This window comes from Trifolium pratense, linkage group LG3, assembly GCF_020283565.1.
Source record: "Trifolium pratense cultivar HEN17-A07 linkage group LG3, ARS_RC_1.1, whole genome shotgun sequence".
NCBI classification, from domain to species: Eukaryota; Viridiplantae; Streptophyta; class Magnoliopsida; order Fabales; family Fabaceae; genus Trifolium; species Trifolium pratense.
The window spans coordinates 16209816-16345792 of record NC_060061.1 but is presented as its reverse complement, the minus strand read 5'-3'; the positions used below and the strand labels follow the sequence as shown (position 1 = coordinate 16345792).

Here is a 135977-nt window from a genome sequence, read left to right as displayed (position 1 = left end):
TATAAAGTATTGGTGTCGTAAATACTAAGTGAGAGTTGTGAAAGTAGTAATAATTAGAGTGTATTATCGTAAAAAATTCTATTGAAAATTGAGTAAGCGAGAGGGTTAGTTTGATAATTTTAGGGGGTGACCGAGTATATTCAGGGGGTGCGAAAAGTTTCATTCTAAAAAGTATTATCAACAGATTAAATTTCTGATGAATATAAGTGTCATCCACAAGTTTGTCCTCTCTTCTCATGCGAGTGTTATTTTATTAAAAATTGATTTGAACGTTTTGCACCCCTGAATATACTCGGCCACCCCCTGAAATTACCAAACTAACCCTCTCGTTTTCTAGGATGCGAGCACTTTTCCCACTCTAAGTAGCGAGTGTCAAATTTTTAGCTCAAATTCACCCCCTAGAATGAAAAAAATCATGAAAAAAGGAGTTCACATTCTAGAAAGCGAACTCAGCTGCAGTTTGCTATCTATAAAGTGAACTCAGCTGCAGTTCGCATTCTAGAAAGCGAACTCTTTCCCCCCATTTTTTCTATATACACACCCGCTTTTTAAGTAGCGAGAGGGGTAAAATTAGGTTTTTAGGGGGTGATCATGACTTCCAGGAGGCGCAAGAGGTAACTTTCTTAAAAATTCATCATGTTTTGTTAGCTTAGTCGCATGGGCCTAGCCCATTTATCACTCAAATGGGCTCAATTAGATCCATATACTAACTTATTTGATGTTTTCTCTCCCCACCCCCCCGTGATTCTTTTATACCCCCTGAATTTCCAATTTTACCCTTGCAAAAAACTTCGGTTTATAGAAACCGAAGTTTTTTTTGCCTTGAAAACCGAAATTTACTTTAAATTTGTACTAGAAAAAATTCGGTTTCTGCGAACCGAAGTTTTTTGCAAGGGCAAAATCGGAATATTGGGGGTATAAAAGAATCACGGGGGGTGGGGAGAGAAAACATCAACTTATTTTATTTTACCTACTCAAAAATACTCATTAAACTGCTATGATTCTAAGTAATATTTAAAATAATTCTCATAAAAATAATAATTGAATAATAAAATAAATACATGTAGTAGCAATACTTTAAATTTGTATAAAGAAGCATACCATAGCAAGCACTCATATAATAAATATCAAACAATATTACTAATACAATAAAACGATAATTCATAGATAAATACAAATAATTTAAATAGTACGATGACTTAGAAGTAATTAAAATACATTATACACACACCAATAAAGTTGTCAACAACTAAATTATATAAAAAAAAATAATTATAAGTTGGTTCAAAAAAATAGTTAGTTGGTTCAATAGTAATTGACGCTAGACTTGATAGGAAGAATAACGATTCAATACCTCACACCTACGATTGGGAGAGACTAAAATCACTTGATGAAAAAATTGACATTTGAACCAGAGATTAACACTACAACATTTGTTGCTTCTGGCAACACTGTTTGTTGCAACCCATGTAAACTGTACTCTAAAAATGGTATAGGCAACAATTTATGACTATTACCATATAAGTTTTCGCAACATGAGAGGATTGTTCCCTAAAATCTTACTGGAAACGGTTTTCAAGCGTCGCTTTGACATTGTTTTGGCAATAGGTGATAACTGTTCCCTTAACCATCTCTAGGAACAGTTTTGAACAGTTACACTACTTTTAATAAAAGGCTACATTTATCAATTGTTACAATTAAAATTCAACACATGAATTGTTTTGCGGTGGCTTCCCTCTTTCACTTTTTTGACTCAAGTTTTTAGTTTTTATTTTTTGATGACGTTAATATAATAATATTATTAATAATTGTACCAAAAAAAAAAATATTACCTGCTAAAAAAAAGTATAATAATAATGTATCTTCTATTACTAATCTATTACTATATAATATATTAAAATCCATTACCACCAAATTTCTTAATTTATCCTTATTAGTTTTAACCACGTTGCAAGTTTTATATCTTTTATTGTAATTTTACTAAAATAAATATTAAAAAATATAGAAACATTCACTAAAATAAATATAAAAAAAAAATATAGAAAGATGATAGCCTTAAAAATAGGAACAAAATAGATTATAGATATTAACAAAACATAACAATCTATACATAAAAATAGGAAGAAAAAAAAATTAATAATAATATCATAAAGTTAATTAGTATCAAACTTATTAAATTATTCTAAATATTCCTATAATATATTATTTTTGATTAAAAATATACACGGGACCATTATTTGTCACTAAAACATTAAAAATTGAATAAATAAGTTTACAAGAAATAATTAATACAATAATTCCACTTATATTTTAACAATATTATATAACAAATTTTAAATATTTAATTTAAAATAAATTTTCTACATTAATATAATGATAAACTCAAATATCTAATAAAAATCAGTAGACCCGTGCGAATGCACGAGTCTTTAAACTAGTTTATTATAACAATCAAAGCAAAATTGCAATTTTTATTTTTATTGTATATTTAATATATTTGTTCTTCGTTATAAAAATAACCTTGATTAAGATGTGAATATAAAACAAAAAATTAAACTCGGATTCTCTTGATTAGTTTATCCTAAGGGAGCTCGTTAACACCACTTGAACTTAATGTATTGGTTAAATCATCGGAGAGAACCAAAACATACCATTTTATTTTTAATAATAATATTAATTAAAATAAAATTGATTTATGAATTATTTTTTATTTTTATGTTGTATCTCTCGGTTCAAAAACAAAAACGAGAAAACCTTTTTTTGCCAATTGGAAAACCCTAACCCCTTTTCAGATTGACATTGAGAGAAGCTTCGAGATGAAACCACGAGAGGCGGCACGGTGAGAACCCTTCATCGGGACTGAAATCGTTGTCGAGACAGAGAACGACAGCGAGTTCTGATTTCGCGAACGCTTCCGATTCCCCTGCCATCGTGAACCCTTCTGAGCACCGTCGAGATTGTAGTGCCGTCAAGAACTTCCCACTGCAGCTTCCAATTTGCGACATCCTTACCGTTCGACTCATGTTGCCTTCGAAGATTTGAGACCACACATGCAACAACTCAGTTTCGCACTTGACCCTTCTATATTCAAAGGTTAGTTCAGTTTCCCTTTACCCACTCTGATTTTTTTGATGTTTTGTTTCTGGTTATAGAAATAATTGACATATCAAAATTTATGTAGTATGTGTCTTATTCTTGTTGAAGGTTTATTATTATGTTAGTAAGAACAAGGTTTTATAATTTGTTTTGTAGGTAAAAAGAAAATGGTATCATGATTTGTGTGTAGGCGATGGCCTTTATATTGGTAGAGAGTTGATGTTGCTCATGTTGAAACAACATAGACACCCTTTCATATGCGTGTTAAAATGGATAGTGATAAATGATACTCCCTCCGGTCCTTTTTATAAGGAACAATTTGGAAAAAAAAATTGGTCCTTTTTATAAGAAACAATCATTAAATTTATTCTTACAATTCCATTTTTACCCTTATTAAATTGTATCCATTCCAAAGTTATGCATTAATTAGAGTGATATACTCCCTCCGTCCCAAATTATAAGGGAAAAAAGTCCATTTTTTTTGTCCCAAATTATAAGAGAAAAAATCATTTTCAAGAATGTTTTTTCCTTATTTTCATAAAATTAAATGCAAATTGCATTTAATTTCTTCTCTCTCTCATTTTCTCAATAAACAACCAATAAAAATGGTTTTTACATCTTCCTATGCAACTTATTCCAAGAAAAATTCACAAAAACATACTTCAAATTCTCATGTTTTACTTTTTCTTAATAAGTGTGATTTTTTTATTTTCCCTTATAATTTGGGACGGAGGGAGTATTCCCTAAGGATAAATTAATACACCAAGGTTAGTTTTGGAATAGATTGTAAAATTTTATAATTTTTATTAAGAAAGATAAGGTTTCTTGGTATGTGTGTTTTTTTCAAATTGTTCCTTATAATAAGGACCGGAGGGAGTATGCAAATTGGATTTTTTGAAAACTTAGCACACTTTATTGGACCTCATCCTCTGATAGATAGTTGATGTTCATATATGCCTCTAGTTTGGTGTGGTATAAAATAATTCTATGATGAACTTCTGTACTGAATGGTTATATTTTTATTTTTTATTGAAAATAAACATGCCAAAGATGAGTTAACTAACTCTTTATCTAGGTAGAGTAGTTAATTTCTGGAGTCTTTACTTTAAGGACATTCTTATGCATTAATTTTAATAATTTAGTTCTGATATAGGTATTCAGTTTTTAATATTTTAATTTATGAATTAGTTCTTGTTGGGGCTGTGATATCTTTTACATAGTATTGATCCTTTTGCTTTTAACTTATTTAGCTTTTAATTCCTGTAATTTAAGAGACGATGATTGTGGAAAGAGAGCATTCTTCAAGTAGTGGTTCTTCTGGAAATTGGCTTTCCCAAAACAAGGAACATGAGAAGACTAGTGTTGTAGCAAGACATGTGTGACTCGTGTGAGTACAAATTTCATTTGCAATACTCATATCAATAGTGTGAGGTATGCCTTAACAATTCTATTTCATTTTGTCTTGGACTTTAAAATGCATATTTGAAAAGCTTTGAATAAAGAATTTTATGGCTTACATTGTAAGATATATGTAAGACATATGTGCATACTCTTATTATCATATATTTAGATTTCGATGATAACGAATAATACTATCCCGTTTATGTTGTTTTTTTTCGGTCAGAGGTTGATTTAATTGCTAACATTTGATTTTGAAATGATTTTCAGAGAGCAACATAAATTTTGGTAGAACTAGAAGAATAGGTAAGAGTTGCTTCTCTACTTGATGAGGAGATGGAGCTACATAAATATCAGTAGAACTAGAAGAATATACAAAAGCTAATTCTACTTGATGATGAGGGAAGACCACCAACCCCTTTGTGACACTTCCATTTTTTCATAAAAATTTAGTCGAAAGTTTCTTCTGGTGTGGTGCAGATTTTGCTGTCATGATGCCGTGGTAACAGTTCTAATGTTGTGAAGTTGATATTCTCGAATATTGACTCATGGAAGTTTGTGGGAGCCTTAGTCTCTTTCTATGCCTTATTTATGGTTTTATAAATGGTTCTTAGGGCTAGGCAGCCATAATATCCTTCTAATGGTGTGTCCTAGTTAGGATATGGTTGCTTAATGTTTTGTCAGAATGTAACACATTTAGGATGTTAGTCTTTGATCATGTATTGCTTGGGTGAGACACTTATATCTTGTAAAGACTTTGTAAGATATTGTTTGAAATTTAATTGTGATTATGATTCTATTTGTAAAATAATGGATTAAACATTACTGAAGAAATGTTTAATTAGTATTAGAACTTTGCCATTTAATTTTACAGACAAAAAATATCTAAAATAAAAATGTTGTCTATATTATATTGATACTGTTAAAAACCGTTGCATTTAAGTTTTGGCTACACTCAAAAATTGTTCCCTTAGTTTAATGTTTAGGAAACGGGTCCAGACTGTAAACATCAATGGCAACATGTAGAAATCGTTGCCTTAGATTCGTTGTAAAACTGTTCCCTCTTCCCCGCAACTTAGGCGACAGTTTTAAATAATGTGCCCAAAAAGCAAGAAAACTGTTACCTAAGACTATAGGTAACGCTCGCTTACAAAACAGGTGAAAACTGTCGCCTAAAGAGATAGGCAACATTTTTCATAGTTTAGGCTACAATTTTTAACTGTTGTTGAAAAGCTAAGCGGTCCCGCAAAAACTATATCCCAATAAAATAATGAGTTTGATTTCTAGGTAAAAAAAAACAAAAAATCGAGTGTAGTACCGACCAAAAATTTGCTTGAAAAACCTAAGAATTAAAACCATTACATGTGGTTCATTCGCAAACCCATCCACTATACTATTTCAATCTTTGCATCAAATTTAATTCTTTCTGTTTTTTATGTTATATATAATGATAATTCTTATTTGTGGTTTTGTATGTTATTGTAGTATAATTTAAATAGAAGATAATTTATTTTATTTTGCATATTTTTATGGGTCTATTTTTAATATTCAAGAAGGGCCTCCAACTCCAAATAGTCGAAGTTGGTCTTGCTTGATTCCTTTTTTCTGTTTCGGAGTAGACTTCAACTACGGACTTGTTTAATTATTATTTTTGTTCAGGCCGGGGCGGCCCTATAGCATGTGCCGAATATGTGACGACATCAGGCCTCCAACTTTTCATATATAATTGATGCGAGACCAATAACATAACTTAGAGTTTGTTTGATCTTCAAAATGTAAATAATGGACAGAACAGTTCATGACCGTACAAGTAGGGATGACAATGGGAAGGGTACTATAATACCCATCCCCATACCCGTAGTTTGAAAAAAATACTTGTACTCATCCTCATACCCGCGTGGGTAACAACCTTTGTACCTGTCCCCATACCCTATGGGTACCTAGGTACCCGTACCCGTTACCCGCAATTTTACTAAAAATAAATCGATCAATTATAAAATATCATATTGTTTTAATATATTTAATTATTTTTTAAAGATTTTAATGTTGACTCATCAAAATTATAAACAAAAATGAATTTAATTGATATGCACCGACGGTGTAAAATAATTTTACACTGTCAACCAATACCAACCATATTTTCCGCCACATCACCCCACTCCACCCCACTTTCTTGATATGACATGGCAAAATAATGGTTGTTTATTGGATGATTGTGCAAAATTATTTTACACCGTCGGTGCATATCAATTAAACTCAACAAAAATTTTACTAACATCATGTTGAAGTTCATTTCTTTTGTTGACATATTCATGTGGCGTTTGTATTATGTTATAAATAAACTTTTTTTATTAAAAATGTGTAATAATTTAATAGTGTTGTATTTTTTAAAATTGATATACATATATAATTATATAATAATATATAAAAAATAAATAAATATATATTATGCGGGTATGGGGCGGGGTGGGTACTAAGGTGCACGTACCCGCACCCATACCCGTTCATTTTTGCGGGTAATTACCCATGCCCGTACCCAAAATGCGGGTTTTTACCCTACCCGTTATGGGTATTTTTTGCGGGTGCCCATTGGGTATGGGTCAAATTATCATCCCTACGTACAAGACAGAACAACACAGGACAAACGTCTAGGGTATTGAACAAATTTTGTCTTGTACGATGTTTTGTGGACAAAAAGATTATTTTAGTATTTTAAACAACTTGTTTAGAGGACAAAAAGTTGTCCCTTTATTCAGTAGGGAACAAGAATCTCTGTTTTTGTCGATCCTTTAACCTCAGATTTGTCAAGTCCCACGAGCAGTTTTAAAATAAAACACAGTTTCAACTAAAGTTGTCATGTCTAATCTCTTATTTTATAGCTGATCAAATACCAAACACACCCTTAGAATAACAAATATATATATGTATATATATATATATATATATATATATATATATATATATATATATATATATATATATATATATATATATATATATATATTGAAATTCTGGTACACAGTAGACAAGTATTGTCCACGATGTGCCGACACTTGTCGCAACACTTGTCTTAGCAGTAAGAACAATAAAACAGAGCATTAAAAACATATACTGAAAAGCATAAACGACACACATAATTGTTAACCCAGTTCAGCCTAACAGCCTAATCTGGGGGATACCAATCCAGGAGGAAATTCACTATCAGTAGTATTAATTCGGAGCTAAACTCCCCCGTTTACAACTCCTCACTTAATCCCTACCCAATGACACTTCTACCTAGGAACTCCTAGATATGAGACCCCGTCTCACTCCCCTCAACCTTACAACCAGTAAGGATTTCAATAACAACAGAATGGAGACACTCTCCTTGACAAAGATGAAGTCGACACACTTCAATAACATCACCACCTAGCCAACGACTAAGTTCACAATTTGGAGTTGCTTAAAAGCTTCCTCCAATTACAATACTCAACTCATTACCTACAGGTTTCTGAGTGAGGACATAGTGACCATCTCACAACCCGAGTGGTTCACTTTACACCAACTCTCCTAGAGAGTGGCTTAAAGACACGAAACCCTTAAAAGACTACATCTTTGATATTCTATTTTAGCTTCAAGTTTCGGTTAATAAAATAGGGTTAGCAGCACCCTTTATATAGCACAGCCTCGTGGGCTTTTCACAATGATTCAGCTCCAAGAAATCTTCTAGATGCAAAATATATATTTTTACCAAATCTTTCTTTGCATCAAATATTCCTCCCATAAATATATTTTAAAATTAAATCTTCTAATCTTCTTGAAGCACAAAGATTTATTTGAAATAAATCTTTTATATTTTCTGCAGCAATCTTCATAAGATATATTTTTGAAAATAATAGTTCTATTTTTGAAACACAAAAATATATTTTCCAAAAATATAATTCCTTTGGAAAATAGAACTAGGGTTCAGCTGCCTTCTGAAACACATTGATCACGTGCGCCTTGTTGTATAAGAAACCACGAAATAATTCTTCAAACAGATCTTCAGAAGATTGAGTAGAAAATAATAACATCTAGCTGGCGCGCGCAGAACAGAGTCAGGTGTTGTTCCAAAGTGTAACAACATTTGTCACAACACTTGGGGTCAGCACATTTGTCTCAACACTTGGGGTCAGCACATTTGTCTCAACACTTGGCTAAAATATGTTTTCGCAAAATGTAGCCAATATACAAAAACCCAACAATCTCCCCCTTTGGCAAATTTTGGCTAAAACAATATTAGACCAGTATATGGAGAGATACAGTATTACCTTTCCTTCGATTCAACATGATCACACAATTAGGAAAGAAAGTAACACATAGTAAGACTACTTCCAAGAGAGGTAAGTAGCATCAGAGGCATGCAATAGCAGGAATAAACACATATAGCCTCACAGAGCAGATAGAGAGAAATAAACTCTCATAGTGGATTCAAAGATAAGAGAAATAAACTCCTATAATCAGAGTACATCCATTCAACAAAAGATCACCAGGGAAAAATAAATTCCCACAAACATAGAACTAGGAAAAATAAATTCCCAGCCACCAGAGAATAAAGCCAAGATGTCTCAGCATCTGGCATCACACTTGTCACTTATTCATACTACCACTCCCCCTGAATTTTTGCATGATAGAGCACAAGCATACAATGTAGTCAACCATAGGAACTACAACATCCTTGTAATAGCAGAAGCATTCAATCAGAGTGATTAACGCTTAATGGTTGTTGTAGACACACATGTGTGTATTCATAAATAAGCATGTACAAGTTACCCATATTTCTATGAATGTAACTAACTAAGTCACCCATATTGCTATGAATGTGACCTAAATCACCCATATTTCTATGACTGTGATCCTAAGCATAAAAGTCATCCATATTTCTATGATTATGACTAAGCACGATGAATCATCCATATTTCTATGACTATGATTATGATCATGCCCTATGCTACAAATTTAAATGCTTTTTGGAATTCTTGCAACACATCACACAGAGCTGAAGGTAACATTTACTCCACTTAGACATAGGCCTAGAAGATTAACACATCGCAGAAAGAACCGCAACATCTGTCCACACATCTCGCAGATACCAGATGTCAGCACATCTGTCCACACAGATAGATCTTACATATCACAGATCACTACTCCCCCTTTTTAGCCACAAATTCTGACAAATAAAGTCAGTGTGCATTAAACAAAAGAATAGAGGCAAAGAGGTACCATAGCAGTATCAGAAGTGCAAGTTACATAACAGAGAGAACTAAACTCTCACAAAAGAACCACATAGGGAGGAATAAACTCCCACATACTGAGAAAAATAAATTCTCACACATCAGATCAGGATGTCTAGACATCAGACATGACATCACACATCAGGAACATAACACTCCCACAACCATCAAGCACACTATCAGAGCATAAGCTAGCAGAACACATTATCAAGCTAGCTACACACTACTACTACTCCTGAATAGCATTTCTCCCCCTCAACACATGCATATATATATATATATATATAACTCACACTCCCCCTCAATACGAGCATAGAAGCATAAGAACATCAATACCAGCATAGAAGCATAAGAACAGCAACTTCACCAAATGTAAGAACATCGGTCCACACACACTACTCCTCCTTTTTAGTCATAATTTTGACAAACATCATACATATCAGAACACAGAGTAGCAAAAACAGAAATATCCAGAGTGCACATATTACAGACCATATGCACATACAGGTGCTAGAAATCCAGGGCCTTGCCCACAAAATATACGGAGAACAGAAGTAGTGGAAAGAGAACATGCGAACTTTCATCCACAATACCATAACCAAACTCCAACAGTATAGTATGAAGATCATAAGTCATAAGGTATAAACTTATACTATCTTCATCACATCAACCACAAGTGCACAGAGCTACTACAACCAAATATAACCCCATGGGATACATAGTTCATCAGATATATATCAGAAGTGGAGGAACCATATCATATCTACCACATCAAACTCCATAGTTAACACTCATAAAATAGACATTTTCCCCTTGTTTCCACAACATGACAAGAGCATGAGAAAACATTGTTCTTGGAACCAACATGTACCAACCGGCAGAGAAAACAATGTTAGGAACATGTGGTCCGACAAAAGAAATCTATAGTCAGAAGTCAAAGACACTCCCTTTTTGGCTTTTGAGTGCTTCTGATCTTTCATTCTCAAAGAGTTGTCTCATAATACTCTTAGAGATTACACCCATAAAGGTTATTGGTAGCTTCACCATAAACGCTGTAGCTTGCTTCATAGTTAAAAACATACTCACAAAAAATCCAGCTTCTCATAGCATTATCTCTTTTAACACACAAATTTCTATTTCTAGACATTTTCTTCAAAATGAATGAAACATTCTCTAAGAGGACAGAAGAGATGTCAAACTTTCTTCCTGTCAAGTGACATGATGCCCAGAACATCATCCTCAATATTTGGCTCATGGTCAACCACATTCTGGCATTTGGGTGACAGATGTTGTACACAATGTTGGAACACTTGAGATAACACGATGTTGAGACAGATGTTACAACATCTCATACCAGAACAGACAAGTTATTCAACACAGATGAGTATCATTCAATTTCAATCTCAAGAGACATATACCAAAAGCATCTTCAACAATAGATATTTTGTCATCACATAAGAACATCAAACTAGAGGTTTCAGAAACAGGTCTGAAACAGTCACTTACCATAGTAGTAATCACCTTTGATCATCACATATCTGAGCATTATCGCATTTGATCATAACACATCTGAACACATATAATACTTCTCAGCAGAATGCACATCCAAACAATCGTACCATGCTAGTTCTCTTTTAGTCACACTTTGAGCAACAACTTTGGTCAAGTGGAAGATCATCAAGATTAGTTTCTTCTACCACATTCAAAACCTTAATACTCCAAACCACCATTAGTTGATCTTCAACCTCATTAGATTGAGGACTCTCAGAACCATATCAGCATAAGTTTGGGGGATTGCAGAACAGGTTTCAACAACACTAACTGGTTGGTCCAGGATGTTTCAACATCCGATATGACATTAGACTTATGTTAGGTTCCTTTGGGGGACTCAACCATAACTTTAGTGAGGGATGACAAAGTGTCAGAACCAACAACCTTGGAAGATGACACATGCACGATTTCAACAATAGTGTCATCAACAACAGCCACATTCATACCAGATTGAAAGTTTCAGAGGTACATCTGACAGATGTTCCAACACTACCCACAACATTTGAACTGACAGAACCTTTAACATGAGTAACAACATTTGATTCGATATTAATAAAATTTACCCAAGTAAATCTGGAGGAATCATCAACAACTACAAAGACATACTTCTTTCGACCAAGGTTTTCAACTTGCATAGGTTCATCAAATCAGCAATCATCTCTTTTCTTGTCATGAAGCCAGAATTTTCTTGCCAGATGTTGCAACATTATGTGGGACATTTGTCCCTTCAACTAGTCTATAGTGCAATGTGAGAGGAGATTCCCTCTTACAGACAACATCAGAGCTGATCAAAATACTTGGATGCTGATCAAGAATAATACTACAAAGCACCGTGGGAAATGTTGTTGGCATCTTCACAGCCAAAGACTTAGCATGCTCAGCTTCAGGTTCTCCACTCCTGCCTTCATGAATTCTTTACTCAAAGGATCATCACAGTCCTCAGTTTCTTGAGAGCTCTACTAGACTCATTTAAGTCAGTTATCATTTGCTGCCTAGTGAGAGCACCAGCTTTTGCTGGACAGATGTACCAACACCTGCTGCAACATTTGTCCCTGCAAGCAGCCTTTGCTCAATATTCAGCTTTCCTTTTCTTTTACAAGGGACATCAGTGTCCACAAGAATATTTGGATGTTGGTCAAGAACAATACCACACAGTAAAGTAGGAAATGCTATGGGTAGTTGTAGAGCAAAAGATTTAGCATGTTCCAAAGTGGCATAAAAGACATAAGCACCATAATCAAACCTGGCCTTAGTTCCAACAACATAAATGAACCTAGCCAATTCTTTGGCTACATTACTGGAATGAGTGGTAGGAGCCCAATTAACAACAACAATCTTATTCAGAACTGCATATAAAGGAGATAGTTGAGATGCAGAAAGTTTCATTTGACAAGGCCATTGCTTCAGCCTATTCCCAGTGATTGTTCTACAAATATTATCTGTGACTTCCAGCTCAGCTACTTCCTCATTACTTCTTCCCAAAAATTTGTTGATTATAGAGGGTGAGAAGTGAACACACCTTCCTCTCACAAAAACCTGCCTATACTCAGGGTTTTTAGGATCATCACAATTGTCACCAACATTCACTACAAATCCCCTTACCAGCTTATCAAAACAGTCACCTAGATCAGACACTGTTCTCATCAGGCCTTCATTCCTTTCACACTTCTTCTGAATGTGTCACCAAATGTAGCTACACTTGTCTCCCTTTCAAAGTCTGATTTACTAGAAGGGGGTTCTTTCTTTTCAGACTCTTTTTCTTCTCCCAGTAACAGATACATTATTACTCTTTGTCCTTGATGGACCATAAAAAGGTTTCTTCCCAACAAATCTTGTCACCTTTCATGATTTAGATTTCTGGACAAGTGTATTGACAGTTGTCACATTTTTACCAGCCCTACTTCTGATTCTTCCTACAACATTAGCACTAGGTGTCTTATCTAGTGACTTGTTACCAGCCACTATATCATTCACAATGACAACATCAGGATCATCACCCACACTTTTGTCAACAGAAGGTTCTTTATCAGCAAACAAAGACCTAATACTCTCATCAGATTTAGAATAACCCATAACATTATTACCAGAGTTATTATCAGTCCTTACTACTACTGGAATTCTTTCTTGCTCAGTAGTATCCACCTGGTCAGGATTATCTTGATCATTCTTGCCTACACCAGTATCGGGTGCCACAAATGTATAAACATCTGGCACAACATTAGTCTCAAGAACAGTTTCCTTGATATACTCATCAATACAGTAACTTCTTTCACTTCAACAAAAACACACACCAGAGGCATGCAGCAGCGTAATTGGGTTCACCGAGCCCACATAGCACATTGACAGACAGATATAAATTCTCACAAAAGAACATATTAGATCGGGATGACTAGATTCATAGCATAACACATCCACAAACATCACGACAAAGACTAGCACTCTACTAATCAGAGCATGAGCTGCAAGATCACCAACAGGCTAACTATCCTCAAGATTTTTAGACACAATCTTCATACTCTCATCAGATTGAGAGTTCACAACACAGTGATCAGCAGAATTATTACCAGTCATAATTACTTTTGTAGTATTCTCTTTCTTAGTAGTATTCATCTGGTAAGAAATATCTGAAACATTATGATCTATTATAGTTTCAGGTGCTGCAGATGTATCAAAATATGTGGCAGTTGCAGGTGCCACAAATGTACCTACACTTGGTACAACATTTGTCTCAAGGATAGTTTCCTTGAGAGTTTCACCGACACAATCGCTTGTGGCCTTAGTGGAAGCACCAAAGTCACAATTATCAACAGCAGGGGGACACAAGAGGATCAACCATCAGTAGTTGATTAACCTTCAATACCAGATCATCCACACATGTTTGAACAACACTCTAACCCTTTTACTTAACAAGGATACATCTTGATCACTGTCCTTGCAGAACCACACTCTGTATCATGACCTTTTGAATAGGCAAGATGTCATGCTTAATAGGTGTGAAGTCACTCACAAACTCCAAAACTTCTTAGTTTGCTTAAAAACTTGACTAAGATTTTGATTATCAGCCCTTTTCTCGAGTGACTTGCAGTAGATAACCAAAGACAATTATCAGACCTCAGTATCTGACAATATTTTGCTGCCCTTACATCCACTACTAGTGGAATCAATAGTCATGAATTGCTAGAGCATACTATTAAAGAAAGATCAGAACCTCCACATTCTGATTCACATAGGCAGATAAGCTTCTTCTGACCATACAACTTGAGCACTCCTATGCATAATTCCAAGCACCTTACATGCCCAACTGTCATCCAACACGATTCTGCATAATCTGCAGGTCAGATGTTCCAACATCTGGGAGCACATCAGTCCCCTTCTCAGGTACCATAATAATAGATCCTTTATCAAGCTTACACAGGAAAAGCAAAACACACATCTGCACTACCACTTACTTGGATCAGAAATAAACTCACCCAAGAAGTCAACCATAAGTTTCTAGTGTCAAAATAAATCCAACAAGATTCTGCATACTGCTGGTCAGATGTAGCAACATCTGGGACGACATCAGTCCCCTTCTCAAGGAACACACCAAGAGATCCTTTATCAAAGCCACTGGAAGTTGGCTTTTAGGGTTAGAAGCAAAAATAAATTGCTCACAACTTCGTTCAGATCTCTCTTCAACAAACTCATATATGAGTGCCTTTATGAGTGGACTTGAGATCACCCTCAAGTATCGTTGGCATCTCCAACAAGTTAGTTGAACCTCACCAGAAGAGAACAGAGTGTAGCACACTCAAAACCACCAGGAGTTTTCCCATCATATATGTATGCAGCGGAATTCAAACCAGAAAACTCCTCAACAAACTTCAGGCACACCATAATGACCTTTGCACAAACTCCACACTTCAGGTGCAACAGGTTAACATAGGTTTGAAAATAAATCAAACCATACAGAAGCTCAAACATCAAAGCTATACATCGTGCCATGAATAGTCCATCCTCCACTTCTAGGGACCATTCAAACAAATATGAACTTCTTCAAGTCCAAACAACTTTTCAGTATTCCTTACTTGTTCATAACCAGAAAGTATCTTCCCTAGGATCTCACCCAGATACAGAACAGGATGCCTGCTCTGATACCAATTGAAATTCTGGTACACAGTAGACAAGTATTGTCCACGATGTGCCGACACTTGTCGCAACACTTGTCTTAGCAGTAAGAACAATAAAACAGAGCATTAAAAACATATACTGAAAAGCATAAACGACACACATAATTGTTAACCCAGTTCAGCCTAACAGCCTAATCTGGGGGATACCAATCCAGGAGGAAATTCACTATCAGTAGTATTAATTCGGAGCTAAACTCCCCCGTTTACAACTCCTCACTTAATCCCTACCCAATGACACTTCTACCTAGGAACTCCTAGATATGAGACCCCGTCTCACTCCCCTCAACCTTACAACCAGTAAGGATTTCAATAACAACAGAATGGAGACACTCTCCTTGACAAAGATGAAGTCGACACACTTCAATAACATCACCACCTAGCCAACGACTAAGTTCACAATTTGGAGTTGCTTAAAAGCTTCCTCCAATTACAATACTCAACTCATTACCTACAGGTTTCTGAGTGAGGACATAGTGACCATCTCACAACCCGAGTGGTTCACTTTACACCAACTCTCCTAGAGAGTGGCTTAAAGACACGAAACCCTTAAAAGACTACATCTTTGATATTCTATTTTAGCTTCAAGTTTCGGTTAATAAAATAGGGTTAGCAGCACCCTTTATATAGCACAGCCTCGTGGGCTTTTCACAATGATTCAGCTCCAAGAAATCTTCTAGATGCAAAATATATATTTTTACCAAATCTTTCTTTGCATCAAATATTCCTCCCATAAATATATTTGTTGTAAATATATTTTAAAATTAAATCTTCTAATCTTCTTGAAGCACAAAGATTTATTTGAAATAAATCTTTTATATTTTCTGCAGCAATCTTCATAAGATATATTTTTGAAAATAATAGTTCTATTTTTGAAACACAAAAATATATTTTCCAAAAATATAATTCCTTTGGAAAATAGAACTAGGGTTCAGCTGCCTTCTGAAACACATTGATCACGTGCGCCTTGTTGTATAAGAAACCACGAAATAATTCTTCAAACAGATCTTCAGAAGATTGAGTAGAAAATAATAACATCTAGCTGGCGCGCGCAGAACAGAGTCAGGTGTTGTTCCAAAGTGTAACAACATTTGTCACAACACTTGGGGTCAGCACATTTGTCTCAACACTTGGGGTCAGCACATTTGTCTCAACACTTGGCTAAAATATGTTTTCGCAAAATGTAGCCAATATACAAAAACCCAACATATATATATATATATATATATATATATATATATATATATATATATATTTAACCTATAGTTAGCCAACCATATCTATCTATCTATCTATCTATCTATCTATGATTAAATACATTTCTTGTAATTTTTTATTACTGGTAAGAAAAACAAGATATTTCTTGTCTACCAAGAAGAAATGCATTGATGTTTATTGAAGGTTTACGTGGCTTTGTGTGGTTGATTACAGCTAATATGGATCCAGAAGATTACTGTCACACTCACCTGAAAATGATGCTTGAATCCCTCATAGCATCAAATCAAAACTAAAATAACAATTTGAAGTTAAATTAGTATGTTGTATTCTCTATTAGTATCTAACAAAGGTATGTGAAACAAAACAACGTAAGAAAAATTTTACTAGATTATGATAAGCAAAGGGACACGTAGCAACAGAGACAACAGAGGACGGTACCAAATCCATTTGACTTCATATGTTTCCTACCTTTTATTTCTATTTATACAAGAAACAAGCAACCAAATTTCATTGAGTTTGTTTGAGTATTCTATCATATATACATACAATAATTTTCTCCCTCTCTTACTATTTTAGTATTTTCCTACATAAAAATTTGTATATCATATTAGTACTTTAAGTAGCTCAATAATTAGAACTATAGCAAACACTATAGCATGGGAAGAGCACCTTGTTGTGAAAAGAATGGTCTTAAGAGAGGACCATGGACACCAGAGGAAGATCAAAAACTCACTGATTACATTCATAAACATGGTTATGGTAACTGGAGATTACTCCCAAAGAATGCTGGTATACTTGCATTCATGTCCTGAATGATGAATCTTTATTAACTTAGTTTTTTTGTAGCAAAAAAATTAACAATATTGAACTAAAGTGTTTGGTTGTTTTTGTTTTGAGATGCAGGATTACAAAGGTGTGGAAAGAGTTGTCGTCTGCGTTGGACAAACTATCTTCGACCAGATATAAAGCGAGGACGATTCTCTTTTGAAGAAGAAGAAACCATAATTCAGCTACATAGCATTCTCGGCAACAAGTAATAATTAAGCCTCTCAGTTCATAGTTTAATTCATATGCACTGACAGCGTAAATTATACATGCACATAACATAAACTATATAGAATGATATATGATTGGATTTGGAATGTGCAGGTGGTCTGCAATTGCTTCTAGGCTACCAGGAAGAACGGACAATGAAATCAAGAATTACTGGAACACTCACATTAGGAAAAGATTATTAAGAATGGGAATTGATCCTGTGACACATAATCCAAGACTTGATCTTTTGGACTTTTCTTCTATTCTAAACTCATCTCTATCTCAAATGAACATTCAAAAGCTAATTGGTACACAACAATTAGTGAACCCTCATGAGATTCTAAAGTTTGCTTCATCACTCTTTTCCTCTCAAAATGGACAAGAGAATCTCCAAAATCAACAATATCAAGAAGCTTGCAACATGTGGTTGAATAATCCAACTTGTGATAATTCAATGCCTTTCACTCAAACACACTTGGTTGAATCAAATGAGAATCTATACTCATCATTTTTACCTGAATTTGGCTTCCAACAACAACATGAACATGTTCAATTAAGTGATTTAAATTTGCATTGGAATGGAATTGCTTCAAGTACTATAACAGAGAATTTTGTTCATCAGTTACCAAGCTATGATTACTTAAGTTCTGATTTTCATGGAAATGGTCTAATTATGGATCCTTACGTATTAGAAACCTCAAACTTTCATTCCAATAATAACAACCAGAATTTCAACTTCGCTTCGGTTCTATCTACGCCTTCATCGAGTACCACACCGTTGCATTCGAATTCGACGAATATCAATGGAAGCAGTATCACTGAAGATGAGACAGAGAGCTATGTTAGCAGCAATATGTTTCAATTTCAAATCTCAGATATCTTAGGTGTGAATGAGTTCATGCAGTAATGTGAATCAGACAAAAATATGATTATTTAATTAATTACTTGCATTGATTTATGTGGCTAGTTAGATATAGATTGCAAGTTTGATAATTATGTATTGATGTTGATATATGTAACATTTTTCTAAAACTTTATCAACATTGATACTTTGACTTTGTCTATTATTGAATTATGAAGTATGGAAAGTCTTCATCATTTTCAAATTATTGATTTACCATAAAGTTTCTATTATTGCTATGTTACTTACTATAGCATATATGTTTTGTCGTCCTTAGATTGGGATTGGGAAATGAGTTAATTAACTAGATTAATTACTTAAACAAAGTAATGAACCAATTAGATACTTCACTGACCACTGCAAGACACGAGTTTCTTAATTAATCAATCAACAAAGTGAAAATCCAAATTAGTAACATATATCATAAACACACACGTGGCTTTCTGTTTCTAATCCATAGACAGATATATTAATTATATTGAAATTGTTATTAAATACTGTACTATATTCTTACATTGTCAATTGAATGTTCATAAGGTGTAAACTTGTGTAACTTTAAAGGAACTAATTTAAGAAAACTCCGTCACTCATACTTACATTATTGAGTACCGATATTTTTTAGATAAAATTCAATATTTTGTCATATTTTTATATTAACTATATTAAAATAATTTAAATATTAAATTGATTTTATCTAGAGATACCGATATCCAATATTAATGTAAGTTGGAATACCTAATAAATTTACCTACAAATCTTTTATATTATAAGCTTGTATACACAAGCAAACTCTAAACCCTAATTTGTTTTTCATATTTTCCCTCCATTTTATTTTGCAATTTTTATTAAAAAATAATACAATTTTGTCTTGACTAGGATTCAAACTCACAACCCTTCAGTGGAAGGCAATATTTCCAACCACTATGACAAGTATACCAATTGTGATTAAAATTATGTGAAATAATTGATAAGCACCATCAATTTTAAAAGTATATCATATCAAAGTTATTGTTGACCATATTATTCATCACGAAATATTTTTATGTCTTTCCTGATCAATGATTTTTTTTTTTATCATGTGAGATTTGGAAAGTTATTATCACGTGTAATTTGAAAAGTTATTATCAAACTCAATTCTGCTAAATCAATTTTTTTTTGCAATACAACTAAACACAACCATGGTCATGTCACTAATCACATTCATTATTTTGATTTTAACATTGCAGATTTAATATTAACCGATGATCAATTGATACAATATGCACTAGCAGACTAATTGTGATTTAAATTATGTCCACAAAGTGTTAAGCTCCATCAACTTTCATAGGAAAGATTTCATACGATAATTAAGCACCATCAATTTTCATTGCACAATTTAAACAATTAAAAACCGATAATCTCTTATCTCTTATATTATAAGCTTGCTAACATAAGTTAACCCTAAACCAAATTTTTTCCCCTCTCATTTTCTCTTTCTTTTTATTGCAGCTTTATATTCAAAAAATACAGATTTGTCTACGATAGGAATCGAACTTGCATCCCTTACTTACAATAAAACATTTCAACCGCTAAAACATGTGCTTCAATTATGAAATAATTTAGGAATCCTAATATGTTAACCATGTTTTCAATAAATTTGAACGGCAGAATTAATCACAATTTTTATTTATTTATGGATGTCTACTTAAGTTTATGTTCTTGATTGTGTCTTTAATTTTTTTTTTAACCTTTAATTATCATCAATTTTTTAACCTTTAGTTATCAGCAATTTTTTTTAATAAGTAAACAAAACGATGGGGTTCCAAAATTATTTAAAAAATATATAAAATAAGCACATAAACAAATATATAGAATATTTAGTCAATGAAATTCCCTATAATACTGTTATTGAAAATGCTCTTAGAGTTTTTGTATTTTATTTTTTATTGTTACATATTACAGCTAATTAGACCCATGCACCGCATGGGTCAAAGTTCTAGTTTAATGAAAGGTTGTAATATGGTTTCATTAATCAATATTGTAATAATTTTTTTAGTTTTTTTTTAGTTTACAATGGAGTCGCCGAGTCGAGGATCAAATCCAAAACCCCTCACCACTAGACCAAATTTAATTAATTGCTTTAATTTTTTTCTCTTCTATTGCCATATTTTTTCACAAAAAAATTATTCTCTTACATATAATTCAAATGGTAAAAATATATCTCACTTCTTTTTTTTTTTTGTCTAGATATTTCTCACTTCTTTAACAAGTAATATATATGTGTTCTGTCAAAGAACAAAAAAGCAGGTATATCTTTGCGGCTACGTATGTACTCTCATCACAAAATAAAAATGAACATTGTCAACTAAATGTGCATGAGATTTTATTTTATATAAATAAACCGCTATTTTTTCTATTTACTTTTGTATTTTAATGCTAATGTTTTTGTTGGGTTGATTTGGGACATCTCGAATTGGAAACAATATTAATCAAATAAAAACAATTAGTAAACAACATGCATGGAAACTCTGGACAAAGATAATTTTTCAGTATAGGGGACATATATAGAAGCTTTATTCTTTATTTAAACAAAATAATAGTTAAAAGTCACTTATTAGTTATTAATGTTAATATATTTTTTAATTTCATTAAAACTTACCAATCATTAGTTGTTTCATTGATGATTGACGCTAAACTTTGTAACAAGGATCACGGTTCGATCCTCACTACTGCGATCGGGAGGAAACTAGTATCGCTTAATGTCAAAACTGACTCCGAAAAGACTTGAACTATGATTTTTACACGTTAACTTTTTTAACTCTTATCTAGCTCAAACAAAGTGAGCTATTAAACCACATAAATAGAAGCTTTGTTGTTTGGGAGATTCTGACAGTCCGGCGACGGGTCGGAGATAGAACATCGGAGGCCGGAGTACGTCAGGCGGACAGCTGTCCAAGACACATGCAAATATGCAATTGGTACGTAACTGCCTTTTCACGTAACGATGATAACAAAAAATAAAGTATTAGTATTAAAGTCAACCATTTTGCATGGGAGGGTTTGACCAAATATACGTGGCCATGCACCAGCGCTGACACCGCAATCTGTGGTCCCCTTCATAGTAATCAAGATGCTTTTTATATTAATTTTCATGGCATGTTTCTTGTGTGGTTTTTTGATTTTGTTCATGATTCTCTGTTTCTTTTTGGGGGTTAGAATTAATTTGGGTTGTGATATCATAGCACTAATTGTGTCAGTTCTGTAGTTTTTTTTTAAGACACTTTTCCTTTTTTTGAATAATTTTTTAAGACACTTTTCAGTTCTGTAGTCGGTATAGGTTTTTTTCGATTTTAATTTCTATATAAAAAATGGAATGTTTGAGTCCTATAAAAATTGTAATCACGACGACAGAGTGCTCTTCCGATCCGACCAATGAAATACTTAAGAATGATAATATTGTACATTAGTAAAAGTAGGAGTGTGGTTAGGCCGATTTTAGCCAAATCCGTTACTCAATCCGATTAAAGTTAAGTGGATTGGACGTAAAATTCATATTTTTATGGTGAGTGGGCCGGGTCTGACTAGGTTAACGGTTATTACATATAATATTTTTAAACAATTCTAAAAAATATACTATAGTTATATGAAAAATATATATGGGAGTATCTTGTATAAAAGAGTTCTGACTACAATTCGTTGCGAAACTCCAAACAAATTGAACATAATCCCGTAGAATTTGATGAAATAGTTTCAACATATATAATTGCAGTGAAAACCCCACATTTTTTCCATAGCTATTACTATAACAATATCAAGTGAAATAGTGGTACAAGTGATAGTTGCTCAATCTCTTAATTATTTGGTTTAGATAATTTGACTCTTGGTGGTATATATATATATATATATATATATATATATATATATATATATATATATAATGAGAAGTTAATCCGTGAAATTTGTCTCATTTATGAATTAGTCACTATAGTTAGATGCGGAAGATACATTTGTTTACCAAAAATTTTATGATATTTGCATTCCTTAACTTGTATAAAATGACCAAATATGTCAACTATTATGGTATAAAAGGAGTACTAAAAATCGTATTTATTGTTGAAAATTGAAGGATGATATTCGTGAACTACTGAACTTGTCGTAAAAACAAATTGACATGAATCTATATGCATGCGATAAGTTAGGAATAGGTTTGTTTCAAGTTATAGAATTATATCTTTAGGAATAATTTTCTAAAAAAAAAAAAAAATCATTCTCACAAATGTGTTTGGTGATTGATATTTCTAAGAACTTTTTGTAAAGATCATATAGTTTTTTTTTTTTGAAGACTTAAAGATTATATAGTTAAAAATATATAATATTTCTTATCCACAACCAACTTTGCTATATATAAATTGATCAAACTAAAAGAATTAGAACCTAAAACCTTAAATAAATAAATAAAAACACTCCAAAGACTCTACCTTTATCAATGTATCACAAATTAAAATTAGAATGTCAAAATACAAAGGAAATTAGCATATTATATAATAGTATTCCATATTATTAGTACATTATGTGATGACACTAGCTTACTTTCTTTACCAACCGTCCAAAGAAAAAGCAGCGCCTAAGGTTTTGAAAGTAACAACTTAAAAGTTGGTTTATGTCTTGTCTTTGCTTCAATTCCTTCACTTCTGTGCCCATGTTTTCGTTGTCTGACTTTTGCCTTCTTTGACATAATCATATGCGCCCAAAGTAGAGAGAAAAAATGGCAGAGTTGGGCAACTTAATTTGCATATAGCAATTCAAAATATTAGGTTTGTGGTTTACATACATATTATACTTGTGCTTCCTCGATTTGGATCTCGGCTGCCGAAATGTCTGCAACTCTCTCTGCTGCTTCCATCTCAGCCAATATATTAATTGAAGCAGTAGAGATAGCTGTAAATATTTCGGTAGCGAAGGATCCAAATCAGTGCTACATTGGTGTTTTTGTTAATCTTTTGATTTTTTATTTATTAAACACCACTTTAATTTGGCTGTGATTGTGATGGTAAAACTCAAATTTTGTCAAAGTTTGACTTAAATAGAGTGCACCTAATTAATAAGCACAAGTTGTTGGGGTTGGGGTGATTGCAAGTTTCTAATTTTTATGTTTTATTATTATTTTTGTTTCAATATGTTTTATTATTTTTCATACTTAATATAATCTTTTTGGTTGTGTAAAAAAAAAAACTTTTTGGCTTAATTCTGTTTTTGTCATTTTAATTATTTTTATGGTTTAATATTTCTTTTATACTGAATGAATTCATAGTAAGATCAAGTAAATAGAATGGTTTAAGTCATGGGAAAAGCCGAAAACCAAAACTATAATCTATTTTTTGAAAATTTAAAACAGAAAACAAATAGCGGTCTAAACATATGTGGATCCTCTTTTTGCAATGTTTTTACACAATTTAACACAATAATGGATCTCAATCATTAATTTAAAATCGGACGGTTTAACTTATAACCACAATTTTATGAATTAAAACAATCTAACACAATAAACTGTTTATTTTAATCAGACCACTCAAAGTCATAATTGCGTCAGCAGGAAATCCTATTTCCTAACCTTTGTTTGGTTTAAGAGAAATAGAGGAGAGAGAGATAGAAAAGAGAGAAATAGAAGAGAAGTTGGAGATTTCTCTTGATTGGTAAAGAGAGAAATTGAGAAGAGAGAAGCAAAAATGATGGGTCTCAACTCTCATGACTTTTATCTTTCACTCCACTTTTGAGGAGAAATGCATGAGAGAGAATAATTTGTATTAAAAAGTCATTAATGTCCATTGTAATAGTACCATATTACTACATTTACATTAAAATAAAAAATAAAATGCAAGGATATTTTTGTCTTTTTAAATATTAAACACATTTCTCTCTCTTATTTCTCTATAATCTATTATTTCTTTTATATCAATCAATAGCTCAAATCTACTCTATTTCTCATCTTTTTCTCTCTTCTTATAATCTCTCTCACGTATTTCTTTCTTCTCACATCCAAACACACCCTTAAGTAAAAAAAAAAAAAAATTTAATTAAAAAATAAAACTAATTGTACATATTACGCAAGTCAAACTAAATAATATCCAAGTGCATGCATGCATATTTTTTTAAGTTTATGATTGATAAGAGATATTATTGCTATTGTACCCAAAAAATACATATTGAATAGTCCGTACAAATTCAACAAACTACAAGTTAAGATATGACAAATGAAAATGAATAAATGATATAAAATAATAATTCAAAGTTGTAGTCTAATTGTCAACCTCCCAAAAAGAAGAAGAATGACTATAACAGAAAAATACACTTCAACTTTCGGCCAAGATGTGAAATTGAAATTGGTTTTTGAAACAACTGTTGTTGTAATCCAGTGATTAGTTCATAAGAATTCGATCATTCCAATAGTGAGTGATGATTTAATGATGTGATTGATCCATTCATAAACTTGTTTTAATTGGTTAAATATTGGGGGCAGTTAAATTCTCTTAATCACTAGTCAAAGTACACCTACAAAAAAAAAAATCACATAAAATGGAGTAACTCTCTTAATCACTAGTTAGATTTTTTTTTTTTTTTTGTTAATTTTTTGTATTCGAGGAGTAGAGCTTGATCAATTTAGAATTCAACTATCGTCGGGTATAGAAAATATAGTAAAAATGTACCCAAAAAAATATATAGTAAAAAATAGTTCCTTTTAAAAATTAAGTATTAGTTCTCTTTGAACAATTCGTTTTTGAAAAGAACTTATTAATCATTTGAGTCAATCATTTGGATTTTAAATCACATGTTTAATGATTTAAATGTAAAAAGAATTAACTAAGATCAAATGTGTAGTGACATTTGTTATTATTGTTGTCGTTCCAGGTGAGGTAGTGAAATTGGGAGAACCAAATGAGAACAATCAAAGAAGTCCTTAAAATCTATGATAAGGATGAAATCATGTAGATATATGTGAGATTCAATGTAAGTGACTTGGCTCTAGATGTTATAATAGTGAGATGTGTAATTAGAAATATAAATGGATTAAGAAGATTAAGGATTTAATAGTGTTATTTCTATTTATTTTTTTCAGAAATAGATGAAGACGAAGAATGATTTAGATGAAGAAGATGAAAGTTACACTTTTTTAGCATAAAACTAGTGGAAATGAATAAAATGACTAACAAAACTATAGTTAAAGGATCAAGGCGGAACAAAAACTAGATAGGGGATCAAAATAAAACTAACAAATAAATTAACGGACCAAAAGAATAATTTAACCATTTTTATATATTGAAAAGAAACGGTAAAAAAAAAATATTGAAAAGAGTACAATTTTATTTTGAATTATAAAAGAGTACAAAAATATAGTAATATATAAAAACTTATTTATTTGTATAAACTATTTTTTATAAACTTAAAAATAATTTTTTTGGTCAAGTAGCTTGGTGGCTACAAATTACACCCTTAAGGTGGATAAGTAGGATGATCGAGATTCGAACCCCGACCCCCTGCATATATAATGTAATGTCTCTCCCATCTGAGCTAAGCTTAAAGGACAAACTTAAAAATAATTAGTAGACCGTAAATTTGAATTTATAAGCTACTCAATCCATACCAAAATACTCCCTCCGACCTTATTTATAAGCAAAAGTCAATAAAAAAATTTGGCCTTAAATATAAGTAAAAGTCACCAAAACCAACTTTATTTAATACTATTTTACCAAAATTACCCTCATTAATTGTTCTACTTTTTAAGATGATCGTATAATCCCAATGCAAAATTAATATATTATAAGGGCATTTTAGTAATTGTAATAGAAACCTTACATAAAATCAAGACAAAAAAACAACTTCTTAATAAGTGTGCAAATTGGAATGTTTGCTTATAAAAGAGGCCGGAGTAGTATAAGGGAAAATTGATCAAACAAACTTGATGTATCTAGTCCAAATTTTTAACTAAATACATTGACTTTCTTTGACCAATTTTCGCTTATTTTCTTGAATGTAAAAATTATTTTTCATATGTCAAGAGTCTTTTGGTTATAAAAAATCTTTTAAAATCTCACAAACTCAATACAATCTCATAAATTTTTTTAAAATCTTGAAGATTTTTTTTCTTCTTAAAATAGTCTTTCAAAATCTCAATCTAATACACCCTCTTAATTTTTTTCACCACTAGTATCTGACTCATTGGACTGTCTAATCTGATTCGGGATCAGTATGCTATTAAGTGGTCAATCACCGCCGAACCAACTAAAGATTTGTTTGGGATCTAAATCAAAAATCCCTTTTTTTTTTAAGGAAAATATTTTGAAGAAATAAATAATAATCCAAGGTGTTGAAAACTTGAAATAGTATAGTTATAGTCGTTTAGGGTTCGCGTTTGTTTGTGATTGCCGCCTGTTATAATCGCGCCAAAGCCAAACTATCACAAACCTTCTTCTTCACATTCTCATTGCCATTCACTCAGATCCTTCAATCTCTTCTTCTTCTTCTTCCCCTTTTCAGGTTCTTCTATTTTTCAATTTTTGTCTTATTTTCGTTCTCCCCATATTCCCTAATTATCGTCTGTTTATTTTGCTAAAGGAGGATTTTTTATTACAATTTTTGAATAATTAACTTGTGGGATCGTTGAGGAATTTGTAGTTTTGTTAATGTTACTATATGAATGATCAAATTCCCATTGTATGTTTTGTTAACTTTTTTCATTGATTTTGAGGCATTGTAGCGAATGTAGGATTGTTTATTACTTACTCTGTCCTTTTTATAAGAAACAAATAACTGATTAATCAAGACCAATGAAAAGTATTTAAAAGTTTAAGTTTTACTAGTGTTGAGAACCCGTGCAACACACAAGGAAAAAGTCCTCAAAAGAATATAAATTAGTTAGGAATTATAACTTGTTGTTTTAGTTATCGAGCAACGAAGATGGTTAACAATACTCATAAGGACATAGGGCCCGTTTGGATTGACTTATTTTTGAGCTTATGCAAATAAATAAGCTTTTATGTATTATTATAATTTATAAGTTTTTCAAGGTAACTTATGAGAAAACAACTTATAAAGATACAATTTTTGTTCGTGAAAACTTATGAATTAACATAAAAGTTTATTTATTTACATAAGCTATTTTCATAAGCTCAAAAATAAGTCGAATCCAAACGGCCCCATAATACATTAGCTGCTTCAAATTTCCATGCTTACTGGCCAAACTGATTTGAGCCTTATGTGCATTCATTTACTATTCCGGTTGTCTCTATGTAAAGTATTTATTGACAAATATTAAGTTAAAAAACGTTGGTTAGTGATATTTTATTTCGCTTATTTGTAAGTCTTTTTGTTTCGGTAGTAATTTTTTACGAATTTAAATAAGTCTCGTCCCTTTTTACCTACCTTTCCTCTACTTTATCGGCAGGTGGTGAGGAGTTTGATACTTGCCGCTCCCATTTTCAAAAATAAAAGATGAATTCCAGCTCAAGATATATAGTGCTTAGTGAATTTTCCCCACATTAAGGGAAAATGATTTCTTGCTTGAGGTTGAGCTCAATTCTGTTTGTTACGACCCTCAAAATCTTATTAGGTTGTCAGTGATCTGTCAGATTTGCGTCAACTCATAAGCGTGTCTACGACCTTTTTTCTCCTTCTCCAAATCTTCTCTTGCGCCCTTCTTACCGCCATCATCATCATCATCATCATCATCATCATCGACTTTCATCTGGTTCAGCCTTCGTGCACGAATGGACAAGTAATGCTTTAATTTATAGTATACTATTATCTTGTGTATAATACTATTTATCAAATATTCTCTCTTCCAAATTAAGGTAAGTAAGTCATTGACAATTGATTAGAGATGGAACTGATAATTTGGATACTGGAAGCTAGGGAAAATAATTAATTTACTAGAGATTTCACGACCGTTTTTGAGTTGTTTCTGAAGATAGATAAAATTTGATTTTGCATCGGTGATGGCTTGTGTCACTGCTTTACAGAATAAGGGTCCATATTAGAAGTATTGTGTACAAATATATGGATAACCTCTACTGATAAGAAGTCTGGTTATGAATAATTGACTGTAAATTTTGTGTGTATGAATACTTTAGTTCCCAACTCTATTCATTACCCACAAAATATATTCATTATGTTTTATATTTAAATTTTTCCTTTTCACAATTTTATGATCAAGTCAAGTAGTCTATTTAATGTTTAATTGTTATTAATTGGATGATCTTTGAATATAATTTTAATTGATAATCTTTTCAGCGAGTTATCTTTTTTCTGTTAATTCTTAATTGTTAACGTTAGTATTACAATTGTAGTCATGTTTTACTCGTTTGTCAAACAAATGCATTACAGTAGACTTTATCCAAGTTAACTAAAGTGCGGGTAACGAGTTCAGATACAAATATAAAAGTGTCCAATAGGTAATTGTATGGATAGTAAAGTTGCTATGTGCGAGTATGGAGACAAATACTATAGCAACTTACCGATTGTCGTTCCTACTTAAACTTAATTAACCACTCCACGACTTGGTTGAGGAGGGCATTCATTTTATAAACTGAGTTCTGAGCCACTGTATGCCTTTGAAGGAATTGAGACATTCATCATACTGATACAAAATTTTATGCATGTGTATATGTTGTAAGTAGAATTAAAAAGAAGCTGTTGTCACTTTCTTGTTGACAGCGTTGTAATTAACATAATTTTTGGTTGTCAGATTTCTGATGCTTGGGAACATTGGTAGGGCTGCCCAATCTATTCTTAGAATCCATAAAAGCAGATATCCAGGTGTGAGTAGAAATGGAGTTTTGGTCTCAGTTGCACCCAATATCAGCCGATGCAGGATGTATACGCAATGTATGTTTCCTAATAAAGGATTTAGATCATTCATGTGGCAAGGAACTAGAGAAAACTTTCACAAAGGCCGTTCTTTTTGGAACATCTCTGCAATCTCAGCAAAAAATATAGCGGCACGTAATTCTCAAATTGGTTGGAAGTTGCTGTACAAAATATATTCTTCCAATGTTTATAGTGGATCTACCTCCATAAATATGATTGCTCAAGCAGTGAGCCTGGCTTTGGCTCGTTCTTATTTTCTGGTTCCTAGTATTTTTGCATTTGCATGTGGAGAGCTAGCATTGGCGCAGCAAAATCGGTCAGATGCAGGGAGTTACCCTTCACAAAATGCTTTGTGTATGCATGCACAAGATGGATACAGTAGCATGTTTGCATTTGCATTCATTGTGGTAGAAGGGCTGTTCTTGTTAGCAAGAGCTATATATCTAGCAATATTATTCTCTCCAAGCATACTGATGTTTGCACTTCCAGATTATTTTGGACCAGAGTTCAGGAAAACGTGGCTCCGGGTTGTTCGCCGCACACTAGAAAGAGCAGGTCCAGCATTCATAAAATTGGGTCAGTGGGCTGCTACGCGGCCTGATTTAATTCCTCAAGATCTATGTACTGAGCTTGCAAAACTTCATTCTAAAGCACCCGAGCATAGTTTTAGCTACACAAAGAAAACTATAGAGAGGGCATTTGGTCGTAAAATTTCTGAAATGTTTGAGAGTTTTGAAGAATTGCCTGTTGCATCCGGAAGTATTGCTCAAGTGCATCGTGCTTCTTTAAAATCTTGTTACCCTGGTCAGCAAATAAAGCCCATGGTAGTTGCAGTGAAGGTCAGACATCCTGGTGTGGGAGGAGAATCTATCAGAAGGGATTTTGCTATAATCAATTTTGTGGCAAAATCTTCAAAGTTCATCCCTGCAATTAATTGGTTAAGGTTGGATGAAATTGTTCAGCAGTTTGCAGTTTTCATGATGTCTCAAGTTGACCTTACAAGAGAAGCTGCTCATTTGAACCGCTTTATTTACAACTTCCGTCAATGGAGGGATGTGTCTTTCCCTAAGCCTGTTTATCCACTTGTGCATCCCGCAGTTTTGGTGGAAACATATGAAAATGGAGAAAGTATCTCGCATTATGTTGATGAGCTTCAAGGACATGAAGGGATTAAAAGTGCTCTTGCTCATATTGGTAGTAACGCACTTTTGAAGATGCTTCTGGTAATACATCATCCATTGACAGTTTTCCTTTCTGGTTATATATATACTCCCTCCGTCCCAAAATATAAGCAAAAATTGGTCAATGAAAGTTAATGTATTTGGTTTAAAATTTAGTCCAGATACATTCATTTTTGTTGACCTCCTTTTGCTTATATTTTGGGACGGAGTAGTATATATATATATATATTGTGGTTGGTGATAGAACTGCTTTTTAAGGCTTTTTTGAACATTCTTTTGCATTATGTGTCATTAAGGGAAAATCATGTTACTAATGTTCCCTGAAATGAAATTATTAACTTACATGGAGAGTGCGAGAGAGAGCTATTGTTAGTAGCGGCAGAGCTAAGGCCCTAAACTTAGGAGGGGGAAGTATTAATTTTTTCCAACTTAACCAAGTTTGTTTGATCAATAGTTTCACTACTGAAATTTTAAGTGAAGTACTGATTTGTAATTTCTTATATTTGTCCGGTTCAAGATATAAAATTCGATCACGGTTGATATTGTTGACGACAATTATATTTTACATTTGCCTATACATTTTTCTATACTATGAACTGTTCATGGCCTGTAGTTTTAGCCCAAAAGGGCTCTTGCATGACGGGATCCGCTAGATATAAAAGCATTCGCAAACTTAAGTCAGTAGGATCGGTTCTTGACAGTACTCATTTCTCTTTTATTTCATATATTTTCTTTCATCCAAAAAGTTTGTTGGGCCCTTTTGATGGCTTTAAACTTGAATGTCATACAGTTTTGTAGCTTCGAAGACTGACACGTCGTCTTTCAGGTGGACAACTTCATTCATGCTGACATGCATCCTGGAAATATCCTTGTTCGAGTGCCTCAGAGCAAGGATCGCAAACGGTTCTTCAAATCAAAGCCTCATGTAATTTTCCTCGACGTAGGCATGACTGCTGAACTCTCTGGTAGCGATCGGGTAAATTTATTGGAATTTTTCAAAGCTGTTGCCCGCAGAGATGGTCGGACTGCTGCTGAGTGCACACTCAGGTTGTCAAAGGAACAGAGTTGCCCTAATCCGAAGGCTTATATTGAGGTATTTTTATTTTCTGCAATTTTTTTCTGGTGGGAAATATAATGTATATTGACTAGTGTTCAGTTCAGTGGATGAGTATTATATGAAGGTACAAAATTTATTGTGTCACCTGTATATATATTTAGAGAAATGCTTCTTATCGTGAAAGCAGGTTTCACGAAAGTGTAGCGAATTACTGTCACCTATTAGTGGCACCGATTACCATGATTTAATTAACTTTGTTTCTCTCTCTTCTTTAAAAATAAAAAATACTCTGGTTCTGTCTTCCATAAGAAAAATCTGCTTCTCTCTTATCTCTCATCCTTGTCTTCCACCCCAGTCAAAACACCCCTTCTTTTCCCTATGCAATTTTCTCTTTGTTCCTCATCTAAAATCTTCATTCTCAGATTTTGGACTGGTTGTTTCCCTCTCTCTTTCATAATTTCTCTCCTAAACTCTTGTAATCGATTGAGGTCTTTTTCTATCACATCTCAAGGATTGCATCTTTTCTCAACTGGATTTTGTTTTTTCCTTGTTTGAAAGAACTGTTAAAATGTGGTTTTGGTAAGTGAAGATTTTGATAACAAATTGGGTTTGGAAAGTCTTTGGTTTGAGGGTGTATCCGTGGAGATGATTGGTGAATTGATTAGCTGTGGAAGAGATACGAGAAGCTTAAGATATTCTAAGTTGTTCAACAAATTAAGCTCAAAACTTGCAGGAGTGTGGTTGATATGATGTTCTGTTGAAATTGAAACTTACAGGGCATTGTAACTTTTGGAATCACTTTTGGTTCATGATGGTGGGAGCAGAAAGGGTTTGCTGCATTTCTTGTGTAAATGGAGTTCTAATAATTTGCATAAAATTTGATTTTGTTTATCTATTGACAGTTTGACACCTTAAAAACAATCAGAACTTTGAATTTTAGAGGACTTGCAGTTATCTAATAAACTGTGACGGTATATTTTAACAAAACATGTGAGAGTAGTAGTTACTAGTTACTATGTATTGTATAGGAGTACACTAAAAAGTATAAAATACGTATTCGTGAAAATTCGCTTAAAATACCTTCGCGTTATATAGCATAGCTGATATATTTATAGCTTGTCTTTTTTTTTTTTCTTTTATAAATGTTTATATCTTGTATTCTTGACCGTTTATTGCTATGTTTGGAATCGCGTGGGACACTCACCTATTGCACTGCCACTCAAAAGCTTGTATTTGTAATTTCATAAAAGTTGTGTTGAAAACATAGTGGCATGCGTGAAATTGTACTGCACACCATATCCAAACGATACTATTTGTGATTATAGGGTCTATTAATTCCTCACCTCTCACATGCTTTAGCCTGATAACCCACCACCAACACACAAACACAATAGACTTTGTGGTATCTTTCTATGTTTACGTGCATATTGATACAATTAATATTGCTACTGTGCGATCTTGGTGGTAGACTGCTTCATTTACTAAAGATATGCGTATTTTGTTTGTTCTTATTTAAGTTCATTCACTTTGAACTCCTTGATTATAATTTGTGAGTCACTTTATACAATGTGTTTCCTCTTGGTTTTCTAACAGGAAGTGGAAAAGGCATTTACCTTTTGGGGCACTCGAGAAGGTGACGCAGTTCACCCTGCCGAGTGCATGGAGCAATTACTTGAGAAAGTTAGGCGGCATAGAGTTAAGATTGATGGCAATGTTTGTACTGTCATAGTGACCACCTTGGTTCTGGAGGTAATTCTTTGTTAGAACGTTTATGTATATTTTGTGATTCACGTGCATGGAGAACATTGGTGAAAGCATACATTAGATTTTAAAACGTTTTCTTTTCACATACGCTAGACAATCTACATTGCTAATTATTCACTGCTGATGTGACATGTTGCATTGGTGAATATAAAATTTGTAGGGTTGGCAACGCAAGCTTGATCCCGGGTATGATGTGATGGAGACTCTGCAGACATTGCTGCTTAGAGCTGATTGGGCAAAGTCTTTTGCTTACACAATTGAAAGCCTCATGGCTCCTTGAGGGAGGTTTCTTTCTTTCTTGAGGTTACTCAAACAATTTTGATATGTACCGAATAACTGAGGGCATTTGTCCCTTCTTTTTGGTTGTCTCATATTGAGAAACTTATACCCTGTAATTATATTTGTCAGTTATTACTGTGTGCTTGAGCATCACAGTTTCTTTTTTTTTTTTTTTTTTTGTGTTAACCCTCCGGTTTTCAGGGGAAGGAGACCCTGGTAATCCGGAGTTCGGCCTTGAGGTAAGTAAAACCTGACAAAAAATTGTTTCTCCCAAGAATTGAATTGAACATTACAAGAAAAGGTTGATAAAGAGATTGATATTTGTGTCCATTATACTATTGTAACACATGAAGCTTAATAATAATTTATGTTTACTTATGTTGGATGTCACTATTTCGGATTGTATGCTCAACTAATACATATACCCTGTTTAAGTAATAGTGAATTTATTTTTCCAATATGATGACAATTGCTGGTTGAATTAGAATTCAGGTTGAGATGACAAGGTATAGAGCAGATTGCGTTATTATATTTAAATAGATAGATAAATGTTTGCCACCAAACTGCAATACTACAACCAAAGTAGAATAGAATCACGAGTGACCATGTCCCATAAACTAGGGTATGAGTGACCATGTCTCATAAACTAGGGAGATGTTTGATTTTTGATACAAAGGAGGTCTCTTCGCATGTAATTGTGGAGATTAATCTCAATTCGAATAGAATAGAATCATACGAGTGACAAAACTCTTTAAACAAAATTTAACACTTCTATATTCTATGAGTATAGGTTCAAAGTTGAAAATGCTAGATAAGTTGAATTAATTGGAGCTGTCATGGCAACGTTAGGCACATAATTTGTGACTCTTCTCCGGTGGCTAAAGCATTTAAAGGGTGTAAATATCTTTGACTATTTCTTTTTACCGAAAGCCTCTCGTGTCCCTTTAAATTTCTAAAAATATCCTACTCAAGTCGTAAAACTTGGACATCTATTTTCTATGCTCCCATTAGCAGGATGATCCACAATTTCAGGTGCAATGTTCAACTTCACTTAAGCAGGAGAATCACGAGGAGCATCAATATTTGAAACAACGCAAACAACTTAAGAAAACAATTTTCTCAATAAAAATAACTTTCAGATTCTAGAATTCAAAATAGGTTTTAGATTTTATAATTTAAACGTGTAAAATCTTGAAATTTCATATATGTATGGGGGACTTCAAATTTCAAGATAATGTTATCTTGAAATTTCAAATTCTTTGATACAAAATTCAGTGAAAATAGCTGATAAAAAAGACCAAAAAGTGTTAGAATTTGGAAACATAACATTCTAACTGTAAAGCATGGTTTGAAAATATGTCAAATGCTACTTAACAATTCTGGAACTTCCAAAACTGGAGAAAGGACCAGTTCATTGACCCTCTTGAGAATTTAGGGTGGTTGCGCTTCTCCCTCTATATTGCTCACACATACAAAAATACACCACCAGAAGATATCTTCCGGTGAACTAGGGGGATTCAGAGCAATGCAGAGGAGAAAAATGCAATTACCAGAATTTAGATTCTCACCCTTTTTTATTTACCCATATGTAAAACAGGTTTCAAATGCATGATGGAAAGAACACTATCCACGGTTTTCAAATGATAAAATGTACAAACAGATATCATAAATACTCTATTCCCTTGAATTTAGAAATAGTGCAAAAATAATCAAATTTCATTTTTCTAGCACTCTTAATGTTATCAAACATTTCTTCAAGTAAACAACTGAAGAAAGATATATACAGACCAAATAAATGTATTTCATATTCAGGGAAGGCATAAACGTCGTAGAGGACAAATAATGATAGAAACCGAAATTCATCAATTTAACAAGGACCGTTCCAGATCTTAATGAGTTTGAGCATTATTACTTTATACAAAATCAAAGATACGGTAAGGAGGTCGAGGCATGCAAACTTCAGTCTATTTTAGCTGGTACAATTATGTTTGGCATGTAAGCTGGCGTATTTCTTTAATTGCTGTACTCATACTGTGTAGCGCCATTTTCTTCACCTATTTTAGAAAACGCAAAAACGAGCAAGCATTGTCAATTCTATGCATACAACTACATGATTAATGCGAATTGGTAAACAATATTGTTACAAAAATTACCTCCAGCTTGTCTACTTTTGCTTTATGGTCTTCAGGTAACTGTCTGAGCTCATCGATCAACTGGATACACTCAGTAACATTTTCAGGGGACACAAATTCCAATACCGCATGGACACCACACTGCAGATCAAGAAACAAATACTTGTCATTCGTGCATTCAGAGTTTAGAGCATATTAAGGGGCTATATAGACAAATATTGAGATAATGATATATCCTTCAGCAATCATATGGAAAACAAGGCCATCAATATTATTAGTCCCAGTGTTGTCAATCATGGATCGCGGAAAATAGCAGTCTGATAAAATTCTGCCACGCAACATTGCTATAGCCTATAGGCACATCCCCACTATTTTACATTATGTTGTACCAAATAGCGTATCGCATAACAATAGTGATTTGTTGAAATTCCACTATGCAATACCGCTATAGCCACTATTTAACAACATTGTGCAATAATCTCTTTGCTTTCTTTCTAACTTCCACATAAAATGTAAGTAAGATAGATAAATATATTCATATATTCATGAGAAATCATTTGCTAATGGTGCAACTTAACAAATTAAAACTAGTAGGAACTTTCAAAACGTAGAAACAAAATCGGAAGGACATCCAATTCAATAACTTATAAATTCAATAAGGTTTCTGTTTTTAAAACTAGAGAGAGGGTCTTCATCTTAAAGCACAAGACCTTAGAATTCCTTATCTGGTATGGACATCCAGCAGGAATGATAACAGCTTCTCCAACATGTTGCTGGAAAGTCCATGGTTCAATCTCTGGTAATAGTGAGAGGCAAGTTAATCAGGTTATATAGGATTGTAAGTTGTATAAGATGATCAAACAAATAGAAGAACAGTTACTTACTAAACTCCTCCTTCAGTCTCTTTTTGTGAGTATTGTCAAGAAAAATGCTCTGATCTAGAATCGGATGAACCATCTGCAGACAAGAAAATATCAATAATCAACAACTCCAAAATTCTTCCAAGGAATTTTCTAACAATGAACTTGCCTTGTGAGAGTCATGGGTATAAGTAAGTTCATCACAGTGTCGTTTAATATATTCTATGAGTTTTGGTACATCTTGTCTACGAAAGACATCCCACTGAGCGCCTGAATGCTCAGGAAACTTTTTCTTATAACTGTTGGAGCTTTCAGAGGGACTTCTAGGATTATTGTGTTCTGACAAATTGGTGGTATGAACAGTTCCATCAAGAGAGGGTTCAGAATCAGAAAAGATGCCGCGCTCTCCATCCTGGGAAATATTGTTGTCTATACTCTGGGTAGAAGCTTTTTTGGCTCCAGTTGAGGAGATGCAAGACGTTCTATCGACTCTCCTAAAAAACTCCATTCCTTCTTTCCCCATACTCGGCAAACCTTTTTGTTCCATTTCTTCGGCATGTGATAATGTCATTCCTTTCACTTCCTGTTCAGGTAACTGCTCAGTATCAACAGACTCCACTTGACACAGAGCTTTGTGCTTTTTCAGCAATTTTCTTATTTTTGTAAGCTGTTCTGTAGAGAGAGGGACATCCGCAGAATGTGTCATAATATTAACCTGGAATTACAAACAACACATAAAATAGCATGGATTATCTACAGAAAACTCATTTTACAACTAACAAAGTGCAATAGAGCACTGTTATTTGAAATGCTTATTACAAAGCTAGAACATATCAAAAGAAGAATTTTAATCCATTATAGTTGTAATCATTTTATTGTGATTAGTTTAAATTCAGAAAATAAAGTCTTAATGCAGGGAAGCATTATTCTAGTTGTATTTAACATAACAAGGACACATACCACATCATATGAGTCGCAGCAGAGTTTTGTCACAGAATCAGCTTCTATGTCAGCACAACCATACGAAATATAGACATATGGCCCAATGTCATGTTTCACACTCCCGTGTTGCAACTTTGCAGCTAAATTCAGAGGACCAGACGTGGGATTCATGTATTCTTGAACTGGTAGAGCATCAATTACTTCAGAAAAATGGGCTGGAAACTCCTCTTTGAATACTTGGGAAGACAGCCATCCCTTCAGTTTCAGCATCTCATGCCAAGTGTTTCTCTGAGGACGACATTTGAGAGATCCAGTAAAATACTGCCTAATGTTTATTTCCACCTGCCAATAAAATACACACTTAACAATAACATTTTGGTTCAATTGCAACACTATTATGGTCATAATCAAAAGGAACAGCTAAATGCACTAAATCTTAGTCTACATTTAGAATAAAAAACATTTTGAATAGAATATCTATTACTCTACGACAGTTTTAACTTTTTTTTGGTCAAATAGAAGTATCAAATTAAGAAATCACTTTAAAAGAAGTTCGCCATATACTAACCTCACACCAATCCAAACAGGATTCAAGTAACTCTTTATTATTCTCGTACTTTGTAATGCTCTGCTCGAGATAAGTACAGAACATGAACAGTGGATTCCAACTGAGGTTTGATGTACTCTGGAGCACATCTTGAACCACTATAGGATGGCCCTTTCCCCAGTGTTTCTGAAAGTGCTCAAAGTTACTACCATTGATGTCCAAAACTGTGGGACAGAACAAGCAATTATCTGATGGATCTTCTCTCTCAGCTGCTTTCTGCAACTGGTTATATCGGTTACTATTAAGGTCGGTGTCAAAACACAGCGAGCAGCTTGAACTTTTATCCGAAGTGTCAGGAATGTCATAGCTGCAAACAATTTCTTCTGCCTTTACTTCCATCTCTTTGAGCAAAGTCATGGGAGAAATGCATCTTAAATCTAGCAGGCCTGTACCACAACCACCAAGTTCCGTAGGAGGGCATGACACTTTTTCAATATCATTACAACTTGTCTCCTCAGGCAATGTTAACTTAGGAGGGCATGCCACTTTTTCAATATCATTACAACTTGTCTCCTCGGGCAATGTTAACGTAGGAGGGCATGACACTTTTTCAATATCATTACAACTTGTCTCCTCAGGCAATGTTAACGTAGGAGGGCATGACACTTTTTCAATATCATTACAACTTGTCTCCTCAGGCAATGTTAGCGTAGGAGGGCATGACACTTTTTCAATATCATTACAACTTGTCTCCTCAGGCAATGTTAACGTAGGAGGGCATGACACTTTTTCAATATCATTACAACTTGTCTCCTCAGGCAATGTTAACGTAGGAGGGCATGACACTTTTTCAATATCATTACAATTTGTCTCCTCAGGCAATGTTAAAGTAGGAGTTAAATTGCCACAAGAAATGTCCTTCTGATCCAAAATATGGCCCTCGCTGTCAACACAAGCTTTCCTTTGATCAGGTAGCTTCAACATTGATGAGTTAATTTCTCCGGAAGTTCTTCCTTGAGATGATTTCTCACAACAACTTAAGCATAGGCTATACGAACAATTAGAACAACGTCTATGGAGATCCAGGATGGGTGTATTGCAGTGATTGCTGAGACCAGTGCACATTAGTTAACAAGCAGATTGAAAAGAAAAAAAAATTATAGCATCTGAAGACGAGAACTTACCAATAAATAATTTCATTGTAACCAAATTCAACCTGATTGATTTGAATATCAGAAATATTTTTCCCTGTTACACAACATGGCATCTAAGATACATTTGTAACAAACAAAGCTGCTTTGGAAAACATCAATGTTAGAGGAATGAAAATAACTACCTTTGATTTTTGCTTCTGTTTCTAGCTCAGTTTCTAGGTTTTCACTTATTCGCTTTAGTACTGGAAGGAGCATGCAGATCAAATAATGAAAATGGAGTATTCTATCAACTCTACTTTTACCAGATAAATAGGACTGAAACAACAGGGCAAAAACGGAGGTGTCAGAATATGCTATTAACAAAACATTGGTCAAGTAGAAAAGCACAAATGTTTGATGCCAGACCTTACTTTCACTGTCGTTACATTGGTCTGCCAAGCAGACCTTACAAGTGCAAGTTCCTTGACAAACTGGGCACGCCTTCTTAACTTCTTTTCTAGTGTCAAGATACCTATTTGTGTCAAAATGTTTTGGCAAATGTCTCATGTTTTAATTCTAAATTCAAGAGAAACAGACTACATAAATCACATTTATGAATTATCTTAGCACAAACCATCATTGGTCCAACTTGTATTACTAATTTCTGCAAATTGCGAGAGAAAAAAAATGACAATTTCTGTTTTCATTTTTAAATTTCATGTTTTTCTTCTTAACTTCTGCTGACAACGATGATCATTCCACCCATCTCTCTTAAGTCTTAACAACATAAAAAAGTACCCAACCTCTAACTATGTTTTTAGCATATTAAATCATGCTTTTCAAAATTCAAGTTTCTGCATCGCCCCAAAAGAATAACAGAACACACAAATCCCTAAACAATCAAATCAACAGGTTTTCGAATAAAGTCAAATAGCCAACAACACATGACGAGAATTCCAACCAAGTTAAGAAATTCAGCACAGCATAAAACTTCCAAACAAGCATAAACAGAAGTACTACATAGAGACAGGACACATCAAATGAATGTAATAAGAACTACAAACCGCTCTCTAATGCAATCATAGCAGAAAAACTCCTTGTTACAGCTAGAACACTGGACGAGATTGACCGATTCACTTCTCTGGCACAAGTGACACTTCCTCTTAGTATTCACCTTCTTCAAGCTTGGTCCATAAGGCACAACCTAAACAGAACAGTTAGTTCAAAATTGACAAATAAAAAACACAGAAAATCGATAAATAGAGAAAACCGAAGCAACCCACTTGCAACTTTCCAAGAGCAACCCTATCAACATTCTTGGACCTGAAGTTTCGCGGTGTTACAGCTACAACCCTATTATGATCAACACCAACTTTCACATCACAATGAGAACTCACATTGTTATAATCATGAGGTGTTGAAGCTGGTGATATTTCCATAACACCATTTGGTAACTCTCTCCTTAATTCTCCTTCATTGAATTCAACTTCTTCTACTTTCATCTCTTTTTTCTTCTTCTTCTTTTTCTTATTCTTCTTATTCTCATTATTGTTCTTTTTTCTCTTCTCAACTTCTCTTTCCAAAACCATTCTTATAAGATCCAATTGCGAATCACATTGCTTAATTGTCTTCTTCCTAACCGGAACAGAACCAGAACCCGAAGCTGAATCGGTTACCGTAACCGATTCCGAACTCTCTGCGAGCTTCACCTTCTTCTTCTTGTTCTTCCTCAGCTCCATATTCAGCTCCCTCGGTGCTGTAGCTTCCGCATTATCGACTACAACAGTTTCTGTAGCTTCATCGTTGTTCTTACGCTTTCTCTGAAGCTTCAGAGATTCAGGAACTTTCTCTCGATATTGACGATGCTTACCTTGAAGATAGTGAATCTCGCAGAGTTTGAGACTATCCATCACTCTCCTCTTGCACCGCCATTGTTTCCCGTCAGTTCGTCCGCACCGCAATTCGTCCGGTAGAATCTCTTCATTCGCCGATGAGGATTTTCTCGCCATCAAATCTGGTTTTTTTTTCTCAGTGAATTGGGATTTTCTCGGGAAAGTTAAATGAGGAAAGTGAAATGAAACCTAAATGAGTTATGAGAAAACGTAATTTTCTGTGTGAGAAAAGGGTTTTACTGTTTATGATTAAGTTATTAATTTGGGGAAAAATGGTGTGGCACTTTGGTAATTATTAGTACGTGTTGAGTCCTATTTGGAACAAGTAGGATCATTGAAGTTGAATTATGACTGTTCAACGTTGGAACAAGTAGAATCATGAGTTGTCTGTCAAAAAAAGCAGTCTATTGATTTTATTTTTGGGACAGGTAAATGTTTCTTTCAGGTTGACGGACTCTTTAATTACTCTTTTCTTAAAAAAAAAATTTATTTTTTACATTCATTAAATAAACGATGTATTTAAACTATGAATTTAAAAAGTGAATTGTTGTTTATAATTAAAGTCGGAGAAAATAAGTGGTAAAATATTCGATCTTTAATTCTGACATGCATAGAAAATTCATGTTAAAAGAGATAATCCAAGAATTGGCTAAGATTAGTTAGGCAAACAATGGTGGGAAGATATGTAATATTGTTTTGTTTTTTTGAAAAAAATATTTAACATTGTTATTGTAAAAATAAAGTTGTGAATTAGTGTTTGGCATTGAAGTCACCAATGTGACATGTTTTGGTTTTATGTAGAAAGCTGTATGTGTACTATGGTTTTGTTCTGTATGCTCCTAAAATATCTTGATAGGCTAATTATGTGCAATCTCATAAGCATTGAGATCTAACTATGCATGATAATTTGGAGCATGCTATTGCTATATATAATGTTTTGTATTATTTGATTATATAATGAAGGAAACAAAAGCTAGAAGCAATTAATATGTCATTCAACTTTTACCTTTGAGTTTAGCAGATTAGCTGTTATATGTCATTCATTTGAGTTAAGCTCAAATGAAACTATAAGTTAAGCTAACTATTTTCATAAGATTATAGTTTAGCAGATTAGTTGGTATATGTCATTCAACTGAGTTAAGCTAGAAGTTAATTAATATGTCATTCAACTTGTACATTATCTAAACTAAATGATTTGGGAAAGCATACTTATAGTTATAAGGGTCTTGTTGTGCATGGAAAACATCAAAATATAGACTTTTGTTGTATTGACTACACAATTTTCAAGTAAAACTTTCTAAATTTGAATCCTTAACAAATGCCTCTGGGGCACTATTTAGCATTTGCCTAATTATAATTATTTTTTTGTACAACAGAAAAGAAATGAGTAAGTCATGTTTATGATATATAGGATATCTTAATGATGCGATAGAAAGAAAGAAAATAGTTTCATTTGAGCTTAACTCAGTTGTTAGAGACATCATATTATATATAAGATTCGGAATTCGAACTTCAGACACTTCACTTATTCATCTTAAGACTAGAACCAAGGAAACTCAAAGAAAATATAGTGTCAAGACACATAGAAAGAAAGCTCAAACACCAATACTTTTCCATCGTTATTCGTTTGGTATCTTGCAATAGTGGAAGAAGCTTTTGGGTGTGACCCCATGCATGAAAACTTTCCGCCCATCTTGGGAAGAAAAGGGGAGAATGACATTGACATCAAAATGAGACCCAATTGCTCCTTAAAATCAGACTTTATCAACTGATTTTTATTTTATTAAAGAAAATTATATATTTTATGTTTTAATAAAGAGACAAATCTTTTATGCATCAAACGAACCTATATATCGTCTATCATGTCATCCATCTCTCATAATGAATCCAATCCAATAAACATATAATAACTCTGAAAGATTAAGAACACCACAGTCCACAAAGAATATCAAATGTAGTCATACCCTACCTTTAATTGTTATTAAGTGCCGTCTCTACCTAACTTATTTGTTTTAGATTCAAAAATAATGATATTCTATTATTAAAAATAAGTATCAATATTAATAATTACTTCAATTTGCCGCCCACAATATAATAACCAACAAAAGATGATGCTATCATTTAGAACAACCATTTATAGCCGCACTTTTTTTATTTGAAAGGATAGCCATACATTCTTAGCAACTATGACAAACTTAATTATAAATCCTAGTTTCTCATTCGTTGACATTTTTTATTTTATTTTATACTAAACGAAAGTATTTTATATTTTAAGATGCTTTCATGTCCTTTTCCCGTCATCAGAAACCTTTCAAAGCTATCAAATTCAATTCGATGGTGAAAAGTTTGGATAGTATATTAAAGATTCAGTTTAATCTTTAGCTCCATTGTAAATCAAAAAAATCTTTCATTAATACTAACAAAATATTCATCATATTATCTATCAATTTTTCAACTATTGATTCTTTAGGTTACTAATGGTTTAAAACTTTTTAAAATACTGTTTCCATAAGCAAGTAGATTAAATATAATCTAATAAAAATTAAGTGATTAAAATCAAACGGTTAATGAACTGTCCATATGAACGAAATATTTGAAAGAATTTGAGGTTGATTTTTTAGATGAACAATTTTTTTTTTTGAAGAAGAGATGAACAATTTTTTATTATGCTTTGTTTATCTTTTGATCGAATTATGGATTATCAGGAATCTTTTCTGTAACTCTAATTGAAAGGTTAATGCCAAAAAACCCGATGATCGATCCAAGGGTAAAACTACCAAGACAACCGCCTTAGGCCTCAAAAAATATAAAATAAATTATTTTATAAAAGGTCTCGACTAAAATTAATATTCTCTCAACAATTATTTGATCAATTGAATTTATTTTCAATTAATGTTTAATTAAACTAATTAGTCTATTATTTTCAATTAATATAGTTTTATAAATTAATATAATATAATAAATTTAATTGTTAATTAGTTTATTATTTTTTGCAAGTTAGTATTAAAGTGGGCCATTGTGATGTGGAGAAGCAATGTTGAAAAATAGCTGATCAATAGTTAGTTGGTTCAGTGGTGATTGACGCTGAATTTGGTAGGGAGGACCACAGTTCGATCCCCGCAACTGCAATCGGAAAATGAATGGAACCACTTGATGCCAGAACTAACCCCCAAACCAGATTAAACAGGTGTTGAAAACCCAAAAAAAAAATTGAAAAATAGCTAAAGTAAAAGGAAATTGCAAGTCCCACATGAAATTAGTCTTTATGCTCTTTCTTTTTTCTATTCCAAACAAGAAAATATCTCCCCCCACACCCCCACCACACACACACACCATTTCTTCTAAAACAAATGGCCCCTAAAAATCGATTTAGTAAGGTTGCATTATAAGTTCAATCTCAAATTTGTTGGATCACTTGATATCAAGTTACCATTCATCACTATCAATCAGGCCACTTAGGTCATGCTCCTGATGTTTAGTCATAAGCGTGAAATATATGTGTTCAAAATCTCACATTGGATGAAATAATGCTTAAACTTAAGTTTGTAAATTGAGACAATTATTCAAATTTCGAAGAGTTGCCATATATTCTCTTCCTCGTCAATATATATAACATATTACTAGTTCTACTAACATTTTTATCCTTCCAAAAACGTTGCAATAACTTCAAATTATGCGCAATATTGAAATTTAATTTTTCAACAAGAAGATTAAGCTTTAGAATTATTATACTAAACAAAAATAGGTGCATAAACTCCAAAGAATCATTGAGCAAATCTCCTATATAGCTAAAAATTTAGTCTAAAACACTAATATAATCAATGTCCAACATCTTTTCAATTGAGATTCCTTAGCCTTTTCAATGATCTATATTAACATGTCTTTATTAGTCATATTTATCGTGAAGTAAATTTTTGAGTTGATGCTCTTACTCGTTTAAGTCACTCGGGTGACTTTTGTTAGATTATTTTAGATGTCCCTCCTTTTTTGTTTCTTCTTTTGCATTCCCTTGCTTTTTTTTTAACAAAACTTGTAACACCCTTTGTTTCTTAGCTTTTTTGCACTTTCCTTTGCTTATTTTAAGTAGTTTAATAGCTAAAATTTTATTTAAGATGAATAAGCAAGTGAGCTAGAATTCAAACTTCGAACTCCATATATTACAAACAATATGTCCATACACCTATCAATCAAGTTATGCTTATATAAAAATTGTATTTTTTTTGTCAATTAGTCTACGGCTATGTTGCCCGGGTGTGGGTACGGTACCAGTATCCGATACGGGGTACGTCATTTTTAGAAAAACTAAGGTACGAGTACGTCCCTATATTTTTTTTTAATATAATTATATATATTAAATAATAAAATTATATTGTTAAAACAAGTAATTAAACATAAAAAATATCACACCACACTTTAAAAGTAATTTAAATTGTTCGAAACATCAAAATATAAAATTAAATAGCAATTAGCTCAAAAAGGGTCAATTGTTTCCCTCTCCATCATCACTAAAAAGAGCGACCTCTAGTTAGGTTCACCGCGAGAAAGACTAACAATTTCAAGAATATCAACTATATATTAAATAAATTTCATTCATCTATACGAATATCCTACATTTTTGTTGCACTTTCATTATAAGTATTACTATTTCTCTTTCTCGAGAGAAGACGAAGATTGATATGAATAAAAACTAGATCTTCATCTCTCTTTGAATTGAGCCTATTCCTTTTCAATGAATGAGTGAATAATTTTGGCGGCTACTTTGTTATTATTTTTTAGCCGTAGTTGCTACTTTTATATTATAAACAAATAAAAAACCTAAATCTTCCTATAAAAAAAACTAATAAAAGAAAAAGGAGAAAAAAATCATGTTTTTTTTTTGGATTGGTGTACCACGTGCATATCACATGTGTACCACGCGAGTACCCAATGCAAAAAACAAAAAAAAAGGTACGGCGTCGGTGCGTACCGGGGGAGTATCATACGCGTACCGGTACCCGGTACCGGTACTCTGTCTAAAATGGAGTACCCATGCAACATAGGTCTACGGGCTAGACTCAAACATTTAAATATATCTGTCACTCCAATAATATGTCTCTATCAGCTACCATTTGAGCTATACTTATAGAAAAATTCAACTTTCCTTTTATCTTTTATATTATAAGCTTGTATACACAAGCAAACTCTAAACCCTAATTTGTTTTTCCTGTTTTCCCTCCATTTTATCTTGCAATTTTTATTAAAAAATAATACAATTTTATCTTGATTAGGATTCGAACCTGCAACACTTCAATGCAAGACAATATTTCCAACCACTATGGCAAATATACCAATTGTGATCAAAATTATGTGCAATAATTGATAAGCACCATCAATTTTAAAAGTATATCATACCAAAATTATTGTTGACTATATTATTTATCACGAAATATTTTTATGTCTTTCCTAATCAGTGATTTTTTTCTACCGGATCATAAATTTAGAGAATAATTATCATGTGAGATTTGGAAAGTTATTATCACGTGTGATTTGGAAAGTTATATATATATATACTCTCATACTATAACACCTTTAACAATATTGAAATCTATTAAAAATAAAAAACATCTTTCACATTTCAATGTCTCATGTAACCTTGCTTATATCACTTTTTAAATTATTTATTATGCAGTTTATTAAATTGTAGTTTTTTAAAATTGGAAAAAGAATTTTATCAAAAAAAAAAATGGAAAAAAAATTGATATTTTTTATAAATACCCTTTATTTTTACGTTAATGTATCCAAACATAAATCAATTTTGTTTAACTCACTTTTAACCAAAATCGAATCTATCAAACTCAATTCAGCTAAATCAATTTTTTTTTGTAATACAACCAAACACAACCATATAGTTATGTCACTAATCACATTCATTATTTTGATTTTAACATTGTAGATTTAATATTAACCGATGATCAATTTATACAATATGCACTAGCAGATATTGAGATGATGTTACGTAGTTGTGGGAATAGTTTAAAAGATTATCCTCCAATGCCTAGAGCAGACAAATCATTAGTTCCTGATATACAAAATAGTTTAATACACGACGAATTGAATTATAACAGACAATCATTAGCTGAGGAACATGTTAGATTAATGTCAACTATGACTTCAGAGCAACGTAAAGTATATGACACAATCATGGCAAGAGTTAACGAAAACAAACTTGGTGTGTTTTTTCTTTATGGTTATGGCGGTACAGGGAAGACATTTATCTGGAGGGCCATGTCAGCCGCATTACGCTCAAAATGTGAGATAGTTTTAACAGCTGCATCAAGTGAGATCGCTGCATTGCTTATACCTGGCGGTAGAACAACACATTCAAGGTTTTGTATTCCTCTAAATGTTGACGAATTTTCAACATGTACCATAGTTCCTAAAAGCCCTTTGGCGCTATTAATACAAAAAGCAAAGCTCATTATATGGGATGAAGCACCAATGATGCACAAACACTGTTTCGAAGCTGCTGATCGAACTTTAAAAAATATTCTCAAGTCTGTTGATGAAAAAAATAAACACATTCCTTTCGGTGGAAAAATTGTTGTTTTTTGCGAAGATTTTAGACAAATTCTACCAGTAATACCCAAAGGTACAAGGCCAGAAGTTGTTCATGCTACTATTAATTCTTCGGTTCTTTGGAATTTTTGTGAAGTTTTAACATTGAGTAAAAACATGAGGCTTCTTGGTGGTGCTTCGAGTGCAGACATTGAACAAAGAAGATTGTTTTCTGAATGGGTTTTGGGTGTTGGCGATGGAGAAATTGGAGATTACAACGACGATGATTTAGAACTTGACATTCCATCAGATTTATTGATTCCAAATTTATGTGATCCTCTTGCTTCTATCGTTGAAAGCACTTATCCCCAACTTTTACAAAACATGAACGATATAACGTATTTCCAAAATAGAGCTATACTAGCTCCTAAAAATTCAATAGTCGACACAATAAATAATTATATGTTGGATTTAATTCCCGATGAAGAAAAAACATATTTGAGTTATGATACTCCACTCACACAAAATGTAGACGGCCAAATAGTGGATGATGTTCATACTCCCGAATTTTTGAACACGATTTCTACGTCGGGACTTCCAAATCACAAGTTCTGACTTAATGTTGGAGTTCCAGTTATGCTATTAAGGAATTTGAATAGAAAATTAGGATTATGCAATGGAACAATACTTTTTTTTTTGAACAAGCCAAAATGAGATATATATATATATATATATATATATATATACTGAATCAAATAGTCTACACAGCACAAGACGTGCCACGAAAGACTAAGAAGTGTTACAATAGAGTCAAAAACACAAGAACCAAAAGAAACTAAACAAAGCCCAAACAAGTCAAAGGACTAGACCACCAACTATGGCAGTTCAAAACTAGAGTACTACTCGTCGCTTTCAACCACCTATAAGAAAAAGTCTTGATCTTGTCCAACATATGATGCACCGAGCATGCTGAGCCTCTGAACAATCTATGGTTTCTTTCGGTCCACACAACCCACACACAAGCAAGCCATATGATCTGCATGAAAGAACGTCGTGCTCGAAGACCACCCGCTGAAGCTGTAAACTGAACAAAATGATCTGCAAGAGTCTGAGCAGTCACCAAAGAAGAGCCAATCCATGAGCTGATAAGAGACCAAAGGGCACCAAAAGCAATGGAACAAGACTTATTATTACGAGATTGAGAAAACGTACTTTTGAAGGAAAAATTATTTCATGAAGTAATATTGGTGATCAGGTTTTCATACCTAGATTTTCTCTGACACCATCTGACGTGAGGGTTCCTTTTAAATTTCAACGGAGACAATTTCCTATAATGATTTCTTTTGTGATGACTATTAATAAGAGTCAGACACAATTTTTAAAGCATGTTGGGATATATCTTCCGTCGTCAATGTTTTCACATGGTCAGTTGTATGTTGCAATTTCAAGAGTTACTTCTAGAAAAGGATTAAAAATATTGATCATCGATGACGACGGTGAAGATACGACTAAGACTTCGAATATGGTCTATAAGGAAGTCTTCCGTAATATAACATAATTTTCTTTGTATGAATATTTATCCAAAATTATTGTTGAACTATCGTTTAATGTTACTCAATTTTTTTCATATACCTTACATTATTGGAATTATCATATCTTATTTAATCATTATATATCTTACGGCTAATCAGACCCGTGCACCGCATGGATCGATGTTCTGGTCATAAAAAATACTACTATTATTTATATGCTATGATTGGTATGACATCATCTTATCCCATTTTAGTTTTATTTTTATTTTCTAAAAGAAGAAAGAGAGAAAAGAAAAGAAAACAAAAAAAGAGTCTTGCAATTGCAAGTAGCAACATAGAGAATGAAACCAAGTGGGTGGGGTGTGTGGGGACATGGACGGTCCCTGATAAATACTATACTCACTCCGTTGATAGATAGATAGATAGTGAAAGCATACAATCCATTGCCATTGCCATTGCCATTGCCATTGCCAGCGGACAATTTAACGTGTCTCCCACCGAATCTAAATCAATCAAATTATATATTCTAAATTCTCATTTTATTATTATCATCACAATCACAATTTCAAAATTAACACCCAATAATGGCGTCGTCACTACCACACTTAGACGACGATTCCGTCTCCCCTTCCCCCCGCTCCGATCACTTCCACGACGCATCTCCACGTGTCCGCTTCATGTGCAGTTTCGGCGGTAAAATCCTCCCTCGTCCCTCCGACAATCAGCTCCGTTACGTCGGCGGCGACACCCGAATCGTCGCCGTTAACCGTTCCATTTCATTCTCCGCTCTTGTCCATAAACTCTCTAAACTCTCCGGTAATTACTTTCTTTATTTCTTCGCTCATAAATTTAACTTTATTGTTTGTGGTTCTGATTTTCTGAATTTTGATCATGTGCAGGCATGACCAACATAACAGCAAAGTACCAACTTCCAAATGAAGACTTAGACGCGTTGATTACAGTAACAACAGACGAAGATGTAGATAACATGATAGACGAATACGACCGCGTTTCACAGAATGAAAACCCACGTGCGGCTCGGCTAAGACTTTTTCTTTTCCCAGAAGGTGAAGATTCTCGAACCAATAGTATTAGCTCACTCTTAAACGGCTCAACTAAAAGAGAAAATTGGTTTATGGATGCTTTAAACGGTGGCGTTTCGGGACTTGAACGAGGTCGTTCAGAAGCTTCTTCTATGGTTTCTGAAGTACCCGATTATTTATTCGGGTTGGATAATAACTCTGAAGAAACTCAACAACAGAATAATCGAGAATTATTACGACCTAAAGAACGAAACGTTCTTCAACAATTAGATAATGTTTCGAATTCGGATCCGGGTTCTCCTGCTCCGGTTGTTTCTTCTCCGTTTTGTTCTACTTCATCTGCGTCTATACCGAATCTTCCACCGGTTAAAACTAAACCCGAAAACCCGGTTTATGAACCGGATTTTAAAACAAGTCAAATTGAAACTGAAACGGTTTTGCAACCACAAATGAAATTGGGTAATTATCAAATTAACCCTGCAGTTCACTACCCTCCTCACTCTCAAGTTCAACCACAAGAAGTTGCTTATTCGGGTCATCATGGACAACCGGTTCCGGTTTATTATATTCAAGGTTCGGTTCAACCCGGGAATGTGCCGGTTCAGCAGGTTCATATGCAAGGACATTATCCTCCCTATGTTCAACAACCGTATCATGCGGTTATGCAAGCTCAGGTTCCAATTGGGTATCATCATATGGTTCCGGGTTCGGGTCAAGTGTATGGGGCGGGTATGAGGCATATGGCTCCGGTGCAGCCCTACAGTCCTACCGCGGTGGTTCACGACGGTTTAAAACAGCAAGTGTATCAAGGTGTGCAGAACCCAGGTCCCGTTCCGGTTTACCAGGCGATGCCCCCGGTGACAGGTGGGGATGAACAGCAGAGAGGTGGAGCGGGTCGGGGCACCAACTCGCCGCATAATTGACCGGGTTTTGATTGATTGGTGTGTTTAATATTTAATTTACTTTGATTGGGGGAAATGGTTGCTTGTGTATGTACTTTTAATTTTGTTTCCTATATTTTGTGAAGCACTTAAAATTTTGTTTGATTGCACAAAAGTCCAACAATGAAATATATTTGTATTTGATAGTACATTTTTATTTGATAAATAAAATTGTTGGAGGGTGTAATTTACTTGCTCAATTTGTATATGTTGAAAAAGACAATATGTTAAGTGATACAAAAATGTTATTCAAACAAACAACCATTTTATAATTATAACAAATAACAAATATACAACAACTCTATACATTTTTTTGTTTTTTTTAATATTTTTTGTATGCCTCGGGTTCCATGCTGTGAGTAATATAAAGAAACAGTTCTATACGATATCGTATAGAACTATTTATACCACATACACTTGGTATAAATTAATTTTGCCACTATAGTTATGTACTGATCATGAAGAGTACAATAGGCATATTTTCTTGACTGTTTTAGCAGTAAGAACATTTGGAGCATTGTGTAACTTTAATACTACTACTATTCTAGCAGGCCTGCAAAATTATGCAGGTACCGCGGACCTGATTTTTGCACTGTTTCAACAGCTGAATGGTGAGGATGCTGCTCTCACAGCCTCCGTTATTTGGTGCATTTGGAAGGAACGTAATAATTGCATATGGAACAATGTAACCGACGTGCAAAAACTGCTATGTTAAATAATTGGTGTGCTGTCAACATGGTTAGACGTGATTTGCGGGAATAGCAGCTGAATACAGATTTCAGTTGAAAGAAACCTGTTAGCGGACGTGTTAAATGCAATGTTGATCCATCGCTATCATCTCATCTTAATTGAGTAGGTATCTAAGTTTGTATTCGTGACGAGTTTGGTGTTTATGTGTGGGCTAAATATGATCGATATTCACCTATTTGTGACGTCCAGGTTGGTGAAACACTTGGTTCACTATCAACACTCAAGTCAAGTGGATTCATGATAAATATTCCCCTATTTATGATCAACATTCATCTATGTATGATCAGTATTTACATATTTTCTAGGAGCATATCTAATAATAGTTATAATGGTACTCTGAATCTTGTTTAGAATTCCTTGTTACCTTTGAAAATTTCATTGTTTGCTTGGAGATTATTTCCAGATAGGTTGACTACCAAAGTCAACTTGGTCCATAGGAATGTGATTGGTGCTGATCAGTCTCATTTTGTGTTCGGCTGCAGAGAAATTGAAAGCTCCCATCATCTCTTTTTTTGGCTGTCCGACGGCATCCAACTGACTTGGTGTTTCTACCACGTGTCCGAGAGTTGCGCTCATTTTTGCTCAATTCAAAGGACTTTTGAATCTCGGAGAAGTGTTCAGGCCGTCAACATTTGTTCTGTTATGGTTCGCTTGTGGTTGGCCGATTTGAAAATCTCGCAACAAGGCAACATTCAAAGGTGAAGTTCGGAAGATGTCAAAGTTTTAGTGTGGAGTTGGCTAAAGGCTATAAGGTTAAAGGATTCAAATATGGATTTACGGAGTGGAGTGCTTATCCTTTAAATAGGTGGTATAGTTATCTCATCTGTTGTTATGGGCGATTGGTTGGATAAATTTGTTACCAACTTTGTGTTGGTTTGGAGTGTTGTTGGCTTGGGATTGTATTGTTGTTGCATACCTTGTGCTGGTTTTTCAATAATATTCCTTCCTTTTACCTTTTGAAAAAAAATTGGATTCATGAATTGACTTTAGGTCAAGTAGACTTTGACCTAGATTCTAAACTAGTGGAGGATAAATTCCATTTCAAAAAGCATGATTAGACTGAATTTGATGATTTTATTGCTCATAAAAGACTTTTATTTTTTATTTTTTTTTATATATCTTTTTTACAATACTTTTGGTGGTGGATTTAAACAAGTAAATGAGGGTGCTTATCAATTACTCCCTCCGTCGCGTCTCATTTTATAAGATTTCATTTGACTAAGTGCACTATTCATATGTCTAATTTTGACTGTATTTATTTAGAAATTTATAAATGTAAATATTATCATATAAAATATTTTTTAATTTGTTTCGACGAGTATTTTCCAAATATCAAATTTCTATAATTTTTACTAATACACAATTAAAGATGGGGTTTTCTAACTTAGACCCTAGTTAGGTCTAAGTTAGCAAGGTGCACCTTTTCAATTGGACCAAAATACCCATTCTTTTAATTTTTGAAAGAATAGAGCAACAGGGGCATTTCTGTAATTTTACCAACCATATACACGCGCCCCACCTTCTGAAACCATTAATAGACGAGGATCCAGTGTCGCGCGCGTACCGAAGGACCATGGTTACAGACCGTTGATTTCCATCAGACAGCCAAGATCTGATCTCATCAAGACTGTCTGATCAATCAGACAGCCCAGATCATCCTGATCCATCCGATTCCAGCGCCTGCGACACACTGGATTACAACCTGGAGAGAGAAACATTTGCTTTTTAAAAGTAGGACACGTGTCACAAAATGGTTGGCTGAACGTGATTTTTGTTCATTTAATACTTTGAACTCAATTATTTCGTTGTAAATTAATTTTTTATTTTTATACCAAAATTCATAATTTTTTTTTGTCTACAAATAGAGACTTGGTTCGTTTGATTTGGACACCTAAAAAAAAACGCAATTTTTCACTACCTTAATCTCATTTTTTGTCTACTAAATACGTTACTTGTGTGTTGTAATTTAACACGCACCACTCAACCAACTCACTGAAACCATTATACCAGGAAAATAGTAGATAATATTCTGGAACTTTTGGTATATTTTATGAAATTTTTGGAGACCTGAAACTATTTTTAGTTAATTAAATGAGATAAAACGGTAATTAAAAACTAATGTTTGCTTCTGAAACCATTTTACTGGTAGAATGGTTGCACATAGTTGTATTCTGAAACCATTTTACTGGTAGAATGGTTTCAATGAGTAATTTATTAATTGTGTTTGCTTCTGAAACCATTTATCTGGTACAATGGTTTCAGAGAGTTGTAATCTGAAACCATTTTGCTGGTAGAATGGTTTCAGTAAGTTGATTATTAGTTATTTGCTTCTGAAACCATTTAGCTTGTAGAATGGTTGCACATAGTTGTATTCTGAAACCATTTTACTGGTAGAATGGTTTCAGTGAGTAATTTATTAATTGTGTTTGCTTCTGAAACCATTTATCTGGTACAATGGTTTCAGAGAGTTGTAATCTGAAACCATTTTGCTGGTAGAATGGTTTCAGTAAGTTGATTATTAGTTATTTGCTTCTGAAACCATTTAGCTTGTAGAATGGTTTCAGAGATTTGTACTCTGAAATAGAGTTGTCAAAACGGGCGGCCCGGCCAATTTCGGGCCGGGCCGGTCGGGCTTCGGGCTTCGTCGGGCCGGGCTAAAAAGCCCGGATAAAAAATGGGCTACCAAAATTAGTGCCCGAGCCCGGCCCGGTACGGGTAGTCGGGCTTTCGGGCGGCCCGGTTTATTTTTTTTATTTTTATTTTTACTTTTAGTGCTCAAACTCAACTATATAAATAGCATTAATAATTCTCGCGCGTCCTATTTTTTACTCATCCGTTATAAATATTATATAATTCGCGCGCGCCGTATTTTTACTTATCCCCTATCTACGAGTTTCTCACGCGCCCTATTTTTACTCATCCACTACCTACGAGTTTCTCGCGCCCTATTTTTACGCATCCGCTACTTACGAGTTTCTCGCGGGTCATATTTTTACTCATCCGCTACCTAGGACTTTCTCGCGCGCCCTATTTTTACTCATCCGCTACTACGAGTTTCTCGCGCGCCCTATTTTTATTCATCCCCTACGTATGAGTTTCTCGCGCGTCCTATTTTTACTCATCCGCTACCTACAAGTTTCTCGGGTGCCCTATTTTTACTCCTGCTACTTAAGTAGCGGATGGTATTTTAAAATTTATATTACAAACTAATTTCAAATCATCCGAAACAAATTATTTATATTTATATTTTATTTTATTTTTAATTTTAATTTTTTCGGGCTTACGGGCCGCCCGCGGCACATTCGGGCTAGCCCATATTTTAATCGGGCTTTGTCGGGCCGGGCTAAAAAGCCCGGAAATAATTCGGGCTAGGATTTTCAAGGTCCGAGCCCGGGAAAAAATCGGGCTTGGCGGGCCGGCCCATTCGGGCTAGCCCATTTTGACAGCTCTACTCTGAAACCATTTTCCTGGTAGAATGGTTTCAGTGAGTTGATGTAAGGTAGTGAAAAATGAGATTAAGGTAGTGAAAAATTGGGTTTTTTTTTCTGTGTCCAAATCAAACGAACCAAGTCTCTATTTGTAGAGAAAAAAAATTATGAATTTTGGTATAAAAAATAAAAAATAAAAAATTAATTTACGACGAAATAATCGAGTTTAAAGTATTAAATGGAAAAAAATTAACGCAGCCAATCATATGCTGACACGTGGCCTTTCTTTTTTAAAAGCTTTCTCTCTCCGCGTGTGGCCTTCACCCACGCGCGCCTGTCGGCGCGTGTGATGCACGCGCTTGGATTTTGTCCAATAACACGCTGCCACGTGTCCTGGGGGGTGGGAAAAGAAGGTGGGGGCGCGTGTACTGTTGGGTAAATTACAGAAATGCCCCTGTTGCTCTATTCTTTCAAAAATTAAAAAAATGGGTATTTTTGTCCAACTGAAAAAGTGCACCTTGCTAACTTAGACCCAACTGGGTCTAAGTTAGCAGCCCCCATTAAAGATATTCGTAATCAAAATTAAGTATTGGTGTGCGTGCAGTGGTCAATTAATCATTATATTTTAGGACGAGGGGAGTAGCTAAGATGGATATGTATTGAATACATATTAATTGATGAAACGTTATAAGTTTGTTTTTTTCACCAATTTTTTTATAGTTTAATGCAAGCTTCCTTTTCTCTGGCATATAGTTAATTGTATAATTTTGTTCTATTTTATTGTCAAACAGTCATATGCATTTTAAATGTAGGAAAATGTGAAATTTTGATTCTACTAGATTATTTGACCAAAAAAAATGGTAATACACATTTTACGGTCCTTTTCTTACACATTATGTAACAGAAATACACATATTTTGTTATATTACAAAAATACACATTTCATCTTCTGTGTGTATCTCTAGCCAAATTCAAAATTAAGTTAATATAATCACATGAAACTGCCATTTTATAAGCATAAATCAACTTGATTACTATAAATATAGATAGATGATTTATGTTTTTATTTCAAACACCTTTTTATAGATAGATGATTTATGCTTGTATTTCAAACTCTTTTTTCTGGCGTGTTAATCTAACAAACCTTCTCTATCTCTAACTTTTATTCTTATTTAAATTAAATTTATTATCCGACTTCTCTAGTGTCAAGTGATCAATATATAATAAACAATTTAAATGCATGCTATTACATTACACGTTGATGCATAACATAGTAAATGTGTTAGACTAGTAACAACTATTTTTTCATATTCTATTAAATACTAAATTTGTAGTTACTTGTCACGAAGCTTTCATAGCTCAGTTGGTTAGAGCACCCGTTTAGTAAGCGGGAGGTCTTGAGTTCAACTCTCAATGAAAGCAAAATTTGTTTTATTTTTCCATCAATTTTTTTTTTTATTTATTTATTTTTTTATGTTTTATGTTTCTTCGGTTAATACGGGTTAATTTTTAGGTTACATGTCTTGTTGTTTTTCATGCTATGGTTATTACATATCATAATTCATATATGATAGCAAATTTTTTATGGTTTTATTATGTATCAATTATTGAAAAGTTGCAAAACATGAAGATGACATTTTTGTATCACCATTAACATGACACTAATTAAACTACATTACATATGTTGGTAAAACTGGACCCCCATTTATTGACAATGACAGAAAATTATGTACATGAGCAAATAATTAAAATCTATCTAATTTTATTCTTTACAAGTAAGAAATTTGATGGTAATTAACTCAGTGAAATTATTTGATGGTGATCAATTTATAGACCACACTTGATGGAGACAATAGGAGGAGGATGTAACTCAAATTTTGATATACTTTTTTCACCAAAACTACTTATGCATTTTGTGTCACCTCTACCATGCCATGTACCATCTTGAACATTGTTCATTTCTAATGTTCTAGATTCCTGCATCATATTTTACAAACATTAAAAAAAAAAAAAATCAATATACTATGTGTTTAGTATAATAACTAAATTGAGAATAAATTGAATTATGAAAATGACCTGGCATAATGTACAACATGGACAAGCAAAATGGTAAACACAATCATCCAATGAACTCTCACTACCCTGCATTAGTTGGTGAAAGCATATCAAATAAAAATACAAGAAAATAAATAAAATATATTAATAAAAAAAAATTAAAGAAAAAATACCTACCTTGATGTTGAATTTATTTCTTATAAGTGTTCTGAAGAATCCTAAATATGCTCCAACAAAAATAATTAAGGAAACAGCTAGGTAGAGAAAACAGTGACGTCTTGTGACAGCAAAGGCAATGAAATTAACAAATGCACCAATTGCAAGAATTAAATAAATTGCTGCCTACAAAATAAAACAAGAAATTAAACTTCAAATTTCATAACCATATAACATAAAAATAACAAATATTTTAATCATTTATCTAAAGTATATACCTGAATGTAGCAAGAACCAAAACCAGCTCTTTTCATGTTCTTCCCAAATCGGTAGCAAGGACAACTACAACACCCAAATATAAATTAATCCTTGTTAAAAATCTTCAATTTTTCAAACTTTTTTTTTTTTTAATAAAAATTTAATACAAAACAATTTAATAAAAATAGACAAAAAAAAAGGCTAAAAATTAACCATGACGAACATTTCAAAAAGACAAAAATTAGCATATAAATATGCGAAACTCCAGATTACCAGAGCCAGAGCCTTTTTATTTAAAAATGAAAAGGCTAAGTTACTACTTACAAGGTGGATTCGAGAGCAATTCGACGATGATCAAAACAATCGAAAAGTTCACCTTCCCACATTCTCAAAACCCCACCAAAAACCCCACTTTCTTCTTCTTCATCATCTTCCATGGTTCCTAGTTGTCCCCATTTTCCTTGAGAAGCTTTCAAAGCCACAGAAGAACACAATACATCAAAGTCCAAAACTGCCACACCCTCTAGCAATTTCTCCTTCTCTTCTTCTTTCTCTTCTACATTCCTTTCTTGTTTCTCCAAATCTCCCATTATATCAACTTCAATATTTTCTCCTCCTTGTTACAAAATAAAAATGTGATTTTTCAATGCACCTTTAGGAGTTTTGCTTTATAGGATTATTCAGTATGGGAAAAATATTGAAAAATATATACAACTAGAATCACAAGATAAGATAACAATGATTAATTCTTCTTGTTGTTGCTGGTATGTGTAGACAAATTCATGAATCTTTTGAGGTGGCATATAATCTTGTTATGGGACCTAAATTATGTCCTCCATTATAATGAGTCTAGCTGTTGCCACGTGTACCTATGTTTTTTTTAATATTATTATTATTATTATTATTATTATTATTTTTTAATATTATTATTGTTCTTATATTCTTATTCTTATATTCATCCACAATAATTGTCCAGTCAAAAGAAATTTGATTATATTACTTTATTTGTAGTGGGTATACTATTACTAATATTTATATAGTTAATTTGGCTTATGTTTTTATTTTAGTGAGTCAAATAAAGTGTTGTTATTTTAGTGGTCAAACAGTCAAGAGAATTGCTAACAATAAAATAAAAATACCTAAAGAAGCCAAATCCATAGTTATCCACACAAAAATATGCCCACTTCATGCCATTGCCTATATTCCCTCTGCCTACTCCTAAATTTACTTATTGCTATTGGAAATGAACTGATGCATTGCACAATTGGATGAGAGTTTTGCTGAAATTGGATATATTGTTATTACTCCCTCCGGTTACTAAAGGAAGAAATTCAAATTTTAAATTCATAGGATGTTTGGTGTATATATCTAGTTTATATGGGCTAGATAAATCTAACTTTTATAAATCTTAAAAGCTTATATGATTTATCTAGCCCATATAACCTAAATATTGATATTAAGATTTAGATGTTATACCAAGTCATCGTGGTATGTTTGTTAATACATAGTTTTCATAGGCAAAGAAATAGTAATTTTGTGATGGCTCAAAGAAATTGGAGATTAGTGAAGATGTCTATTATTGAAGGTGAAACCGTTGCGATATACTTGAAGCAATTCGAATGGCAAGCAACAAATGATATGAGAGTATGTGGTATTTGAAAGTGATTCACAAATTTTAGTTGACACTATTTATTCTACGCCTAGTAGGGAATCCACACTTAGTACCATTATTTCTATCATAGTTACTAGTGACGATGCTATAAAAATAATGGTCGACCACACTCACTATGCTTCAATAAAAAAACCAACCGCTTCATCATCAATAATAGACATCACAAATTCATTGTTACTATTTCTAAGTTCTAACACAACAACCGGATGATGTTATACCAATTAATTTCTACTATGCTGCAAGCAAATATATCTCATACACATTAAAACATCTGCATGCCTACCTGAGTTGGACAGCATGCATGTCAATGTTCTAAATCCTTATTTCTATATAGAATTTGTCAAATAAAAACTTTAAAGTAATCAATAAAGTGACAATATTAATAATGGTATACAAAATCTATAGCACTTTCTATTTTATTTATATGCTGACGTGGTAAGTGAGTTATTGTCCACGCAATAAGATATACTGACGTGACATGTGAGTCACTTGTCATGTGTATTGACTTAGTCATGAGGGCCAAAATTGCAAGTTTGTAAAAGTTAGAGTTTCAAAAGTGTTATTTTAAAAGTTAAAGTGCCAAAGTCGCAAGTTTATGAAAGTTATGAGACCAAAAAATACAATTTAACCTTAATTTTATTTAGAGAAGTTAGGTTGATTGAACTAAAAATTAAATATATATTTTCTTGCCTAAGAAAACCAGTTGAAGCGATTGATTGCCATTGAAATCCAAATTCATGTTTCACAATATATTAAGTGATTGTGTCATACAATTACAAATACATCATTATATTGTCTTTGTTGATATATACTTAATAATAACCCTTTTTAATCATAGCTACCAAAGGAAGGAAGATGAATCAATTTAATCCAAGACTCTTTATTTCCTTATTCCTTCATAAGCCAAACATCTATAGAAGAGTCAGACCACCTTGCTTGAGAAATCACAAATACGGACAAGCAATCGCTCATCACATACAATGTCATCACATGATGAAATAAGAGGAGAGTAATCGTGTTGAGTGGATAATTTAGAGTCGAAATTAGAGTGGAGATTAAGAGAGTTGAATGGAGAGGACATTACAGTTAACTTTTCAGCCTCCCTCCACGTGGTTGTAACGAGGTTTTGGCGTTTGGGAGACATGCGAAGGTGTTTCTTGGCGAATTTGAGATCCTTTGAGATTAGAGAATCCCATGACTTGCATACACAGCGGAAATGTTGGAGAGACTTGACCGGGAGTCTACATAAGATCGTTTCTTGTGTAATTTCCAAAGGAATATAGGTCGACGGCGATGAAGAGTGAAGTGAATTGCCACCAAGTCTCCTGACGGAATGTTGAATGGGGTACGAACTACGAACGAGTGTGAAGTGAATTACCACTAATACACATATATGTATTTTTTTTTCGTTCGTAAATTCCTTTCTTTCTTTTCTACGTTATATTTTTTGAGAAATTTCTTTTTGTGTAAAAAAAATAAAATAATAATAATAATAATAATAATACAATTGATTACAAATTTTTCCTTATTGGAAGTTTTGTCTTCATCCACTGTGTATGAAAAAATTCATTTCGTATTGGTGGTATGCATAAAGGGTACTTGTTGAATTGATTTTTCCAATTAGCTTTGGTAGAGCTTACATGTATAATTAGAATTCTCTAGCACCTTGGTTTTCCTATACCTGCCCTACTGCAATTTATCGCATGATCAATTTAGAGGTTAGTTAATATTTTATATTTACCTCATATTATATTATATAGTGATGCTATATCATGAAAACTTATTATATAAACTGATATATATGAACATGATATAGAAATGAATCTATTATTGATGGAAAACTGTCTTTACATATATCTGTGAGGAGTTTAACGACCCTCTTATGACATTGTGCTATATTAATATTAAAATTAGAATTAACAAGTTAACCATAATTGGTTTCTTGATTTGGTAATGCAAACTTGAAGATTTGCATTAAATTTTGTTCTTATTTTTTCAGAATATTGAAATTTATTTATATGGGTTGTGTGATACTAGTTTTTATATTAGTATTAATTTATTTTAAGAGTGATCAATGAAATAATTTGATTAATATTTATATATTGTAGATATGAAGCATAGCATATTGTAAATAAGAATATATGGGAACGGTGTACCTGAAATGGCAGCGGATGAATCCTTCGTTGACTGAAACTGAGAGAGGGTTGAGACGATGTTTCTACCTCTCACTGATGAGTCATTATGCTGTTATGTTTTTATTAATATCATCTAGCTTAATGGGATGACTAGAATATATACTCATTAGTGGAGACAGGGACCTCTCAATAGGCTGACTAGAAAGAACGGTCCAACTCATCACGGTCCGTTCAAAATTAAGCCTTATAATAATGACAAGATAATATATTTGATTTTATTTAATTGTATTTTAATAAATTAATTAAAGTGAATCCAAAATATTCAACAATCAAAGTATCACTTGTTCCTACAATTAAAGAATCGTCATAGTACCATAATTCATGAATGGTCTTAGTACCATATTGTAATGGTCTCAGTGTCATTATTGATTGATATTGTAGTATCAATACAGGTGACATTGTAGTACCACCAAATCATAGTGTGGTATCGTAGTACCGTTGATTCATAGATTGATGTCGTATCATCAATTTGAGTGGTATTGTAGTACCAATGAATTGTAGATTGATGTCGTAGCATTAATTCGAGTGGTATTGTAGTATCATTCAAGAAGGTGTATTCTTTGACCGATTTCTACCGTGCAGTAGCAAATCGGTATACAATTGTAACTGGGCTATTTTATCCTGGTTAATAGTCTGCTTGCAAAATTTTGGGCATTGCCACGAAACGTCGTAAAGAGAACGAACTAGTCCGCGACTCAACCCAGTAATCTCTTTGGTGGCTAAAAATTATTTTTAACGGTTTTTAAAAATCCGAAAACAACATTTGATGGATTGGATAATTTTTACGTTTAATTATGGATTAAAGGTATGTATAATTATATGTGGTGATAAAATGTATTGAAAACAGAACTGTACCGTTCACTGGATGCGAACCGGGTTCGCTACGTAATATGCAAACCTGATTTGCTACTTAACATGTGAACCAAGCCACTCAAACATGTAATGTGTCGACCAAAACGCACCGACAATTTGTGTAGTTGAAAACACACCAAAACCTATATCAATAGGGGTGTTTGGTTCAATTTTCATTCACAACACAAAAAAATGATATTTACCCGGTGGAAAGGAACACTTACCTATTTTTTTAAAAACTGGAACACTTACCTATTGCAGTTTACTACAACAAGGAAAAACCAAATGATCAACGTCAATGTTACATTGTGCGATCTAAAACATTGTTATCTTGAATTTTTGATCATATGCATTTAATGCAAAATTGGTGCGTCTTCTTAAATATGTGTCCAAATAAAATGGAAGGAAATAATAAATGGAATGTATCCATGAAGGTAAAAAATGAACACATTAATTAAGTTAGTAAAAGATATGAAAAAGTGATTAAATTACCTAATTAAGCCTATTTAAGGTCTTTATTTCATAAAATGTTTTATAACAAAAAGGCAAAATTGTCTTAGAATCATATGGGTTTTCGAATCCTAACATTCGAATGAATGATATTATGGACTTAGATTATTTTCATTTCTAGCAGAAAATGCCAGAGGACTCGATGGTTGAATTCGAGCGACAGTTAGAGCCAAAGAGACAGTTATTCTTTTCAAAGCTGATCAAGAGATCATGAGTTCATGCCTTTGGAGAGCTGGCGAAGCACATTTCATAGGCAGTTGTTTATTCTCATGTCTATAAATAGTAGTTCATTTAGTTGGAATAGGGGTCACAATTCAGATACAGAAAATTCACAAAACCCAAAATATTCATGCCTTCGAGAGAAAAGGGTGCAGTGAAGAAAATGTATAGATTCGTGAACCATTTCTTTTCTTTGTAAAACTTTTACATTTTTATGCAATTTTTATTATTCCCCTGCCATTTATCTTTTGAAATTTTTAAATGGTTCTCTCGTTCGAGTGAATCTCTTGTTTGATTTATATCTTCTTTTATAAGTTACTCGTTTAAATCTTTTCAAACTGGTTTAATAAATGTTTATTTTAATGATGAACATTCAAATCAATGCATAAAATATGTCCTAGGATTTACGACGATGTGAGAACAATGTTCTCTATTTTCTCCCAATACAATATGAAGGGACCAATCGAGTTAGACGCAACCCAGGTGAAGTATGTTCAAAATATATGTTCAGGCTTGATCCGTCCGAGAACCTTTGATGAAATCGTGGCGTGCATGGTTGATTTAGCTCTTCCATAGTCTTGTTTGTATTTAATTTAAGTTTTTAATTTATTTTTATATTATTGAAATTCATTTCAATATATTATGTTCTTGTTGTTATTGAAAAGATCATATTTTCTATTAATTTCTAGTTAAACCGCAAGTAAAAATAACAACTCAAGGTAGGCATGTAAAGTACAGAGCCGCATAACCACATTAAAATTTGATTTAGTCCTACAAATATATTTGACCAACCCTGATATTTTTCTTCCCTAGTATTTCAAGATCTTACACAATTTACGTGTTAATTTTTTTTTTATCACAGTCAAACTTGTATCAAGAAAGCCTGCTTAGTGCTTACATTGATAATGATTGAAAAATAATTCTGATGTACACTGCTGGAAAGGAAAATATCCCCACCACTAATCTCACATTCTCACTAGTGATGATGACAAAAATATTGGAAACGTATCCTAGACAATAAAAACAACTTACTTATAGTTATACTATTCAACTTGTTAATTAAAAGTTAATACAACTTGTTAGATTATGGAGGCTAATATAAGAGTTAATTAAGAAGACTTAACACTTTTTAGCAAGATTCTTTTCATTTTAAATTTCAACTAGTTTAACAACTATGCTTTCTCAATTTAATCTCATTTTCTTTTCACCTAATTATCTTATCTCTATGCTGATGAATATTCACCTACACTTGTCAAATCTATATTCTCCATGTTTTCTTAGCATTGCATTTTCACCTACTTGGTCGCAGCGCATAGCAAGTTTGAAACTTTGAAGTTTCTTCACCTTTTGATATTTGAACATTAATATTAGCAAGAATAAACAATATAGTATTATATGTAATCTTAAAGACATGGGCAAGATTATAGGATTCAAAGTTTCATTCTTTATGTCGCTGTTGTTGTTTTTCCTCTGTTTCCTCTGTTTTTATCCTCTGTTTTTGCATGCAGCAAACTCTATAACACAGAATGAATCTATCAAAGATGGTTCCACTTTGGTGTCAGATGGTCTCAAATTCGAAATGGGTTTCTTCAGTTTGAATGATTCTTCTTCAAGATACGTTGGAATTTGGTATCACAACGTTACTTCAGCATATGTTTGGGTTGCAAACAGAGAAAAACCTATCAAAAACAGAGAAGGGTCTATCACAATAAAAAATGATGGAAACTTGGTTGTTATTGATGGAGAAAACAATGAGATTTGGTCAAGTAATGTATCAAAAACTCCGATAAATAACTCACAAGTTGTTCTTCATGATAATGGAAATCTTATTCTTTCAGATAGAGTAGTTGGAAAAGATATTTGGCAAAGTTTTGAAGACCCAACTGATACATATCTTCCTGGTATGAAAGTTCCGGCGAGCGGTGGAAATGGAATGGGAAAGGATGCTACTTTTTGTTCATGGAAATCAGAGAATGATCCTTCATTTGGAAACTATTCAATGAGTGTTGATTCAGAAGCTTCACCACAGATAGTGATTATGGAAGGAGAAAAAAGAAGATGGAGAAGTGGTTATTGGGATGGTAGAGTTTTCTCAGGTGTACCAAATATGACAGGAAGTTATCTTTTCGGTTTTCGGCTTAACACAGATGATAAAGGTGAAAGGTATTTTGTTTATGAAGCATTGAATACTACTGATAAGATAAGGTTTTTGATTAGTTATGATGGATTTGAGAAACAATTTAGGTGGAATGAAAATGAGAAAAAATGGAATGTGTTACAAAGTGAGCCTTTTAAGAAGTGTGAGTTTTATAATTCATGTGGTAGTTTTGCAGTATGTGATGATTCTGATTCAAGTTTATGTAAGTGCATAAAAGGGTTTGAACCAAGAGATATGAATGGTTGGAAAAATGGGAATTGGTCAAAAGGGTGTAAGAGGATGACACCATTGAAGAGTGAGAGAAGTAGTAATAGTTCTGGTGGAGAAGATGGTTTTTTGGTGCAAAGGGATTTGAAGTTACCTGATTTTGCACATTTGGTGAATGCTGTTGATTGTGAAGGAAATTGTTTGAAGAATAGTTCTTGTACTGCTTATGCAAATACTATTGGAATTGGATGCATGGTTTGGTTTGGGGAGTTAGTTGATTTTCAAAGGTTAGAAAATTATGGAAATACACTCAACATTCGTCTTGCTGATTCCGATTTAGGTAAAGAAAATACTCATCATTTGTCCTTATTTTCATTGATTAGTTTCTAAATTTTGATGTACAAAACAATAGTATAGCAATTTAATCCATTCTAATTTTCAAATTAGAAGAAAATAGTATAGCAATTTAATTATTTTCGATAGTTGTGACATACGAGGTCTTATCTATGAAGCACATACACTGAACACGACGGTGAGTGTGAGACGTCGACATTGGTGATAGTTTGAGAAAATAGAATAACCGAATGTATTTACATATGTCGTGTTGATGTCTACCTACACACGCCATCAGACACCAAACACACCTTGAGTGTGACAAACAAACCTTCAGTGTGAAGTGTCAGTGCCACATAACCTTATTAGTTTCACTGCTTAGAAGAGTCACGTGCACCAAAAACAACTAAATTTCTTGTCGTAAGTTCTCACAAGCATCTATGACTTTCTTTCGTCAAATAGCCTAATGGCTAAAATTTCACATTTTAAAGGGAATAATTGAGAGTACCAGGTTTCGAACCCCGGTCTTTGCATATCACGTGCAATGTCCCTGCCAACTGAGCTACGCTCAAGGGGACCTATGATGTTAGGCTGTAATTACAAGTTTTTATGTCTTTAAATACAGGTGATGGGGGAAAAAAGACCAAAATTGGAATAATACTTGGTGTTGTGGGGGGGCTTATCTGCCTTGGAATCTTTGTATGGCTACTATGGAGGTTTAAGAGAAAACTCAAAGGTAACATTTATTTCCTCAAGTGTTTTTTTATGTCTTTGAGGAATCACTAGGTATTATATACTGTTTCTCAATGTTGTTGACCTGTATGTATTTTCTTTATTCCTTTCTATTTTTCCCACAGTTTCCTCAACTTCTACTTCCAACATTAATGGTGAACCATCAAAGAGTCCAAACTTATTACTATCAGCAGAATTATCAGGACCGGTTGGTCTTAGTCCGCAAGGGAGTCCACTCAATAATGCAGAATTCTTCAATTTTAGTATCATTGTAATAGCAACAAACAATTTTTCAGAAGAAAATAAGCTCGGACAAGGTGGATTTGGTCCTGTTTACAAGGTAATTGTGCAGCTGTTAATATGATTGTTATAATGTATTATAGAACAAAAACATATATAAACTAATAAACCTATGTAATAAAAGATTAATTTAAGAGGTACTTTTATTACAATTATCAGGGAAAGCTTCCCGGGGGAGTAGAAATCGCGGTCAAGAGGCTTTCTAGACAGTCGAACCAAGGATCAGATGAGTTCAAGAATGAAATGATGCTTATAGCCAAATTACAGCATAGAAATCTTGTTAGACTATTGGGATGTTCAGTTGAAGGCGAAGAAAAGTTACTGGTGTATGAGTACATGCCAAACAAAAGTTTGGACCGCTTTCTATTTGGTATGCTTCTTTACATAACTTTGCAGATCATTTTTCAGCATTTTTAATTTCGATGAATGTGAAACATAAATTACCAGTGCATTTACATAATAATTGGTTTTTGTGGTTATCATAATTGCAGATCCAGTCAAGCAAACAATACTAGATTGTACAAAACGTTTTGAAATCATCGAGGGAATTGCAAGAGGACTACTTTATCTGCACCGTGATTCACGGCTTAGAATAATCCATCGTGATCTAAAAGCAAGCAACATTTTGTTGGATGAAAATATGAATCCAAAAATTTCAGACTTTGGCTTGGCAAGGATATTCGGGGGAAACCAAAATGAAGAGAATACAGCGAGAGTTGTTGGTACATAGTAAGTATGCTTTGGTTTTTAGTATTTTTTACTCTAGCTAGACTAATCTCAATATAACACTATGTGTATGTGCTGCAGTGGATATATGTCTCCAGAATATGCAATGGAAGGTCTATTTTCGGTCAAATCTGATGTCTATAGTTTTGGCGTACTACTACTAGAGATTTTGAGTGGTCGCAAAAACACCAGCTTTCGTGATTCTTATGATCCAAGTCTCATAGGATATGTGAGTAACTCTTATTTTACATCACCATATAATCAAAACAACTAGAATTGATCATTATTTTAGAATAGATGGAGTAATTTTTTTTGTGATGAAATGAGCATAGGCATGGCGTCTATGGAACGAAGAGAGAATAATGGAGCTTCTTGATCCTTCGATCCGTGATTCAAGTCCAAAGAGTAAAGCTTTGAGATGCATACACATAGGGATGTTATGTGTGCAAGATTCAGCATCTAATAGACCAAACATGTCATCAGTGGTGTTGATGCTGGAAAGTGAGGCAACAACTCTTCCTTTACCTGTCAAACCTTTGCTTACTTCCATGAGAAGATACGATTATACGGATGAATTTAATACCGAACCCTTTGATTCCACAGTTGATCTCACAGTGACAGGGAGATAATAGTAAACTATCCCCTTTTTTTTTTGACAAAAAGTAAACTATCCCCTTTAAATATGGTTTCACTGTATATGTATTATAGATTATAGATGTCTGAGAAATTTAACAGTGCCTTGTTTCCTACAGAAAAATAGAAAAACTAGTAAAATAGCATAGCTTAATGAATGTACATGTCTCATTTGATTTTGTTTTTAGATAGTTATTATAATGTATTTTTTTGGACAGAATTTACTATAATGTGTTGTCAATTGTCATGTGTGTATATGTGTATATAAAGGTTTATAAAGAAATTCTTAATGGGCAAAGCACTACTTCAATAGGGGCTGCTAAATGCTAATGATTTATAAAACAAATGTTGTAAGTGGGTGAACAATTGTTATAAATTTGTCAGAGAATAATTGTTTCTAAATAAATAATTCTAGTTTGATCATACAATCCTATACTTTATAAGTTATCCCCGATAAGATAAGTGTCAGTGGTTTGATCTCGGCAAAGATAGCGTAGATAACAAGCCTTTATTGTTGTTTGTGTAAACCGAGTATTACTTTCGTACAACTGTAAAGACTAATCCTAAGCAGAAAGTCTGTAACTATAACAAAGCTTTACAGTTTACACCATAACAATATGCTACATGAGACTCTAAGAAGCAGCTTCAAAGTAGTTGGATTCCTCCTCCTATGGACAGTGGCGGAGCCAAAATTATTATAGAGTCTGGACAAAATTTCACATGTGACATAATATATAAATAGTCAAACAAAAAATCACAGGTTTGCCCTAAACTAACCCCTACAAATACCAACAATTTTGGCTTGAGCCCAAGGAACTACCCAGGCAGGCTTGCTGGGCCTTAGAACCGCCCATGCCTATGGGGTGGGTTCGCATGACAACATGAAAGGTTTTCAGGCTGTGGAGCTCCATAATGTGGTGAAGAGTATGGAGGGCGGCAATTCGAGTCACGTGGCAGGGCATTGTTTGATTCAAAAGATTCATAGTTACTTGAGAAGAATCAGAAGGTCAAAATTTGTCATTCGTATCGTAAAGCTAATCATTGTGCCGATACTCTAGCAAATATGGAGTTGTGATATTGTGATTGCTCGAGTTATGCCCGAGTCAAATTAGTCCTTTGATGTTAATCGAAGATGTTATTGAAGTTTCTACTCCGCATTTAGTTCATTTGTAGGGACTAATCCATCAAACCCGACAGAACTACAATCGGCCGCATTGGCGGCCGCATTTAGTTCATTTTAACGTTTTACTCAAAACCGTGGCTATTATTACTATCCGCATCTTCCTCTAGTTCTTGAACTACGATCCTCATTCCCTGTAATCACTGCATTTCAATGATAACAACCTCGAAAACATGGAAGAAACAAGAAAACTACTGAAAACTATTCATCAAAACAGCAACAACCCCAAATTAGCATGGAATCTCTTCAAACAAATCTTCTCTTCACCTTCCTCTTCAACCCATCATCACCATCTTGTTCCCACAATCACACGCATCCTTCTCAACGCAAACATGCACCACGAAATCGAAAACCTCCGCAATCTCATCACATCAAACCACCCCAACAATGCTCATCATTCCCTCCTTTCAATTCTCCATATATTAGCCCAATCAAGAAACCATATTGATTTCGCTTTTTCCCATTTCAAATCACTCAGAGCTCATTTTCCATCAACCCCTCTTTCTCTTCAACTCTACCATCTCCTTCTCCGTTCAAGTCTTCAGCATAACCGTCCACATTTCGTTACTTCTTTATACACTGACATGATTCAAGCAGGTGTTAATCCGGAAACATATACGTTTAATCTTTTGATTCAGTCTTTATGTGAATCAAATGCTCTTGAACATGCACTCCAACTGTTTGATAAAATGTCTGAAAAGGGTTGTCATCCGAATGAGTTTACTGTTGGGATTCTTGTTCGCGGGTTTTGTCGAGCTGGGAAAACTAAGCAGGCTTTGGAGTTTGTTGATAATAAGTTGTGTTTTAATGTTAATAGGGTTGTGTTTAACACTCTTGTGTCTAGCTTTTGTAAACAGGATATGAATGATGAAGCTGAGAAATTAGTGGAGAAGATGAGAGAGAAGGGTTTGTTTCCTGATGTTGTTACTTTTAATGCTAGGATATCTGCACTTTGTAAAGCTGGGAAGGTTTTCGAGGCGTCGAGGATTTTTAGGGATATGCAGATGGATGGAGAATTGGGACTTCCTAGGCCCAATGTTGTTACTTTTAATTTGATGCTTAAGGGGTTTTGTCAGCAAGGGATGATGAAGGAAGCTAGGTCTTTGGTTGAAACCATGAAGAAAGCTGGTAATTTTGTTAATTTGGAGAGTTATAATACATGGTTGTTGGGTTTGCTTAGAAATGGAAAGTTGTTGGAGGCTCGATCGGTTCTTGATGAAATGGTGGAGAATGGTATTGAACCGAATATTTACTCGTATAATATTGTGATGGATGGGCTTTGCAAGAACCATATGCTGTTGGATGCCAGAAGGTTGATGGATTTGATGGTGAATAATGGTGTTTACCCAGATACTGTTACTTACACTACTCTTCTACATGGCTATTGTAGCAACGGGAAGGTTTTTGAAGCTAAAGCTGTTCTTAATGAAATGATTAAGAAAGGTTGTCATCCAAATACTTATACTTGCAACACGTTGCTGAATAGCCTGTGGAAAGAGGGGAGAAAATGCGAGGCCGAGGAAATGCTGCAAAAGATGAATGAAAAAAGTTATCAGTTAGATATTGTGACTTGCAATATTGTGGTCAATGGTCTGTGTAGAAACGGAGAATTGGAGAAAGCAAGTGACGTTGTAAGTGAGATGTGGACTGATGGAACAGATTCCCTTGGTAAAGAAAACTCAGTTGCTGGCCTAGTTAATTCAATCCACAATGTATCAACCAGCATGCCTGATGTGATCACTTATACAACCTTAATTAATGGGCTTTGCAAGGCCGGAAGGCTAGAGGAAGCCAAAAAGAAATTTATTGAGATGATGTCGAAAAATTTGCACCCTGATTCTGTGACCTACGATACCTTTGTATTGAGTTTCTGTAAACAAGGGAAGATATCATCGGCTTTACGTGTATTGAAAGATATGGAGAGAAATGGTTGCAGCAAGACCCTTCAAACTTACAATTCATTGATCTTGGGGTTAGGAAGTAAAGGGCAGATATTTGAAATGTACGGATTGATGGACGAGATGAGAGAAAGAGGAATAGGTCCAGATGTTTGCACTTACAATAATATGATTAGTTGTCTTTGCGAAGGAGGGAAAACAAAGGATGCCACTTCTCTTTTACATGAAATGTTGGATAAGGGCGTATCTCCCAATGTATCTTCCTTCAAAATATTGATTAAAGCCTTCTGCAAATCTGGAGATTTTAAAGTAGCATGTGATCTTTTCGACGTAGCATTGGGTGTATGTGACCACAAAGAAGCCTTGTACAGTTTGATGTTCAATGAATTACTTGCCGGGGGGAAACTCTCTGATGCAAAGGAGCTATTTGAAGTTTCGTTAGATAGATCTCTCTTATCAAAGAATTTCATGTATAAAGATTTGATTGACAAACTTTGCAAGGATGATAGGTTAGATGATGCCCACAGCCTTCTTCAGAAATTGATTGATAAGGGATATGGTTTTGACCCTTCATCATTCATACCCGTGATTGATGGCTTAAGTAAAAGGGGAAACAAACAACAAGCTGATGAACTTGCAAGGATAATGGAATTGGCTTTAGAAGATAAGACTGATCGAAATGGAAACACCATCTTTCGTCGAAAATTACACAAGGATGGTGGAAGTGATTGGCAAGATATAATTAACAGGTATGGCCATATGGTAGTGAAGATAATATTTTCATTCCACTTTTGGGTTCTGTTCTTTTTTAAAACAGGTGTTTATACTAAGATAGTTTGGGATGTCTTGGATTAATTAATTATTTACGTAGTTCATTTTCCTTGTCTGTGGTTACTATTTCCAAAATCTGCATCATTAATTTCTAAATGCGACTATTAGTTTTCCTTAAACATGTCCTGTGTAATTCCTTCTTGAACTTCTGAGCAATATCAACACAAATTACTGAATTTTCTTAGAAGTTTGTGTTTGGATGAGTTGAAGAGTACTTTCTGATAAACTGTGTGCATTCATTGGTATACCTTATCTGTCTGACAGTTTATGACTCAACCGGGTTGACAATCTCGCATAAACATATACCTTTAATATTGTTTGAATTCTCTTCCTCTTTGAAAGAGTTGCTTTATTCTGTGCCATCGAAAATTATCTCTTATTATTATTCATTGACATTTCAAATATATTAGTTCAATCAAACTAAATATAAACATGGATCCGGATATTATCTTTGAAATTTTGATTGTCATTTGTTCTGTGTCTACGGCTTTTTAATTAGTACAATCACCATTCCATTATGCTGAATATTCTTCAATATTTCCTAATGATCTGTTACTTATTACTTGACAGGGATGTTGGTAGTGGAATCGCTTTGAAAACTCTGAAGCGTGTAGAAAAAGGTTGGGGTCAAGAAAGTATATCGAGTTTACTGCCTCAAAAGAATGATTTTCTTGATTACTAAGATTTTCTTGATATGTATATCTTGGTTTGAGGTTGGAGATATTGAAGACCTCTTTGTAAGTAAAGCAAGTTTTCATTTTTTATCTATCATTCCTTTCAATTTTAAGATAAGCAACACAAATATTAAACTTTTCTCCATCTTGTATGGCATAATTGTGTGTACAGAAAATTTGTTTGGTAATTGTTTAGGAATATTAACACGGTCCGAAAGGATTTAATCTAAGAAAAGTATTACACTCAAATGATTGGAAATGATAATTGAACTAAAATATTCGAAGGAACCATGTTAATATTCCAACTGCATGTCTTTATTATTTTTTATGGATGAGATAATGCAAACAATACGTTTATTTATATTTCATTTTCTACTAATATAGCATCACATTGGTGCCATTGAATAGACAATAGCATTATTACCTAAATCTAAATGACCTTACTACCACTGAAAAATATGATAATATGTAGGTACTAGGTAGTAGTACAATCGATACACTCCTGGTTCCTACCAAATCTAATTCACAAGATCCTAATTCATAACTAAACATTGGTTGAAATAAGTTGGAACCACTGGCTTTGGGGATTCTCCAAACATGAAGAATCATAATCATCTATGCAGATGCATTTTCTGGTCACTATCTTGGAGGAATCTGAATCAATTTCCAAGCACAAATGGGATCTGTTCCCATCAGAGGTGGCCAAGTGAAGACCGGTCTTTGAAACAGATCTCCATGAACTTTGCTGCGACAAGCAATGTTTTGAGAGAGTTGCAGGAAGCCCTTCGCCCTCTGCTTTTAGACACAGAGCAGAATCCATCAACCTTATTGGAGAACCATTTCCCTCAGAACTCCATTGGCTATGACTCTTACAATCACCCAATACAAGTTCATTGTTGCTCTTGTTCACATGAGCGCACTTACCGGTCAATGGATGGAACATTATATGAGACTTCGAGAGGTTTGAACTTGGATCTGCATATGTAAATCATATAAACACTTTTTAGGCATAAATTATGATTGCATTTGAAAAATCTTATTTACACTTAAGCTTAGCTTATCATAGAATATAAACACCTGTGAGAGTATTTGTGACAGTTTATGAAAATAGTTTTTTACATGTTCATATATAGTGCATATATTATAATGTCTTCTTTTTTGTACACATTTTCATGTGAATGTTATAATGTGAAGTATGTATTTATATCATAACATATGTACCTTGAACCTTCTTTTGGAGAAGCTGAAATTTTTCGGGGAATTTTGGGTCTGTGAAATTTTTCCAATCATAGTTCATGACAGCATATGTCTCACCAGCTCCAACAGTGCCTTCTCTGTAATAGTAGCTTCCACCAAAAGACCACAAGCTCCAATCCAAGTCAACAGAGGCAGCATAAGACACAAAGCATGGCAAGAATTTGTTGTCCACATGATTGACACCAGTCATGTCATATCCAAATTCACTTATGAACAAAGGTACCGGTTTGTCACCATTAATGAGAAAACCTGCTTGGTCTTTTAAGGTTTCAATGACAGTGGAACATACCCAATTCAGTGGTTGCAAATCCCACCTATCTTGGGTTCCTGAGAAAGAATAAATGTGTGCCTCGTACACCAATTTGTTAGTGAAGTTTAGATCAAGAGTCTTTTTCTTCAAGAATGAAAGGTCATTGTCAAAGTTTAACCCTGAGATGACGACTAATAAGTCTGGGTTATGTTTGTGAATCGTTTTCGCTCCTTGGCTCACGTACTTGTACCAATCGTGCAAATTTTGACGTCCACCTCTTAGCTCGTTCCTCAAGTCCATGGCTATCACCTACATGTATAACAAGAATAAGGTATGTTTACATTTACAACACTTATAATTATACACCAGACCTTGTGGTGAAGGATAAGGTATTTTCATGCAAAAGAAAATATATATTTTATACAGTGTTATAATTTTTATTTGATTTTTAAATAGGTCTTTATAGAGCTGTCAAAGGGGCCGGCCCGGTCCAGCCTGGCCCGGTCAAATAAAGGGGCCGGCCCAGTCCGGCCCGTTAACTTCATGGCCCGGCCCGCTTAGCCCGACCCGATAAGCAAAAGTCTACATGGTCCGATGGGCCGGCCCACTAATTTTCATAATTTTTTTTTTTAAAAAAAAAAAAATTCTACTAAATTTATGGTATATTTCTCAACTAAATTTATGTAATTCGTATCCCTATATTTTCTCACATAATCTCTCAAACAACAATATCTTCCTCTTTATCCTCATCAAACAAACAAATAAATCTCTAACAAATAATCTCATTCTAATCCAATAAGTTTTTTGTTATATTATTATTATTACTACAAAAAAAATTCCAAGTTTTATATTTTCATTCATCCATTGTAATTTAAGGGAAAAAAAAACAAAAATATAGAAAGAATATAAAATAAATACAATAAAAAGGTGATAGGCTTAAAATAACCATATTCCAAATTTTATATCCTTCGCTGTAATTGCACAAAAAAAAATATAAAATTATGATATGCTTAAAAATTGGAATAAAACAGATTATAGATAGGAACAAAACACAAATAATAACAATAAAACAACAAAAATAAAAAAAAAAAATATTATATATGAATCTATGCATAAAAATAGGACCAAAATATAACAATAAAAAGATTATAATTTTTTTTAAAATAATTTTTTAAATTCTTTAAGGGGCCGGCCCAAAAGCCCGTGGGCCAGCACATGAAAAAGTCTGACTCGATAAGGTCCGACCCATGTAAAAGAATAGGGCTAATGGGTCGGCCCGATAGTCCGGCCCTTTTTGACAGCTCTTTGTAATAATATAACATTTTCAATAAATACTAGTACTAATATTTTTTATAAAAAAAAAAAAATATGTAACCACATCTTGTCACGTAAATGTTTGTTGAGATATATTAGGAAGTAATATAACAAAGTGAAGTGACTCAATATTTAGATATGTTCGTATAATCATATGCATATCCACTCGCAGTTTCTTCAAATGGATTTAAATGCTTAAGATATTTGCTAAACTATTTTTCAAATTAATATAACAAAGTGATACAATATTGATATATTATTGGATTATAGTATGTATACACCTTAACTTCATTATAATTTCTTAAATTAAATTTAAAACATATCACCAAAAAAAAAAAAAAAAAATTTAAAACAAATTCTTAGTATGTATATCCCTTACACACCCCTCTTAATAAATAAAAATTAGATCAAGGATTTATCATCTCATTCTCCCCCCTTTTATAATTTTTTTTCCTATATACAATTTTCTCTCTCCTCTCCCTAGTGTTTGAAAGACATGAATGAGGGTCAAGCAAAGAGTTCATTGAAGTGAAATTTGAATCTCTTTAAAAAAATAAATAAATTGGATCTCTTACCCAAAAAATAAATAAATTTGAATCTCTTAACCAGACTTATTTATCTAAACATACAATAATCTAGTTCTTAAAAAAAAAATACAATAATCTAGTTAAAAAATCATATAGACTCACATATAATATAAAATATATTTAATAAAAAACAATATACTTACATTGGATTTTCCCTTGAAGTGCTTAGCTATAAAAGCCAAACCTTGAAGCCATTCATGAGGATGAAAATGCCTATCACCAAAGAATCCATTTTGATCTTTATTATCACAACACCACTTTGGCTTACTAACATGATTATCAATAAGCACCATCACACCTTTTTCTCCTAAAGCATCAATAGCTGCTTCATAAGCTTGAACATGTGTCATGTTCAATATTAATGGGTTATGTTTCTCAATAGCAGACACAACATCCTCAGGAATATCAAGACTATAAAATGTGTCACGAATTGTGTTATTAGCATATCTTGTGAACATGTAAGTAGCATAAGATAAACGAACACAATTGAATCCTGAATTAGCAATTTGAGTAGCTATGTCTTTTATTGGCAACTTATCAAGACCTTCAACAAGCATTGGTTTAACATGTGCAACCCAATGTGCACAAGTTAATTTCACTCTTTGACCTGTTGCATCATCTATGATCCATCTCTTTTGAGTTGAGAGGGGCAATGAGTTACAACAGTACGAGGTTAATGTGACTATGAGAATTGTTGAAACTAATAAAAGTGAGGATGTTCTCATTTTGTTTTTACTCTCACACTACTTTCTTTACCTTTCAATCAAAGTGTACTTGGTCCTCTAGTGTGTTTATATAATCAATTATAGGGCTTGAAATTTGATCTAAGAAATGAAAGGATATATATTAATTTCAAAATTGATCCTTATCTGCCATAGACGAGCACCATTTTTTCACCATACATTTTTGTTTACCAAACAATTTATAATTGATCTTTATCTAATTGATTTTTATATTTAAATTTATTCGATATCAACACTCTAATACACATCTTTTTGAATATGTACTAGTATATAAGTACACATCTTATTTGGGTATGTACTAATACATGACTCAGTAGATAATTTTGATAGTTTCAATTTTTTTTGAACCTATCAAATTATACACCTCATCGGTCTACCACTTGTACATATCTAAATAAAATATATTTTAAAAAATAAATTCTTAGTACACATGTTATTTGGATATATACCAGTACACATGCTGAGTTATCTGATAGGTTCAAAAATAGCATTTATTATTTTTATATTAAACAATATTGTACATCTATGAAAATAATGCGATTATACCGATACATATCCAAATAAAATATGTATAAAAGTGTTTACCATAAAAAAGTTGACCTTTATTCAAAAAGAAAAAGCTTTTACTTTTTTATGAAGGAGAAAAAGCTTTTACTTGATAATTTGGATGATCATTTTTTCTTTTGAAAAACTAGATAATCAAGTGTCGTCAAGTGTCTAAGGTCTATTACACTTTCATTTTATTTTACAATTTCATGCATATTTTTAGTTTTTATAAGAATACAAATAATAAAATATTATTAATTGTATTTTAGTTTCTTTAAAGTTCTAAAATTTTGAGACAAACAAAAAAACTAAAAGGATAAAAAATTAAAGACGAATATATATATTAAAATTAGTTAATCACACGAGGTGCTTAACAATAAAAGAAGTTTACATGAGCATAGCAAAAGTTAAAAGTAAAAAATAAATTAAAATACACCACCCTAGTCAAATCTCAACCCTAAACACCATATATTCAAATCAAACTTAAAGTTATTCTTCCAAGTTTTCAACTATCACTAAGCATGAGTTTTAACTTTATCAAACAAAACAATATCAACCAACGATACCTCTTTCTGAGAGAAGACTTTGTTATAAGTACTCATTATAAGTACTTTTCTGCCACTTGTTAGTTATCATTCTATACACCCCATATGTTAACAATTCATTGTAACCAAAAAAAATTCTATACATTTTTTATTCCCTCCTTTTGTCATAAATTATAAGTCACTTAATTATCAAAAAAAAAAATAAAATATTTTTTTATTATTAAAAATAAAATAAATTATAAGTCACTTATGATAACAACGGAACATTAACGTTTATTTTTGTATTATATCCTTTATTATTCTAATTTTTTCAATTCTTTTAATTCTTTTTTTATAATCAATTCTTTTAACTTTTCTCTTTTTTGGTTATAATGAGCTAAAAATTGAACTCATGACCTATAACATACTACCAAAATCCGTTACCACTAGAGCAAACCTAGTAACTTATTCTTTTAACTTTTCTTTCATATATCATTAATGAAATATAATTTTATAAAATTACTAATAATATCTCTTTCCAAACAAAATTAACTATATATTTGTTGCTTATAAAATGGAATGGAAACAACAATAGTAGTATATATTAAATCTCTCTCTCTCTCTCTCTCTCTCTCTCTCTCCTTGCTATTTTTTTTATTAACCCATGTGGTTCGCAAGGGAAAGGCCCTCCGGTAATTCAGAGTTCGACCGCAAAGTTAGGAAAGCCTACTCAATGATTGTTTCCGTCAAAAATTGAACTCGGATTCTCTCGAACAATTCGTCCTAGGAATAACACATTAACCACTTGAGCACAATGTCTTGATTTTTTATTCTATTTATTTTGTTTATCTATCTATTTACCTACATGTTTATCTTCCTATCTATCTACCTGTCTACATGCATATGCCATATGTCTACGACCTACCCGTCTATCTATTTATCTATCTACCTATCTACATATCTATTTATCAGTCTACTTATATGTCTATTATATGTCTATCGGATTGAGATCCTCTCCATTATACAAAAGAAATGAATGTTTTCGTTACTATATTTTTTAAGTACATAAAACATATAAATGCACACATTTTTTAAATTTAAGATTTAATTAGACATTTATAATTATAGTTATGAATGCATCAACTTAGTTTAAGAAATAGAGAGAATCTAAACTCATGTCTACCTATCAACCTATCTGTCTACCCATCTAATTTTTTTTATGGACGAAATGACAAAGTAATTGAAAATTCACACGCACGAAGTGGAGTAACCGAGATTCGAATCCCGATCATGACGTCCGACATTAACAGTTTGCCAATTTCGACATTTCTGTCAGTTGAGCTAGGATTTGTGGACATCTACCTCTCTATCTACTCCATCAATTCTTAAATATAAGCAAAAAAATCAAAATGTATTCAGCTAAACATGACTGCATAATCTTCCATAATCTTCCATAATCTTCCATAACATTATTTGAGATGAAACTTGGGATTGTTTTATAATTAATTTTCTTAGCAGAATGAGCACAAAATATATCAAGGATTTTGTTTATGCAATTAACTTGATTCAAGTTAGCTTTTGCAACATGTTGTTTTTGATTTTTTAAAATTTTTCGAAAATACCGAAAAAAATTATCGACTGAGTCGCGGGTGAATACGTTCTCTTTAAGACGATTCATGGTACTACTCAAAATTGTGCAGAGTAGACTATCAACCGTGAAGTCTCCAGGATAAAACAGCCTTCACAATTTAAATACTGAATTGCTACTGCACTGTAGAATTCGGGCAGAGATACACCCCTTCTCTATTGATTCGATGAATCAATTCGATAATTGATACAAGAGTATCAATTCAATATGGTTGCAGAGCCATTGAAACAACAAAGAAAAGGAAAATTTTTCGGTGAAGAAAGCAAGCAGAGAGAAAGAAACTATTGATATTCAAAATTTTTGATCAAGTGAAGAATGATATTGGACTGAAGTTCAGGTGGGATAACAACAATTTAAAGTATCCATCACAAAGTTACATTCGTAAGCCTTTTTTATCCTTAGATTTGTTCGGAAAATAAATGATAGACAATAAAACATCTCAGAAATCAGGCTCCTTTAGCTCATCAACGTCTTTATGCGAAAAGCTTTCCCTTCACTTCGAGTATCCAATTGAACAAAAGGTAGCTCAATAGATAGGGTATTGAATGAGTCCGCTTGCCAAAAGAAGGACTAGAGTCACACTTGACGCCCGGAATCCCTTCGTTCAAGGAGCTTTTCTGAAGAAAGAAAAAAAAGCAAAAACATATCTTGTGTCGAGTTAAGGGCTTAGTGGAACCCTATTTCTTCATTTGTACTGTAAGGCTTAAGGTCAAACTTGATCATCATATATAGCCATTTTTCCTTTCAGATGTATAAAGGAATGAATAGTTTCCTACAAAACAAAAATATTATCAATAGTATGAAACTACTACTCCATTCTTAATTATAGGAAAAAAATATACTAAAATTCATTGAATAAATAGACCAGATATACAGTAAGTTATTCAATGAATCTAAAAAATAGACTTTTACTTATATTTAAAGAGGAAGGAAGTACTTTAGTTTTCCGACACTACATAATAGAGCTGTCAAATGGGCTGATCCGGCCCAGTCCGGTCTGGCACGGTGGGCCAGACTATATAAATGGGCTAGCTCGGCTTGCCCCAATTATTATTGGGCTATGTATTAAAGAGCCTGGTCCAGCCCGTATGGGCCACGTGGGCTAATGGGCCAGTCTGACCCTTTTCATTTTTTTTCTTCATTTATTCAATCTTATTTTATGTCACATTGATGTATTAGTTTCTCATAATATATTATCAGTTTTATTGAGATATAATTGCATGCAAAGTGGAAATAATTATGACATCAACACTAAATATCAATTAAACTCTAGTTTGATTATTGTAAAAAAAAAAAATTCAATCAAATTAATAAATTATAAACTTAATATTTAATAAAGTTTTAGGTAAATATAACCTTTTTATTAAGCTTACACACATTTAACTACATTTTTTATAATAACTTTTCAATTAAATGATATTTTTTATGTTTTATTAATATTTTTTCACAAATATGTCATAATTTTTTTATAATGGGCCGGCCCGAGGCCCATTGGATTAGCCCGATTTTCAAATAGGTTAATTGGATTTGGGCCAAAAAGATGGGATTGTAATTGGGCTAATTTTTTTGAATACCGACCCATTCAAATCCCTGAGTTTATGGACCGGTCCATCAGCCCGATCATTTTTTAGAGTTCTTATGATAACTCTTGGTCTTTGGATGATGTATTTAGTAATCACTTTTATAAACCACATTGCATGCATAACATAATTGGTCTCAAATGTGAAACTTTGGATCGAGAGTAAGGAGAGGAGAGTATGGTTAAGATCATGAATCAAACTAAGGTTGCTGAATGGACAGCTGGATGAAAGCATGAACATGAAGACAAGAACCCACAACATCCCATTTAGATTTTTCAGGCGGATTTTAGGGTGGGAGACCTTACCAATGCATCATATTTTTTATGAATTGGATGAAGTGGATTGAATAAGATACATGATATTATGGTATACTGTCAGTATTATATATATATTTTTTTTATTCACTCTATTTTGTATTAGCAATATTGGTGGATTATCGCAACCAAATTTTATGTCCAAATTCTTCGGGCCCAAATTTAAATTAATTTTTCCTGAAAAAATGGAGAACATTTTTTTCAAAAAAAAATTTCCGAATAAAATATCGGAACTTTTCCCAAAAAAAAAGATCAAAAAATTTTCCTGAAAAATATCCGAAATTTTTTTCCGTATAAAATATCGGAGTTTTTTTCCAGAAAAAAACTCCGGAATTGTTTTTATTTGAAATCGAAAAGAAATTTCCCCAAAAACCTGGAACTTTTTTCCGAAAATAAAATCGAAAATTTTTTTCCGAAAAAGATCGAAAACTTTTTTCCAGAAAATTCGGGAACTTTTTTTCCAAAAAAAAATCGAAATTTTTTTCCAGAAAAAATATTGGAAACTTTTTTCGGGAATTTTATTTTATTTTTTATGGAAATTATATAATACTGACAGTACACCATGATATCATGCATCTCATTCAATCCATTTCATCCAATGAATAAAAGATATGATGCATTGGTGAGAGACCTATTAAGATCTCCACGCTAGAATCCGCCGATTTTTCATACTAAAAAGAGATTTCTTAGTTTCCTCAAAAGTAACATTAGGATAAGTATTAGGGTGTGTTTGGTAACACAAATAAGCTAGCTTATAGCTTATTATATGAGCTTATAAGCTTGTTTCAAAAAATTAGAGGTGTTTGGTAACAAGCTTTTTGTACTAGCTTATAGCTTTTTTTCAGATGCTATTTCAAGTAGCATTTGAGCTTATAGCTTATAGCTTTTTACACTTTATTCCATTTTTACCCTTTAATTTAATAACTACCCACTCTAAAAAATAAACTACCCACTATCAATTATGTAATTTTATATTTAATAACCACTTTAAAAGTTAATTTTACCAAACACTTTAATTTCAATAAGCTAGCTTTTCAGCTATCAGCTATAAGCTAGCTTTTCAGCTATCAGCTAGCTTATCAGCTATCAGCTAGCTTATAGCTTATTTTTACCAAACGGACCCTTAATAGTTTGAAACTGGGAATTGCTAGCACCAGCAGATTAAGGGATTTTTCATACTAAATTCAAAACCATATTGATGAAATAATTTAGTAGTATTAATTACTATTCCGTTGAGAAATCTTATTGGATCTTTCTTATTGGAGCCAATAATTCTTCTTGTTGATTATTGGTCGCACACTATACTCTTGCCAAAGTTGATCACGGAATATCAAGAGATCATTACTTTCCTACAAAAGTTTATCATTTATAATTAGTTTAGACGTTTTTTTTTTTAAAAGTATGGCCACAAACATTTTTAGATTATTAGTAGTTTTTTGTCAAAAAAACGAAAGATTATTAGTAGTAGTTAATGAAATATCAGCTAGCCAATTACACGAGAGAATTCAAATCGATCGTTATGCAAATAAATAAGTTTTTACGTTAATTCATAAATTTTCACTAATAATTTTTTTTATAAGTTGTTTTCTCATAATAAACTAACTTAAAAAACTTATAAATACATAAAAGTTTATTTATTTACATAAGTCGTTTCACATAAGCTCAAAAATAAATCAATAAAAAAGGGCCTAAATAACTTATTTACAACTTATAGCATAAGTGCTTATCACGGCAAGTTCTTATGAAAAGTAGACTTTTAATTTGTTTATAAGAGGCATTTCAACTTTGTTGGCACCCCCAAGAAGCCACCTAAAAAAATATTCTACTGAAATATATTAAATAAAAATAAAATAAGAATAATACAAAGAAACTTTGGAAGATTGGACTAAAACTCAAAGTGTAAGAATCTCTCTACCTTATTCAAAATCCTACCGAGGAAAACTCAACGAGACAAAACTTTGATGAAGGGACAAAGAGTGCAAGAGTGCACCGATAAAGAAAAAGGATTCAGACATAAACAACAAAATCATCAAAATTTAAACTTAGTTTATTGTGATTGAAATCATTTCAAATGGAGCTAGGCAATCTATTTCACCTTTGAGCCGTTCCGTCCGAGTTGCATTTAGTCCAAGATATTAAAGGAAGATGCCACAAGATCTCTTTGATTTTAGGAGCCTTGAGGTGAATCTTCACATTAAAAACTTTAAGAATCATAAATTCTACCATGTTAGTAGCGGTTGAAATGTTAGTATAATTTCCACAAATAAGTCAATCTAAACAAGCCTTCTAAAAGACATTTCTTCGTATTTTGTCAAACGTAAAAAACATTATTATAATTAGCCTGGTAAAATTTATACCAATAAAAAATATTTTTGGGTAAAATTTACACTACTAAAAATATTTCTCAATAATATTTACATACCTAAAAAAAAAAAAAAACATGAAAGAGTTCCGATCAATTTAGGAAACAAAGAACAAATATCTTATAATTATTATTATGTCATTTTAACTTCAATGATCAATTTATGAAGCAAAGATTGTTGAGTTAGCAAGTTAATGGAAAGCACATTAGCAATGGCAATTTTTCTCAACAAGGAAATAAGTGGTTGAGTCAGCTTTCTGCTTCCATATTTCAAATCAAACCAAGTCAACAATTTTTTTCCTTTTAATATTTATCCCAACATTTTTTTACACCTTCACAATATTGATTAATCACATTAAAAAATATAATTAATTTAGTTGTATGAATCATTAATTAACTTCAATTTTAATAAAAACTAAAATATTTTATTCCTCCCATTTATAAAAATAAATTCAATTTCTAATAAAAACAGTTTTTACTTCGTTGGTATAGAACACAAAAAATCACTATAAAATAAAAGATTTGTTATGCATATTATTAGTAGATGTTCATAAAAGTCATTGACCCATGTAATTGGCCCATTATGTTAACCTATATATAGATACCAAGTATCAGAATAATGTAATACTAATCATAATGATGAATAAATCAGAACTATTGATTTTCTCTTCTCTCCATTCTTCACCTATAGTATTGTCATGTTTAGACCATTATAACACGTGATTATCAGCACGAGACGCTAAATGTGTTTAGTACTCTTTTTCCATCAACCATGATTTTATTCCACTGAGTTTTCCTGTTAAAGTTTTTAACGAGACCGTTCAAATACAAAGGAGGTTGTGTACTCTTTTTCTTTCACTATAATTTTTTCCACTTGTTATGAATATTATTAGTGGATGTCCATAAACTTCATTGGGCCACATAATTGACCCATTATATTAACCTAAATATAGATACCATGTATAATATAATATAACCCTAATCTTAATAATGAATAACACAAACTATTCATTCTCTCTTCTTCCTCATTCTTCACCTATACTATTGTCATGTTTAGACATGTCTCTATTAAACTCTTTTTTTTTTTTTTTTACAAAGTGACAAATTTTATTGTCTTTGACTAGACATGAAAGAAGTCTTTCCCATATAGTACCAATAAACAAAGTGTCTCTATTATTTTTTCAGTTTCAAAACAAACATGAAAAGTTTCAGTTTCAACACCTTCCAAACACTCTTTCTCTTTTATCTCTCAACTTCAACCATTTTCTTCTCACCACCTTCAATCTCTGCTTCTTCTTCTTCTTCTTCTTCTACCTTAACAACAACCCAAATCCTTAAAATCAACCAAACCCTTTTGTCACCAACAGGAATTTTCCAACTCAGTTTCTTTTCCTACAACAATTTATCCTGGTACCTAGGAATACGTTACAACATCGACCATGATAACAGAACAGTGGTTTGGGTTGCAAACAGAAAGACCCCAATTCAAAATCCCAACACTTTTCTCAAATTAACCGACACAGGAAACCTTATTATCACCGATCAATCCAACAAAATCATCTGGGCCACTGAAAAAATCAATAAAAATTCAACCTTTAAAAAAAACCCAATTCTTCAGATTCTTGATTCTGGGAATTTAGTTATATCAGAATCACCAAATGAAAACGAGGCAACAAAGTTTTTATGGCAAAGTTTCGATTTTCCAACAGATACTTTGTTACCTGGTATGAAACTTGGTTGGAATTTTGACACAAACACAGAAAAACATATAAACTCATGGAAAGTAACAGATCAAGATCCTTCAATTGGTGATATATCTTTCAAGATGCATTATCATGGTGTTCCAGAAATTTTTCTTTGGAACAAAAATAGGAGAATTTATAGAAGTGGGCCATGGAATGGTAAAAGATTCAGTGGTGTACCTGAGATGCAACCATTTACTGATTCAATTCAATTCACTTTTGTTCAGAATGATCATGAAGTTTATTATACATTTTCAATTGTGAATGAATCATTGTTTTCAAGACTCAGTGTAGATTCAATAGGTGAACTTCAAAGACTTACATGGATACATAGTAGAAAAATTTGGACTAAATTTTGGTATGCACCAAAAGATCAATGTGATAATTATAAAGAGTGTGGTCCATTTAGTATATGTGATACAAATGCTTCACCTGTTTGTAATTGTATTAAAGGATTTCATCCTAAGAATCATCAAGCTTGGAATTTGAGAGATGGATCTGATGGATGTTTGAGGGATAATAAGTTGGATTGTGTGAGTGATAGGTTTTTGCATTTGGGGAATGTGAAGTTACCTGAGACAAGTAGTGTTTTTGTGAATAGAAGTATGAGTCTTTTGGAATGTGGTGATTTGTGTCAGAAGAATTGTTCTTGTAATGGTTATGCTAATATTGAGATTGTTAATGGTGGAAGTGGTTGTGTTATGTGGCTTGATCAACTTATTGATATTAGAGCTTATCCTGTTGGTGGTCAAGATCTTTTTGTCAGATTAGCAGCTTCTGATGTAGGTATGTTTATTTCTTCTCTATGCTTTATTATTTATTTGTTGGGTCATGCTAAATAGTGTCCCGGGGCACTAGTTAAGGATACTAATTATTTGTTGGCTGTTGAATTTGATAATTAGTGTTATATAGTATATAATTAGTGAATTTTAACATGATCCTTGTAGAGGATGGTTCTTAATTTTGCTGGATTAATAATACAGAAGATGTTATTTGAGAAGTTTGTGGAATTCATATAGATAAAAAGTTGACTTCACTAACTTTTGAGTGGAAAGAATATTCCAACTCATTTAACATGTTGAACTAGTCTTACTTGGACTAGGTAGTACTCATTGTCATGTAGCAAATGAATCTCACACACATTGTGCACTAATTGCTTGTGTTAGATCAATTGTAAAAAAGTTTTTTTTTTAAGTAGTCTAATAGTTAGAATTAGAAATTAACATTTTAAGAAGAATAAGTGAGAGATTATGAGTTTAAACTTTGACTCTGCATATAGTTATTAAGAAACTATGATAAACACGTCTTAGAATTTGGGTATTTATTTTTTAAGAGTATAAATAATATTTATTTCAGCTGTGATAATTACTTTTTTTAGACTTTCTTAACTGCTGCCTCAAAATACTTAGTTAGCAAATTGACAGTATTATTAGTTTTAGTTTTTGGAATATAATGAGTTGGAAATTTGGAATTTGTTTTGTTGTTGTTGGCCGGTGGGTTTCTTTCTTTTGAATGAGGACAAGTCATAGACTCGTAATGATCCATGTTCTCTTCAATGTTTTGTTTGGGTCCCATTGCTTCCTAATTTTAAACTCTTCAATTTTTAATTGTTACATTATTGTTTTCTCTCCAAAAATATTGTTTTCTCTCCAAAAATATGAAGCGTTAATATGGCAAAGTTATCACAAGTTTTAAGGAAAAGTTTAACGCTACATCCTGATTTGGATTCATGACTGCTGATCAGAGATCGGACATCTTAGATCAAATAGCTTCTCTTTAGACTCCATGTTTCTTTTCAATACCTAAAACACGCGGAAAAAAATCAGTTTCTAGAAACCAAAGTTTTTTCTTTTCTATTTTATGTGAATTATGATGATTTTGTCTTAGAAAAGACTATTGTGGATTAAGGAGAGTGTGAACATTTATTAATGCAATTATATAAAACATAGGATAAGACTATAAAAGTAAAGATAAATAATTACATTCTAACAAATGTGACTTTTTGAGACTAAAAATAGTTCAAAATATTTTTTATTAGTATATGCATGGAAGTTTATTTGTCTTCTCCACATATGAACAACTTTCCAATCCATACGTTAGAAATGGTTGATAAAGACAACTAAACTGTCATCAATATATGTAGCTGTTTGTTGACGGAAAAAACATGTGCTCAAACTGCATGTATTCATGATTCTTTGCGTGAGTTAATAGAATAAAAAAAAATATAGAATATAATTTATAAATAAAAAAAATGCTAAATAGTGTCGTAGACTCATAGATTTAAAGCCACTAGATTTGATCAAGATGTGAGATTTGGGTAGTATACACTATACATAAAATCCTAGGTTCGATTCTCATTGTCAACGGTGACATTATAAACAAAAAAAAATAAACTCATAAATTTATAAATAAAAATGCTAAATAGTGTCATATACCGATAGATGAGTACTAGTTAAGAAAATTAAATCTAAGCAAGAGTATCATAAAATTTGTATAGTTAACTTTTTTTTTGAACCATATAGTTAATTTTTTAAAAATATAAAAAATGATAAGTATTTTTAATTTAAAATTTTATTTTTTGTTTTCTTAATTAGTATCGCAACTATAATAATAATTTTATATAGAACTTTCATGTTAATAAAGTTTTGTGGGTCCACTATAAGGGTCTGTTGCCTTCAAAATTTAAATAATCTGCTCACAAATTGGTGGGTTGTGGGCCAACCATTTTTTGACTTGTGAGGCTCTATATTTTCATTTTACACCTAACATTTGCTGCCGCGCAATTAATGCAAAATATACGGATTTGATTTCTAAGTAAAAAAATTATTAATCTGATATGTATATGCATATAATATAGTAACTTATTAATCTGTTTATTAATAGTTGATAGTATTATTCAATTGCTCATTATAGAAAAACATGATTAACTAATAATGAATTGGTCGAAGTTAGGGACGGAGCGAGAAACATATCACACCGGGGGCCGAAAATTAACTAACATATTTTATCATGTTATAAGTACGGAGTTATTCTCTCAGCTGATTTTTTTCATACGCATAAGTCTGATATTGAACCTTTGATCACACCTACTTAAGAGACCAAACAGTTGATATGAGTGTATTTTTTTTTGGTTAAGTAGTCTAGTGGTTATAATTCCATCTTTTAAGATGAAAAAATGATTGTACAAGAGTTCTAATACCGGTTCATACATATTACATGTAATACTCCTATTAACTAAACAATATTTACAAGAATAAATTATAATATACTAATACTAAGTATATATTGTATTAGAGTTGAAGTGAAATACAAATATATAATATATATAATATATGCTTATGTATGTAAGAGATGGTGGGGAGGGGGGGGGCTTGGCCACTGCCTGCCCTCGCCAGATCCGTCCCTGGTCGAAGTAGTAAGAGTTTTGGTCCTCTTAAGTATGTAATCAGGAGTATGGAAAAATTTGATTGAGAGGAGGGAACCCACCTTGTATGTCCCACATGTTTCCCGAAGGAGATTATTCACCGCCAATTGTATTTTATATTTCTATGAAGAAATATTTTGCATTTGTTTTTGTAAGAAATCACTTTCCCATTTTTATAGTTAAATATTTTGCATTTGTTTTTGTAAGAAATCACTTTCCCATTTTTATAGTTATCTAAACTAAATCAAATAATGGATCAAGTTCTCTGTAAATTTATACTAATACTTATTACATGCACCATATATCACATGTTTAAATTATAATGGGACTAGTTGAGATTTGGGTTCAGTGCAGTCAGAAATTTAGTCACTGCAATACAGTCGGTCACATCCAGTCCGTCTGATCAAGAACAGACAGTCCAAAGTTTAAGATCAATTTTATAATTAAATTTGATCTTAAAATCTGAGCCGTCTGATCTTGATCGGACGGTCCAGATTTACTAACTGCGTGCAGGCAACTGCACAGAATCCAGATCCGACTAGTTGTTATACCTTTATTTTATAAATGCATGATCACATTTTTGTTGGTCACATCATAAACAAGTATGATCTTGTATTCCTATTGGAATTTGACAAAATTGGTAAAGTTAGGATCTAGTGATTAAAATGGTGCCCTCCACCTTGTGTGGTGGGACTCAACGGGAGATTTTTATCAACTTTGGTAAAGTTGCATGTCTTTCTTTATGTCTCTAACGGTAGAGAATCCATTAATTTTCATAAACAAACAAAACTTTTCTCCTCTTTTTTCAACTTAGCCTTTTTGTGACTAATTACTAATTTCTAATAAGAAAAAACATGATTAAAATATAAAAATTGGTCTGATTTTACAAGTACATGGTATAAAGAAAAGTGGCTTTTGCCTCCTCTAAGTTTATGAGCAAAATCATATTGCTACTTTGGCACATGATACCCTTTCTTGCATTGTACTCTTTGAAGCATGAATAATTTTAAAATTCTAGTACCTTTATCGAGTACTTTATTGGTACCGGTACATGTAGGATACTCGTATCATGCGTATCGATTATTGTTTGGTTGATTTGCGGTGGTAGATACGGCAAAAACATCATGACGGTGGAAAAATAGCAAATATTTTGATTTTTTTATTGCATTTCAATTCTCTCTCTTGCTTTTGATGTAAACAGTGCAGATGGTGGACAAAAAAAGTAAATCTCTAGGGTATAACAGTAGTAATTCACTCAAAAAGTACATGCTTTAATATTTTATATTAACATACTTGTAACTTTGTTTTTCTTTTAAATTTGCCGTATTTCGTACCCGTACCTATATCGAGTATTGGTGCTGCACCCGTACTTATGCATCATAGACTGTACTTATTGGTTTCTTTTTAAATTGACATGCCTTTATATCTTCAATAATTTATATATGTGCCTATGTTGAACATCAATTTTTGGAAAGTGGATATTATTCTCAACTACAAAAACTATTTTGTCTCAGATGATGAAGTGGTAAGAGAAAGTTCTGATCGCAAGACAGCTAAGGCTATTGGCATTATGGCTGGGGGTGCAGCTGTTATATTTTTGGCAGTAGGAATATGTTTCTTGTGGAGGAAGAAAAAATTGCAGTTTCTATTAAATTTGAAAGGGAAGTCTGAAAAAAGAGGTAATGTACATGTAATTAATGTCCTACAAACATAAATGAATGAATGAGTATATATATATATATGTTGAATAATGAAATGTTTTGTTTGTTGTTCCTAAAGCAGGTTCATTGGAAAAAAGTCAGGATTTGCTTATAACTGAAGGAGTGTTTACAAGTAATAGAGAACAATCAAGTGAAACTAATATGGATGATCTAGAATTGCCATTCTTTGATTTTAATACCATAATTATGGCTACAAATAATTTCTCTGAACAAAATAAACTTGGACAAGGAGGCTTTGGTATTGTTTACAAAGTAAGTTGTGTTTTATATCTGTCACCATGATAAATCCTAATATTCATTCGACGCATGTAATGTAACACATATATACAATTACTGCGCATGATAAGTCTTAATAGTCACGTATCATACATTCGATGTAACATATGAATAATTATGTGGTTATACATCAGGGTAGGTTATTGGAAGGTAAGGAAATTGCGGTAAAGAGATTATCAAAAAATTCCGGTCAAGGTGTTGAAGAATTTAAAAATGAGGTAAAGTTGATTGTCAAGCTTCAACATCGAAACCTTGTTCGGCTACTTGGTTGCAGCTTTCAAATGGATGAAAAGGTGCTAGTTTATGAGTACATGGAAAATAGAAGCCTTGATGCCATTTTGTTTGGTGAGTTAATTTAATTTCATTAACATTTATATATTCATGTTTTATTTTTATTCTTTTATGCTTGGCTTTAATGTGCGCGTACAAATGTTTGATTTTCAGACAAAGTTAGAAGATCCTCACTACACTGGCAAACACGCTTCAACATTATATCCGGAATAGCTAGAGGACTTCTTTATCTTCACCAAGATTCTAGATTTAGGATCATCCATAGAGATCTTAAGGCAAGCAACATTCTACTTGACCGAGAAATGAATCCAAAGATATCAGATTTTGGGATGGCTAGAATTTTTGGCACGGATCAGACAGAGGCAAATACAGTTAGAGTCGTTGGAACATAGTGAGTACCTAAGTAACACATTGCCACTCCAAAAAATATCCAAACTTAATAATGATCTATTTATCTTACAATTCATAAACAATTTTTGTTACTCGCAGTGGCTATATGTCACCTGAATATGCTATGGATGGAATCTTCTCGGTGAAATCTGATGTTTTTAGTTTCGGCGTTCTCGTGATGGAGATCATAAGTGGAAAAAAGAACCGAGGTTTCTATTCCGCAAACAAAGAATTGAATCTTCTCGGTCATGTATGTGGAATAGTTGCTTTATTAGTTTAAATTTGTAAAAATTCAGAGTATCATCTCTTGCTTCTTGCTAACAAATAGATTGATCTTTTCTTTTTATAGAGTTGGAAGCTGTGGAAAGAAGGAAATGCTTTGGAACTGATTGATTCTTCCATTGATAATTCATATTCACATTCTGAGGTTCTTAGATGCATACAAGTTGGACTATTATGTGTACAAGAGCGAGCAGAAGATAGACCAACAATGTCTTCAGTGGTGTTGATGTTGAGTAGTGAAACAGCAACGATAGCAGAGCCGAAAAATCCTGGATTTTGCTTAGGAAGCACTCCTATTGAAACTGATTCTTCCTCAAGTAAAAAAGATGAATCTTGCACAGTGAACCAAGTTACCTGCACAATGGTAGATGGCAGATAGTAGAAGGCAAGGCCAATGAACTTGTGATTTGAATTTTAATTCATAGGATTGGTAGTGATATTTGCATACATAGAAAAGAAATTTACTTGGCTTTATATTTTAGAGTAAAATTGAAATGGATTCATTACAAATGTAAAAGGTTGCTTGATATGAAATTCTTTGTATGTATCGCATTGTCATTTTTATCTTTATTTTTATCTTTCGTGTATCTTTCCAATTATTTTATCTTTATCTTACATCTGCAATCCCGCTTTAATCTCCATTAACCTAATCCCGTCCGAATTCTCCACGCTGGACAAGCTCAAAACATCACAACCATAACCAGGCTGTGTAATTATCGCAGGAGAGTACGGATATTTTTCTAAAATATTTTGTGAAAATTGTGTTACATTTCTTCATCTATGTTATGCTATTGTTTTCTGTTTTCAATATTAGACTGTGCATAGATTGCTTTGATATTTATGTACTGATGTTATCAAGGTTCTTTTGATAAACAAATTTAAAATTATTTTTCACTTATAATTAACTATTGTAAGCAAGGTTACTTTATTGTAAGCATAGCTTCCACCTTTTTTAAGAATTAAGATACTTTGTCTATCTCAGGTATTTCAAATCCTATATGATTAACCATAATATTTTAACTATAAGTAATTCGGATGGGGAGTTAAAGAACATTGAATGAGTTTGAGTTGAGATACATGGTTAAAATTTTGAAAACTAAATACCACTACTCACTGATATTGGTTTATAAAATACTTAAAAAAACATTGGTCTATAAAAAGATTTACATTTTTTGTTGTAGATTTTAAATTGTATGTAGACCGTGTATGTTTCCTAATTGTTGGGACAAACTTCCGTTTTAGTTATTGGAAGTGTAATTCGCAGCAATCACATTAGTATCTGAATATATCGAAATTGCAAATACATCTCTAGCGTCTTTTTTGCTTGTAATTCTATGGATTAAATTGACCAGCGAAGATACATTTGATGACTAAATTGACTACCTAAAAATATATCTGTGGATGTATTTACAATTTTGATACATCCAGAACACTGAATCATACACATTCAGAGATCAAAAGGGTGGTCTACCCTGTTATCATATTTGGAAGAAAGTTTACCATTTCTTACGGGTCATTATAGAAGTCCATGACCAATTGAGGTGCACTATTCTAAGCCTAATAATGTACGGCTCTCACTTGTGTCTCTAAATTCAAATATTTTTTAATCTATTCCTAGCCAGGTGCATGTACAAATAGAAGCCATCATTCTGAATTCACAAGAATCTATTTAAAAAAAATCTATAACAAACGAGCCCTATATTTCACTTGATAGATAATTGTATCTTATCTTCATTCATTTTATTTAGTTTTCCACTTTCATTAGGTGTCAGTGTTCCATTGTATGGAAAATATAATATAGCAGCCATCCTAAGACAAGGCAAAATAGGAAATATTTGATGAATCCAAAATCAACTGTTTCTATTTCTCATCATAAAATGCAAGACAGGTAGTATGAAAAAGGACTAGATGGACTCTGCTAAAAATCTTGTCTACCTTGTCACAACCAAAAATCTTAAACACAAAGTATTACATAAAAATTGGTTGCTTATAAACTCTTTGATTCTACTAATCACCTTCTTCTCCTTTTGTTCTTGTTCTTCTGATACCATAACTACTGATAAACCAATAAGAGATGGTGAGCTTCTTGTTTCTAAATCTAAAACGTTTGCTCTTGGATTTTTCACTCCACCTAAGTCCATTTCTCGCTATGTCGGGATTTGGTACAACAATTTGCCTATCCAAACTGTTGTTTGGGTTGCAAACAGAGATAGTCCCATCAATGACACTTCTGGAATTTTATCAATCAACCCAAAGGGAAATCTAGAACTGAACCAAAACCATAGCACCATTCCTATTTGGTCTACAAATGTTTCATTCCCACAATCACAAAGAAATAGTATCAGTGTTGTAGCTCAGCTATCGGATATAGCAAACCTTGTTCTGATGCTAAACAACACCAAAACTGTTATCTGGGAAAGCTTTGATCATCCAACAGACACCTTGCTTCCATATCTAAAGGTTGGTTTTGATAGAAAAATTAATCAAAGTTGGTTCCTCCAATCATGGAAGACAGATGTTGACCCTGGAAAAGGCGCATTCACGTTGAAATTCAGCACCATTGGCAAACCTCAGTTGTTTATGTACAACCATGATCTTCCTTGGTGGCGTGGTGGACATTGGAATGGAGAATTACTAGTAGGTATACCTAATATGAAACGAGATATGGCCACTTTTAACGTTTCTTTGGTTGAAGATGACAATCATGTAGCACTCACATATAACATGTTTGATAAGTCTGTCATTACTAGGATAGTGGTTCAGCAATCTGGTTTCTTTCAAACATTCACGTGGGACAATCAAAAGACTCAATGGAACCGCTACTGGTCTGAACCAACAGACCAATGTGATAACTATGGAACATGTGGATCAAACAGTAATTGTGACCCTTTCAATTTTGAAAACTTTAAGTGTACTTGTTTACTTGGTTTTGAACCGAAATTTCCACATGATTGGTATGAGAGTAGAGATGGGTCAGGAGGGTGTGTAAGGAATAATAATGCATCTGTTTGTAGGAATGGAGAAGGGTTTGTCAAAGTTGTAAGCTTGAAAGTTCCTGATACAACTGTGGCAGTGGCCAAAGGTGGTTTGAGTTTGGAAGAATGCGAAAAAGAATGCTTAAGAAACTGCTCTTGTACTGCCTATGCAGTTGCTGATGTGAGGAATGGTGGAAGTGGGTGTTTGGCTTGGTATGGTGATTTAATGGACATTCAAAAACTTACTGATCAAGGCCAAGATTTATTTTTACGCGTCGATGCTGTTGAACTAGGTAAGATATTCCCTCCTAAGCTATTTTTCATTCTAAATTTGATACTACTTAAGCGAAGTTTGAATTTCATTGGACTAGTTGCTTCTTATCAGCCAAAGCCAATAGCAACAAAAGCGGCAAAGGAGTCCTTGGTAGAAAGAGGTTGGCTGCGGTTCTGGTAGTTTCTATAGTTGCGATTATCGTCCTCCTCTCCTGTGTGTATTGCATGTGGAAGAAAAAAAGAAAGGGTATGTTATACATTTTTAAGGATAATATCCCTTGTATTTCATAATTTCTGACTTGCAAAAAGTGTCCTATTAGTTTTAAAACTATTATCGAGTGTACAAGAATGGCAAAATGTATAAGTTGATTTAAATCTTACCTCATTCCATTTGTAACTTCAGATGAAATGCTGCAGCAATCAAACCAAGAATCCTCGGAAGAAGAGATAGGTGCTCAAAGCAACACACATTCAAATCTACCCTTTTTCAGCTTTAAAACAATAATAACAGCGACAAGAAATTTTAGTCAAGAGAAAAAGCTTGGACAAGGTGGATTTGGCTCTGTCTATAAGGTATGTGAACTCTACATTAAGTTACTGATTTAAGAAGTGAAAACATCTTTCACCTCTTTATGTTCAGAGATAAGAATTTCAGGGTTGCTTGGTTAATGGACAAGAGGTAGCAGTGAAAAGATTGTCCAGAGATTCAGGTCAAGGCAAAGAAGAGTTTAAAAATGAAGTTACACTTTTAGTTAAACTCCAACACAGAAATCTAGTAAGGCTGCTTGGTTGTTGTTGTGAAAAAGAAGAAAGGATGCTAGTTTATGAATACCTACCAAACAAAAGCCTTGACTTCTTTATATTCAGTAAGCATCACTCCAACTCAGTCATTGTCTGTCCAGTCTGAACGAACTTGTATTTTGCTTATGCTTCATGTTGGATGTGCGTTCTAGAGTTTCAACGCCTGATCTGCATGAAGTAACAGCTCATAGCTTCTTTATTTTCATGGTGAAATTGCTTTGGAACCTGAGAAACTAAAATTGAACATAAAACCAAACATATGATTAGACAAGCATAAGGCATATGACTGAATTGGCAAGCATAAAGCATAAACTCAGGCTTATAAATAAAGTTTATATGCTAAATCTAGTCGATAGCTACTCAATGTAACAAACTGAAACTTCAGATAATTTTGAACAGGATACATCAGTTCAATTTATACAAATAAAAAAAAAACAATGCAATTTGTGGCACATGTTACAGGTTAAACCTGTTTCTATTTGCTAAAAAATGTCTATTGGGAATTTAGGCCTTCAACAATTAGCCTATCCGGATATCATCAAACTTGAGGCCTTTCACTAACACTACCTTGAATACATGTTTTATAATAAAGACAGGAAATATTGCAAATAATGTTTCCAAATGTGTTCAATTTATTGAAATTTCATCTGTTAAACTCAGATCAAACCCAAAGGTCATCATTGGAATGGGGCAGGCGTTTCAAAATTATTTGTGGGATTGCTCGAGGTGTTTTATATCTTCATCAAGATTCAAGGTTGAAAATAATTCATAGAGATCTAAAAGCCAGCAATGTTCTACTTGATTCTGCAATGAATCCCAAAATCTCAGATTTTGGTATGGCTAGAATATTTGGAGAAAATGAAATCCAAGCAAGAACGAAAAGAGTGGTCGGAACAAAGTATGTGTTACATCCTAATAATAACCAAGATTATAGAGATAGATGTGTAATTTTTATGATAAACTAACCATTTTGTATAATTGCAGTGGATATATGTCACCAGAATATGCAATGGAAGGACGGTACTCAACAAAATCTGATGTCTTCAGTTATGGTGTCTTACTACTGGAGATTATTGCTGGCCAAAGAAACACACATTGTGAAATAGGAAGAGACTCCCCAAATTTAATTGGACATGTAAGTTATATGAATAAAAAGAGGTATCCTTAAAATTGGTCAACTAATTAATGATGTACTTTGTGTTGTGCATATATAGGTGTGGACACTATGGACAGAAGGAAGAGCTTTGGATATAGTTGATCCAGCACTAAACCAATCTTATCCTTCTGCTATAGTTCTGAGATGCATTCAAATTGGACTTTTGTGTGTGCAAGAAAATGCAATGAATAGACCATCAATGTTAGAAGTTGTGTTCATGCTATGCAATGAAAGACCTCTTTGCCAACCTCAAAAACCAGCATTCTTATTCAACGGCAACCAAGAATTGCAAGGGTCTTCAACATCAGGAGGAGGATATTCAATAAATGAATTAACAGAAACCACCATCAGTGCTCGCTAAAAACTACCTTAATCAAATATGTAATTTTTTGTTGACACTTATGCATCATAATTGAGTTTGTAGTCATTTCAATAGGTTTTTGAGAGACATGTATTTATATTCACTTTGTGGTATTGTAAAATGAATCATTTGAGTAAGTGTCTGTTTCAATAAGCATATCAGTTGAAAGTGGTCTTTAACACAATGATTTAGTTGTGATAAGCAACTCATATAATCCAATCACAAAAATGTATCTTATATAAATATAAATTTATGGGTTATATCTTTTATTTTATTTTTTTGGTCAAGTAGCCATGTGGCTAGAAATTCCACCTTAAATGTGAAATCCCCAGGAACATTTCTGACGAACCTTTCCTCAGTAACAACTTGGTTGACCGTTTAAAAGCTGTTACCACTCTAAATAAAGAACGTTGCTCAACGGCTATCAGTGTACGCCTATATATACCATCTCTTTCTCATCATTTCTTTCATCTTCATACACATATCTCTTTCTCTTCCTCAATTTTTCTTCTTCAACTTTTATATCTACGACACTTCTAAATTCTGTGATTTTCTCATCAGATATTATTATAACAGGTTAGTTTTGTGAATTAATTTTAAGTTTTATTTATATAATTTTTAATTAGTTATTAATATAATATTGTAAATTATTTTTAGTTAATCTTAATTTTATTTTTATTCTTATTTTTAGTGTGACTGTTACTGTATGATCGTTGCTGTTGCTTGCGAATTTTTCTCATATACACATATTTCCCGCATTCTTCACAAGACCCTCTACCATTCACTTCTTCCTCTATTTTATTTGACTATTCTGAATTAAGATATCTTCTAATGCTCTAGAGTGACATCTCAGAGTGTATTTCAACTTAGAATGAAATCAAAGATGTAATCCTGAGATTACTCTTTTCTTAAATACATGAAGATTGAGCTCTAGAGATTACTCTCACAGTTACACACATCAGGAAAATATCATAAAAAAATCTAGCACTGAATACAAGTATGAGTTGGAATTAGCTTTTGTATCCCAATTTAAGTTGGAACTAGAACTTATTACAAGTTTTTTAAAGGCTTAAATGCAGTTTTACTTCCTGTTTTGAAAAAAGCAGAATTTTACCCCCCCCCCCCCCCCCTATTTTATAATTTTTTGGATTTTGCCCTCCCTCCACAAAATCTGCTTCTAAGCCTCAACTTCTAAGCTTCGCACAGAACTCAATTTAGATCAATAATTCACCAAACTGGTACTGAAATGACCGTAATCGAGTTAGCTTTCCAAAGAATCAAACCCCACTATTTGGAGTTACAGAGAAAGATTAATTACCGTTTGAGAGACAAGAAGAAACATGCTCTTCAAAATGAGTAAGTTGATTGAAATCTTACCTCATGTCATTTGTAATTTCAGATAAAATGATGCGGCAATTAAACCAAGATTCCTCTGAAGAAGAGAATGGTACTCAAAGCAGCACACATCCAAATCTACCATTTTTCAGCTTTAAAATGATAATGACAGCGACAAGAAATTGTGGTCATGAGAATAAGCTTGGACAAGGTGGATTTGGCTCTGTCTACAAGGTAAGTGAAACTCTTCATTAAGTTTCATGGAAGAAGTGACAGCATCCTTCACCTCTTTATATTCATTTCAATCACACACATTATAGGAAGATGATGCAAAATAGTGAAATGGGATTTAACTGATAAATATTTCAGGGTTGCTTGGTTAATGGACAAGAGATAGCAGTGAAGAGATTATCCAAACACTCAGGTCAAGGCAAAGAAGAATTTAAAAATGAAGTTGCACTTTTAGTTAAACTCCAACACAGAAATCTAGTGAGATTGCTTGGTTGTTGCTTTGAAAAAGAAGAAAGGATGCTAGTTTATGAATACCTACCAAACAAAAGCCTAGACTTCTTTATTTTTGGTATTCCTCTCACAAACTCACTCATTGTTTTTCTATAGCCTTGTAGTTTAATGAACTTGTAGTATATGCGCATAAATCACAGGGACTGAATTGGGAAGGAAAATCAACACATTTTTATTGGCTTCCTGATAAATAGAGTAAAACTTTATTTACCTTTTTCATTACATATTTTGATATTTTTGTATGAAGTTAAGCTCAATATGCAATTAATGTTTCCAAATATGTTATATTTATAAAAATTTCAACTGTTAAACTTAGATCAAAACCAAAGGTCATCCTTGGATTGGGGTATACGTTTTGAAATTATTTGTGGGATTGCTCGAGGTGTTTTATATCTTCATCAAGATTCAAGGCTGAAAATAATTCATAGAGATCTAAAAGCCAGCAACATTCTCTTTGATGCTCCAATGAATCCCAAAATTATGGCTAGAATATTTGGAGAAGATGAAATCCAAGCAATAACACAAAAAGTGGTTGATACATTGTATGTGCCATACCCTTATAATACCCTAGACTATAGAGACAGATCTGTATTTTTGATTATGCTCTAACTATTTTGTATATATGCAGTGGATATATGGCACCAGAATATGCAATGGAAGGACGGTATTCAACGAAAACTGATGTCTTCAGTTATGGGGTCTTAATAATGGAGATTATTGCTGGCAAAAGAAACACACATTGTGGAACAGGAAGAGCTTCTCCAAACTTAATCGGACATGTAAGTTATAAAAATATAGAGGGAACCTTAAAATGGCCAACAATTTAATGATCTATGATGTACCTATTTGAAGACTGTGTTGTGAATTTGTAGGTGTGGACACTATGGACAGAAGGAAAGGCCATGGATATAGTTGATCCGGTACTAAACCAGTCTTATCCTTCTGTTATGGTTCTGAGATGCATTAAAATTGAACTTTTGTGTGTGCAAGAAAACGCCATGAATAGACCATCAATGTTAGAAGTTGTTTTCATGCTATGCAATGAATCACCTCTTTGCCAACCTCAAAAACCAGCATTTTTATTCAATGGCAACCAAGATTTGCAAGATTCATCAACATCAGGAGGAGGATCTTCAATAAATGAAATAACAGAAACTACCATCAGTGCTCGCTAAAAGCTACTACCTCAATCAATTATGTAAATTTTATGTTCATACTTTTCCATCAGAATTGAGTTTGTAGTCGTTTCAATAGGCTGAGAGACAAGTATGTGTATTCACTTCGTGGTATTGTTAAATGAATATGTGATTAAGTGTCTATTTCACTAAGCATATCAATCGAAATTGATCATAAAACACAATTCTTTAGCTGTGTTTGTTACTATGAAAATCTGCATTGATGGACCAACTGGGCATATTTACAAAATTATATTAAATGGTTTATCAATCGGTCACAGTCGATACCACCTTGATGAAGGCTGATAGCTGTTGAGAAATTGTTAGTTGCAGCAGTTATGGAAGTTCAAAGAATGTCACTGTCAAAGTTTTGCTGATTAGGGAGATTTGTCAAACTGTCAAAGCACGATGAAAGGAATACTTATGATCCCTTCTCGAGCCCTATCATGAAACAAGTAAACAATTCAACACATTTGAACATGTGAATAGAATCAGGAATCCTCCTACAATGGCAAGTTTAATACACAAAAAATGATCTCTGTAAATAATAGCAAGCAAGACAAATGACTAAAACTGCCACCATTCCTTTTTTGCCAAGAGAACCATAAGGATGTTTTGCATACATAGTTGCCACCATGATTCATGCAGACTTGACAATGATTGTCTTTGGAGATCTCAACAAAGATTTGAAAGTGGGGATTATAGCATTAAAATAAGCGAGTAAAGTGAGTAAAGTGGGGGATTAGCTATCCTTCCGATCACAAGCCTCTCAAAATTTTCGATGAAATCTCAGATGATAGCCGCTCTTTAGATTCTGGATTTGGATTCTTTAAAGTGAGTTGAGTGTAAAGTGAAGAAATCAAGAGTTGTGGTCATAACAAACCAATGATTTATTATGATGTACTTATAATATATCTACCTTTGATTTAGTATTAATTAATGGTTGATATTACTCACTTTACACTCTAAAGTGAATCACTCACTTTAGAGGAGCCAAATCCTTAGACTCTATATTTCTCCTAGCCCTCAAAATTCTGTTTTTATCCTTAAAAATTCAGTTTGCAAGGAAGTTTGTCATTTCTTACAAGTCAGTGTACCAGCTCATGACCGATTTGATTGAGGTGCATTTCTAAGTTCTAACTGCAAAGCTAATTACACACTTCCCAGCTAGTTGTTACTTTTCTTCATTAATTTTTATTTTAATAATTTCCTTAAGTGTCGGTCACTACTAATTGACTATGTGCTGTTGAAGAGTACAATTTGCGTCAATTGGACTATTTCTATTTTCTCCTGAATCCTAATAAAATACTTTAAAATGCATTCCTAGACAGGTGCATGCATAAAGAGAATATTTTTTGTCAAGTATAAAGAGAATACTTTATTGGTAGAGCCGTCAAAATGGGTTAGCTCGAATGGGTCGGCCCGCCAAGCCTGATTTTTTCCCGGGCTCGGATCTTGAAAATCCTAGCCCGAATTAATGCGCGAGAAACTCGTAAGTAGCGGATGAGTAAAAATAGGGCGCGCAAGAAACTCGTAAGTAGCGGATGAGTAAAAATATAGGGCGCGAGAAACTCATAGGTAGCGGATGAGTAACAATAGGGCGCGCGAGAAACTCGTAGGTAGCAGATGAGTAAAATTAGGGCGCGTGAGAAACTCGTAGATAGCGGATGAGTAAAAATACGGCACGCGACAATTATATATATATATATATATATATATATATATATATATATATATATATATATATATATATATATATATATATATATATATATATCGGATGAATAAAAATAGGACGCGCGAAAATTATTGATCATATTTATAATGTTGAGTTTGAGCACTAAATGTAAATAAAAAATAAACCTGGCGGCCCGAAAGCCCGACAACCCGTACCGGGCCGGGCTCGGGCACTAATTTTGGTAGCCCGTTTTTTATCCGGGTTTTTTAGCCCGGCCCGATGAAGCCCGACCGGGCCGGCTCGAATTTGGCCGGGCCGCACGTTTTGACAGCTCTATTTATTGGCCCCGTGAGCTTAGCTCAGTTGGTAGAGATATCGCACTATATGTGCAGGAGTCGAGGTTCGAACCTCCGACACTCCACTTATATTCATCTTTAAGGTGGATTTTCTAGCTACGAGGATACTTGACAAAAAAAATAAAATAGAATACTTTATTACTAGATATTTTTCTTATTTTTAATTATCAATAGTGGCTAGAAATTCTTGCATATATAATCAAATGTCTCTGTCAATTGAACTATATTTTTGGTAACTTAAAAGAATTTTTTAATTTCACATTGGTCCTTTAATGATTAAAGATTAAAGTTCAATTTTGATGCCTTAAAGATATCTACGTTTGTCATATTGATCCATAAAATTAACTATATTCAATCTTGGTTGTCGATTGTTGATCGGACGGTTCAGACGAGTAAATGTGTGAATGACGTCAAATTCAAGTCCCTGTTGTTACTTTGTCGTCTTCGTTTATTTTATTTTCCGACTTTTGTTAGTTGTCAGTGTCACTGATCCACCGTGTGGAAAATATAAAGCATATCCATCCAAAGACATAATAGTTGACACTGTCGTCAACCACTAGTGTAATTGACTTTGTGCTTTTGAAGAGGAAATTTTGTGTAAATTGGAGTATTTCTTTCTACTATTTTCTCCTCATAAAATGCAAGAGGTGTGTGAATTGGTAACACACTGTTTTGATTTTGTTACATAAAAATGTGCTTCTTCACTGTTTTGATTTTGCAACTTCTTACATTTTCATTTTGTTCTTGTTTTTCTGATACCATATCTTCTGACAAACCTATAAGAGACGGCGAGCTTCTGATATCTAAATCTAAAACGTTCGCTCTTGGATTCTTCACTCCAGGAAAGTCCATGTCTCGCTATGTTGGAATTTGGTACAACAATTTGCCAATCCAAACTATTGTTTGGGTTGCAAACAGAGATAGTCCAATCAATGACACTTCTGGAATTCTATCAATCGACTCAAATGGAAATCTGGTACTCAACCACAACCTAAGCACCATTCCCATTTGGTCGACCAACGTTTCATTACAACAATATCAAAGAAATAGTACGAGTGTTATAGCTCAACTAACGGATATAGCAAACCTTGTTATTGTGCTAAAAACCACAAAAAAAGTCATATGGGAAAGCTTTGATTATCCCACAGATACTTTTCTTCCATATCAAAGGCTTGGTTTTGATAGAAAAACTAATCAAAGTTGGTTCCTTCAATCCTGGAAGACTAATGATGACCCTGGTAAAGGTGCCTTCACGTTGAAATTCAGCACCATTGGTAAACCTCAATTCATTATGTATAACAATGACCTTCCTTGGTGGCGCGGTGGACCTTGGATTGGATCAACATTAGCAGGTGTACCTATTGTGAAACACGAAAGGGCCACTTTTAACGTTTCTTTTGTTGAAGATAACAACAATGTAGCACTTACATATAACATATTTTATAAGCCTGTCATTACAAGGATTGTGGTTCACAAATCTGGTTTCTTTCAAACACTCACGTGGGACAATCAAAAGAATCAATGGAACCAGTTCTTTTCAGAACCAGTAAACCAATGTGATAGCTATGGAATTTGTGGATCGAACAGTAATTGTGACCCTTTAAACTTTAAGGATTTTAAGTGTACTTGTTTACCTGGTTTTGAACCCAAATTTCCACTTGATTGGTATGATAGTGGAGATGGGTCAGGAGGCTGCGTAAGGAAGAAAGGTGCATCTGTTTGCGGAAACGGAGAAGGTTTTATCAAAGTTGTTAGCTTGAAAGTTCCTGATACATCTGTGGCAGTTGCGAAAGGTGGTTTGAGTTTGGAAGAATGCGAAAAAGAATGCTTAAGAAACTGCTCTTGTACTGCTTATATAGTTGCTGATGTGTGTAACGGCGAAAGTGGCTGTTTAGCATGGCATGGGGATTTAATGGACATTCAAAAACTAACTGATCAAGGACAAGATTTATTTTTACGCGTCAATAAAGTTGAACTAGGTAATTATTTATGATATTCCCTCTTAGTACGGTGTTCTTCTTTCTAAATTTGATACCACTAAGGTGTAGTTTGAACTTTTTTGGTTTTGTTTCTTCTTATCAGCCAATTACGACAGAAAAAGCAAAGGAGTCGTTGACAAAAAGAGGCTGGCTGCAATTCTGGTAGCTTCTATAATTGCAATTGTCCTCCTCCTCCTCTTCTCCCATGTGCACCGCAGGTTGAAGAAAAAAAGAAAGTGTAAGTGATTTAAGGATGATATTCCTGTTCTTTATATTTCATTATTATTTGCAATATGTCTTGCAAAAACTTTCATGTTAGTTTCTTCAATTTCAACCATTCTTTTTGTAGTGTTCAATTATTACATTGATTGTGTTATCTTTGGTATAACGATGGTTATGTCAGGATCAGGGAGTTCTGGAGAGTGTTCGGGAGGAGTGGTGGCACGGGGCCCCAAAATTTTAGGATGGGGTTGAATTTATATGTGGAATTTTTATGTGACAATTGAGGTTATGAATTACCAGATTTGTTATTAAATTATAATTCTACCTTGATATTTCAATTCATAAATTTGAACCCTAAAAAAATATTAAAACAGGTTGTGATTAGTGAACGTATTGTTAGAGAACCAATGGTAGAGACTAAAGAGGAAAAAATAAATTGGGCAGCAAGCAATGATAACAATTACTTAAACGAGAGAGATGCCGAAAAACAATGACACTTGAAAGGAGATTATAAGAAGAAAAAAAAAGAACTTGAAAGGAGATGTTAAAAGAATAATTTTTTTTTTTGTTGAATATGTTAAAAGAATAATTAATTGGCTAAGATTTGGAAAAGTAATGATCACATGGATTTTAAATAAATAAATATGAACCTTTAAATCAATAAAAATAAATGGACAAGATTTTTGACACCTGGTGTTAACGGATCCTAACTCATATATATTCCCCATCAAATTTTCTAATTTGATTGAAATCCTACTTCATGCCATTTGTAACTTCAGATAAAATGATGCTGCAATTACACCAAGATTCCTCTGGAGAAGTGAATGTTGCTCAAAGCAACATACATCCAAATCTACCCTTTTTCAGCTTTAAAACGATAATGACAGCTACAAGAAATTGTGATCATGAGCATAAGCTTGGACAAGGTGGATTTGGCTCTGTCTATAAGGTAAGTGAAACTCTACTTTAAGCTACTGATGCAAGAAGTGACAGAATCCTTCACCTCTTTATATTCATTTCAAACGCGTTGATGCAAAAATAATGAAATGGGACTTAAGAGATAAATATTTCAGGGTTGCTTGGTTAATGGACAAGAGATAGCAGTGAAAAGATTGTCAAGAAATTCAGGTCAAGGCAAAGAAGAGTTTAAAAATGAAGTTACACTTTTAGTTAAACTTCAACACAGAAATCTAGTGAGGTTGCTCGGTTGTTGCTTTGAAAAAGAAGAAAGAATGTTAGTTTATGAATACCTCCCAAACAAAAGCCTAGACTTTTTTATATTCGGTGTGCCCCTCTCTCTAACTCACTCATTGTCTCTCTAGCCCAAATAAAACTGTATTTAGACATGCATAAACCCCAGAATGCTAGTAGTGACTGAATTATATTTTCCTTTTCCATTATATTCTGAAAATTTTATTTGTTCAACTCAGATCAAAACCAAAGGTCATCACTGGATTGGAATAAGCGTTTTGAAATTATTTGCGGGATTGCTCGAGGTGTTTTATATCTACATCAAGATTCAAGGCTGAAAATAATTCATAGAGATCTAAAAGCCAGCAATGTTCTGCTTGATGCTGGAATGAATCCCAAAATCTCAGATTTTGGTATGGCTAGAATATTTGGAGAAGATGAAATCCAAGCAAGAACAAAAAGAGTGGTTGGAACATAGTATGTGTCACTCCTTTATAGTCACCAAGATTATAGATATGGATGTGTATTTTTTATGATACTCTAACCATTTTGTATAATTGTATTGTAGTGGATATATGTCACCAGAATATGCTATGGAAGGATGTTATTCAACAAAATCTGATGTCTACAGTTATGGTGTCTTACTTCTGGAGATTATTGCTGGCCAAAGAAACACATATCGTGAAACAGGAAGAGCCTCCCCAAATTTAATTGGACATGTAAGTTATAAAAAAAAAAAAAAGAGGTAACCTTAAAATTGGCCAACAATTTAATGATGTATGACGTACTTATTTAAAGTCTGTGTTGTGAATTTGTAGGTGTGGACACTCTGGATAGAAGGAAAGTCCTTGGATATAGTTGATCCAGCACTAAACCAGTCATATCCTACTGCTATGGTTCTGAGATGCATTCAAATTGGACTTTCGTGTGTGCAAGAAAATGCCATGAATAGACCAACAATGTCAGAAGTTGTTTTCATGCTATGCAATGAAACACCTCTTTGCCAACCTCAAAAACCAGCATTCTTATTCAATGGAAACCGAGATTTACAAGAGTCATCAACATCAGGAGGAGGAGGATCTTCAATAAATGAAATAACAGAAACTACCATCAGTGCTCGCTAAAAACTACCTTAATCAGTTGTGTACGATGAATTTAAGGAAACACATATAATCCAATCATAAGTTTTTTTTTTAACTTGTTATCCGGTCTTAGAACCGACTAATCAAAGAGGACCAATTTCACCGCCCACTTGCGGGGCCCCATTTAAAGCCAGAGTTTTTTTTGGCTCTATATGGACTTAGCCCACCGAAATTGGCACCAAGGTAAATCGAACTGAGACCTTGAGAGGAGCATACTACAAGGACCCAAGCCAACACCACTAGAACATGAGGAGGAGGATCTTCAATAAATGAATTAACAGAAACTACTATCAGTGCTCGCTAAAAGCTACCTTAATCAATTATGTAAATTTTATGTTCATACTTTTCCATCAGAATTAAGTTTGTAGTCATTTCAAAATTTCAATAGGTTTTTGAGAGACAAGTATTCGTGTTCACTTTGTGGTATTATAAAATGAATCATTTAAGTGTCCGTTTCAAGATTTTTTCTAATGATACCCCAAAAATACCTGGTTACACCCCAAATTGACCAAAGTACCCTTAGAATAAATTAAATTTTCAATGTTATCCAAAAATCTGTTTCTCGCTTTCTCTTCCATTCTCCTTCTCGTTAAAACTCTCAAACCACCGTAGCTCAAATTGCCGTTGGGCGCCGTGGCCGTTAATCTCCGCAGCTCAAATATTTGTCACGTTACTCCGTCACCGCTGCTTAAACTCGATCTGAAAGGTAAGTTTTCGCGTTACCAATTCATCTACGATTTATTTGAGAGTTTGATTGTGAATAGGCTGCAAATTCCTTATGAAATTATGTTGATAAGTTCCTTCATGATTCTGGTTTTGTTTTTGTATTTTCTAATAAGCTACAATTCGAATTCGATTGATTTGTGTTTTGATATTCTAGAGTTACAAAAGGGTCAGCGTGAATTCATTTCACGTATTAATTTATGTAAACTGAGTTTGCGTACCAATTGTAAACTGAGTTTATGTACAAATCAAATTATTCAATTTTTCTTCGGTTTGTTGCCCAACTTAACTTGATTATGCATGTAATTTGTTGGAGTCAGACTAAATCCAAGTCCTTCCCAATTGATGACAGCTTGATTATTTTCACCTATACCATTGCATTTAATACAAAAATGGGCTATCAATGAATTTAACATTGATAGCAATCTCTTTTAAAAGAAAAATTGTACCTTTCTGAACCTCTGGAATGAAGTGGCCAGTCGACTTTGGAATGGAGTGGTAATCTATTGTCAAAATTTCTTCTTGTTGTATTTGTTTTCAAAATAAGTTTTATCATATATTTTTTCCATATATTTCAGGATCGAGAGGAGCTGAGGATCTATAGCAACGGAAAAAAGATGAAGGAAGCTACCATTGATCATGATGAGGTTCAACGATTAATTGAGGGATCGGGACTCCTACCATTATGGAAATGCAGCTATGAGATGATTGACAAGGGGCTCATTTCTGCTTTCGTAGAGAGGTGGCACCAGGACACCAACAATTTTTCCAGACATATCAAGCTCATCAAATCTTCTTATCAATGCACCAATTTCAGGTTTCAAAGATAACTCTGATGATTTACTGAATTCATCATCGAAAAACTTTAACTTCCTCCAAATAATATGAACAGCATCCAATGGGATAGCACAAGGCATCATACTGTATCTGGCTAGTTCACATGCACAAGGTAGGCCATGTGTATTCCTAATAATGCAAAGACAACTACACTTATCAATACCAACATACTTCACACGGTCAAACTCATCAACAATGTGCGACAATGCATGCCTTGAAACATGGCCACGCAAATGGGCGTACAATCTGATATCATGTCGATGTTCTTTTTTAAATATGCTTCTCTCAAATGATGCTTTTATCTCATTGTGTTGTAGTGTTATCATGCTAGACGCAGCTTCCCAAACACTACATATGTCCCCCATGCTATCTTGCAATATTCTCTTCAAACTCCAATGTGCAGACTCAGCCCTATTTGTTGTCGTGTTCCCTAAGTGCATAACCTTGTTTGTCCATGCCTCAACAAATTTTTCTTTGTGAGGAACCAACCACTGTTCATGTACATAATCATGAAAATCGGCAAAATCATTACAAACTGTTTTGAACACTTCCAACTGTTGTTGATACTCAGCTTGGTCAGAACAATATACTACACCTTCCCATGCCTCCATGACCATTTGTTGTTTCTTCTTTGGAGTCACAATCGACTTGCATTTGGCTTTCACATTCTTGCAAACATGAAATAGACACAATAAATTTACCGCATCCAGAAAAACAATTTGCACTGCATTCATCAAGGCAAGATCTCTGTTAGTGACAATGACACCAACAACACCACATGTAATTTGTACTTTCAACATCTGTAGTGCCCATACAAAATTATCAGTACGCTCGGGTTGTAAATAAGAAAATGCCACTGAAAATGTCATTCCGGTTTAGGTAGCACCGACAATTTCAAGCAATGGCAATCGATACTTGCTAGTCTTATATGTGCTATCCATAATCAACACTAGGTGGAACTTATTCACTAGTGTGATGGAATCTGGATGTTCCCAAAATATATCCCTCAGCTCATCAGAATCATCCACCTTTCTATATCGATACATAGGGATGCTCAAATCCAAACCAATCCAAATAAAAACCGAAAACCGATCCAAAAAAACCGAAAACTACAAAAAACCGAAGTTTTTTGGATGTGTTTGGATGTTCTTTTGTGAAAACCGCTGGATCGGATCGGATTTCGGATTGATTTCTTAAAACCGATCCAAACCAAACCAAACCGCATACATATATTTTAATATTTATTTATCTTTTTTATTAGTATATATATATATATATATATATATATATATATATATATATATATATATTACATTAACCTTTTTTTTCATTTTAAATTTTGTTAATACTATATCTTAGTTAATTTAATCTAATTTAAATTTTGATAATACTATATGTTAGTTTAATTTAATCTATTTTTTTTACTTTTTATATGTTTCGAATATAATTGGTAATTGTCATTCCAAAATATTAATTTTCAATATATTATATGTTATATTTTACATCAAACTTAATATTTATTTTGTCAAAAATGTCAAACTATTATTTTGTAGCGTTTTTTTATTTGTCATCCAAAACCGAACCAAACCGCAAATGAATTTATTTTTGGATCGGATGAGTTTTTGCCTCAAAACCGATCCAAACCGAACCGCGAGCACCCTACACATACTTATCACGTTCCATCAACGACATCAAATGTTGCATTTCGGTCCTATTTCCTCTAATGGAAGAATGATATGCTTGACGTGCATTATAAATCTGTTTGATGGTAGTTAAACTCTCTGCATTATGATCTCTAAATGACATCAATATATTTCTCGGTTTAACCATATTCTTTGTCATGTCACCGAGTAAATTTTTCTCTTCATTAGATAATCAACCAAGAAACGAATGACCAGTCAATAGGTTTGACAAATCATGGTTGTGCATACCATATTCCACATGTAGAGTCCACCCTTCACCAGCCATTGAAGATATTCCTCTCAATCTAAATGGACACTCGCACTTTTTGGTGCACGTACCCCTCACAGGTTTAGGGTTCTTCCAAGGCCTATACTTTCCGCTTCTTTCACAAGCAAGAATTAGCTTTGTCCTTGTTTCAGGTTTTGCTGTGGCTATTTCAAACCTATAAATCACAACCGCAACACCATTTTTCCTTCCCAACTTTTTTAGCCCACTTCAATAAATCACCACGTGTAGCAAACACTTTGTCGTTGGTAAATACAACGGTAGAATCTGCTAATATCGTGTTTTGAGGTTCCACTCCATCTCTAGCGTCAACATTTTCTTCTTCCATGTCCATTTACCACATAAAGGAAAACAAAAATGTTAAATCGATTGAAAATCAAGTTTACATAAGATATACATAAACTAATATAATTAACTTAGTTTACATAAGATTACATAAGATTTGAGTTTACATAAGATTATGTAAACTCAGTTTACATAAACTAATATAAACTTAGTTTTATATAGTTTAAAACTGAATTAACGTGAAACTTTTTTTTGTGTTTTGTTTTGAACAAGCAAATTATAGTGAACCTTTTTAATTGAGCGTAAGTGTAAACTAAGTTCATCGAAGGTTATGTAAACTCAGTTTACTTAGGTTATATAAAGTTAGGGGCGGCCTAGGCCCATGTGCGACATGGGCCGTGGCACAAGGTCTCTTAAAAATGAGGGCCACAAAAAAAATTATAGGGTAGTAGTATTAGTAAGTTAGGGGGTGTAAAAATTAATTATTTATGTTAGAAAATGTTGTAAGGGTAGTAAAGCTCAGCCCAACCCGTTTTCCTAAGGAAAAAAAAAACAGACAAGAGAAGCCTATCTTCTTGCGTTTTGTGTTTTGTTATGCGTTCTACCTATTCTTTTTCAAAAACTCCATTAATTCACCAATACTAGGCATGAGGCGTCGACCTACCACCATCACCGGCGACATTAACATCGGTTAACCTCCTTCCTTCTATTCTCAAAAACTCCATTAAAGTTGAAACAAAGGTAAAAACTAAATTTTACAAGTTAGAGTTTCTAAAATTTGCAATGTAAAATCACAATTTTTCTATTTTAATTGTGTTTCCCAATTCCCAATTCTCATCATCATTCTTTAATTACTGAATTCTTACTTGTGGTCTACCATGTTACAAGAAAGACTTAACGGCTTAGCATTGATAGCAATTGAAAATAATCTCTTGGATGACATACAATATAAAGACTTGATTGATGAATTTGCTTCAAAAAATGCAGCAAGAATGAGTCGATTTAAGTAGCGAGAATATTTTTTTTATAAGCAAAGTAGCTATAATGTATTTTGTTGTTATTGTTAGACCATTAATCTTTTTTATGTTAATTACAAGAATGATTATAATTTTATGTTATTTGCAATTTAAATCGATGATGATTTTTTTATAAAAAAAAGTTACATTTTTTTTATTAAAGGTCCACTTTCATATTTTGCACAGAGACTCCAAAAACTTGGAGACACCACTGTATAAAGTCCATTTTGGAGTAGTGATTAACCGTAGATTACATATACTAACCATTGAAATCACACACAAACATGAAATCCATGAAAAGAGAATGTCATAGAATTGAAAAGTATGAATTTCTAACCTTTGCAATAAAGTCTTGACGGAAGATCTTTGAAATTCAATCTTTCATTGTGATTAATGACATATTAATGGAGTCTGTGAGATTGTGAGAGAACACTTCAATGAGAGATTTACACAGAGAGAGAGAGAGAGCGTGAAACAGAGCATAAAAAGCAGTTTCTAAAAATTTATATAAAGAAGGGTAATTTTGGTATTATAATTAAATATTAATGAAAATTGGGTGTAAGTGTAACTAGGTTTTTTTGGGGTGTGGTTAGAAATTTTCTAAATTTAAGGCTATGTTTGGATTGATGGTACATAACGGAATGGAGCGGAATGGAATAAGATGGAATGGAGCGGAGCGGGATGGAATGGAGCATAAAATGTATTCCATTGTTTGGACATTTTGTATTCCATCCCATACACCCCAAATTGGAGGGGAAGAAAAATAAGAGAAAATGATGGAATGAGATGGAATCCATACCATCACATACCACTCCATTCCATTCATTTTTAAAGAATCCAAACAATGGAACTTCACTTCATACCACCACATACCACTCCATTCCATCTCATACCACCAATCCAAACAAAGCCTAAGGGTTATATCTTTTATTTTTGTCCCCATAAAATATCTTCTTTTATTTTAGTCCCTATAAAACTTTTATCAATTTTTAGTCCCAACCTTATATATAAATGGGTGTTTTTAGTCCTTATACTCTATAAAAATGAGTGTTACCCCCGACTAAAATCACCCCTTTTTATAAAAGGGAGTGACTAATCACTCTCCTGCTTTCCCTCGATCTACCGTCTCTCCGCGCCGCCCACTAATTGAAACAAAACCCTTGTTCATTCGCAACCCTTTGTTATATTTTTTACGCTTAAATGCAGTTTTACCCCCCATATTTTGAAAAATGCGGAATTTTACCCCCTAGTTTTACCCCCAAATTTGTTGGATTTTAGGCTTAAATTACCTTCACTAAAACGGTAATTAATCTCTCTCTGTAACTCTAAATTTAGTGGAGTTTGATTCTGTGAAAAACTAACTCGATTTCGGTCGTTTCGGTACCGGTTTGGTGAATTATTGATCCTAATTGAGTTCTGTGCGAAGTTTTGAACTTGAGGCTAAAAAACAAATTTTGTGCATAATTTTGGTGGGGGGCAAAATCCAACAAATTATAAAATAGGTGGGGTAAAATTCCGCATTTTTCAAAACAGGGGGTAAACTGCATTTAAGCCTATTTTTTATCATAATAATTTATTTTAAAGTATTATTGTAATAATAATAATTATTATTATTATTAATTATTAATATTGTTGACCAGCCGTTCCTATTTACATCTATATTATTATCATTATCATTAACATCCCTTAATGATATATCTAATGGCTTTGAAGGAGGGCAGTTACACTTTGCTTGAAAATAAATATAGTGCAAATGAGGGGATCCTAGGTAATAATGTTTTGCCTATATATTGAGGTGCCGAGTGAACAGAAGAGTATGGATAAGGGAGACAACAAATTATATTAGTAAAATATAATATAATACTAAGTTGTCATAAGCATCCAAAAAGTGGTTTTGAGACCTGTGCTAGCAAGAAGCGACTGTTGTATCTTGAAGGGTATTAGCTATGAGACCAACTACCTCAGTCATCAAATCGATAAGTTCTTCTTGTTCTATATTTTTATTTTATTATGTATCATATTTATTTGTTCCAATATTTCTTTGATTTATTGTATTGAAATAATTCTATGTCTAATATTTTTCCAACAAATCTTAAGTGTATTCCTTTTGAATTGGCATAGAATTATCATTATAAAGTATACTTGTGTTACTAATTCTATTCTTTGATTTGTTTATTCTGTTGCTAATGAAAAATGATTGGCGTGACATGCTGCAATGATTTTGATCACTAGTTAAAAGTGAAAATATGTGAGCGATGCACAAGGAGTTGATGAATTTGAGTTTACTGAAAATGACGAATTAAATTTCTGAAAAGAAGTACATCTCATCCGGGTTCTATCTATTCCAACCTTATTTAATTCTCTTTGTTGAAAGATATTTATTTGTGTCCATGTGTTTAAGTGCCAATTTTTGATTGCTAATTTTGATCTATTATGAATCGGTGGATATATTTGTACCTACTTTTGGTGGAATAAAATTGCTTGTTTTATTTAATTAAAATTATATGTGGGCAAATCAATATTTTATAAAAGATTTTATATTGGTAATTTATTGTATTACTATTTTTCCTAATTGATACAGAAACATTTATATATCATGTTTGCATATAGTGTTCACAAATTTATTTGTTATTTGATCTTGATAATGGAGGACTTTTGGGTCTATGACTTAGAATCTCAGTAGAAAAATGTGTATGAATTTGTGATTAAATTTGAAGAGCTCATTCTTTGTGATTAAATTTGACATTATTCATTTTTGTATTGAACCTTTGTTGATCAATAATACTACCTTCGTCCCTAAATATAAAATCCTTTTGAGATTTTTCTAGTCCCGTTTTATAAGGCCCGGCCCCTTTCAAACCTTTCAGGCACTGTAATGTAATGTAATGCAAGTGCGTTTTGAAAGTTGTATTGCGTGATGATGAAGTAACAAAAATTGATTATGGATTGGGCTTCGGCTCCGTTGTATTAAAAAATATATATTATGGATTCCATGAAAGTTAAGTTAAATGGAATAAACTGCATATTTAACCTTACAATATTGCTAACTTATGTTATGGGTCTATTTTTGTGTCAGTAATAACAAATACTTTAAAATGTATTCCTAGCCAGTTGCTTGTATGAAGAGAATCCTTTAATTATTACTAGATATTTATTTATACTTTTTAATCATTTTATATTCATCACTAAAATTATAGAATATACTTGACTTCCTAGTCAGTGTCACTGGTCCACTGTGTGGAAAATATAAAGCATCCATCCAAAGACATAATAGTGACACTGTCTTCATAAAATGCAAGAGGGTGTGAATTGGCAACTCAATGCAACAGTGTTAGATAACAATGTGCTGCTTAACTCTTTTTATTTTGCTTCTTCTCACATTCTCTTTTTGCTCTTGTTCTTCTGATACCATATCTTCTGACAAACCAATAAGAGATGGCGAGCTTCTGATTTCTAAATCTAAAACGTTTGCTCTTGGATTCTTCTCTCCTGGAAAGTCCACCTCTCGCTATGATGGAATTTGGTACAACAATTTGCCAATCCAGACCGTTGTTTGGGTTGCAAATAGAGATAGTCCAATCAATGACACTTCTGGAATCCTATCGATAAACCAAAATGGAAATCTAGTACTAAACCACAACCTTAGCACCAATCCCATTTGGTCTGCCGATGTTTCAATCCCACAATTACAAAGAAATAGTACCAGTGTCATAACTCAGCTATCGGATATAGCAAACCTTGTTCTGATGATAAACAATACAGAAACTGTTATCTGGCAAAGCTTTGATCATCCCACAGACACCTTGCTTCCTTATCTAAAGCTTGGTTTTGATAGAAAAACTAATCGAAGTTGGTCTCTTCAATCCTGGAAGACAGATGATGACCCTGGAAATGGTGCGTTCACAGTAAAATTCAGCACAATTGGCAAACCTCAGTTGTTTATGTACAACCATGATCTTCCTTGGTGGCGTGGTGGACATTGGAACGGTGCAGTATTAGTAGGTCTACCTAATATGAAACGAGATAAGACCATTTCTAACACTTCTTTGGTTGAAGATGACAACTCTGTAGCACTCTCATATAACATGTTTGATAAGTCTTTCATTACTAGGGTAGTGGTTCAGCAATCTGGTTTCTTTCAAACATTCACGTGGGACAGTCGAAAGAGTGAATGGAGCCGGTACTGGTCTGAACCAACAAACCAATGCGATAACTATGCAACATGTGGATCAAACAGTAAATGTGACCCTTCAAACTTCGACGACTTTAAGTGTACTTGCTTACTTGGTTTTGAACCCAAATTTCCACATGTTTGGTATGACAGTAGAGATGGGACAGGAGGGTGTGTAAGGAAGAAAGGTGTATCTGTTTGCGGGAATGGAGAAGGGTTTGTTAAAGTTGAAAGCTTGAAACTTCCTGATACATCTGTAGCAGTTGCTAAAGGTGGTTTGAGTTTCGAAGAATGTAAAAAAGAATGCTTCAAAAACTGCTCTTGTACTGCCTATGCAGTTGCTGATGTGAGGAATGGTGGAAGTGGATGTTTGGCATGGCATGGAGATATAACAGACATTCAAAAACTTAGTGATCAAGGCCAAGATTTATTTTTACGTGTCGATAAAGTTGAACTAGGTAAGATTTTCCCTCCTATTATGTTTTTCTTTCAAATTAGACACCACTTAGGTGTAGTTTGAACTTATTTAGACTTGTTTCTTCTTATCAGCCAATTACTACAAAAAAAGTAAAGGAGTTCTTGATAAAAAGAGGTTGGCTGCAATTCTTGTAGCTTCTATAGCTGCTATTGTCATCCTCCTCACCTGTGTGAATTACCTGTGGAAGAAAAAAAGAAAGGGTATATGATTTATATTTTAGGATGATATTCTTTGTTCTTTTTATTTACATGTTGGTTTCTTTTCTTTCAACTATTTGTGGTGTTCAATTATTACATGGTATATCAATTTATTTTGTTGCAAAATGTATTTTATATAACAAATTTTTCACTGTCAAAGTTTATACCAAGTAAGAAAGAAATACACCACATATTGACTTATGTATCATAATTCTTAAGCATTAGCAGCATCACATGTCTTGCTATGCTAATCCTACCTAAATAGTTCTAAGTTAATTTTTGCTGTCACGACTCACGAGCCACATAACACATTCACATAAGTTTTACAGCAACTGTTTGATATTAACCATAGTTGTCCATTTCCAAAATTAACCAACTATGTTTTTGTCTTGCTATGATTGTACTGCTACAACCTTGAGAATCACCTCAACACCAATTCACCACTGCAGCTGAACAGAAATCAACATGTCCCCCCACAAATTCACTTCAACAAAATCAGCAGTAAGAGCCAAAAGGGTAGTTCCAAAGTAGTCCCAAGTCATCTACCGTTAGTCCCAAATACTGGCAAAACTGATAAGAAAACCAGTACTAATAACCACAAAAAATGGTCCCTAACAGCCCCAAATCATGGACAGAACAGAACCATACCATCTCCAAATACTATTTTCAACTTCGATTCCAGCTCTTGGTTTCATATTCCTTCTGACACAAGATCCTTTGATTCCTTATGATAGAAGCATTTTTCTACTTATATACCGTTTTCGAAATCCATTAACACCAGCACAAATTCAATCTTCTCCATTCAAACCGAGAAGTGCTTTATGCCAAATTATTGTCATTTAGATATGTTGTGTGTACCAATCCAGACTGAAGTATTTTATTAGCATTCTAACCGAGATATGTTGTGTTGTACAAACATTATCTCCAAATTTCTTTAGCAACTGCTAATAATATCTATGTTGTGACAATAGTCAAATGTATAATCCAATTGTTTTTTTGAGAGCCAAGAAGAAAGACACTCTTCAAAATGTGTAAGTTGATTGAAATCTTACCTCATGTCATTTGTAACTTCAGATAAAATGATGTGGCAATTACACCAAGATTCCTCTGAAGAAGAGAATGGTGCACAAAGCAGCACACATCCAAATCTACCATTTTTCAGCTTTAAAACAATAATGACAGCTACAAGAAATTGTGGTTATGAGAATAAGCTTGGACAAGGTGGATTTGGCTCTGTCTATAAGGTAAGCGAAAATCTAAATTAAGTTTCATGCAAGAAGCGACAATATCATTCACCTCTTTATATTCATTTCAATCACATTATAGAAATATGATGCGAAATGGGATTTAACTGATAAATATTACAGGGTTGCTTGGTTAATGGACAAGAGATAGCAGTGAAAAGATTGTCAAGAAATTCAGGTCAAGGCAAAGAAGAGTTTAAAACTGAAGTTAGACTTTTAGTTAAACTTCAACACAGAAATCTAGTGAGGTTGCTCGGTTGTTGCTTTGAAAAAGAAGAAAGAATGTTAGTTTATGAATACCTCCCAAACAAAAGCCTAGACTTTTTTATATTCGGTGTGCCCCTCTCTCTAACTCACTCATTGTCTCTCTAGCCCGAATAAAACTGTATTTAGACATGCATAAAGCCCAGAATGCTAGTAGTGACTGAATTATATTTTCCTTTTCCACTATATTCTGAAAATTTCATTTGTTCAACTCAGATCAAAACCAAAGGTCATCACTGGATTGGAATAAGCGTTTTGAAATTATTTGCGGGATTTCTCGAGGTGTTTTATATCTACATCAAGATTCAAGGCTGAAAATAATTCATAGAGATCTAAAAGCCAGCAATGTTCTGCTTGATGCTGGAATGAATCCCAAAATCTCAGATTTTGGTATGGCTAGAATATTTGGAGAAGATGAAATCCAAGCAAGAACAAAAAGAGTGGTTGGAACATAGTATGTGTCACTCCTTTATAGTCACCAAGATTATAGATATGGATGTGTATTTTTTATGATACTCTAACCATTTTGTATAATTGTATTGTAGTGGATATATGCCACCAGAATATGCTATGGAAGGATGTTATTCAACAAAATCTGATGTCTACAGTTATGGTGTCTTACTTCTGGAGATTATTGCTGGCCAAAGAAACACATATCGTGAAACAGGAAGAGCCTCCCCAAATTTAATTGGACATGTAAGTTATAAAAAAAAAAAAGAGGTAACCTTGAAATTGGCCAACAATTTAATGATGTATGACGTACTTATTTAAAGTCTGTGTTGTGAATTTGTAGGTGTGGACACTCTGGATAGAAGGAAAGGCCTTGGATATAGTTGATCCAGCACTAAACCAGTCATATCCTACTGCTATGGTTCTGAGATGCATTCAAATTGGACTTTTGTGTGTGCAAGAAAATGCTATGAATAGACCATCAATGTTAGAAGTTGTTTTCATGCTATGCAATGAAACACCTCTTTGCCAGCCTCAAAAACCAGCATTCTTATTCAATAGAAACCGAGATTTACAAGAGTCATCAACATCAGGTGGAGGATCGTCAATAAATGAATTAACAGAAACTACTATCAGTGCTCGCTAAATGCTACCTTAATCTAATTTGTAAATTTTGGTTGACACTTATCCATCAGAATTGAGTTTGTAGTCATTTGAATAGGTTTTTGAGAGACAAGTATGTGTATTCACTTTATGGTATTGTAAAAAGAATCATTTGAGTAAGTGTCCATTTCAATTAGCATATCAGTTGAAAGTGGTCTTTAACACAATGATTTAGTTGTGATAAGCAACTCATATAAAATATAACGTATTATACAAAATGGCGTGGACACACATCTACCCAATGTCTTAAGGTTTTAAATAAAGACATGGTCACTCATTTTTGTAGCCTCTCACTTCAGCCTGTTATTCTGAGAAACTATTGTGACATTGATACTATGCATTAAAACCGATGCTAAAGAAGATTGGCTAACTTATAGACAGAACCAAAGTCACCTTGAACAAGCCTCTAAGCTGTTGAGAAATTGTCAGGTGCAGCCGTGCAGCGCTATGGAGCTAAAGATCAAAGAGTGGTCGCAGTCATATTTCTGCTGGTTAGGGGAGTCATCAAAGCTACGACGAAAGGAATACTTATGATCCCTTCTTGAGCTTATCATGAAACAAGTAAAGAAACACATTTGAACATGTGAATAGAATCAGGAATTCTCCCACAATGGCAAGTTTGATAAGAATTTGACTTACATTGTTTCACTACAAGAAAATTTGTCTCTAGCTACTGAATAGGAGGAGCGACTGTTCCTTCAAACCGTTGCCGGTAATTTCAAATTTAAGGTTTTACGACCAATCACTCTCATAGTCTCATTCCCTCTATTTTTCTTTCAGAACCCGCTTGTTTTCTCACTCACAACTTTCGTTCAATCACACTCATATTCAAACGCATTCAATCTTTCAGATTCAAACTCGTTTTCACCCAGCTCGTTCCAAATTCAAACTCGTTTTCACTCATCTAGTTCCAGATTCAAACTTCTTCACAACTGTTTGTTCAATCACACTCAGATTCAAACTCACGAGTTCCAGATTCTTGGTTCCTTCTTCATTCAGATTCAATCTTCTTCACAACTCGTTCTTTCAATCTAAGCTTCAGATTCAAACTCGTTTGTTCAAGGTAAGCTTTAGATTCAACTCAAATTCTTCAATTAACCTTCAAAATCACCTTTAGGTCCAGTTTCTCAAACTCACTCATTTGTTTCTCACTAGCCTGGATAAGCAATTAATGTTTCCCAATATAATCAATTTATGTAAACTTCAACCATTCAAATCAGATCAAAACAAGAGGTCATCATTGGATTGGGCTATGCGTTATGAAATTATTTGTGGGATTGCTCGAGGTGTTTTATATATTCATCAAGATTCGAGGCTGAAAATAATTCATAGAGATATAAAAGCCAGCAACGTTCTCCTTGATGCTGCAATGAATCCCAAAATATCAGATTTTGGTATGGCTAGAATATTTGGAGAAGATGAAATCCAAGCAAGAACAAAAAGAGTGGTTGGGACATAGTAGGTGTCGTACGCTTATAACTATTTGGTATAAATGCAGTGGGTATATGGCACCAGAATATGCAATGGAAGGACGATATTCAACGAAATCTGATGTCTTCAGTTATGGTGTCTTACAACTGGAGATTGTTGCTGGCAAAAGAAATACACATTGTGAAACAGGAAGAGCTTCCCCAAATTTAATTGGACATGTAAGTTATATGAATAAGAAAAGAGATAACCTTAAAATTGGCCATCAATTTAATGATGTATGATGTACTTATTTTAAGACTATTATTAATTTGTAGGTGTGGACCCTGTGTACTAAACCAGTCTTATTCTCCTGCTATGGTTCTGAGATGCATTCAAATTGGACTTTTGTGTGTGCAAGAAAATGCCATGAATAGACCAACAATGTCAGAAGTTGTATTCATGCTATGCAATGAAACACCTCTTTGCCAACCTCAAAAACCAGCATTTTTATTCAACGGCAACCAAGATTTGCAAGAGTCATCAACATCGGGAGGAGGATCTTCAATTATGTAAATTTTATGTTCATATTTTTCCATCAGAATTGAGTTTGTAGTCATTTCATTAGGTTTTTGACAGACAAGTATTTGTATTTACTTGTGGTATTGTTAAATGAATATGCGAGTAATTGTTTATTTAAATAAACATATCAATTGAAATTGGTCGTAAAACACAACGCTTTAGCTGTAGTTTGATGAACTTACCTGCATTGATCACCCATTTTTTTCCACAGATTCCAATATAGCTACGTAATGAAGGGGTCGTTCCAGCTTTACTAACGAGATGTAAAAGCTGATTCATGCAGAGTTGACGATGATTGTCTTTGGAGATCTCAACAAGGATTTGGGGATTAGCGTTAAAATAAGCGGAAACTTTCTCTTGTATGTCTCTGTGTTTGCTTGCCTGATATGTAACCTGTTAGGGAATTCGCGTCCACGTTCAACTTCCCACAACTGCACACTTCCATCTCCACCAGCTTCCATGTGAAAGATAAACTAAGTCAATAAACTAACTAAAGGCAAATTTAAAGAATTAAAGTCCAAAACAACTTAACTTTGTTTTTGTAATTTTAATACATTTATAAACTACTATAATAATATTTAACAAACCCTTAGTAAAAAAAAATAAAAATTAACAAACCCATAATATATTATGATGTACCTATAATATCTATCTTTTATTTAGTAATAATTAACGGTTGATATTACTCACTTTACACTATAAAGTAAATAACTCACTTTAGAGGAGCCAAATCCTTGGATTCTATATTTCTCCTGGCCCTCAAAATTCTGCTTTTATCCTTACAAATTCAGTTTGCAAGGAAGTTTGCCATTTCTTACAAGTTACTGTACCGGCCCATGACCGATTGAGGTGCAATGCTAACTGCTAAGCTAAATTACACAAGGGTCTTTTGCAAAAAACAATAAATTACACAAGGGTCAATTTTTGTGTCTGTAAAGTCAGTTGAATGTATGAAGAGAATCATTTATTAGATATTTATACTTTTAATCATATATTCATCACTAGAATATACTATACACACTTTCTAGCTAGTTGTTACTTTTCTTCATTAATTTTTATTTTAACACTTTCCTGAGGTGTCAGTGTCACACTGGTCTACAAGGTGGAAAATATAATACATCCGTCCAAAAACACAATAGTGACGCTGGAAATAGAATTGAAGTCTTACCACTATTGTAAGTCACTACTAATTGACTACTTCCATGTGCTGTTGAAGAGTACAATTTGTGTCAGTTAGACTATTTCTATTTTCTCTTCATAAAATGCAATCTGCTAAAAATCTGGTCTACCTTGTCACCAGCCAAAAATGATAAACAAGTTGTTAGTTAATTCTTTGATAATACTTCTCACCTTCTCTTTTTGCTCTTGCTCTTCAGATACCATATCTTCTGACAAACCTATAAGAGATGGCGAGCTTCTGATTTCTAAATCTAAAACCTTTGCTCTTGGATTCTTCACTCCAGGAAAGTCCACCTATCGCTATGTCGGAATTTGGTTCAACAATTTGCCAATTAAAACTGTTGTTTGGGTTGCAAACAGAAATAGTCCAATCAATGACACTTCTGGAATCCTAACGATCGACCCAAATGGAAATCTAGTACTCAACAACAACCTTAGCAACATTCCTATTTGGTCTACCAATGTTTCATTCCCACAATCCCAAAGAGATAGCACAAGCGTTATAGCTCAACTAACGGATATAGCAAACCTTGTTCTTATGCTAAGCAACACCAGAACTGTATTATGGGAAAGCTTTGATCATCCAACCGACACCATGCTTCCATATCAAAGGATTGGTTTTGATAGAAAAACTAATCAAAGTTGGTCCCTTCGATCCTGGAAGACAGATGATGACCCTGGAAATGGTGCGTTCACAGTAAAATTTAGCACCAATATTGGCAAACATCAAATGTTTATGTACAAGCATGATCTTCCTTGGTGGCGTGCTGGACATTGGAACGGAGAATTATTAGTAGGTCTACCTTATATGAAACGAGATATGGACGTTATTAACATTTCTTTGGTTGAAGATGACAACTACGTAGCACTCTCATATAAAATGTATGATAAGTCTCTCATGTCTAGGGTAGTGGTTCAGCAATCTGGTTTCGTACAAGCATTCATGTGGGAAAGTCAAAAGAGGCAATGGGCCCGGTACTGGTCTGAACCAATAAACCAATGCGATAACTATGGAACATGCGGAACAAACAGTAATTGTGACCCTTCAAACTTCGTCGGTTTTAGGTGTACTTGTTTACCTGGTTTTGAACCCAAATTTTCACGTGATTGGTATGAGAATAGAGACGGGTCAGGAGGGTGTGTTAGAAATAAAGGCGTATATGTTTGTGGGAATGGTGAAGGGTTTGTCAAAGTTGAAAGCTTGAAAGTTCCTGATACATCTGTTGCAGTTGCCAAAGGTGGTTTGAGTTTGGAAGAATGTGATAAAGAATGCTTGAGAGACTGCTCTTGTACTGCCTATGCAGTTGCTGATGTGAGGAATGGTGGAAGTGGATGTTTGACATGGCATGGAAATTTAACAGACATTCAAAAACTTACTGATCAAGGCCAAAATTTATTTTTACGCGTCGATAAAGTTGAACTAGGTAAAAGTTTCCTCCTATTATGTTTTTGTTTCAAATTTGACACCACTGTGTAGTTTGAACTTATTTAGACTTGTTTCTTCTTATCAGCCGATTACTATAAAAAACCCAAAGGAGTCCTTGATAAAAAGATTTTATCTTCAATTGTTGTAGCTTCTATAGTTGCTATTATCATCATAGTCATCCTCATCTGTCTGTATTACCTGTGGAAGAAAAAAACAAAGGGTATGTGATTTATTTTTTAGGATGATATCCCTTGTTCTTTATATTTTATTATTAGCTGCAATCTCATTCTGACTTACAAAAAGTGTCCTATTATATGGACTGTGCTATATGGTATATCAATTTATTGTTTTGCAAAAATGTGTTTTACTTTATATACCAAATTTCTTACTAGCATAAGTTATATCAAGTTAGAAAGATATACACCACATATTTACGAGCCACATTCACCTATGTTTTACAGCAACTGTTGATATTGACCATTGTTGTCCATTTCCAAAACTAACCATGTTTTTTTGTCATACCTCAAGCCAATACACCACTGCAGTAGAGCAGAAACCAGCATGTCCCCCTATTACAAATTCACTTCAACAAAATCAGGAAAACGTAAATACCATTCAAAATCAGAAGAGCCAAAAGGGTAGTTCCATAACAGTCCAAAGTCATCTACCATTAGTCCCAAATACAGGCAAAACTAATAGGAAAACCTCAAAAAATGGAGATCGTCTCCCGTAACTTTACTCTCCAGTAAAATCCTATCCATTCATATTTTTTCATCACATAACTTTACTCTTCAAATGAGTAAGTTGATTGAAATCTTACCTTATGTCATTTGTAACTTCAGATAAAATGATGTGGCAATTAAACCAAGATTCCTCTGAAGAAGAGAACGGTGCTCAAAGCAGCACACGTCCAAATCTACCATTTTTCAGCTTTAAAACGATAATGACAGCTACAAGAAACTGTGGTCATGAGAATAAGCTTGGACAAGGTGGATTTGGCTCTGTCTACAAGGTAAGTGAAACTCTACATTAAGTTTCATGGAAGAAGTGAAAACCTACTTTACTGCTTTATATTCATTTCAATCACATTGTAGGAAGATGATGCAACAATAGTGAAATGGGATTTAACTGATAAATATTTCAGGGTTGCTTGGTTAATGGACAAGAGATAGCAGTGAAAAGATTATCTAAACATTCAGGTCAAGGAAAAGAAGAGTTTAAAAATGAAGTTAAACTTTTAGTTAAACTCCAACACAGAAATCTAGTGAGATTGCTTGGTTGTTGCTTTGAAAAAGAAGAAAGGATGCTAGTTTACGAATACCTACCAAACAAAAGCCTAGACTTCTTTATATTCAGTATGCATCTCTCTAACTCACTCATTATTTCTCTAGCCTGATTAAACTTGTATTTGCACAAGAATAAAGCATTGTACCTGAATTGGGGAGGGAAATCAACACGTTACATGCAAGTCTGCTACTAAAATAAATGTAGTAGTAATTCATTTTCATGTGTAGATAGATAAGCTTGGAAAAATATTGAAACTATTAAGAGCCAAAATGCCCTATTGGAATAGTCCATTTCCTCATTAAAGATTCAAAACCCTTTGGAATAACCTTTTACAGCTTTCTTAATCACAGAGGCCTCTAACTAAAGATAGTATGTGTTCTTGCGTAGAACTTGTGATGAAAATACTAAGTCAGAAAATGCTCTGAACCTAATTCTTAGAATTAGTGATATAGTAAAAATGTGATGATCCACTTCTGAGTTTAACTCTCTCTATATATTGGCTCACCTCAACCGATTAGGCGAGAGAGGCTCCCTTAATAGAATGGTTACGCCCGCCCTGAATAGGGGGGAAAAGATCCTTGCACGTGTCCTGAATAGCAGGAGAACGTGGCTATGAGGCAATCCAATCCTATCCCCTTACCTTGGATCGGCTCTTCTGACTAAGTCTCCGTATCTGATAGGCTCTACCCTTAATGGGCTTTTCAGGACGTGGCCCAATTGGCGGGCAGCACTTCAGGCCCAATGGGCGATATGCGAAATTTGCCCAGGACAGTATGCTACATAGTAAATATAGCCTTAGCTTAGCTACTCAAAGTAACAAACTGAAAATTCACATAGTTGTAAACAGTAAACAACACTTAAATTTTTTAAAGTAAGAATGCAATTTGTGGCACATGTTACAGGTTAAACCTATGTCTGTTATCTTTAAAATATCTAATAGGAATACAGGCCTACAACAATTAGCAGGATATGCCATCAAACATGAGTTTGAGTTTCACTAACAATAAGTTCAGCATTGACCTATTTATAGCCTTTATACATGTATTAAAATAATGACAAGAAATTTGCAGATGTTCCTATATTCCTTGTCAGGCACAAGATGATTGATGATCCAGCAGATGATCTATTTATAGCCTTTTTCATTATGTATTTTGATAAGATACTAATAAGTTAAACTCAATATACAATTAATGTTTCCTAATACGTTAAATTTATGTAAATTTAAACTGTTCAAATCAGATCAAAACCAAAGGTCATCATTGGATTGGGGTATGCGTTTTGAAATTATTTGTGGGATTGCTCGAGGTGTTTTATATCTTCATCAAGATTCAAGGCTGAAAATAATTCATAGAGATCTAAAGGCCAGCAACGTTCTCCTTGATGCTGCAATGAATCCCAAAATATCAGATTTTGGTATGGCTAGAATATTTGGAGAAGATGAAATACAAGCAAGAACAAAAAGAGTGGTTGGAACATAGTATGTGTCATGCCCTTATAATCACCAAGAATATAATGATGCACTTGTATTTTTAATAATGCTCTATCTATTTTGTATAATTGCAGTGGATATATGGCACCGGAATATGCAATGGAAGGACGATATTCAACAAAATCCGATGTCTTTAGTTATGGTGTCATACTACTGGAGATTATTGCTGGCCAAAGAAACACACATTGTGAAATAGGAAGAGCCTCCCCAAATTTAATTGGACATGTAAGTTATATGAATAAAAAGAAGTAGCCTTAAAACTAGCCAACAAGGAAGAGCCTTATTTAAAGACTGTATTGTGCATTTGTAGGTGTGGACACTATGGACAGAAGGAAGGGCCTTGGACACAGTTGATTCAACACTAAATCAGTCTTACCCTCCTGCTATTGTTCTGAGATGCATTCATATTGGACTTTTGTGTGTGCAAGAAAATGCCATGAATAGACCAACAATGTCAGAAGTTGCTTTCATGCTATGCAATGAAACACCTATTTGCCAGCCTCAAAAACCAGCATTCTTATTCAATGGAAACCAAGATTTGCAAGAGTCGTCAACATCAGGAGGAGGATCTTCAATAAATGAATTAACAGAAACTACCATCAGTGCTCGCTAAAAACTTCCATCAGAATTGAGTTTGTAGATATGCATAGATTTAAGTAATATTTTGTTGAGAAAATTTCTATATAAGATTAGTCCTTTTATTTTTATTCATCCCTATAGTCAAGAGATTTTATCATAGATTTAAATGTTTTCACTTGTTTATAAATCTCTAGGTACTAAAGTCTAAAACACTCGGTTTTAGAGTTAAATTAGTCAAAAAAAATTGCAGGGATTAAAAACATATTTAACTATTTTATGAAAATTTGCATCGCTAGACCAACTGGGAATAATCATAAATTATATAAGATGTTTGATCATAAAGTGATTTTCTGAATAGCAATAACCATTTGAACTCTCAAAGATTAAAAGAAAATAAAATAGCAACATTATTGATTTTTTTTCGAGATTTTTTATGTTATTGATGTTATTTATAATTTAAATGATGGTTATTATTTTTTTGGATTTTTTTGCATTTTTTATTAATGGTCAATTTTTAACATTTGGGATGGGGCCTTCAAATAGTCGGGATCGGCCACGTTCACATTTTACGTGTGTGAGACTACTTGAAAGTTTTATCTATTTCATCTTTGGATTTGAATTTTCTGCTTCTTTCTTTTATGAGTCTTGTAATTGGGTTCTTGTTGAATTTGACTTTTTGGTTTGTGATGGTAAATTATTCTAATCCAACATGTTTTGTTTATTTCAATTTTCATCACACTGATGTCATTGTACAAGTTTGGTTTTTCAACCTCAAATGGTGTAAACTCTTGACAATTTTTTGTGTGTGAATGACTTTGAAATTGACATGTTCAAATTTTGTCTTTTACTTGAATTGTTGCATATTCAGCATATGAACTCTTTGGCACGTGTGTACATTTTTATGTTGAGTTGAAATCTAATTTGAGGAAAGATCTTTGGTTTGTTTTTGACAAATGTGAAGATGCAAGGTGTGTGGTTTGTACTAATTGAAATGGTAGCAGGAAAGTGCAATGAAGGCTTTATGAACATTAGTGTGATGAGAATCTTCATCCAAACCACCTATAAAACCTGTTCTTTTGTAGTAATAAGAGCTTTGAGGAGATGACTTTTGGTTTTTAACCAAATTTGTCTATGAGAACACATTACAGGTCTACATCATTGATTTTGAGTTCCTAGCTAGTTCTTACTTTTCTTCATTGATTTTATTTCCAACTTTCGTGTTACATGTGGCTGGTCCATTCAACGACAAGACATAATAGTGACGCGGCAAAAGAGAAATGGTGTCTTCAAATGTATATAAGTTAGTCATGTCGCTGTGTGCTGAAGAAGAGTAAAATATGTGTCAGTATGAATATTTAAATTTTCTCATCATAAAATGCAATAGGTGTATGAAAGAGGAACTCAATGGACTCTATTAAAAATCTTTTCTACCTTGTCACAACCCAAAATCCTAAACAAAAGTTGTTAGTATTACATAACTCTTTGATTCTAGTACTTATCACCTTCTATTTTTGCTCTTGTTCTTCTGATACCATATCTACTCACAAACCCATAAGAGATGGTGAGCTTCTGATTTCTAAATCTAAAACGTTTGCTCTCGGATTCTTCTCTCCAGGAAAGTCCACCTCTCGCTATGTAGGAATTTGGTACAACAATTTGCCAATCCAAACTGTTGTTTGGGTTGCAAACAGAGATAATCCGATCAATGACACTTCTGGAATTCTATCTATCAGTCCAAATGGAAACCTAGTACTCCACCGTAACCTTAGTAGCACCGTTCCCATTTGGTCTACCAATGTTTCATTACCACAATCACAAAGAAATAGCACTAGTGTTGTTATAGCTCAACTATCGGATATAGCAAACCTTGTTCTTATGATAAACAACACCAAAACTGTATTATGGGAAAGCTTTGGTCATCCCACAGACACCTTGCTTCCATATCAAAGGCTTGGTTTTGATAGAAAAACAAATCAAAGTTGGTTCCTTCAATCCTGGAAGACAGATGATGACCCTGGAACGGGTGCATTCACAGCAAAATTCAGCACCATTGGCAAACCTCAGTTGTTTATGTACAACCATGATCTTCCTTGGTGGCGTGCTGGACATTGGAACGGTGCATTATTCGTAGGTCTACCTAATTTGAAACGAGATATGGCCATTTCTAACGTTTCTTTCGTTGAATATGACAACTATGTAGCACTCTCATATAACATGTTTGATAAGTCTGTCATTACTAGGATAGTGGTTCAGCAATCTGGTTTCACACAAACATTCTCGTGGGACAATCAAAAGACTCGATGGATCCGGCACTGGTCTGAACCAACAGACCAATGTGATAGCTATGGAACATGTGGATCAAACAGTAATTGTGACTCTTCGAATTTTGACGACTTTAAGTGTACTTGTTTACTTGGTTTTGAACCGAAATTTCCACGTGATTGGTATGAAAGTAGAGATGGGTCAGGAGGGTGTGTAAGAAAGAAAGGTGAATCTGTTTGTGGGAATGGAGAAGGGTTTGTGAAAGTTGTAAGCTTGAAAGTTCCTGATACATCTATGGCAATTGCTAAAGGTGGTTTGAGTTTGGAAGAATGTAAGACAGAATGCTTCAAAAACTGCTCTTGTACGGCCTATGCAGTTGCTGATGTGAAAAATGGTGGAAGTGGATGTTTGACATGGTATGGGGATCTAATGGACATTCAAAAACTTAGTGATCAAGGCCAAGATTTATTTTTACGAGTCGATAAAGTTGAACTTGGTAACATATTCTCCTAATTTGTTTCTTTTTTCTTCTAAATTTGATACCGGCTTATGTGTAGTTTGAACGTCTTTTGACCTGTTTATTCTTATCAGCCAATTACTACAAAAAAAGCAAAGGATTCCTTGATAAAAAGAGGCTGGCTGCAATTCTGGTAGCTTTTATAGTTTCAGTTGTCCTCCTTCTCTCCTGGGTGTATTGCATGTGGAGGAGAAAAAGAAAGGGTATGTGATTTACCATTTTTGTTCATTTCCAAAATTGACCAACTATATTTTTGTCTTGCTATGATTGTTCATTTCTACAACCTTGAGAATCACCTCAACACCAAACCAGAGCAGCAACCAACACGTTCCTCCATCAACAAAATCAGCAAAGCATAAATACCATGAAAAGCCAGCGGTAGGAGCCAAAAGGGTAGTTCCAAAACAACCCGAAATCACCAACCGTTAGTCGCAAATACCAGAAAATCCAATAGAAAAACCAGCACTAAGAACCACAAAAAATAGTTCAACAGCAGCCCCAAATCATGGACATAGAAGAATCACACCATCTCCCAATATATATTCAGCTCCAAGTCCAGCTCTCAGTTTCTTGTTCTTGCTGACACAAGATCCTTTGATTCCTACTGACAGAAACAATTTTATCCTTATATACCATTTTCGTAACCCATACATAGCAGCACCAATTCAATCTTCTCCATACAAGCCGAGACATACTTTGGGATTCAAACACCATTGCAAAATTTGGTAATTAAAGCCTTTAGTTTTCATTTTCAACCATTTCCACACTGTAATCTTTATTTCACCCACTAAACTTTCAATCGACGTTTCCATATGACAAAATACCGCACCATTTTGCTCCTCCCAAATCACCCATAAGCTAGCAAATCACACACAAGCCAACATATTCCTACATGACTTGCAACCGCTTAGCAATCCAGCAAATCAAATATTGTTATGTTGTATAGAATGAACACCTAAGTTCCTAACCGATTGAATATTGCATACCATACACTCGAGAAGATTGATCATTCATAAAACAAATGTTGAACAGTCTCTTACCATGCCACACCCCCCCCCCCCCCCCCCCCCCCCCCCCCCCCCAACAGATTATCCACCACAATCGATCACTCCCCTCTTATTTAGGAACATAAGCCACACAGATAATGTGAAATCTTACCTCATGTCATTTTGTAACTTCAGATAAAATGATGCGGCAATTAAACCAAGATTCCTCTGAAGAAGAGAATGATGCTCAAAGCAACACACATCCAAATCTACCCCTTTTCAGCTATAAAACGATAATGACAGCGACAAGAAATTGTGGTCATGAGAATAAGCTTGGACAAGGTGGATTTGGCTCTGTCTACAAGGTGAGTGAAACTCTATATTGACACCTCTTTATATTCAATTCAATCACATTATGGAAAAAATAGTGAAATGGGATTTAACTGGTTAATATTTCAGGGTTGCTTGGTTAATGGACAAGTGATAGCAGTGAAAAGATTGTCCAAAGATTCAGGTCAAGGCAAAGAAGAGTTTAAAAATGAAGTTACACTTTTAGTTAAACTCCAACACAGAAATCTAGTGAGGTTACTTGGTTGTAGCTTTGAAAACGAAGAAAGGATGCTAGTTTACGAATACCTACCAAACAAAAGCTTAGACTTCTTTATATTCGGTATGCATCTCTCTTACTCACTCATTGTGTTTAGTCAAGCATACAGCATAGTAACTGAATTGAGGTAGTAGTAATTCATTTTCATGTTTAGATAGCTAAACCTAAGACAAGTTTGATACTATCAAGAACCAAGCTGCCCTATTGGAATAGTCCATTTAGAGCCCCTGATCAAAGATTCAAAACCCTATTGGAATACTCCATTTACCTTTCTTCATTTCAGAGGCTTCTACATGAAGATCATATCCTAAATCTAGCCTTAGCTACTCAATAAAACAAACCAAAAATTCACATAATTGTAAATAGGAAACATCCCTTCAATTTTTTAAGCTAATAATGCAATTTAGTTAAACCTATTTCTATTCTTTTTAAAATAGTATCTATTAGGAAATTAGGTCTACAACAATTATCTGGATATGTCATCAAACTTTAAGCCTTTCACTAAAACATGCGTTGCAGTCGCAGATGTTTTCAAATAATGACAAGAAATTTGCAAATGTTTCTATACTCCTTGTCAGGCACAAGATGATTGATGATCCAGCAGATTATCTAATTTCCTATATTCCTTGTCAATTTTCCAAGTTCTATATTTTCATAGTAAAGTAGAAATAATGGCTTCCTGTCTTCCTAATATATAAATCAAATTATCCTATATTTAATAATGAAGTAAATCAAATAGAATTTTATTTCTCTTTTCCAATTTATGTAAACTTAAACTGTCAAATCAGATCAAAACCAAAGGTCTTCATTGGATTGGGTTAAGCGTTTTGATATTATTTGCGGGATTGCGCGAGGTGTTTTATATCTACATCAAGATTCGAGGCTGAAAATAATTCATAGAGATCTAAAAGCCAGCAATGTTCTCCTTGATGCTGCAATGATTCCCAAAATCTCAGATTTTGGTATGGCTAGAATATTTGGAGAAGATGAAATCCAAGCAAGAACAAAAAGATTGGTCGGAACATAGTATGTGTTACACCGTCATAATAACCAAAATTATAGAGATGGATATGTAATTTTTATGATAAACACAAACCATTTTGTATAATCGCAGTGGATATATGTCACCAGAATATGCAATGGAAGGACGGTACTCAACAAAATCTGATGTCTTCAGTTATGGTGTCTTACTACTGGAGATTATTGCTGGCCAAAGAAACACACATTGTGAAATAGGAAGAGCCTCCCCAAATTTAATTGGTCATGTAAGTTATAAAAAAAAGAGAGTTAGCATTAAAACTGGCCAACAATAGTATGATGTATTTATTTAAAGACTGTGTTGTGCATTTGTAGGTGTGGACACTATGGACAGAAGGAAGGGCATTGGACACAGTTGATTCAACACTAAATCAGTCTTATCCTCCTGCTATAGTTCTGAGATGCATTCAAATTGGACTTTTGTGTGTGCAAGAAAATGCCATGAATAGACCAACAATGTCAGAAGTTGTGTTCATGCTATGCAATGAAACACCTGTTTGCCAACCTCAAAAACCAGCATTCTTATTCAATGGAAACCAAGATTTGCAAGAGTCATCAACATCAGGAGGAGGATCTTCGATAATTGAATTAACAGAAACTACCATCAGTGCTCGCTAAAAACTACCTTAATCAGTTTTGTAAATTTTTTGCTCATGAATTGAGTTTAGATGTTTAGAATCTTAAGATATGCATAGATTTAAGTTATATTCTGTTGAGAAAATCTATATATAAGATTGGTCTTTTTTAGTTGTATTCATCCCTATAGTCCAGATGCTTGATGATAGATTTAAATGTATTCACTTGTATATACATAATAACAGGCTAAGAGTATTCTCCTCTCAAGCATATCAAACCATCTAAATCAACGAAGACAATCCAAGAGGTTGTTGAGAAACAAGTATGAGTCTGTTAAAATATAGCGGATAGCTGATAAGCTAGCTTATAGCGGATAAGCTAGCTGATTGAATTTGTAGTGTTTGGTAAAATTAACTGTTGAACTAACTTCTAAGTATGAAATGACATAAAAAAAAAATGTTTAATCATTATTTAACTTATAAGCTATAAGCTAGCTTATTTGTCTTCCCAAGCAGAGCCTATGTGTAAAATACAAGTGTGGACACTTATGCAGAATGTCTTAAAGTTTTTAGATGAAGACATGGTCACTCATTTTCATGATCTCTCACTTCAGCCTATTGTAGAGCAACTATTGTGACTAGTGCAACTAGTTGTGAAAACAAAAGATAATTAAGATATGTATGTTTAAATTTTCAAAATTCATATTAGTATACTACTGCACTAAAACCAATGCTAAAGAAGATTTACCTTATAAACTGAACCAAAACCACCTTGACCAAGCTTTGTTAGCTGCTGATAAATTTTCACCATTCCCTTTTTGCCAAGAGAACCAACCGTAAGGATGTTTTGCATACATTGCTGCATAGAGTGAATTTGAAACATTCATTAAAAATAAAATAATAATTTTGACATTTAGCCAAAAGAAAATAATGAAATACAGCAAAATCAGCTGTATTAGACATGTCAAAGGAATTGCAAGTGATGAGAGTGCGGAAGGAAAGAGATTGTTGGTTTCTGTTCTCACATTGATAACGATTATCACTCTCCTCCCAATAATCACAAACCTCTCAAATCCACCATCAACGAAAATTTCATCGCCTTCTCTTCTGTCCAGCTCAGGGCAATTAATATTTAACAGTTTCGGTTAAAGTTTTTTTTTTTTTTTTTTTGCGTTTAATCGGCTAAAAAATAAGAAATTGAACATGACAACTTTTTTTTTTTTTTGGTTAAGTAACCTAGTGGCTAGACTCTCACATATTTAAATACGAAAAAATGTGGAATTCGGGATTCGAACTCCGTCCACTCCTCGTTAGGGCTGGGCATCGGGCGGTTATGGTCGGATTCGGGCCAGAAAAAGCAAAACGGATGATACCCATTGAAGGCAAAAGTCCACCCATCACCGACCGATTACAAGCACGGTTTTGTCGGGTGGTGGACAGGTCGGGTGTCGGATAGATCGGACGGATCTGTTCGGGTAAACTAGATCATTTTGTGTTTTTTTTTTCTACTTCAGAAAAATCATGAAAGAAACAGAAGAAGAAGAAGAAGAAGAAGAAGAAGAAGAAGAAGAAGAAGAAGAAGAAGAAGAAGAAGGTTGCTCGCTATTTATTGTTTACTATATTTGTCAAAAATCTTAACAGAAGAGAGAAGAATGACTATGGAGTATGCAAGAGATGAAAAAATCGTAACTTAACTGCATGCTATAGTGGATTTCATGGTCAAAACAGGTGACAATGGTGGCGTGGTGTTGTTGCTAGTAGAGTAGTCTCTACTTGAATGACTTTAGAAGAAGAAAGAACACCATGAAAATGCAAGTTGATAATTATTCATGAATAATAGTACTTTTTAATTATTAATATAATAATATAAAAATATTTAACATTTATGAAATGGAAATATGCCAAAGGATAGAAAACGTGTCTTGCAGATAAATTTTGGGTCAGTGATTGGTCTTATCACTTAAGGGGAAGTGGGTTTTTTGTGGGTCTCAATGAACATTAAGTACATGTAGGTGTTATAGGTTAACAGATTTGCCTCTTAAAAGTTATGATTGGACAGAGTAAAACACTATTATCATTGATTAAGTTATGCAGTCGGTCGGGCCTGGGTATCTGTAGATTGAATAATTCACACCCGCACCCGCCCAGCAATATCCATGTGAAACTGATAAATTCAACTCGTTGACCCGTGGACCATTTAAACCCGACCCGTTTCCTTCAATTTATGTTGGTTTGCTCGGGTTTCAGTCGGATCATAATTGTTTGCATAG

At 33.5% G+C, this 135977-nt stretch overlaps 12 protein-coding genes, 3 long non-coding RNA genes, 1 other non-coding gene and 1 pseudogene across 27 annotated transcripts; 13 read left to right on the top strand and 4 right to left on the bottom strand.

Moving 5' to 3' along the window:
- The first annotated feature begins 2776 nt into the window (after nt 1-2776).
- On the top strand, nt 2777-5324 carry LOC123916687. 2 transcript variants are annotated; one of them, XR_006812236.1, is made up of 3 exons: nt 2777-3093; nt 4347-4527; nt 4765-5324. It is a non-coding gene; the product is annotated as an uncharacterized LOC123916687 (long non-coding RNA). The 2 variants fall into 2 exon arrangements; XR_006812235.1 differs by having other exon boundaries at nt 2781-3093; nt 4369-4527.
- An 11869-nt stretch (nt 5325-17193) lies between these two features.
- On the top strand, nt 17194-18822 carry LOC123916271 (transcription factor MYB74-like). The gene is made up of 3 exons (XM_045967691.1): nt 17194-17470; nt 17585-17714; nt 17831-18822. Exons 1-3 carry the CDS (start codon nt 17338-17340, stop codon nt 18621-18623), a joined length of 1056 nt encoding a protein of 351 aa, XP_045823647.1. The 5' UTR covers nt 17194-17337; the 3' UTR covers nt 18624-18822.
- An 8146-nt stretch (nt 18823-26968) lies between these two features.
- LOC123918988 (probable serine/threonine-protein kinase abkC) lies at nt 26969-34147 on the top strand. The gene is made up of 6 exons (XM_045971205.1): nt 26969-27128; nt 28036-28365; nt 29335-30679; nt 31464-31730; nt 33288-33443; nt 33619-34147. The coding sequence occupies exons 2-6, from the start codon at nt 28358-28360 to the stop codon at nt 33736-33738; spliced, it is 1896 nt and encodes a 631-aa protein (XP_045827161.1). The 5' UTR covers nt 26969-27128; nt 28036-28357; the 3' UTR covers nt 33739-34147.
- Nucleotides 34148-35476: 1329 nt separating this feature from the next.
- Nucleotides 35477-41481, bottom strand: LOC123913493 (lysine-specific demethylase JMJ25-like). 3 transcript variants are annotated; one of them, XM_045964262.1, is made up of 13 exons: nt 40635-41452; nt 40416-40555; nt 39778-39883; nt 39555-39687; nt 39403-39466; nt 39084-39326; nt 38240-39023; nt 37690-38013; nt 36899-37444; nt 36754-36826; nt 36580-36665; nt 35891-36010; nt 35477-35791 (listed from the first exon to the last, which is right to left on the bottom strand). In XM_045964262.1, the coding sequence occupies exons 1-13, from the start codon at nt 41358-41360 to the stop codon at nt 35720-35722; spliced, it is 3417 nt and encodes a 1138-aa protein (XP_045820218.1). In that variant the 5' UTR covers nt 41361-41452; the 3' UTR covers nt 35477-35719. The 3 variants fall into 3 exon arrangements, with proteins under 3 accessions (XP_045820218.1, XP_045820217.1, XP_045820216.1); XM_045964261.1 differs by having other exon boundaries at nt 38240-39326; nt 40635-41481; XM_045964260.1 differs by having other exon boundaries at nt 38240-39326; nt 39555-39883.
- An 8070-nt stretch (nt 41482-49551) lies between these two features.
- LOC123916209 lies at nt 49552-53090 on the top strand. Of its 7 annotated transcripts, XR_006812088.1 has the most exons (5): nt 49737-50125; nt 50209-51293; nt 51898-52145; nt 52233-52320; nt 52526-53067. XR_006812088.1 is itself a non-coding variant. In XM_045967606.1 (3 exons), exons 1-2 carry the CDS (start codon nt 49894-49896, stop codon nt 51273-51275), a joined length of 1299 nt encoding a protein of 432 aa, XP_045823562.1. In that variant the 5' UTR covers nt 49631-49893; the 3' UTR covers nt 51276-51293; nt 51898-53071. The 7 variants fall into 7 exon arrangements, 3 of the variants coding, with proteins under 3 accessions (XP_045823564.1, XP_045823562.1, XP_045823563.1); XR_006812087.1 differs by having other exon boundaries at nt 51842-52145; nt 52233-53070; XR_006812090.1 differs by lacking the exon at nt 52233-52320 and having other exon boundaries at nt 51845-52145; nt 52526-53066.
- Nucleotides 53091-56819: 3729 nt separating this feature from the next.
- On the top strand, nt 56820-56893 carry TRNAT-AGU. Its single transcript has one exon. It is a non-coding gene; the product is annotated as a tRNA-Thr (tRNA).
- A 267-nt stretch (nt 56894-57160) lies between these two features.
- On the bottom strand, nt 57161-58698 carry LOC123916447. Its single transcript, XM_045967913.1, has 5 exons — nt 58265-58698; nt 57961-58024; nt 57704-57868; nt 57548-57613; nt 57161-57448 (listed from the first exon to the last, which is right to left on the bottom strand). The coding sequence occupies exons 1-5, from the start codon at nt 58528-58530 to the stop codon at nt 57299-57301; spliced, it is 711 nt and encodes a 236-aa protein (XP_045823869.1). The 5' UTR covers nt 58531-58698; the 3' UTR covers nt 57161-57298.
- A 5739-nt stretch (nt 58699-64437) lies between these two features.
- LOC123918170 (G-type lectin S-receptor-like serine/threonine-protein kinase B120) lies at nt 64438-68707 on the top strand. Its single transcript, XM_045970145.1, has 7 exons — nt 64438-66093; nt 66712-66822; nt 66944-67158; nt 67278-67488; nt 67610-67847; nt 67926-68073; nt 68177-68707. Exons 1-7 carry the CDS (start codon nt 64800-64802, stop codon nt 68471-68473), a joined length of 2514 nt encoding a protein of 837 aa, XP_045826101.1. The 5' UTR covers nt 64438-64799; the 3' UTR covers nt 68474-68707.
- A 904-nt stretch (nt 68708-69611) lies between these two features.
- LOC123918169 (pentatricopeptide repeat-containing protein At2g17140) lies at nt 69612-74199 on the top strand. Of its 2 annotated transcripts, XR_006812711.1 has the most exons (3): nt 69741-72304; nt 72957-73123; nt 73533-74199. XR_006812711.1 is itself a non-coding variant. In XM_045970144.1 (2 exons), the coding sequence occupies exons 1-2, from the start codon at nt 69831-69833 to the stop codon at nt 73066-73068; spliced, it is 2586 nt and encodes an 861-aa protein (XP_045826100.1). In that variant the 5' UTR covers nt 69612-69830; the 3' UTR covers nt 73069-74199. The 2 variants fall into 2 exon arrangements, 1 of the variants encoding a protein (XP_045826100.1); XM_045970144.1 differs by having other exon boundaries at nt 69612-72304; nt 72957-74199.
- Nucleotides 73357-77216, bottom strand: LOC123918171 (glycosyl hydrolase 5 family protein-like). Its single transcript, XM_045970146.1, has 3 exons — nt 76612-77216; nt 74282-74876; nt 73357-74035 (listed from the first exon to the last, which is right to left on the bottom strand). Exons 1-3 carry the CDS (start codon nt 77191-77193, stop codon nt 73605-73607), a joined length of 1608 nt encoding a protein of 535 aa, XP_045826102.1. The 5' UTR covers nt 77194-77216; the 3' UTR covers nt 73357-73604.
- A 7936-nt stretch (nt 77217-85152) lies between these two features.
- LOC123918168 (receptor-like serine/threonine-protein kinase SD1-8) lies at nt 85153-93205 on the top strand. Of its 2 annotated transcripts, none has more exons than XM_045970142.1 (7): nt 85153-86713; nt 90866-91030; nt 91134-91324; nt 91483-91693; nt 91793-92030; nt 92129-92279; nt 92379-93205. In XM_045970142.1, exons 1-7 carry the CDS (start codon nt 85384-85386, stop codon nt 92688-92690), a joined length of 2598 nt encoding a protein of 865 aa, XP_045826098.1. In that variant the 5' UTR covers nt 85153-85383; the 3' UTR covers nt 92691-93205. The 2 variants fall into 2 exon arrangements, with proteins under 2 accessions (XP_045826098.1, XP_045826097.1); XM_045970141.1 differs by having other exon boundaries at nt 85357-86713; nt 91131-91324; nt 92379-92935.
- Nucleotides 93206-94137: 932 nt separating this feature from the next.
- LOC123914661 lies at nt 94138-107460 on the top strand. The gene is made up of 19 exons (XM_045965852.1): nt 94138-95579; nt 95672-95806; nt 95963-96132; nt 96215-96425; nt 97021-97258; nt 97345-97495; nt 97575-97866; nt 99277-99446; nt 99582-99714; nt 100051-100276; nt 100363-100513; nt 100607-100898; nt 103642-104922; nt 105026-105160; nt 105924-106093; nt 106218-106428; nt 106575-106812; nt 106904-107054; nt 107154-107460. Exons 1-19 carry the CDS (start codon nt 94220-94222, stop codon nt 107457-107459), a joined length of 6021 nt encoding a protein of 2006 aa, XP_045821808.1. The 5' UTR covers nt 94138-94219; the 3' UTR covers nt 107460.
- LOC123918167 (G-type lectin S-receptor-like serine/threonine-protein kinase RKS1) lies at nt 98371-101058 on the top strand. The gene is made up of 6 exons (XM_045970140.1): nt 98371-98453; nt 99277-99446; nt 99582-99792; nt 100051-100276; nt 100363-100513; nt 100607-101058. Exons 2-6 carry the CDS (start codon nt 99282-99284, stop codon nt 100907-100909), a joined length of 1056 nt encoding a protein of 351 aa, XP_045826096.1. The 5' UTR covers nt 98371-98453; nt 99277-99281; the 3' UTR covers nt 100910-101058.
- Nucleotides 107461-108029: 569 nt separating the features above from the next.
- On the top strand, nt 108030-128005 carry LOC123914660 (annotated as a pseudogene).
- LOC123918166 lies at nt 120601-121728 on the top strand. The gene is made up of 3 exons (XR_006812710.1): nt 120601-120836; nt 120994-121422; nt 121519-121728. It is a non-coding gene; the product is annotated as an uncharacterized LOC123918166 (long non-coding RNA).
- Nucleotides 128006-128201: 196 nt separating the features above from the next.
- On the top strand, nt 128202-133960 carry LOC123918163 (G-type lectin S-receptor-like serine/threonine-protein kinase RKS1). Its single transcript, XM_045970138.1, has 7 exons — nt 128202-130480; nt 130576-130704; nt 131683-131852; nt 131947-132157; nt 132883-133120; nt 133209-133359; nt 133448-133960. Exons 1-7 carry the CDS (start codon nt 129127-129129, stop codon nt 133748-133750), a joined length of 2556 nt encoding a protein of 851 aa, XP_045826094.1. The 5' UTR covers nt 128202-129126; the 3' UTR covers nt 133751-133960.
- Nucleotides 128956-135055, bottom strand: LOC123918165. The gene is made up of 3 exons (XR_006812709.1): nt 134733-135055; nt 134456-134566; nt 128956-129042 (listed from the first exon to the last, which is right to left on the bottom strand). It is a non-coding gene; the product is annotated as an uncharacterized LOC123918165 (long non-coding RNA).
- Between the last annotated feature and the right edge of the window lie 922 nt (nt 135056-135977).

Bases quoted from the DNA above. Each gene is read 5' to 3' on its own strand.
- LOC123916271 (XM_045967691.1), top strand. From the start codon at position 17,338: ATGGGAAGAGCACCTTGTTGTGAAAAGAATGGTCTTAAGAGAGGACCA. The intron at 17,471-17,584 runs GTATACTTGCAT...TTTGAGATGCAG, and splicing joins ATTACTCCCAAAGAATGCTG to GATTACAAAGGTGTGGAAAG. The intron at 17,715-17,830 runs GTAATAATTAAG...TGGAATGTGCAG, and splicing joins CATAGCATTCTCGGCAACAA to GTGGTCTGCAATTGCTTCTA.
- LOC123918988 (XM_045971205.1), top strand. The intron at 31,731-33,287 runs GTATTTTTATTT...GTTTTCTAACAG, and splicing joins ATCCGAAGGCTTATATTGAG to GAAGTGGAAAAGGCATTTAC. The intron at 33,444-33,618 runs GTAATTCTTTGT...TAAAATTTGTAG, and splicing joins TGACCACCTTGGTTCTGGAG to GGTTGGCAACGCAAGCTTGA.
- LOC123913493 (XM_045964260.1), bottom strand. From the start codon at position 41,360: ATGGCGAGAAAATCCTCATCGGCGAATGAAGAGATTCTACCGGACGAA. The intron at 39,884-40,415 runs GTTTGTAGTTCT...TGACACAAATAG, and splicing joins TATGATTGCATTAGAGAGCG to GTATCTTGACACTAGAAAAG. The intron at 39,327-39,402 runs GTAAGTTCTCGT...CACTGGTCTCAG, and splicing joins TACAATGAAATTATTTATTG to CAATCACTGCAATACACCCA.
- LOC123916209 (XM_045967607.1), top strand. From the start codon at position 49,894: ATGGCGTCGTCACTACCACACTTAGACGACGATTCCGTCTCCCCTTCC. The intron at 50,126-50,208 runs GTAATTACTTTC...GATCATGTGCAG, and splicing joins TAAACTCTCTAAACTCTCCG to GCATGACCAACATAACAGCA.
- LOC123916447 (XM_045967913.1), bottom strand. From the start codon at position 58,530: ATGGGAGATTTGGAGAAACAAGAAAGGAATGTAGAAGAGAAAGAAGAA. The intron at 58,025-58,264 runs GTAAGTAGTAAC...TGGGTGTTGTAG, and splicing joins ATTGCTCTCGAATCCACCTT to TTGTCCTTGCTACCGATTTG. The intron at 57,869-57,960 runs GTATATACTTTA...TTTATTTTGTAG, and splicing joins TTGGTTCTTGCTACATTCAG to GCAGCAATTTATTTAATTCT.
- LOC123918170 (XM_045970145.1), top strand. From the start codon at position 64,800: ATGGGCAAGATTATAGGATTCAAAGTTTCATTCTTTATGTCGCTGTTG. The intron at 67,489-67,609 runs GTATGCTTCTTT...TCATAATTGCAG, and splicing joins TTTGGACCGCTTTCTATTTG to ATCCAGTCAAGCAAACAATA. The intron at 67,848-67,925 runs GTAAGTATGCTT...TATGTGCTGCAG, and splicing joins GCGAGAGTTGTTGGTACATA to TGGATATATGTCTCCAGAAT.
- LOC123918169 (XM_045970144.1), top strand. From the start codon at position 69,831: ATGGAAGAAACAAGAAAACTACTGAAAACTATTCATCAAAACAGCAAC. The intron at 72,305-72,956 runs GTATGGCCATAT...ATTACTTGACAG, and splicing joins TGGCAAGATATAATTAACAG to GGATGTTGGTAGTGGAATCG.
- LOC123918171 (XM_045970146.1), bottom strand. From the start codon at position 77,193: ATGAGAACATCCTCACTTTTATTAGTTTCAACAATTCTCATAGTCACA. The intron at 74,877-76,611 runs GTAAGTATATTG...TTATACATGTAG, and splicing joins ACTTCAAGGGAAAATCCAAT to GTGATAGCCATGGACTTGAG. The intron at 74,036-74,281 runs GTACATATGTTA...TTACATATGCAG, and splicing joins TCTCCAAAAGAAGGTTCAAG to ATCCAAGTTCAAACCTCTCG.
- LOC123918168 (XM_045970141.1), top strand. From the start codon at position 85,384: ATGAAAAGTTTCAGTTTCAACACCTTCCAAACACTCTTTCTCTTTTAT. The intron at 91,031-91,130 runs GTAATGTACATG...TTGTTCCTAAAG, and splicing joins AGGGAAGTCTGAAAAAAGAG to CAGGTTCATTGGAAAAAAGT. The intron at 92,280-92,378 runs GTATGTGGAATA...TTCTTTTTATAG, and splicing joins AATTGAATCTTCTCGGTCAT to AGTTGGAAGCTGTGGAAAGA.
- LOC123914661 (XM_045965852.1), top strand. From the start codon at position 94,220: ATGGACTCTGCTAAAAATCTTGTCTACCTTGTCACAACCAAAAATCTT. The intron at 97,496-97,574 runs GTAAGTTATATG...GTGCATATATAG, and splicing joins CCCCAAATTTAATTGGACAT to GTGTGGACACTATGGACAGA. The intron at 105,161-105,923 runs GTAAGTGATTTA...TTGTAACTTCAG, and splicing joins GTTGAAGAAAAAAAGAAAGT to ATAAAATGATGCTGCAATTA.
- LOC123918167 (XM_045970140.1), top strand. From the start codon at position 99,282: ATGATGCGGCAATTAAACCAAGATTCCTCTGAAGAAGAGAATGGTACT. The intron at 99,447-99,581 runs GTAAGTGAAACT...TAAATATTTCAG, and splicing joins GATTTGGCTCTGTCTACAAG to GGTTGCTTGGTTAATGGACA. The intron at 100,514-100,606 runs GTAAGTTATAAA...GTGAATTTGTAG, and splicing joins CTCCAAACTTAATCGGACAT to GTGTGGACACTATGGACAGA.
- LOC123918163 (XM_045970138.1), top strand. From the start codon at position 129,127: ATGGACTCTATTAAAAATCTTTTCTACCTTGTCACAACCCAAAATCCT. The intron at 130,705-131,682 runs GTATGTGATTTA...TTGTAACTTCAG, and splicing joins GTGGAGGAGAAAAAGAAAGG to ATAAAATGATGCGGCAATTA. The intron at 132,158-132,882 runs GTATGCATCTCT...CTGTCAAATCAG, and splicing joins CTTAGACTTCTTTATATTCG to ATCAAAACCAAAGGTCTTCA.